Raw genomic sequence first — 144,179 nt, 5'->3', positions numbered from 1 at the left:
ATGCATTTTAAAAGGATCTCGGATAATATAGACATTAGGCTTGCACAACATACCGTTTGATGATTGCCATCACAACGTGCAATAGTCACATCGCAGGACGTGAAATTTTTTTTTTTTTTTTTTACATGTTAACTTTTGTTTTACGTCATAAAAGCAGCAAGTGTGTAGATGGTGGATCCCTTTTATATACAGCAAGCCTGGATTAAACCGCATTATAGAAACTTGGGATGTCCCTGATCTGATCTCGTGATCGGAAATTGGGCCGATCGCGCCATTTTTCAGAGGATCGGAATCGGTGAATAGGATCGGGTTTTTAATTTAAATAAAAATATGTGTCATGTCTTTCTGCTTCACGCTCATATAGCCTCTGACCCTCCCTCCTGCTATGCAGTGCGACCAAACTGTTTTTCTTGGTCACCAGTGCAGCTGGCGTTTGGTACTTAATTTTAACGATGATTGACAGGTTTGTAGCTTTGATCTGGCCAGAGAACCCTCAGTAGCTCTACAATCAAATGCACAAATGTGTTTATCATCGTTAAACACACAGCCCAGTCTTGAAGTGTGCTGTGCCAACTCATTCATTGTGTGAGTGAGATGCTGTTCTCAGCAACGTGAGTGAATTTGAGTGGACTCAATGAAGCATTTAATATAGACAAGCATTTTTCTACGTTATTGTTGTTTTAAAATAATTCACATTATGAAGGCGGCACGGTGGGACAGTGGTTAGCACGGCCAGACTGTTCTCCCTGTATTTTTCAAACACTGTGAGGGTATGGGACCCAGCTCCTTATTGGCCTGTCGAGCCAGAACGAAGTCATCCGTGCCATTAGATTCGTTTATTTGCGTGGCGTGTTCATAACGAGCAACGTCACTCTTGCGCGTCGTCTCCACAACAACACAGATGGCGAACAATAGAGCCGAGAATATGTTCCAGTCCACGGTAAATTCAGTTTTAAATGACCAAAAACACATAGAGTCGCTAACACCAGCAGTCTCTCTCATGCTAGCCATGTTGAATAAACTTCCCCATTCTCCTCGTATTTTTATTTAGATGCGCTAGAGTTTCTTCTCACTTTACCAACGTCACGTCTGCCCGTCGCTGTCCACTCCGCTATCTGTTTGCTGTGGCTTGCTCCGCCCTGGAAATTTTATCCGCGGAACGGTCGTGGCGCTTCAGGCAAGTGGTTAGCACGCCCATCTCACAGTTCTGGGATCGTGAGTGCAATTCTGGCTCCGGCATCCCTGTGTGGAGTCTTTGTGGAGATGTTTTCTCCGGGTTCTTGCCAAATGCCAAAAAAATGTGCATGGTATGCTGATTAAAGACTCGAAATTGTCCGTAGGTGTGAGTGTGTGCGTGAATGGCTGTGTTCAACATATGTGCCCTGCGACTGGCTGGCAACCCTCGTGAGGATAAGCGGTTCAGAAGATGAATAAAGGAAGGAATGATATGAATGTTATGGAGATTGATTAAAAGTATGGTGTTAAAGGTGATGCACTGAAAACTGTTAGTGCGGCTATATTTTGTGCTGGTGCACCTTAAAGGGCAACTGAAGAGCTTTTCGGATTTCGCTCGAGTGTTTCACTCAGTTGAATTGTATTAAATGCATCATTCGCTGTCTCAAAAAGTCACATGCATACTCTTGGAAGGGTAATTACTTGACGGTTTACAGCAACACCTGGAAAATAAGATCGTTTTGTCATTTATTTTGAAAAATAAACAACATATTCATTTAGCCACATTTGGGCTAGCTTTACCATATTTAGATCGGTAGGAGCTGTCCCATTACCTAATATTCAGTTTTAGCTATGTGGATGCATGAAAAAATATACAACCATGTAATCGCATTCTCTCAAATAAAAAAAATCACGATGCTGGACTTCGGCTTACCTCTGTGTCGAGCTGTCAATTGGCGTCATGACGACATCTGCTGTGTCAAGTAAATTGCCATCATCTGACGCCTCAGGTTCAAACATGTAGAGATTAATTGTACTTCATCTTTCCTGGGAGCCTTTGCCATCGGTAGCGTCACGAAAGAGCGATCCTGAATAGTTACCTTTGGTGGAAATATCACTGACATCGTTGTTGCTGCTATGCTAGCTGTGGATAGTCTTCTCTGTTGCGTCGGGGAATGTACGTCACACTTCCGGATTTGCGAAGGGACATTTAGCGGAGTGCAAAAAAACTAAAAAAATGCAAATTATCCTTGCAATTACGTCTTGATAATGTCATGGTTGTTTTGACAAACTCGTCCAAAGTTTATATTCGCAAAAAATCCGGAAAGGTCTTCAGTTGCCCTTTAAGAAAAAAGTATCGAGTACAACCATTGCAAAAAGTAAGTGTGGAGCCCTGGCAATATATATCAAAATGTTTTGTTTTTTTTAAATACCATTCAGGCCTATCCCAAATAAAGCTATTCAAGTTATCTGGTTAAAATTATTTTAAATATCGCAATATAATACCGCAATGTTATCCTAAACCCCCCAATAAACGCAATGATATTTTTTTCCAATATCATTTAGGCCAACTGACATTGGTTTTTCATTATCGGTTTTGGGCCAATATGCTTGTGCATAAGTGATATGACAGTGCCTTTTTAGCACTTTGCACTTGATCCCCCAAAAAAATTATGTTTGCTGTATTTTGATTTCAACAATAAATATAGCACTTTTTCGATAATTTCAGTCGAACTTGTCATATTTTTCACAGAACAGTTACTTGGAAAACCTTGAAGTTGTTATATTTATCATTATTAAAGGATCTAGTGGGGCATCAAAATACAATTAGCCGTAATATATTAAGTCCGCGACCGCATTTCGGTATCTGTTTAAATTGGTGTCAGATTTTTGGAGTTGGACAATATCGGGATATCAGTTCAAAAGTCTGTAGTTAAAACAATATATCGATTCTTGCAGGAGCATCTCAATAACCTTGTGGGATACAACGTATCACAATATATCACCATTTCGATATTTTGTCACACCTGGCAACAAAGAAAAAAACAAGAATAGAGTTGTGATATATTTAATATAAAAGGACACACACATACATTACATTCACTAGTGACAACTTTGTTAGGTAATGATATAAATCGATAATAAATACAAGACTAATAGTTGGTGCCAAAAAATAGAAGAATTTATGGCTCCCAACTAAGCTGTCAAAACAAGCACCAGGTGTCAAAGGATCAATGCATTTGTTTTGGTATGTTTCTTACAGTCATTGGTCTTTGAACTCATCACAGCAGAGGAAAACGAGGCAACTGATGGTGATGGGGGAAAACAAGTGGGACAAAACACTGCAGGTAACTTTTACTTAATTAAGTTTACTCACATTAAATTACGATCAACTCTGCTGATGTAATCTTTAAAACAAATAAGATTTGTATATTTTAAAGATAATTAATCTTATCTCAGTCTGGTGACGTCGAGACCGAAAAGGAATGCAATAAATAAAATAAAAGCTGCTACCTTGTAAGGAATCCATGTGTGATTTGTTATTTCTCTTTTCCATTGGCAAAAAACAGCGCCATAAAATGAAAAAGTGGCTTATTTAATATGTGGTTGGGGGGGTTATTGTTCCATATTTCAATTTAAAGTTGGGATCAGAATTAGAAGATGAATTTAATTTTCTTTATATTAAGTTGGTTTCATTTATGTGATCCATAGGTTTGGTCATTAGCTTCATAGCTCAGTAAAGCTACATTAGCTAGTTAGCTTGGTCAGTCAAGACTACAGTTGCGATCCACTAAATGACTTTTTTGCCATATTATATTTAGGTATTGCAGGCTTTATTGTAATCGGCTTCATGCATCGTTTCTTTAGTGGCGGTATTCTGTTTTTTTGTAGTTCAAGTGGCTGTCTTCATTTCACTGTGTGCCACCCAGAACACCTTGGTAACACTTGATAATAACTATCCGTTTTACTAGTTAATAGATCATTAGTAAACTGTTCATAAATGATTTGTTGTTGATTTGTGAAGTATTTGTTAACAGTTTGTTAAGCATTTACAGGGTTTTCCAATATGGTTGACCCCATTCTAAATGCCCATGCTAGTTGATGGATCTTAATAAAACTATATACACTTTATGTTGAAGGTCATAAGTTTTATTTGTTAAATATACAAGGAAAAGTACAAATATTTGTTGGTTCTATGGCAGATTTTCATAAATGTGCAACATGAGCGCTGCCTGCAAAATGCCTGATCAAAATGCCTTTTCTTTTGAAGTGAACGGCATTTCTCAACCTGAAAAGACAGAAATGCCAAACGTTACACATAAAAACTTTAAACGTTTCTACACAAACTGTGTTTCAGGTTGAGAACACCTTGTAAATGCTTAACAAACTGTTAACAAATACTTCACACATCAACAATGAATCATTTATCAACAGTTTACTAATGATCTATTAACTAGTCAACGGATAGTTATTATAAATAGTTACCAACACCTTTTCTGGCCAGACTTTTCTTCTTCCGACCACTATAAAATGAAATGCAAGGATCTGTGTGTGTATATGTCTCAATTGGGGTTTGTGACCCCAAATAGTCAAAAAACAATCACAGATCTTTTTTTGTTAGCGTTAGGATTCTGCAACAAACAAAACACATCATTTGATAAAGAATTATAAGTCCCTTTTTCATCTGTTTTTTCGCAAATTGATCATGAAAAGAATGAATGACACAGATCATAAGTGACTGTTCAGGAGTTATTTCAACTTGATATCTAACCTCGTCTCTCACCCGACCCGTGTCTATCCATTTTTCTAGCCTCTTTTTCATTCCTCCCACTACCACAGCTTTGCTCTGCTTTACAGTATGTCAACCTGCTCACTACTCAGTGTTCTTAACAGAGTGTTCTCCCAAGGCATCACAATTCATCTCGTGCGCTAAAGTTCTCCAGCTCAGACTGAAGTACATCAGAGTTCTTTGCTTCAATGCTTAGCTCCACCTGTTCCTGAGTTTTCCTGGACTTGGCTCGGTCCCAGTCGGTCTTGGCCGTTTCATTGTTCCAGACTACTGAGGTCTCCGTGTCACTGATGTAGCCTGAGTCTCCTGTGTAGTGGGTGGGATACACCAGAAGCGGCTCTGCCGAGAACGCGCGGAGGTTTCGATCCTCAAAGTGCTCCATGTAGTCTAACCTACAGAGGGAACAACGGAGGGCAAGTTAGGTTTGCAGAGTTGCTAAGGCACAAACCAATAAATCAAGGAGCACAAGGAATAGGTTGTACTCACACGGGGTGTTTGTCGAACATGACAGGAAGGAACTCATCAACAGGAAGCATCTTTTTCAGAGGCTCAGCTTTAAGGAGCTTTTTGGCGCCTTGCAAGGACAGCATGTATCCTAAAGTCCAGTAAGAGTAGTCGGCCTCCACCAGATTGTGAACGTTTGGTACCGATTTCTCCGGATGATCCACCTGCATTCGCTTCCGTCCTATATAACTGCGTGAGCAAAGTGAGGAAGACTACGTTATATTGGAACAGCGCTTCACACACACAAAGAAAACACACATATTTGATTTACTAGTAGTATGGCCCGACGTTGCTCGGGTTTGTGTAATGTGAATGCCATGTATCTTACAGATGCAGCTGTAATGTAGTAATCGTGAAAGGACACCATAAAGGGGTTAATGCACAATCGCTTTTCCATCATTGTGTACAGTATTGTGGCGAGCAATGTGGAGAATAAGAGAGACAGTTTTTATGTTTCACACTTGTGCTCCATACACCGCACAATCCCAAGAGACGGCGCCTTTATTGAACAGAAAACACCTGAACATAACAACGGCAACCACCATTTTCAGTCATGGTTGTGACAACTACCCATGAACCATAGACTTCATTATCAGTTGACGAAACAGCTCCTATAGACTAGAGCTGTCCCGACTAGTCGACGTTGTCGACATCATCGATGACGTAAATGCGTCGACGGGCAAAACATACCGTCGGCAGGTAATGACGGGTTAAAAAAAAAAAAATTACACGCTGAAAAAGTTTAGAATGGCGGGCGCTCGCGATTCAAAAAAGCAGACCAGAATGGCCAGAGACTGGAATTATTTCAAGGAAAATATAGAGGGTGCCACCGTGTGTACTCTTTGCCAAGCTGAGCTCTCATACCACGGTAGCACGTCGGCTATGAACGAACACTAGCGCCGCCACGCAGGTTTAATTTTGGAAAACAACAACAAACAACAAGCTAGCCGATTGTAAGTCCATACAACTTTCTAATGATTTTTTAAATTGAAGTTGCATTTATGTGCGTCGTATCAACGTGCATCACTGGCCTGCTTACTATAATCCATTACTGCACTATTGTTAGTTACTTTATATTATAAAGTATTATTGTGTATATACATAAAGTAGTATACTATAAAATTAATACTATGTATTTAATTTTTCTTATCATGACTATGTGTGCCTTTCATTCAAAATAATTTTGTCAATATTTCAGTGTGCCCTCTGCTTTATCTATTTTCAGGTTAAAAGAAACTAAAGTTGAACAGTTTTTCCCCTCCCCCAAAAAATGCCGAATGCGCACCAGAAAGAGCATTTGAACTCACACAAAGTACTCTGAAAATGATTTTCCGGGACTTGAGGCCCATTGCAATTCATTTTAACATTTAGAACTAGAGATGTCCCGATCCGATATTTGGATCGGATCGGACGCCGATATGGGCAAAAAAATGCGCATCGGTATCGGATCGGAACACGGGAATAATTCCGATCCAGAGTTCCGATCCAGTTTTTTTTTTTTAAGTCCGGTCTGGGTTTTCCAGCGCACCGATTTACATAATCCATTCCAGTTTTTGCTTCAGTTTCCCTAAAATCCAGTCCGCATTCTATGGCACACCTTCAACGCACTACATTTACATTACCGTCTCCCAATTTACCGAGAGACTTTATCGGTAAAAATGTCAGCCGTGTGGGATCATTTCACCTTAAAGGACGACAAAGACGAAGAGGCAGAGAGCAACATATGCCACAATAAAGTCAAGCGTAGTGGTAAAGCTGTAAGAAGTTTCAATACAACCAACCTCATCAAGCATTTAGTGAAATACCACCACAAACAATATGAGGAGTATGTTAAGAAAACCGAAGACAAAAAGAAAGGTCCTACGAAACTAACACTGGCAGAAACTTTTGCTATGCGTGACAAACTGGCACTCGACAGTCCCAAAGCCCAGGAAAAAACAAGAGTCATTGCCGAAGAATTCATTCTGGATGACGAGCCATTATCTCACGTGAGTAAAGACGCACCATCCAACATGCGATTCGGCCGCTGAAGATTAGAGAACGATTCACAAACATCCAAATTCCGATTATTGAAATATGTCAAGTATAGCGGAACTAATACACAGTGCGGTTTCGGGACGCAATGAGAAACTGACCGCATTGCGTCCCGAAAGTAAACATAACTTGTCTTAGACCCGGGTAATGACAATGCTCAACTCACGGCTTTAGCTCAACTCATGCTGCTGGATAAAAAACACAAGAATACCTGACTTCTGCTGACAGCCGCAACAAACTACGTCAACGTCGTTTTACTGGAGATAATAGATATCATATGAATATAGAACCAGATGCTACACGACAGACTCGACTGCGTTAGCAACATTGAAGTATTGAAAATCAGATGCGTTAGTAAACAGCCGCCATCTTAAAGCAGAAGACTTCCCTAGTAGGCTGTTGTGAACCTTTCAAGCGAACCTAATTAACTTTTTATCTTTAAAATACTTTAAAATACTCCTAAATCGGCAAAATCTTGACTCGAATCTATCTTCAAAACAGTTTTAAAACTTTCACATGTCGAAAGTAGACAGAAGGGAAATTATGGAATAACGGGAGCAATTTTAACAACTTTAACAGTTGATTCCAAAATTAAATGAATTGAATGTAGTTTAAAGCTGCTGATACAGAATGGGGACTTGAGTATTTTATTTACTGTTTTAAAATATTAACTTGATACTGAAATAGTAGTTTATTTAAACCTGAGAGGCTTTTTATACAATTTTTGTAACCAATGCACGAAACATTAAAAGCATCTAATAGCTTGCGGGATTTGTGGGATTTGTGGTGTGTTTTGCTTTTTTAAGACCGTTTACAATATTATTTGCACATTTTACTGACTGACTATGCCATTTCTGTTTGTTATTTATAATGTTTTGTGTTTGTCACTGAATAAACAGGTCAGTTTTTTGTTACCAACCGTTGTTTGTTATTCAAACTCACCTAATTCAGCAGGCTAGTTGTTATCAAGGGTACTAAAAGCTTTTTCAACATGAGTCTGACAACTAAGTAAGGAGGCTAAATAACTTTAAAGTTTAACACATGCTCAGATAGGTCGGTATTGGTATCGGCCAGTATCGGTATCAGATCGGAAGGGCAAAACAATATCGGTATCGGATCGGAAGTGCAAAAACCTGGATCGGGACATCCCTATTTAGAACAATATAGACATACCACAAAAAGAGGAAGAATTGTTTTGACCCCTGTTAAAAAGGACGTCACATTGTTTCCGTTTACATTTTTTGCACTGGTTAATGCAGGCAGCATTTGACCTCCTTGTTTGTGATTTATTATTGATATTTATGGTACATTAATAAAGAATTTAGGCATTCCAAAATGTTTTTTGTGAATTAAAAAGCTTCAACAAAAAATTAATTATTAAATTATTTAAAAAATAAATAAAAAATAAAAATATTCGACTAATCGTAAAAATAGTCAGCTCACTAATCGGGAGGAAATTAGTTGTTTGGGACAGCCTTACTATAGACATTGGGCCAAGGGTTTTGGGCCGGGCCAGGCGGAGGGTCGTAGCAGCTTTCACTGCAATAAACTCAAACACACGTTGCATTCTAACGCTGGATTTAGGTGGAAACAGGACGAAAGTTTTAGTTCACACAAGCAGGCAGGAGTCTCTCAAGAATGATTTGGTCAAGGTTTCAAAGTAATTATTATATATGATAGCACCATGCATGCACTTTGAAACGTTATGAAATGAAATGAAAAAATTTGCCTAACTTTAGCTTAAACTTTTTATGTAAAATGAATGACAACTGCCCAGTTCTTTGCTTTTAACCAAGAATCTAGATTGTTTTACTGAGAGTTACGCATTTATTTACAAGAATTTAAAAAGCTCTTTGTTTTGTGATGGTCGCCATGATGGATTTTGTATCCATACATATTAGCATGACTTTACATTCAAATAATCAGGTAATTTTCAGCCAACTAGGCATGTGCCGGTATGAGATTTTGACGGTACGATAACCGTGAGCAAAAATACCGCGGTTTCACGGTATCACCGTATTGCAATTACAGCTCCAAAATTTTGAGATGTATGTTTTTTTTTAATTTTTTAAAAAAAAAGGAAAAAAAAAAAAAAAAATTTCCATTGAACAGGATTTTTTTTTCAAAACATATTTGCAAATTGGAACATGAATATAATGTGAAAATAAATAAATTAACAAAAAATAACAAATATTTTGTATAAAATTAAAATAAATAGAACCTAGACCAGGGGTTCCCAACCTATTCCACTAAGGCACACTGTGGGTGCAGGATTTCATTCTTACCAAACAAGATGACAACACTTTTTCCCCAATCTGGTGTTTTACAAGTGCAATCAGTTGATTGCAGTCAGGTGTGGCTTGTTTTAGCAGAAGCCTCATTGGTTCAACTGTCTCTGCTGGATCGGCTGGAACAAAAACCAGGACCCACAGTGTGCCTTGAGGACTGGGTTGAAAACCCCTGACCTAGACTATACCCACAGCCACAGCTCAAGTTGCTCAATATTAGAGTAAGAACAAAATAATTGCTATAAAAAAGTAAAAACACTTCTAAATAAAATTAAAAATATATACTGTATGACTTTTTTTGAGGGGGGGGAGCTCAAGTGAAGTTTTGCCATTTTCAGCCACTGTGTCAACTCTAGTCTACATGATGCCATGCCTTTGTGTTAGAAAGAACAAAGAATTCATAAGTTAATAAGTTAGTTAAAAATGTATAAGTTAGTTTTATGAATTAGTTAAAATGTAAATATTGTTGAGGAAAGGTTTCATCTAAAAAAAAAAAAAAAAAGTAAGGAGTGAGACCTCCTTTCCCAATTAGCGATCTTTGACGCGATCTTTTTTCTTCCCCCCTTCTTCCACTCAAGCTTGTTTCTCACTCAGCGGCTGTGAGACATAAAATCTCGACGAAGCTGCTATCCCAGCTTAGCCTAGGCTAACATTCGTCTTTGTAAGTTTTAGTTAGTTTGTATATTGAATTTGAAAGGAAAATGTGTGTTTTGTTTTTGGCGAACTTTTTAATGGTGCTACTGCTATCCTGTTGAACCTAATCACACGTGGAAAAATACAATTGTACAACGTTTTAAATGTATTCATTTGTATATTTAAGCACGATTTGAGAGCTCAATAAATTGAAGAAAAGTACGCCTTGTGTTTGGAGGGTGTTTTTGGGGTTTGCTGGCTGTTTAGCAGAATAGCGTCACTGACACTCACGGCAACAAACAGGGGAAGGGTGAGCGCTGCCGCACCAAGCCACTTCGGCTGCATTTTGGCACATGAAAAATAGCGAATACCGTCCTAAGGTATGACGGAAAATTTTAGTGGTTTTGAAACCGCGACGTTTTCACACCACGGTAAACCGTGAAACCGGTAACCGGCACATGTCTACAGCCAACTACCCATTTTTTGGCAAAAAAAATTCGTACTTTAGACATTTCTGCACTCATACAAAAGAAAATTAGGCTTTTATGTGATTTATTTTATGTATCATTTCAATCTAAAAACAACGAGTGCCAGGTAACCGGCAATACGTGCTGAGGCAATCGGAACATCGGACATCGGAATTCAACCTAAATAAACTGTGATTGTATATAGAAAAACGCAAAATTTGCTCGTGTTGAGTAAAATTAAGATGATTCTGCATGTTTCCTCAAGTATTAAGTTTCTGATGTGAAAACTGAGTGATTTATTAGCTGTTGAAAACAAAATTGCTCTAATTAAAAAAAAAAAAAAAAAAAATTGCTGCCATTTCGGGCAAAAACTTGATTTCTTTAATGATGATTTCTTTAATATTGCTACTGTTCCTGAAAATATAGGTTAATATCTCTGCATTTGGTGATGTTTGCATCTAGCGTAAAATGAGAATTTTATAGCCATTTTAAGTTTTGTTACTGTACTTATATAAAAATAATTAATTGGGATTTTATTAGGGAACGACTTTGAATTTTTGATGCCACTGCTCATGGAGACTCATTCACTCATATATGCCTAAAAGAGATGCCCGTTTTGGTTTTAGGTCGTTAGCGGCTTTGGTTTTTAAAATATTTGAATTTTAAGTTTCTGAAAATAGGCCACCTACGGAGTGGCCCCGTGCCTCGTTTCCCATTAACTGAAAGTGAAGTCTATGCATGAACCATTGCGGACGTAACACATAATAAATAACAGTCGCTACAGTATGAATATCCATCCGAAATTAATCCCTTAGTAATATACCGGAAAACTGTACTTTTTTAAAACAAAAATCCAGAATCTTCTTGTGGCGTACTCAAAGCCACAATGTATCATCACAGGACATTTAAATTTGTATATGTGACCGTAAATTTTGAAAGCCAACTGCGACGTTGCAATAACAAGAGACGCGTTTTTTGCCCAAAAGGCGGCGCTGCTGCCTCCACAATCAGGGATTTTCAATGCAAAATTTTCGAGTTTTGAATTAATTTTCCGCACTAAATGGAGACTTGCAGAGATCAAAGCCATCTAAGAATACTCCCAGAAACATAAAGTACAACTGTGTAAAATTTCGTCATAATCTGCCCAGCCGTTTCAGAGGCCAAAGGGAATGAACACACACAAACACACCCCCACAAAGTTCCACTTATATATTAGTACTGTATAGATATTCTATATGTGGTGCTCATTGATGCAAACAGAGTAGGTCACAGTAATTTTACTGTCTGGTCACTAATGTCGAGGAACAGCAAATGACAGATGGAGGGATTTCTTTGTATCAGCGAGAAATAATCCTGTCTATTTTTAACACAGTTTTCACTGCGCTGACTGAAGCAACACTCACATGAGATCCCAGTCAAGCTTGTGTGTCGTCACTTCCTGCAGCAACGCCTGGAGACGACGTTTAAAGAACACCTCGAAGCGCAGGTCGTCCTCAATGACCAAGGAGGTTTGCAGATCGCGATCCACTATCTGCACATGCACATGCATGCATACAAACACGGGCAATGAGATGCTTTGATAAGCGGTGTGTCAAATTCATCTTTGTTGCAAGCCACATCGTAGTTATGGTTAAATTTGGAGAGCTATTATGTAGTATGTTTCGTCGAATGCTTACATCGCTTGCTAAATTGATACAGATAAATTGATAAAGATACATTGTAGAACAATATGACATATTCTTCACACACGCCTTAAAATTTATTAATTTTTAAGAATCAGTAATGTAACGCTCACCTCCTTCCAGATGTTGTAATGAGAGAGGAAACAACCAAGTTCCCCCTTGGTGAGAGGTCGACCATGATACGGATCTTTGTATCCCGGCAGCATATTAATCCCCATAGATTCTATGTCACTTTTGTTCAGAGCTCTGATGAACAGACAAGAGATGAATAAGGAGATTACAGATTGGAATAATTCATCACTTGAATGAGATTGTTTTACAGAGGAATTTGACCACACTGGCAAAAACAGGAACATACTGCATTATCTTTAAGATCTTTTACAAACAATGTATGAAATGTGTAGCATTTTAAATGAAACTAAAGGAATGTGTTTAAAATTATTATTGAAGTGGTGTAGATTCAAAATTCATGTTTCATCTTAACTCATTCACTCCCAGCCATTTTCACCGGAGCAACCCCTTTGGCTCCCGGCCGTTTTACTGGATTTTGACTGATTTTGCAAGGCCCACAGAAAATTCTGATCTATTGCTATATAAACATGGAACCCACCAAAAGAAAGATTAGACTCTCTTTTTTCAGAGGGAAAAAAAGTTAGTTCATATCTTTTTCCATTAGAAAACAGCTTAGTTTGAGCAATTTTCCAATTTCTGATGAAAAAAACAGAGAAATTGAACTTTTTGTAAAAGCACACATTTCAAACAGAACTTTGACTTTAACACAGCTATTTTTTGCTTTTGTGACATCCCAAACGTCTGAATCATGTTTTCCTTCTACAAAATAACATAAACAACAAGACAAATAGAGCTTTTGATAGCAAAGTAACAATTTATTTACATGTAACTAAACTATTGAACTGAGAGATGACGCTGTTGCGCGCGTTTCCGGCTAAGTCACGAGACACTAGAGAGTCACGAGAGATACGAGCGGCCGAAGACAGCAAAGCGAACTCTACTCAACGAGCAACACGGACTCGACAACATCATCCGCTACACTGGTGATCCTGATCGTTCTGCTCGGTCGTCCAACGCCTAGCATCCCGGACGTCCTCCCGATTGTTCTGCTCATTCGTTCGCCGCCTGGCGTCCTGGACGTCCTCCTGGTCGTCACGCTTGGTCGTTCATCGCCTGGCGTCCCGGACGTCCTCCCGGTCGTCCTGCTCGGACTTCCCACACCTGGCATCCTGGATGTCCTCCTGGTCATCGGTTCGGTCGTCTTCCACCAGCACCCCGGCCACGCCGACCCGACCATTCATTCCGTTACATCGGGTTGGGCCTGGCGTCCTGTGTGGGTGGATTCTGGGGGGGACCTGTGTGGTGACTAGAGGTGTGCAAAATTTCCGATTCTTAGATTATTCGCAATTCAGCTGTGGAAGATTTGAGAACGATTCACAAACATCCAAATTCCGATTATTGAAATATGCCAAGTAAAGCGGAAGTACAACACACTCAGCGCGCCGTGCGGTCTTCGGGACGGAACAGAGCGAGAGTAGCTAAACATCATGCTTCTCATTACCCGGCCCCTCGGGTAATGCCAATGCTCAACTCGCGGCTCTAGCTCAACTCATGCCACGAGATAAAAAAAACACAACAACATACCTGACTGCTGCCGAAAAGCTGCTACAAAGTACAGCCACATAATGTTACGATAGATATCATTTATATAGGACTAGATGCATTATAGATCCGGTAGCGTTAGCAGCACATCTACAAAAAGCTAGATGCGGGCATTAGTAAACGGCCGCCATCTTAAAGCAGTACACTTCCCTGCAAGGCTGTTGTAGCGAACCTTCCAAGCAAACCTAATAACTTTTTATCTAAAATACTCCTAAATGGGTAAAATATTGACTTGAATCTATCTTTAAAATAGTTTTAAAACTTTCACATGTCGAAAGTAGACAAAAGCGAAATTATGGAATAACGGGAGCAATTTTAACAACTTTAACGGTTGATTCACAACATTAAATTAATTGAATGTAGTTTAAAGCTGCTGATACAGAATGGGGACTGGAGTTTTTGTATTTAATGTTATTTTTGTATATTTGTTTACTGCTATATGCTAACTTGATATTGAAATAGTAGTTTGGTTTAGCCTGAGAGTATTTTTGAACAATTTTGGAAGTAATGTACAAAACTTAAAAAAAAAAAAAATTTTTTAAAAAGGAGGGGGGTGCATCAATAATCGTTTTATAATCGAATCGGAGCCTCTGAATCGTAATCGTAATCGAATCGTTCGGTGCCCAAAGATTCCCAGCTCTAGTGGTGACCGCTGCCTCATGGCAGAGTTCACCTGGGGAGCTTGTGTAGGGCATGTTGTGTTCCTGGGGGGGAACTGGTCTGGCCTTACGCGTTTGCGGCTAGGTCGTTCTCCATATTTTTCTCACGCTTCTTGTTTCTTCCGACTTCCTTTTCCTGACATATGACTTCTTACCAAATGCGCTATTGCCCTCCAGTGGCCAGTCTAATTGCTTTAAAATGAATTTTGACCATTGTGCTTTGGAGCAAAGTTGCAGCAGAACCTAGAGATGTCTCTTGTGGAAAAAAAACGTAAAAGGCGTATAAATATGTTTTTGGGACACTTAAACAGTTAAAAATAGAACGTATTTATACGTTTTTGGGAGCAAATGAGTTAATTAGAGAGGCAAAATATACTCTAAGGCACAGGTGTTAAACTCAAGACCCGGGGGCCAGATCCGGCTCGCCACATCATTTTGAGTGGCCTGCGAAGGAAATTACCTAATGAGAAATAAACCGCTGTGCTTTGTAAGCCACTTGCTCAGGGTCCGAATTTCCTGCGTCAACGTGTTCTGCTAAGTCTAACATGTCCGTTATTAAATCCCGAGAAAGCTCATGCAGAACCACAGCAATCGCTGCCATGTTGGGAAGGAGCACTATCTTGACTCCAGAGCCATGCAGCTCCACTCGCTCAAATCAAACCCCACCTAGTTCACGCCCGCCCACCGAGTTTGATAAGCCAATGACAGATAAAATTATTTCATGCAGCGACAGGGGGAACAGGGGGAATTGAAATAAATATATAAATGTGGAAATAGATAAATATATGTTGGAATAAAAACACAAATGTTGAAATACATAAATATGGAAATAAATGTTGAAATAATTAAATAAATAATTAAATCAATAAAAAGTGAAAAAATGAATACTGAAATAAATTAAAATTGAAAATAAATACAAAGTGAAAAAAAATTAAATCGAAATAAATATTGAAATAAATGTTAAAACAAATATTGAAATAAATAAATAATCATTGAAATAGAAGCATTCATTTAATTGTGTATTTATTAATTTAATTTTTGCACTCCTGGTCCTCCATAGAGTGGGGGGGGGTTGAGGATGAGCAGTTAAACTGAATGAAAATGACCTAAAAAAACTACAGCTGAACACTTGATGATCTTAAAAAAAAATTTGCCAATAACTGGAAAACCGTGGCAGCACTAACAAAACCTTTGCAGCACAAACTAGCACAAACGAACAACACCCCTTTGGGTCCATTTTGCAGTAAATCGGGGGCTGCGAATGACATCATCACTCAGAATGAATATCTCAATCTACAAAACGATAGCAGCACAAACTAATCATTTTACAGCAAAAACTAGCATAAGCGAACGACACCACTTTAAGTCCATTTGAGGTGGCGTCATCCCTCGAAATGAATAGAGGTAGTCCCCGGGTTACGACGTACCCGACTTACGTGATTTAGACTTTACAACGTCTTGTAATTTCTATTCCACACCACACACGCACAAATTGGGAAGAGCGCAGCAGAGTGAGCGAGCTGACAGCCTGCGCACACATGCATGGATGCTTGTGAAGCATCCAGAGGCGACGGCTGTATATGACCCCTTTCGTACTGTTTATTGTGCGTTTTTAATTGTGGTCGAATACTTGAGCCGCGTTTATGTGATTGTTTTTTATCACGTGCCGACGCTAACTGACACATGCTAATCGTTTGTTATTGTTGTATCAGCAGCTACTTGTAAACGCAAATTTGAATTGCTGTTATTAAAGATGAGACTGATTTCATTCTGCAAGTGTTGATGTCATGAGCAGCTGGATAAAGTCAGCAAACCACACGGACATCTGACATCGTCCTCTCGGAGTTTAGCTCACTGTCTAGCTAGGACTTTGCTCCAATGTCTTAGTGACGACAGTACAATGTCATATAATTAGGGCTGTCAAACGATTCAAATTTTAATCGAGTTAATCACAACTTAAAAATTAATTAAACGTAATTCATCGCAATTCAAACCATCTCTAAAATATGCCATACATTTCTGTAAATTATTGTTGGAATGGAAAGAAGACACAAGACGGACAAAAACATTTAACATACTGTACATAAGTACTGTATTTGTTTATTATAACAATAAATCCACAAGATGGCTTTAACATTATTAAGATTCTTAGATAAATAAATTTGAGTACTAGTTATAGTAATTTTATATTAAAACCCCTGTTAATGTTTTCATTTTAATAGAATTTGTAAAATTTTCAATAAAAAAATAAACGAATAGTTTTGGTTTAGTTTTTTTTTTTAGTTGTGGTGATTGTAATACACCACAAGGTGTAAATGGCGAGTTTTAAATTAATTAGAGATCTAGCCAAGGCAAAGTCTGAGTAAGTTTTATGTGTATTTTGCAGAGCTATTTTGATTGGGAATGCCAGTTCTTTTAGCATTGAGCGCTTATCTTTTTGTGAACATTATTTTTTTTGAGAGATAGGAATATTATTTTTGTTGTGCTTTCACTAAATGATACTGTAGCGACTTAACTGTTCCGCCCAAATGCATGATGGGAAGTTGGGCAACCAGGACTGTCAGTGCTGGCTGCAAATGGTATACAGATTGTCTCCTGTCATTCTTTCCCACGTCGTTTGCCACAATACTTATACTGTATTTGTTGTGAAAGAGTTGCCAAAGCTTAAGCCTTTAAAAGGCGTGGTCCAATGAACGCCTGTGTCCACTCGCATTTCTCTTCCTTTTCGCTCTCAGTGTGCTAAAACGGCATGATTGTAAACTGTTTGAGGCAACGCATGAACAGTTAATTCAATATTTTAACGTGATTAATTACCGCCTGTTAACGCGATTAATTTGACAGCACTACATATAATACATATTATTGGATTGTTTTTTTTTTGTTTTGTTTTTTTTGGGGGAGGGTGTTTAGAGGCATTGGAAGGGTTAATTCCGACTTACGCGGTTACATCGTCAGCACAGGAACGGAAGTCGTAAACCGGGCACTACCTGTACCTCAATATATATAAAACAATAGCAACACTAATGAAAATTTTTAAAAGCGCAAACTAGCACAACGCAGCACAAACGAACAGTACCACTTCGGGTCCATTTTGCAATAAGTGGGGGGGGGCGGCTGTGTGACGTCATCCCTTCAAACTAAAAGCAGAATATCTACAAAAGCATTGCAGCACAAAAAAAAATATTACAGCTCAAACTAGCACAAACGATTGACATAATGTTTATATACATTATCCTATGATAGGGGTCTTACTTCACAAAGGTAAAAAAATGATTTACTAAACTCTTGTATTGTCTGTCATGTACAGGTATTTTCAATATCAAAATACCCAATTCATGTAATGCTAATGCAATTCCCAAATGCTAGTACACTCTTAGCCCCGCCTCCTTGCATGTCACAGCAAATGACGACAGACGCTGGGACTGTGAAGAAGAATAAAGAAGATGAAAAAACATACTTGCCGTCCACAGCGGCAATAACTTTACAGCTGAGCTCCATCTCGTGTAAAGTTCGCAGCATGCGTTCACGCCGGTCAGCTCTCCGCACCAGATTTATCATGAATACCTGCATGTATGCAAACGCAAAACATCACAAATGTGCTCTGACGAGGTGTCTTTTTGTTTTTAAGACTGTGCGGGAAGGACAAAACTGTACCTCATCAAAGCCAATCTTGCTCGGCTGCTTAGGAGGAAGAGTCAGGAAGCTGGAATATTCCAGTGGAGGATTTTTCACTTTCAAAATAGCATACAAAAAGAATGTGTAATGAATTAGAGGCACCCAAAATAAAGCCTAAAGTTCCATAGTCAAAGCAAGCAATGCAAAGGTAAATGTATTATCATTTTTCACTTGTGTTTTTTTCCTCTGTGGTTGTTTACATATCGAGTGGTATATAAAACATAATGACTAGAGAGCGTTTCAGTCTGTACAATTAAAAACCCAATCAAAATTATTCACTGCATGCTCTAATGAACTCCAGAGCAGCTTTCTGTAGTGCATAATGCATAATTTATTATTTTCTGTAATTGTCTTTCGATGTTGAAAACTGGAGAAAACTGGAGGCTTTAAAACTATTTCAGTAATGATAAATAAATTCCCTTTAACTCAATCACTGCCAGCGTGGTAAATGTATAGTACTCGCCAGAAAATGCAATTTCTGAAATTGCGTAGGCCCTTATACTGATAGACAAGTTTTGGCTAAAATTGTGCACTTGTGCAGTGTCAGTTACTGTTGAAATGGTGATAATGATGTGATCAGACAAAGATGTGAATCTTGTATTTGAATATGTCATAGGGAACTGCCATTGCAGATCTTTTTGTGAGGTGTCAATAGGAACTCAATTAATGGTGTTGATTTTGTGGGTCTTAATTTGCTGTCAATTTTTTGTGGGTCCAATAGGGTCGACAGTAGAGTTTACCCAAAAGGTCTAATGCATTAGTGATTTTTTGGTGGAACCCCCCCACCCCAACAAAAAAATAAATAAATAAGGATCTAAGTACAGCAAAAGAATCCTTGGCCAACTTGCATAGCAAAATTCCGCTAGCCGAAATGCTATAAAATGCAAACTTTTTTTTAAACAATGCTCTCAACTAATCGTTCACACACATATTCCCACAAAAAAATGGCGAAATATACCTATAAACTAAATTACGAAGGCATTAAAAAAACATTAGCTCAAACAAAAATTTGCTGGCTTCACCCACGGTAAATGTTTTATGTAATATTCACTGTTGCCAATAGAGGGCAGTGTATCCACCGAAATCAATAAAACTAAATGCAAACACTTTTAAAACTAACCATTACAACGCCACTCTAATTAAACGAATACTCGACGCAGCTTTTTTCTTTTCGAATTACTCGAGTTAATCGATTAATCGTTGCAGCACTACTTGAAACGGATTAGGGCACTTACATGGAAAATGCATCTCTACTTCTGGGATTTTCAGGTTACAAGACAGCTTCCAGAACCAATTAATTTCGTAAGTAGAGGCACCACTGTATTTTTATTTTACAATGACATTGAACTCACCCATGATCTCAAGATGAGTATGCAAAAAGCTTTCTGCTTCATCCTGCAAGGTCGCGTGGGAACGCATGGGCACAGGAAAATATCCAAAGGTTTCTTTGTTGCACACGAACATCTGAACGTCTGACAACAACAGATGATGACAGTCAATGCAGAATCTGACATGTCACTTATTTACCCCCCAGGGTATCGCATCCATCTCACCCGCCATGCGAGCAGAGTAGGCAAAGACGATGACGTCATCGAGGGCCCAGCTATACTCCGGGTGCGGTGGGTAAAAAGCCAGTTGTCGAGAGGCTTCCTTCCGTAAATCCACCAAATACGTCGAGTGGACCATCGGCACGGCAAAGCACCCGAGACGCTCCTGCTTCCTGATTGGTATGTACGCTGGCGTTCGCTTATAGTAGCCCTGCGAAGATGGTTTCACACATTTGGGCAAATTTACCAAGTGTGCCAAAGAAATATTTCTTCTGTCCAAAAGCACACTTAATAGAGTACTCACAGATTAAATATTTAAAGGTTCTCTTGTTGACTGAAATGCCAAGAGGCAGATGTATCTTTATAAAATGGACCAAAGTAAACCATCAGAATTACAACAAGTAACAAGTTTGTATAAGATGACCATAATTTCCTTTGCTGCAGCTGAACATCTGCTTCGGAAATACGGAGGAGATTTCTTTGTCTGGAATTCCGACTCACGCCCAGTGCCTAAGAATTTTTCCTTTTTGACTAAACATATTTATGTGCAGATGGGCGTTAAAGGGCCTACAGCATCAAATGCTAATTTCTTTTAGAAACAAGCTTACTTGATGTATTTTTTTTTGGCTCAGGAATATTTACTAGCTTTCATGTTGAATATTTTCATTTTGCAGCAATCTGTAAATAACTATTTGTCCCTGGAATGTCCCATTTTCTTCACCAAAATCAATACGCATAGGCGGATCTACTATTCAGGCGAAGTAGGTGATCGCCTTAGGCCCCCAAACAGTAGGGGGCCCCCAACCAGCTGTCCTTGCCCCAACAAGCAAGGGGGCCACCGGAGCCAGCAGCACTCCCAACTATTCGTCATGTATAATTATGTCAGCATACCACACAAACAAATAACAAAACAAAAAAGAAAGCCATTTGAATGTTGCATTTATATTATCTCTCCCCCTCTCACGCACTACAATGGACTGTTCCACGACGACGGACTGAGTATCAGTTGCTTAGCTTCATTTAGCGCCGTTTAGCTTCGCTTAGCTCCGTTTAGCATCGCTTAGCTCCACTTAGCTGTTCATTAGCTTCACTTAGCTTTCCCGCATTTTTCACACCACTAAGCTCGCTATTTTTACAGCTCACTGGCTACTTTGCACGTTGACTATCGTTTATTTCAAACACATGAGCGAACGTGCTCTCCATGAGAGCCAAAGTGCAGTGAGGAAGAAGTTGAGAAGAGGCCTCTAATGCCTCTTTTAACTTTATTCTTCTTCTTAACACCGAACATAAAATACACGATAGCACACCCTGTGGCGAAACAATGCAGTACAGTTCCAATCAGTCATACAATAACACTCAACAGCTGGTTAACAGCATTTGCTAACGAAAAAAAAATTAAATCTATTAGTGACACCACAAGCAATGACGAAGAATGTTTTTTTACGGAGTGTAAAGCTTTCGGTTAGCGGTTTAGCGAGCGTACCTCCGGTGAACATTTCAAAATAAAAGCACGTCATGTTCGTCATATAAATAACGATTTTTTGAGTTAATCCCACATACTTCAGAATTAATATAAAATATGTTGAATAAATACTACAGAATACAGATTCTACACTAAGAATAGCTTTCAAATGACACTTTATGACAAATATGATTGGCAATGAATAATTATAACTATTATACATAGTAGTATACTATTATAATAATAATAATGCTAGATTTTTTTTTTTTAAGAAATGTTTTGAATAATGTTGGAAAGGCATAGTCAGTGTTGTGAATCTGTTTACTTTCCATTCTTTTGCACTAATAAATGCTATCAGCATTTAACCTCTTTGTTTATTTGTCATTAATTATTGTTATTTACATGATTATTTGTACTTTAATAAAGAATTTAAGTGTTCCAAAATAGTTTTGTGAATTAATAAGCGTCAACAAAATTTCATTGCTAAATTAATAAAAAATAAAATTATTAGATTAGTCGACCAATCGTAAAACTAGTCGGCTGACTAATCAGGAGAAAATTTGTCGTTTAGGAAATATTTCCTCCACACCCTTCTCACCTTTTTAACCCCTGACCCATGAAGAGGGCCCCTGGATATGTTCGTCTTAGGCCCCAAAATTGCCAAGTCCGCCACTGTCAATACGCCCAACATATTTTTGCACGACATGGGCAGCAGAAGAGGAAATTCACTGTTTAGCCTACATAGAGGAATGTACTGGACTCTAAAACAGCATTTACTGCTCGTTTCCAATTTCACAAAGTTAATCTTTCAAATTTGAAGGACATAGAAAGTCAATGTGATAAATGCGCAATGTGAATTGCTCCAAAATGACCATCAACATTACCTGTGAAGTCATGCCACACCAGAAGTTGGAGTATGCAGCTCTGGACTCCAACATCGGTGCAACAATGGTTTTGTTTTCTATCATCAGTTTCCACAACAAATCCGGGTTGGTGAGCAGGTTGTCACAGTCGGCCACCTGCGAACATAAAAAATTGTGATTCTGCAAGTGAACACACCTCTTTCATAAAAAGAACACTTTTCTGCTTTTGGAACCACTTTAAATTCTTATACAACAACTGAATTGGCTGAAAATGTGTCTGGCTGGGAACCATATCAAATATGCAAGGAGCTCTCACAAAAAAAGGGTGCATTTTGACACAGGTAACCATAGCAACATGATATAAGGTTTCCCGCCCGCTGCCAAAAATCTTGGTTACCACAATTTTTTCCATATAAATGTCCTAGAACAAAATGCGTGACTAAATATATGTCTAAACACTCTGCGGCTCATTTTTCACTAAGAAATATTGTGCCTGACCATTTCGATCGATTTTGCAATTAACAGAAAGCAAGACATTCAGTAACTATGCATTACAATTTAAACTGCCTCTGTGAGACTGAGTATTTTTCACACATTTCATATGACTTAATTTAAATTCAATTTGTACAGATGTCTAGCGATTAATTTATGCATCATGACGAGTGCGTAACAAAATCAGCTCTATCAGGATGTTGAATGATTGACAACATACCAGGAGGTAGTCAGCCCAGATTTCACGGGCCGAGTCCAATGCCCCCTGACGAAGCTTCATTACATGTTCATAACGAAGATTATTCCAATGTTTGGGCCCCACTTCATCCTCAAAGGCACTAAGGCGGGATCAGATAACACTGCTGTTAAGAGCTCGGACACTCGCTGACTCACTCACTTTCACATACTCATGAGGCAAAATTACCTGGATCCATCATCAGGTCTCCACTCCACATAGTGGTAGTCATTTTGCACCTTGATGAGCCACTCTCGAAGGATGGAAGTAGTATTATCTATGTTGTGATCTGTCGCCACCCTGTGGCAAGGTGAGGAAAGAGCCATGTTTTTCAGAGAAAAGCGCATGCAACACCAGACACTTTGTAGGGATGCTCTGATTAAATACGTTGGAAGAGCACAAGTGCTGATGCATAATTAAAATGCCTCCTTATAAAATATAGTCTTCATAAAAACGATTCTACAGTGATATAATTTGGCTGCACCGGTTCAATGACTGAATTTGGAGCACCATATCAATCACAGTAGAGTAATATAATCACCTCATTAGTCTGGAACACAAACGCCCGAAGCGCCCCTATTGTTTTCTGTCCTGCTCCAGCTGTGTGTATTACAATGACTTCAGGATTGGACACCACCAACAGCAAGAAGGGTCTCATGATGTGATAATTACTACATAGAGTAGGTGTGTAAATCGCAATTTCATTACGATACGATAGAATTTCCATACTTTGGACAATATTTGCCAAAATTACAGTCATAGGCGGAGTTTGACTTTTGGGGCAGGGGGGGCACAACATGTTGATGACCTTGAAACGTGGTGTCAGTATTTATAGTAATAAGTTGACAACAGGCCTGTCGCGATAACAAATTTTAGTGTGCGATAATTTATTTCATAAATTATTGCGATATGCGATATTATTGCACCCCCCAAATTGAAAAAAAAAAAAACAATGACAATAACACTGTGAGAATACATATATTAATAGATCACGTACACCCATTTGAACGCAATAAATATTTACTCTTAAACTAAAAAATACTTTTTAAGAAATCACAACTAAAAACAATAGACCATGCCTCTTTTAAGTAAAAAGACAACAATATTAATACTGCACAGAAACGCAGAATAAATAAAATCTGTTTTTTTAAGAAAAAAAATAAAATTCCACTAAATAATTTAAGCATCTAGGCAAATGAAAACTTTTCCCCTCATAGCTTCTGCTATGGCAGATGTAATGTGTGTAATACAGTGGTACCTCTACATACAAAGTTAATTCGTTCCAGGAGCTTGTTTGTAAGTCGAAATGGTCGTATGTCGAGCAGGATTTTCGCATAAGAATACATTATAATTCCATTAATTCGTTCCACAGCCTAAAAACCCACAGTACATCCTTAATAAATACTGCTGTTACTATTGCAAATAGCAATTACAAAGAGCAAAACAAATAAAATATAAATAAAAATCAGAATAACAGTAATATAATTACAGCAATAATAATAATGATACAGGACAGTACCTGTCATAATGTAACGAATCAGATTCTAATGTGGCGGACCTTTTTTGCTGTACCTGAATGCACCGCGGGGCTGACGGTGTGCAGGGGAGCGCTATTTTACTTTCTGTTTCGATCCTGGCTTCAACAGCAGTGGACACTCGGCGAGTTGATGGAATGAATGATTAGAAACCTGGCGAAGCTGGCGATTTCTTTGGCGATGTTACCACAATAAGAACTATCACCTTAACTTATAAAGACTGGCGAACGGAGGACCGCCGGCCGAGATCGACATGCTACAGCCCTATTGTCGACCCAGTTCATGGATGCACACACCATGCTTATATTTTGCTATCATTCACATCTTAATTTCAATGGTAAGCGTCACCATTTCTTTTTTTTTTTCTCCACCTGCACTAAACTAAAAAATAGCCTAAACCATCCGGCGGGCTCTGGCACGCCGGGGATGGTCCACAGTCAATCCGGAGCAGTGAAGCGGCCGTTATACGTTGAACAATAGGATATCATGGGAACAAATTGGCTCCGGCGCTATTTTTTGCCGGAACCAGAACGAAAATGCATTTTGCGTAGTTGGTAACAAGGAAGCCGAACTTTTAACAGCACGTCAGCCGGACGCACGCACACACGTGCACGCGAGGCGATAAATCGCAGTGGAAAAATTACCGCCTTCATTTTTACTTACCGTGCAATAAATGGAATTATTGCATATTGCGACAGGCTTAGTTGACAATGAGCGATTTTTCCATCATTCTTGAGGAGAATTATAAATCAGGCTGCTTAGGCAATACTTTTCGGCAAGATCGTCATCCATTGAATAGGGTATGCCCGCCGGTGTCGTGCCAATGTAGTTACCCCGGTCAAAAATTGTGTCCCCTGGGCGAAGCCATGTGGAGGTAGATTTGTGTCTTTACTATTCAATCAAAAAAAAGTTGCTTCAACAACAACAACAAAAAAAGTTGCTTCAATCGAAATATATATATTTTCAACCAAAAAAATGTCGCTTCGATATATATATATATATTTTTTTTAAGTGTTTGAATGCAGGAATAAAATTGAAACTAAAAAAATGCATGTGAAAGCTATTTTTCTTTGATTTATTTATTTATTTATTTATTTTTTAATTGAAGCAACTTTTTTGATTGAAGTAATGTAGATTCGTTTTGGGCCACATTTTGGCTAGGACATTTTTGTCTTTATTAGTCAATCAAAAAATAAGTTGCTTCAAAATATAGATTTTTTAAAAAATCAATCAAAAAAAGAAAATTTTCAATCATAGAAAGTTTCTGAATGTGAAAAAATATTTGAGATTGAAAAATTTGCATTTGAACACTTAATTTTTCATTGAAAAAGTTTCCTTTGATTGAAGCAATCCTTTTTGTGTTTGGGCTATATTATGATTAGGACATTTGTGTCTAAATCATTCAATCCCCCCAAAAAGTTGCTTCATTCGAAAAAAATATTTTTCGATGAAAGAAAATAATCATTTTTAAAAATATTTTTTTCCTATTTTTTGGGGGGGTGAAAGTTATATGCAAAGCAAATGACCGTCTAAGGCACAGGTGTCAAACCGATTCCAGAAAGGGCCAAGTGGGTGCAGGTTTGCTTTCCAACCAATGAAGAGGACACCTTTTCACCAATTAGATCTTTTACATGTGTAATCAGTTCAACTTTGTCAGGTGCTGTAAAAATATTTTTTTTGTTCATTTCATTCATTTTTGTTGCAGTTTTATTGCTTTTCAACTTTTAAAAACATATAGGAAAGTCAATTACATGCAATGACACTTTTCGGACACCAGGGGGGTCACTCTTCACTCTTCCTGCTGCTGCTTTTCTTGCTCACCATTGCAGCTGGCTTTTGCTTGTTTAAGTTAACGATGAGTGAGCTTTAAAGCTTTGATCTTGCCAGAAAAGCCTGGGAGCGCTATACTTGAAAGAGGCCGTATGCAGTAGTGCAGTAGTGTAAGTGGACGTTCATTGTGTGTGGTTCTCAGCAGCGTGAGCGGATTTGAGTGCTCTCACTCAATAAAGCATTTAATAAAGACAAGTATTTTTTTACGTTATTCTTGTTTAAAAATAATTCGGTGGGACAGTAACAATTTTTTTTTTCGGTATCGGATCGGGAGTCGGTATCGGCAGATTCACAAAATCAGGTGACTCGGATACAAAAATATGTGATCGGGACATACCTAGTTTGAGGCTGAACGCAGGTATTTTAATTTATTTTAAATGCATTTATTGCTCTTGTGAAATGAAAGAGCAATTCTGCATAGTTCGAAGAAACTATCAGGAATTCGTATTCGCATTTAATGCTCTTTTGAACATGTTATCTTAGCAAGCCATAATGAATATTATTGCAAATATAAACACTTGTTGTTTTTTTTGTTTTACATATCCTAAAATTTATTCTACGCATTAAATGTTTGTAATTCGATTACTCGATTATTCGAAGTAATACATAGATTAATCGATTACCTAAATAACTGATAGCTGCAGCCCTAAGTCTTACATAATTCGATTCAAGGCCATTCAATCGATTTAATAAGATAGTTACAAATTAACCAGTTACCTTTCAGCGACAGCAATTAAAAAAGAAATACCAAGTCATTTTGACGTTTTGGACAGTTTGTTGCTGAAACATTTTAGACAATGAAATAAATCCATTCTTTTTAACAAATTCTTTTTAACATCTAAAAGATGATGATCAGGGCTTGAAGTTAAGTGCTTTCCGATTGCCCGGGGCAAAGACAAAATACTCCAAGGCAACTGGCCTTTATACAGTACATGCTTGCTTGGGCAAGCAAATAAATAATACACAGAATAAAAGAAATATACACTAAATAAAGAGCTGTTCAAGAATTAGCGGTGACTTAATTTGTCGTTTGAATGGGAGTGGAGAAGCGAGAAGTTTTGCAGGCCCCTGAGGACCATCCAGATTTACACAGGCCCCTCAAGACTATCCGACAGGCTGGTTGATACTGCAAAATTCTCCCTGAGCCTCTCTACACTTTCGCGGGCCCTTCAGGGGGGTTTTAAGGGGTACGAGAGCAAAATATTGCTGGGGCCTCTCCACACTTAAGGCTGATTTATGCTTCTGCTTTGCAATGACGGCTGACATACGCTGTTAACGCAGACCCGATTTACGACCCTACACCGTAACCATGCGCCTCCAAAAAATCCTGACTACATGTCACGTTAACACTTCGTGACGTGAACATCAAAGGACTGTGATTGGTCCGCTCAGAACGTTGTTTCAGGCTTAGCACAACAACACCGCCGCTTTCAAACATTCGCAAACGTCTTCTGTGTCGCCCACGCTTCAACATTTGCATTAACAACATTTGTTATTCAACTTTGATTAGCTGCTGCTGCAAATACACACCTTCCATCGCCGTTGCCATTGCAGTTTATAACCGGAGGAAAACTAAAGGAATTCAACAAGAGTCCCCCAAAACCGCACAAAGGCAAAGCCACAAACCTTTAGTGGCTTAGCGGTGACAGCAACGCATTCCCTTGACGCAAAACTTCGAATGCTCAATGACGACGTAGGGCCTACGCCATCACCGCAACGCAGAAGAATAATTCAGCCCTTCTACATAGTCTTTTTACACCGTATCCTTGTCCACCTGGACCCCCTTTATGCATGAAGACCCTCCCCCCTTCGAACCTCCCTAAGCTCCGCCCCTGATTGTCTATTTAAGGGAGAGAGTGAGTTGCCCATCTCCACCATAAACGGACACTAGGACAGACAAAGAAGGATAAAAAAACTTGACCATAGACTTCATAATGGTATTGACAGGTCACATCGGGCACATACTGCGCATCACTTTCAAGCAGGGCGCCGCCCACATCAAGAGGAGCTATTCACAAACACAAGCACACAGCGTATGTAATGCAGGATTTAGTTGAAAAAGTAAGAAAGCTACACCGCATAACAACAGGAAGGATTGTCTCAGGAGTGATTTGTTCAATGATTCAAGGTAATTATGTTTTTTGTACCATGCATGCATTTTGAAACGTTGCGAAAAAAATCAATGGGAGAAATTAACTGCTACGGACAAGCATCATCCTTCGACATCGTCAGGGAAGTTCAGTTTGAACTCCAAGACAAATGTTACCTAGATAGCTTGATTAGAGAAATAAATACGACCACAACCATGGATTGATTTTCTTCGAAGGTTTTAGTACAAGAGCTCTCGGGTACAGACGCGGAGTCACGCACAAAGCGCCTCTCCGCATGTGGACAAAAGAGAAATGCAGGGCATGCCTCTATTTATGGGTTGACATCATAGAAACAAAACTCATCAGCTCACAAACCTTGGTATTTTTCCATACAAAAACATCTTTGAGCTGAGACCTTGAACACCGGTGCAGGGTGGAACGAAGATAAGCATTCATTCAGGGCACATTGGAAAACAACGGAGCATAACAGTCCATATTTGGGCATATGGTGATACCGTCTACAATCGTCAAGGCGGTGAGAAGGCACACTCAAAAAGATTACAACAGATTATTATAACAATGATACTCTATGCTATAATGTTCACATGCAAGCATAACAAATGCATACAAAATATGAAATATATAATGGTTGTGTTTTAAGCATGAATAAAATTCTCTCACAGACATATTTACGTAAAATAAATGCTACCTGCACAGGTTTTTTTTTTTGCTTTTAATCAAGAATCGAGACTATTTTACGTCTATATCTATAAAGAATTCAGGGATTTAAGCATTTATTCACAAGAATTTAAACGTAAAAAGCTCTTTGTTTTGGTAAGGCGGCGCCACAGTGTAACATGAAAACGAGCAGCGCATTCGACATCTACTTAAAATAGATTCTACCTGCACGCTTTTTTTTTTTGCTTTTAACCAAGAATCAAGTCTGTTTTACGTCCATACCTAGAAAGAATTCAGGGATTTAAGCATTTATTCACAAGAATTTAAACATAAATAGCTCTTTGTGTTTCCACTAGGTCAGCTTTGACGGAAATAGGCCCCCTATTAATCGGCCCTGCACTCGATGTCCGGTCAATATCATTATGAGGTCTATGACTTGACCAAAGGAGGCAAGCAAAAATGTTAAAACACTTGTATAGACCCTACTCACGTGACGTCACAGCCACGCCCCCGCGCCATGTTGTCCGTATACTCGTCATGTTAATGCATTAGCGCTTCGTAAATTCCTCCTATTATGGCGTGTTTTTCTGCTCGTTAACATTAATAATCAAAATGGTGAAGTCGTGTGTGGCGGTCGGTTGCAAAAACAAAGAAGATAGACGGAGAGACTTGAAGTCTTACTGTATTCCGAGAGACCCGGAGAGGAGAGCGAGATTGACTGCTGCAATTTGACGAGAAAACTGGGCTCCAAACGACTACCACAGATTATATAGTAGTTATTTTATATCTGGTAAGATGCATTTAATATATATTTAGAGGGTTTTGGGCTGACAACCACAATTAAGATCATTGCTAGGCTAATCGCCGACAACATACACTCAGACGTTGTGAATGAACTACGTGAAAATATATAATTATAAGGGGATAATAAGACAGTTGTCATACAATTAATTTACAATTTCACTATTGAGGTCAAAAGCCAAAAAATAAATTCAACTAGGGACAATCTGGAGTAGTGCTATCGCACTTCATATTTATTACATATTATATATGTATGTAGTGAGAGTGCTATCGCTAAACCATATAAACATCAAAAGCCCTAGCTCCATTGACAAATGACATGAAATACATTAGACTTGACAGTGGATGTTTGCAAGAACAAAAGATTTTGAATTGAAAATTTCGTAACTCACCTTCCCGAGCACAAGATTCCTGCCGAATTTTCGTGTACGAGGACCTGTTTCAACCAACCAGCAACGTAGCATTTATAAGCCTCCAAGCTCTTGAGTTTTTCAAACTTTCGTGAGAATAGGCTGATTTTGTGTGGACAAGATAGTTGTAAATATCAGGGTCAGGCAAAGACGGCGAAGACATCGATTTAGGCATCAAATATGGATCTGGCGAATGGATAAACTGAAGCTTTTCCACATAACGCCTTTTATGCAACGCATCCAATGAGTTCACGGCGTCAGATAACACCGGGGCTTCCATGAATTGCTCTATAACTTGCACGACTAATTGAAAACAATGAGAATAGGTCTAAAAAATACGGACAATATGGCGGCCGGATACAGCGACACGTCATTTTGTGACGTAGGTGAGTAGGGTCTATAGCACCTTTCCACCTTTAAGGCCCTGCGCTTCACACTATATCCTCATCTAACAACTGGTGACGCAGCACCAGGAGCAACGTAAGGTTCAGTATCTTACTCAAGGATACTTAGACGAGTTCATCAGGGCAGAGAGGAGAATGGAACCCACAACCTCTGGGTTAGGGACTACTCTACCGCTGAGCCATGCCACATTCGAACCCTGGATGCTTATCGATGTTTTGCATTATGATCAATTTTATAGAAACATTGCTTAACTAATCAATGTATCGATCTGGATCAGGGCTGCAGCTATTGATTATTTTAGTAGTCGATTAATCGATGAACTAGTTCGTTCGAATAATTCAGTAATCGGATAAGGAACATTAAAAAAAGAAAAAAAAAATACATGAGCCTCAAACGGTATAAAAAATTTAAAAAAATCAATAAATTAGGACCTAAGTACCGCTAAAGAACAATTGGCTAACTCACATAGCAAAAGTCTACTAGCTTAAATGCTATAAAATGCTAAAAAAAATTTAATGCTCTTAACAATTGGTTCAAACACATATTCCCACAAAAAAGTTAAATACACCTATGAACTAAATTACGAATGCATTAAAAAAAACATTAGCTCAAACAAAAACCTAGCTTATGTTGTTCTTAACAGGGAGCAGCTGCCATGTGAATGACTTATGTCATATTCACTGTTAATACTAGAGGGCAGTGTATCCACCCAAATCAACAAAACTAAATGCAAACACTTTTAAAACAAACCATTACAACGCCACTTTAATTAAACAAATACTCGAAGCAGCAAAATTTAATTTGAATTATTTTTTTGGAATCGAATTATTTGAGTCAATCGATTAATCGTTGCAGCACTAATCTGGATTGATGTTTCCCTACAACTCTATATGATAGAGTGTTCTATTATACAGATTTTTTTTCAGCCGTAGCTTTTTTGACTGTAGCGTAGGACAAAGGTAAAGACTAAGTACGAAGAGAGGACTTGGCTTGCTTGCTGTCTGTGTTATCAAAACAAATCTTTGAGCATGACAGGCAGGGGCAAAGAGCGACACATGGAATGTGTAGGTGAGAGAAAACGGATTTACTCGCTATCACATCGTGTAGCAGTTGACGGACGGCGTGCCGCAGGCGCTTACTTTGCCATCTGTATGTGGTGTTCTCACATTCAAGTGCTGTCTCAGCGCTTACATGCAACCAATTCACAGATAGGCCATCTTCGAGTTCTCATGTGCTATATAACAGCTACAAGTCTCTCAGAAAAACCTACAATCCCCTGAACAGTAGTGGATAAGATGAAGAATTACTGTATAGACAGTCCAATGAGATACAATATAACGGCATCGTAAGAGAATATGAAAATTTGTCAGCAATTAATTTTTACATTAAAATAAACTCTTAATGAACCAAAATATAACATGATTACATTTGGCAGTGATAAGGTAAGTAAATATGTTTCTACATAGTTGAGATAATTGTTGTTTTGAATGTACCTGTCAAAATGTACCCAATGTATTAACTTTCTTTCCTTGGGTAGAGATTGAGCCACTCTGCTTCTTGTACGCGTCTGCTAATCGATACACACGCTTTCCTCTCTGACATGATACCGCTTATCTACCTGACCGCAATGAATGGATCCCGGTCATGCGGGACACAATGATTGCACTGTATAGCAATAAACTGATTTCCACTAATACCTTTCACTTGATATTTTTTAAGGGGCGAGGCTCAAACGACACAGTAACAAATCAATAACTTGAGTGTCTTGCGACTGAGGTTATTTAAACGAGTTGTAACACGCACTTATCAAGCTGTCATTCACCCCAAAAATGCACATTCCTTTTTAGAAAACTGCTATGAGTGCCTCATTGTTGCATCATGGAAAATACATATATTTTTTGAAGGATTGTTAATTTTTTTTTTTTTTTTTAATTAAAATAAACAATTTGGAGGACACGGATTTTCCCTTTTCAGGAAGTTTAACAACAATTTGATGAAACACTTAAGGGTTTTAAGCAACAGTTGAGTGTCCTACACTTTAAAGAAGCACTAAAGTCATTTTCTAATATTTTAAACTATTTAATTTAGGGCTGCAGCTATCGAATATTTTACTAGTCGATTAATCGACGGACTAGTTAGTCTGAATAATCAAGTAATCGGATAAGGAACATAAAAAATTAAAATTAGCCTGAAACGGTATAAAAAAATGAGGATCTATGTACAACAAAAGAACAATTGGCTAACTTACTCAGAAAAAAGCTTAAATGCCATAAAATGCTTAAGGTTTTTTTTTTTTTTTTACAATGCTCTTAACAAATGGTTCAGACACATATTCCCACAAAAAACGGTTAAATATACCTATAAACTAAATTATGAATGCATTAAAAAACATTAGCTGAAAAAAAAACTTGGCTAATGTTGGTCTTAACAGGGGGGAGCTGGTTTCAGCCATGAGAAATGAGTGATATCATATTCATTGTTGCCACCCTAATTAATAAAACTACATGCAAACACTTTCAAAATAAACCAATACAACGCCACTTTAATTAAACGAATACTCGAAGCAACAAAATTTAATTTGAATATTTTTTTCTAATCGAATACTCGAGTTAATCGATTAATAGTTGCAGCACTAATTTAATTCATGAGTAGTAGGTTGAAATGGGAGTGTACCCTGGTTGAATTGTTATCTAAGTAGTTTATTTATTTAACTACAAACGTGTTTGCAAGTTAAATAGTTCTGCAAACGGTAGGTTTTGAAATTAGTCACAGTGTGACATCACACTATGCCATACACTGTGTATTATACTAGTACCTGGCGCTTCATTCTTTCTCACTGGCCACTAATATCGGAAGCGCTGAGCACTCTCAGCCACTTCCTGGTTCTAAAATGTGCACGTCTTAAAACATAAAGTATATTACATAAAACATTATTTAAATTTACACATGTGCATTTGCTGTGGTTTATTACAATTCTATTGTTGCACAATCAGTTTCTGTCCGTCAGCTTCCCGACCTCCACCCCCACGCCGTTGTTCTCTGTCCAATTGGTCAAGAGGCCGTTTTCTCAGCTCGCGTGCCGGCAAAAGTCAGCCTTCTCATCTGGTCCTCGATCGACTTTTCCCCCCTCTTTCCGGAGGCGACGCTCAGGAGATATTTCCTGTGTGCCGCCTCCAGACGTCTGCAAGACAACAATGACCCCGAGCCTTGACACACCCTGTGCGTGTGTTGCTGTCAAATGAGTGAATGTTTTCTTTAAAAAGAAATATTAAAGGAAGGATAAGCAGGAGAAAATGGATGGATGGAAGCGTTTTGGAACCAGGACGTTCTCGCGAAACCTAAAATACGCCACATGGAACCCCACTGAAGCGGGATTGTGAAGTGAGAGAATACCGTAATTTTCGGACTTTAGGCTGCTACTTTTTTTCCCTCATTTTGAATCCTGCGGCTTATAGTCCAGTACGGCTTATTTGTTGATTTATTTGGGTTGATAGGTAGCACTTTATTTTTAAGCGGCGTCATAAGACTGTTATAAGTCCGTCATAATTATGACATGACATGATGACACTATCATGGGCATTATTGATTGCTTATGACAGATGTCATTAAGTGTCAACTGGCAAATTATGTCACTAACACCATTTATGTCCAGTCTGCATCTATTACATCCATTCAAAAGTGAGATACTACTTTTTTGGAATTGTTTTTAATCCTGCTGTTATAGTCCAGTGCGGCTTATTTGTTGATTCATTTGGGTTAATGGGTAGCAATTTATTTGACAGTAGCGTCAAAAGACTGCCATAAGACAGTCATGATTATGATATGACATTACCATAGGTATTAATAAATGCTTTTGACAGATGTCGTGAAGTGTCATCCGGCAAATTATGTCACTAACTCCACTTATGTCCAGGTCGGATCTTTTACATCCATTCAAAAGTGAGATAATTTGCCAGATGACACAAAATGACATCTATCATAAGCGTTTATTAATGCTCATGGCAGTGTCATGTCATAATTATGATGGTCTTATGACAGTCTGATGGCGCCACTGTCAAATATAGTGTTACCAAATTCCATAAATAGTAATTAATGAAACAACTGGAACAGTAACTGAAGAAATAATTAGCACAGAACATGAATTTTGATTATTATTTACATCTGTAGCGCTGCAATGTATACTAGGAGGCATGTTGGACAACAACAGTATTGACAGCAAGTGGCAGCAGAGGTTGACCATCTCTCCTATGGGAGCAGTTATGGCCAAATGAAGCTTCTTGAAGCAATTACGTTTTGCAGCCAATTGGTTCAAAGCTTCATGGTGGTTCATTTGGGCTTATGACAGACACTTATAATACAGTGAGGACAGCTGCAGCTTATAGTCCGGGGTTGCTTATCTATGAACAAAGGCCGTTTTAGTGTCAAATTTGGTGGGTGGCGGCTTATAGTCAGCTGCGCCTTAAAGTGTGAAAATTACGGTACTTTATTTTTGTATAAAAGTGAAATGGCAACACTTGGTGTCATTGAAGAACATTGTAGTCCGCACCTGAAAGATGTGTCAAAGTCATCCCGTTTGCTGACACTCATGAGTTTCCCACAGACACACCCACTCTACCAATGGCCAATCAAAGCAAAGAGTATTCAAATTAAAATCAGGTCAGCTGCACATCAATGAGCAACTGCACATCTGCAGAAAAGCCCATAAAGGAAAGACTAAAGTAGTTTGAAAAATTACATTCTGGGCACTTTCAATGCAAAGTGTTGGCAAACCTGGTAGATTGGGATCCAAGATAATAATAATGATAAAATAAAATAAAAACATAATAAAACTTAAGTGCCAATCTAACATTTCCAATTGCCGATGAAATGCCAAAAGTTAATCACTTTGTTCTCATTTGATACTATATTGTACTATAATAACTGTATTTTCCCCAAAATGTAATCTGAATTCAGAATTTTTAGTACAGTAAAACCTGGAGGCTCAGTTGAAATAATCATGTCAAGAGAAAATATTGCATTACATGTCGAAACGAGCATTCTCACTAGTATTTGTGGCACTGTTTGAATAGCAACAAAACCAGAACTAAACAACAGGGGGACCTTAGGTATTCTTTATCCTGCAAGTACATTCAGCTCACTCTACCACCATAACAATTAACTTGCATGGGTTTATATAAGGCTGCTTCCGAGGGTGCGTCATCTTCCGTTGTCAGGTTGATAGTTGCAGGTATCGACAGGTGCCCAAGTTCACAGAGTTTAGTTTTGAAACTTTGTTTAGTGGCGGTCACCAAAAAAAAACTGCGCTCAAGTTGCGACGTGGGGATACTAATCCTACTTACAGTATTTGGCCAGAATCCAAGGAAAAGATTAATGTATGCTGGTACGATACTATGGTCAACTTTTAAACGAGATAAACATCTCACTTGGTTGAACAATACACTCACGGGAATGTAAATTTAGTTAAAAGTGCTCAATTACTGTATTGTAACTACACTACCTTTGCTAAATAACTTGAGGCCAGAAATATAATTTAAACTGTCATGTATGAATGCAGATGAAAAGATACACTTAATCTCAAAGAGGAAGTCTGCTGGCATATGATCAAAATGGGGACGTGAGCAGCAGAAATACAGAACATGTATGTAGGTATTAGCTTATTTGTATTTTAAGTGATTACTTGCTACTTTTGTACTTAATTTAATTTCTATGAATACCCCTTTTTTGCCACATAAGAAAAAAAAAACGTTTAACGTCACGTTACAATTTAATGATTTCAGAATTTAACCTGTTAATTGTTAAATGTCACAATACAAAATGAAAACTTCACATTTAGAATGATAAATGTGACTTCAAAACCAGCAAAACACTTTTTTTAAACAGTTATGGTGTATATTAGAGGGACATTTAGTTACGTAACTATCATTTGTTTTGCCGTATGCAAAAATACTTATCACATTTTAATGTGATATATTTTTTGTCCTATTATGGGCTCGATAGACAACATTTCAGAGTCTGTACTTTTACAGGTTAAACAAATGAAATGTAAGACTTTTTCACTCCATTTAAAGACTACTTGGATCAGAATTTAATGCAATTTCCAGGGCAAATTTAACAGTATATATAAATACTGTAAACAAGAGATGCAATGATACAGTTCAGTCACAGTTCGGTACGATTTTCGATACGTGGGGCAGGATTTTCGATTCGATTGAATACATTTAATTGCCAAAATGCTGCCAAACAACGGATCTGTACGATATTGAAGCAGGCAAGCCGGCTCCTTAAGTTTCTGTCTTTCCTCACGAGCAATGATCCTCGTGCTCCACAGCTCCCACCTTTTATGCAGTTTGGGGGAGGATTGGAGGACGGGGGGCTGTTAGCGGCAGCCTTTTCTTTTTTCAAGGCAAAGCTGCGCCGGACATTTTAGCGAGAGAATCGACAAAAATCATTCGGAAAATACATTTTGGGAGCTTTTCATTTGGATTGAATGTTTTTGCGTATTGAATCGAAGAGGGCGTATCGAACGGTTCAATATAAAACCGAGTATTGGTGTATCCTTACTGAACACAATACAGTGCAAATGACAAAATTACAGAATTTAAAGAGATTCACGGATAGAAAGACTTGTAGTTCTTAAAAGATAAACGTTATTTTGAGTTAAAATTATTTGATATTGAACCCCCTTTTGATGTTTTTGTTTTTATACAATTTGTAAAATTTGTTTAACTAGTAGGTTGCCATTGTTGTTGATGTTGCAGGGGGGTGACGTCACATGGTTACGCTTCCAGAGTCAGGCTCTAGCGACATAAACATGTCATCTGTTCAACCCTTTCAATTTGTTCCAGAGAGGTACATTAAGAGTATGACAGCACTGTCGATATTTCACAAAACGAGCAGCAAAAGCAAAATGAACACAGACCAGAGTAGGGAAAAAAAAGTGCTCTGCCAAAATGTGCTACACCGGCGAAACGTCCTACAAGAGGTGAATTTGACACCCAAAGTACCACCGTGCGCTTTCAGCTTGTTTTATTTAGATGCATACAGACAGAACATACTAAAGATGTCCTAAGAAAATACTTAAATGTAGTAATATCCAACAAGGGTGGTTTAAATATGCTACGTGCGTAAAGTGGTCAACAGAGCAACAATCTGCTGTCAAGCTACCACAAGAAAACACAATGCTTAAAAATAAGAGAGGGAAACAAATGCAAGAAGTATTTTGAGGCAATGAAAAGGTAATAAAAGACTTAATAAAAACACAAATAGTAAGTACTCGCATCTTTTAACCGATGAGCGCATGTGTTGTACGTCTCGACGCCTAGAAGGAATCGCAGTAACCCGGTAGTATTCGTCGAGTGACAGTGACAATCACCACGAGCGTACATAAAACATGGTGCCCTCCGTGGGTCAAAACATGTACTAAATATTATAGATTTTTAAATCAATGGCAATACAGTGGTACCTCGACATAAGATCGCTTCGACACACGATGTTTTCGACATCTGACGTAACATTTGACACGCCATTTGTTTCTACATCCGACGACATGCTCAAAATACGACGACATGACAGAACATGACAAAAGAACCCACGGCGGATTTTCTTGTGTGAGAAATCAACACAGGTTTCAAAAAGTTGGTACAGTTGGTGAAACAAAGAAAAAAGCGACGCTTACCTTTGAAATTAAGATGCAAATTATAGAAAAAAATATGAGCGTGGGGAGCGCATCCGTGAACTGGGTCAACAATACAGCTCCACCGTCCTCTTCCTACCACCGCTTGCCAGTCTTTATACGTTAAGGTGACAATTATTATTGTGATAACATCGCCAAGGAAATCGCCAGCTTTGTCACGTTTTTATCATTTATTTACCCTACACAAAACGCCTATTGTCCGCCGCAGTTGACTGTGCTCTCAAGAAAACCAAAGTATTATCTCAACCGCCCTGACCTCTCTCTCTGTGATGTCAGCCCCATGGTGAGTTCATGTACAGCAAAAAAAGTCAGCCACATTAGAATCCGATTCGTTACATTATTTACAGGAATAATTATTAATTATTATTCTTATTATTATTCCAATTTTTATTTCTAACTTATTTGCTTTGCTATGTGTAATTGCTATTTGTCATAGTACCAGCAGTATTTATTGAGGATTTAGTGTAGGTTTTTGGGCTGTGGAACGAATTAATGGAATTATAATGTATTCCTAACAAGGTCCTGGAATGAATTAACTTCGTATGTAGAGGTAACACTGTATTTTAATAACATATTATAGTACTGGACATTGTTGTTAATCTTACTTTAAAAAAGTAATTAATTACAGTTACAAATTACTTCTCCCAAAAAGTAATTGCGTTAGTAGCTCAGTTACCTGAATGTAAGAGTAATTAGTTACTTGACAAAGTAACTGGTGATCATTTTCATGTTCAAAAAAAAAAAAAAAAAGAAGAAGAAAAGAACAGGTCACACAATCTAAAGTTTAATGGGTTTTTGGGACAATTGTCCCAGCCTAATTCTAAACTTAACTAGACGCAGGGGTATTGTGGATATTGCGATAACTAGATAACAACCTATGTGTGGAAGTCATTTAATTTTGTGAATCAACCGTTAAAGTTGTTAAAATTGCTCCCGTTATTGCATTAGTTCCCTTCCGTCTATTTTCGACATGTGTAAGTTTTAAAACTGTTTCATCATTTAAAGATACATTTAAGTTAAATTTTGCCGATTTAGGAGCATTTTAGATAAAAAGTGACTTAGGTTCGCTAGGAAGGTTCTCTACAACAGAGCCTTCATGAGAAGTCTACTGCTCTAAGATGGCGGCTTTATACTAACACATCTAGTTCTTTATTATATATGTTGCTAATGCCGCCGTGTCTGTCATCTACATCTAGTTCTGTATATATGTGATATCTACCGAAGCATCATGTGGGCGTAGTTTGTAGGCTATTGGCTACAGTCAGGTATTATTGGAGCCACCTAGCATACTAGCATCGCGTTTGCAACGGCGTCACACTCCTTTGCCTCCTCCCCACACTTGCTCTGCTCTCTCGTCTCCGGAGTCCGTCTTTCTCAGACTTGTCTCGCGTCAGTCAATCAACATAGTAACGCACGCCTTTCCCGCCTCAGTAACGGTAATGGTGTTGCCAAAATGAGAAAAGTAATTAATTAGATTACTCACTCCTGAAGAAAATAACGCCATTAGTAACGCCGTTATTAGGCTCGAGCGTTTACGTCACAGCAGCACGGGATCATGCGAGATTTGCGACAACGCAACCATTGCGGAAGCATCACGGGACATTTAAACTTAGCGGCAACCAAAGATGGAAAAAAGTAAGGAATACTTGCCAGTTCGATACAGAGACAAACTTGTTACCACGGCGAAGGACAGATATGTGAGCAATTTTAAGGATGTGAACAATGTTGACCCTCACGAGCAAGCCGAACACAAATGGAATAAAGATGTCGACAAGCTTCCACCACTACGCGAAATGGACATCATGCTGTATTTAGTGTTTGGTATATGTTACTACACTCATCAGCAATTCCGAAACTACAAATCGCTACAAAGCTACGAACAGTTTTGCTGCGGATGGGTGCAGGATCTTCACTTTATGACCATAGCAAACGGCAACACATCTTTCTAGCAAAGGTAGGCAATGTGTGTTTACATTAGTCTGTGACCACGGATGTACAAATCTTTTGCTGCATAAAATGTAGCCTGTGTACAAATTCTTTGCCACTCTCTCACGTCAAAATATTACAGCTTTTTCATTTAGCAAAGACATGAATTATGTCTTATGAAGACAATGCACATGTATGCATGCTAGTTGTTTAGCTTTAGCAATAGCTAACAACAGGCCGACTTAGGGCGTAAAGTTACTGAAATTTGCGTAAACAAACGAAATTAACTTACCGGAGTGGAAGTGCATAGAGCAAACTCAGTGTGTAACTGGAGAATCAAACGTTATGCCCTTCCTTCTGATCGAGGCCACCCATGCCATTCTTCGACGTTTGGTAAGTTCAGATATGAGCTTTCCCTCGCCTTTTCTCCATGTAGGGATCCGGAAGAAACTCAATGGTGTTCCGTCGAGCTGTACATTCTCCTTTCTATTCGATCGGTTGTTGCAATTCTTTACCGCACAATAATTTCCAACCATTTTTAAAGAGCGACCTGTGTTGAAATGCCTCATTGCTTATGTTTCTCGCTTCCACAATGGCGATAGCGGCGGAAACCTCGCGAGTGCCACGTCATACGCTCGAGCCTAATATTCTAACGCCGTTATTAACAACACTGGTACTGGAGGGGCCTAGCTCACCTGGTTAGCTCTACGCAATGGGACGGAAAACCAGCCCCAACGCAAGAGCCGTGATGATGATGATGATAATAACATATTTTAGTTAAAGAACAATTGTGGCTTATTAGAGCTTACAAGTCTTTAAGTCAGAGGTTTCCTTTACGATCTAGCAGTCAAAATCCAATGCCTTTTCAAGACACTTTATCAAGATTAATACAATTAAGACTGTTTAAACACTCAGCTGGATATACTCTACTACTTTTCCCAGTCTTCTTTTATTGATTTACTTCTATTTCAACAATACTTTTCTCTGTAGCCTAGTGCTCTTTGAGTAGAGCGTGAGAATTTTTGCCGCCCCTGCCTGGGATACTAAGAAATAAATTTTCTACAGCCTTTTATGCCAAGACTGTGAAGTGTAGAAAAGTGAGGCGGTGTTTCCAGTGGAGTCCACAGATGTGGCAGGAAAAGAGGGGGAGGGACATAGGGGGAAAGTGAGGGGGAATGAGAGAAGATCCTACACCGAATGGAACTTTTCACAGACACGACTACTCCTTTGCACAGCATCACCCCAAGACGATTCTTTGAACTAACATGAGCATAAATCTAAACTATATTAAACTAATATCCAAACTATAACATTTGAACATATATGTTGTCAGGGATGAACATGCATTTAAAATTGAGAATAAAAACATTTACTACTAAAACAGATGGTTTTTCCAAATTAGTGTAGAGACACTCCTTGTCTGATGCACTTTCATAAGACTTTACTGTCAGCATCTGTCAAGATACGTCTGTTATTCAAACGTTATAGTGGTGACTTTGCAGTAGCAGAAGTGACAACTCACCACAGAGCAATGCGGTCCTTCGGGTAGCGCAGGCGCTCCAAAGCTCCAAGGAAGAGCGGCAAAGAGTGCGCTGAGTTGCGGCAGATGAGCGCGACAACCACCCGTGGGGCGAGGAGAGGGGACTCGGGGCTCCAGCGCTCCTCGGGGAAGTAGCCCCGGCTCCAGCCCAAAAAGTGCACTAACAGCAGGGCGGATAGTAGCCAGGAAATGCGGGGCATGGCAGGGGGAGACGCGTTTTGGTGAGGCGGCGGACAGACGAGGACACGGACAGGAGGTGAGAGGTTAGTTCGGTCCTGCTGTTATTTTATGCCGATTCTGACGACATGGCGGAGGAGTTTGCCAATTTAAAGGGGAAGTTCCAACTTGGTTACAGGGGTGCTCCGCCTCCTTGCAAATTTATCGATGTCATTTTGCCAGCACGATAAATCAAAAGCGTGCCTCCACTATCATGTTAATGAGCATATTTTTGCAAAAATAATTTGTTTTTTGCTAAATATGGTCACGTATACTACCCCCTCTTGACGCGCTTATGTGTGTCTTCCCCTTTAAGAAAATATCATCTATTGTCACAGGAAGTAGAAGGGACGAAGTGTATGCGTGTTCTAATGCTCATCAGTAGTTTTTATTTATTGTTGTTATTTACTTTTTTTTTTTTAATTAACATGCTAGACACTGTAAACAATCAATGATACATACCAAAAATAAAATAAAACACAAATATGCCAGGGGGTACAAAAATTCAAAATAATATATATATCAAAAGAAAAAATAACAATGAATAATGCTGTCATTCAATTTTGAGTTTTTACAAAAAGTAAGCTGGAGGACAGCATGTGAATGAAGGCAGATGTGGAACCAAGCCCGTGCCACCACACAGATTGGGTGTGGGGTGGTTTATTCTAGCTGGCCTTTTGTCACTTTCAAACCCAGAAGAAAAGGTTGTGGTGAAAAAGCCACCATAAAATAGACCAAACTACTGACAGGATGTGACTTCTCTTTTTTAAGTGTTTACTTGTCCCTTTAACTCTTCCAGTTTTATCCTCTGTATAAACCAAATGGAACATACTAGTCATTTTTTTTTTTTTTTTTTTTTTTTTTTTGTTTTGTATTTTAACTTCATGCATGGAACCATACTGTGGTCAGACTTACAGTATGTCTCACATATACTGTAAGTGTGTGTAAACTGTATGGAAACAGAGAGGTGCCATTGGATGGTTGTCTGAGGCAACAAATACCTTTAAAAGGTCATTTTCGCTCCCAATTCTGAATAGGCTTGTCCAGTTGGACAAAACAGTTGTTGCTTGTCGGACAGTGGACCGAAAAGTAAAAGTAAAAAAAAATAAAAGTAGAATTCATTAAACTATTTAAATAAAAGTAAAAAAAAAAAAAAAAAGTCCAAACTAAAATCCTTATTAAAAGATATAAATAATAACAAAATTAGCCCAAGGGTGTGAGTAAGCCGTTGGAAGCAGTTAAATCGTCCTTGAAATTGATTTACTGCGACCATTCAGCCTTTTTCATTAAGTTTCTAGTAGTGACTGGAAATCATTTGATAAGCGCCAACAATGGGTAAATTAATTTGAATTGGGAAACTGTAAATTAAAAATTCCATCATCTCTAAAGATATGCACAGCCTTAAGGCATTTAAACCCACACATTCCTTAGGATTATTTCCAACAGTCGAATAATTACTATATCCTAAGGCATATTTAGATCAAAGAAACTATTGGCGGTGAGTTTAATTCATTTAAAAAAAAAAAAAAGCAACCTAATTTGATGGAGTGCAATATAACACTACAAGTGTCAAATGCACATGAACACTGTTTTAATGGAAGAAGTACATAGTGGATTTGTGCCTAATGTATGAAAGGGATGCATGCATCATTGGCCAAATTTACCAAAGTTAACAACTACTAGTAAATACAGGTAGATAAAATTTAAAAAGATTGTAAACAAAAAAAATTAAACTACATTTACAGTAACATTTACAAAACCAAACGTTTCCATTTACTTTTCCTACAGTTACATATGGATAGTTTCCATCCTTTCGACATGATAGTGGTAGTATTAGGAGATGTATTACGTTAGATTAGCCTAAAAAAAGGCTGAAGTACAAAATGCATGGCCTACCACTGTTACATAAAAAGTTCAAATGAACTACGACCACCTGGCTCACTCTCTTAACGTCTCATCAGCCCAACTATGTGATAAACACACCCAAAGAGCGTCGATCCCCTCTACTGGCTAACTCAGAACCTACACACAACCATAAGATTCGTATACGTTCCTAGAATATATCTCCTCAATTTTATTCAGATATGCCCATGAATAATGGAGGAGTAGCAATTTTAATAGCGTACCACACGTAACATGTCACTTTTGCTCATTGATATTCATGACGTTAGCAACTGTTGCTAGGAGGGTCAAACTCGCATTCCTCCCTCATGCTAGATGCATGTAAACAGTGTACGAACGAGATGTTTACTGAGCTAAACCTACCAATTCGATCAAAACAATGATGTCCCTGGTGCTAAATTCACTGGTAAAGATGTGGAAAAACATACAAATGTTTAGTTAAAATGATGGCTTGAGTGGAAGGGCTATAAAAGACGGGGAAAAGTGCCGACCTGATCCAGAGTTAGCTTTTTTATCGATACCTTTTTCTTGTGTGCATTGCCTTACGCCACTGACAATGACATTCTCCTGTTTCAACAAGGTGTCCTTTACCACCATATGCCCTGTCTTTCTTATATTTCATATCCCTGTTGTTGTCTTACGTCTCTCTACGACCGTTCTTAGGGGTAATTTATATTGCTATTTTTGTGTAGCGATCGCAAATGCTACTCGGTGACAGGCAACAAACTCTTTTAATTTTTTCATTAATAAGAAATCTTATTTCTATGAATTTATCTACACTCCCCTCTTGCTGAGGTTGTTTCTTTACAACAGAAAAGGTAAATCTGTTAAATCTAGAGCCTACCTATAGATATGAACAGGCTTACTACAAACGGACCAAGGCCAACCATGGCTAATTTATTTAAATATCCATATTTTAGAAAAAAAATAGGCCTACATGACTGTTGTGATATATAAATTAAATTTAATTTTTTTTCCCATTATTGTCAGACAGAAGCGGCACGGCAAAATGTCACACTAAAAAATAAGTAAAAATCTCAAATGGGTTACCTCTTCGTGGCAGGCAATGGATCAGGATAGTCATCCGTAGGACCATGGCCCTCAACAGAATGTTTACGGCATATGTAGGTGAATGGCTTCTCCTAGCTGGCGTTAAACTGGTCTTTTGGATGTCTGCACAAATTGAGCCATTGTTCACATTTTTTCTCTCTGAGTTTTGGGCTTCAGGAAATGTACGAAAAAGACATCCTTCATATGTGGACGGTCGCAATGTCTAGAGTCGTTTGTAAAAGTTCCATAGCAGCAGTGTTTACTCAGCATGTTCTTTTTTGAAAGATTACTGGCAGAAAGCAAGTCGTACTTGCATGGGTTGTATGCGAGTGTGCTTCTATTTTGACCCTCTTCCGGTGTACGATGGTGACGTCACGCAGCCTTGCAGTCTAAAAATAGCATTCGTGCGGTAAGCTATTAGTGTCCTACAGGCCAGGAAAAAGTTACATGCGGCGGTCTCCATACCTGTCAACCCGAGGCTGTTGGCAATCTTACAAATAGTGACGTATGCCCTTACAAATTGGTGACTAATCTTACAACGTTGTATATAGCGTGCACTATGAAACAAAAATAGAACTAAATTTTAAAAATAATATGAATTAATTGGTAATATTGTAACATGTGACCTGGTGCAATCAAAGAAGAATCAATATCTTCAGCTACATCATGATTACTCAAATTTAACAGTGACCTTTGTTATAATTGTATGTAGCACTTTTGGCAATTTCTATCATGTCTTGATGGCTGCACTTCAGCTCGCAATTCAGTTTGACTTGAAGGTAGTTCGTTAGTGTTTCTAATTATAAATTAAAAAGGTCAATTGATAAAATTAACTTACCGATGGAATCTTTGAGACAGGGAACATTTCTTTTGCTAATTCTGAGATCAGCAATAGTTGCAGGCAAATTGTGTTCGGCAACAAATTGGCAGAATGAAATCTCCGCTTTCGTCACTTTTCATTCTGCAGACTTCATCTTTATGACCAATGTTGTCAATCATACTTTTAAAAAGTAATTAATTCGTGACAAATTACTTATCCCAAAAAATAATTGAGTTAGTAACTCAGTTAATTAGTAACTTAGTTAATTAATTAATTAGTAATTAGTTACTTGGCAAAGTAACTGGTGTTACCTTTTATGTTTTTTTTCCCCATTAAAATAAATAAATAAAACATAGTAACCTTTGCTATGTTTGGAAATCGTTTAATGTTGTGAATCAACTGTTAAAGTTGTTAAAGTGATCCTCTAACTTAAATACATGTAGGCTCTAATAAACCACAATTATTGTCTTGTACTAAAATATGTTGTTAGAAACACATAAAATGTTAAATCAATGGCAATATTTTATAATATTTAGTCCATATTTTGACCGTTAGTTGGCGCCATGGTTTGCGGGCTCGCCGTGATGACGTAATTGGTATCTTTCCAAATTTGTAGCGTGTTAAACAATTGCTTATTGCTGCCTAAACTCGCGAAGTAAAATGCCACGATGTGCTGCTTTTGGATGCAATTTCCAGTCAAATGGAAACAAGGGGAGTGAAGTGAGTGGTCAAGGTGGAATTATTATTTTTAGTGAATAAATGTGCATAAGTGGAAGCTTCTTCCCCTTTTTGGTCCCTGTATGCACGTACCCTACCCACCACGCGTTACAACAGGTGCCCGAACATTTTTCCTGGCTCCTCAGTCAAGTAAGGGATCCGTCTATTTTCTGGATCCGACGGTCCCACCACGTCTGCAATATTGGTTTCGGATCTGTCCATTTTTTTTGATTCGTCGGTCCCACAGCGGCTTTTCGGATCAGTCTATTTTGTGGAATCGACGGCTGCGACATTGCCATGGGATCGGTCTAATTCCTGGATATTCGAGTGAGTAAAAAACGCGGATTTGGATTACTATTGCTATCCTTTATGTTGACTATTCTTCGTGGGAGTTTTCCCCAAATCATACTAAATAATTAAAGCACTATGGCACGCTACAGTGATGACAGTGACTCTGACGTGGACCTTACAACAATGTTGGGAGTTCATCAGGGAACGCGTGTTTGCGTTCTGCTGAGCTCCCGAGTGAAGAGTGGTCAAGGTGGAAATATTATTTTTTGTGAATAAATGTGCATAAATGGAAGCTTCTCCCCTTTTTGGTACTTATATACACGTATCCTAGCTACCACACGTTACAATGTACAAGACATGGATTACACAAGGTGTGCTCTTTGGCCTGTACTGTATGTAAAGCACACGACAGCTCTGGATGCTAACAATCTACATAATTATATTGGGATAAGTTTGAAAACGCAATATGCTTACCTTGAATATCTGCTAATAAAACCGGACAGCATACGCTCTCATTCCCAACCGGAGTTTCCAACTGGACTCTCTCGCATCACCAGTTTTGCCCAACTTTTGTCTTATCAGGTATTTGCTGCACGCATTTTTCCCTGAAGCTCGTCTTGTGAACGACAGTGCTGTCCTGCTCTTCACTTTTCAGATCTGGTTCAAATAGGAAGGGTAGAACTGACGACATGTTGGGAAAGCTAACGAGTGACACGCTGGAATTTGGTCAACGGGACCAGTGACGTCACGCACTGCGACGTAACAAGAATGGCGACCTATCACTTAAAATAATTTTACAAACTTTATTAAAACAAAAACATTAAGAGGGGTTTTAATATCAAATCATTATAACTCATGCTAACATTTATCTTTTAAGAATTACTTGTCTTAAAAATAGAGGATCCCTTTAAAATTATTACCGTTTTCGCATTAGTTCCCTTCTGTCTACTTTCGACATGTGAACGTTTTAAAACTGTTTCATCATTTAAAGATAGATTCAAGTCAAGATTTTGCCGATTGAGGAGTATTTTAAATGAAAAGTTACTTTAGTTCGTTAGGAAGGTTCACTACAACAGAGCCTTTCCGAGAAGTTTACTGCTTCAAAATGGCGGCTGTTTACTAACGCCGCCGTCTGTCATTTGGCATGTAGTTCTATAAGCATTTGCTATCTAGGCGTAGATTGTAGGCTGTCGGCTACTGTCAGGAAATATTGGAGCCACCTAGCTTAGCATCGTGTTTGCTACAGCGCCACAAAACTCTTCTCTCTCAGTGTCTCTGACCTTTTTTCGCGTCATTCAACCAACGTAGTAACGCTCTTTGTCTCGTTGCAGAAACGGTGACAAAATCCGAACGGGAAAAAAAAACGTAATGCACGAAAAACATACACATCTTGAATGTACGGCGTACACATTTAAAAATCAGCGCTCACTTGTACAAATTACGCCGAAACCGTACAACTTGACAGGTATGGGTCCCACTGCCCTCTCAGCCAGGCTCTACTATTTTAATGCATACACTACACTACACTACTCTCCCCACACAACCTCATCACATTGCTGGCTAGTGCCTGCCAGTTGAGGACCTGGCAGCCACAGTAATAGGGCTGTAGGTGGGTCCCATATTTTTATGTATGGCGGGCTCCCGTGAGGGGGCCTCCTTTTGTCTGGGCTGTTGGTTGCGGGGAGGAAGGGGTCGTGGCTCCAGTCCCACACTGCCCCGTGGAGGCCTCTCGCCATTCTCCTTCCTCTCACTTTATAACCCGGCCATCCTCCTTGGGCCTTGGCGTGGATCGTCGGCTGGATAACAACAGGGTGTCACCCCCTCCAGGTGGGGATCCTTACCTGCCCCGGGTCAAGTGGGTCGGGGTAATCCCACGGTGTGCCGTGTTTGTTGGGGGGTTGCGGCAGTGGCTGGGATGGGGCCAGGCGTGGGTGTCAGTGGCATATCCCCTCGTCCTTTCCCTGAGGGCTGGTCAATGCGGCCATGGGCGGTCCGAGGGGTCACTCTGGGTCCCAGGAGGATGACGATGGCCCCTTTGCCGGAGTTACTGATTGGCGGGGGCATTTCTGGTACCCTGGGGCAGTCTCCACGCAGCATTTTCACTTTTCTGTAGGATTACAACACGTCTGAGTGGGTTCACGCTTGACTGGGTGAAATTAGGCACACTTTGGTATGTGATCAGGTAGCATAGAATAGGACGTCAACCTATCCACACTTAAAGGTAATTTACATAATACTTGGTACCCCACTTCACATTGTTGAATTGTCAACACTCCAACCCACCTAACCCCATCTCCTAATGACTTACCTTACCTTGACCTTACCTTCCCTTCTCTTCCATCTCAGTTATCAGGCACCCCACATGGTGTTCATGGGTAAATATAATTAGCTAACTATAGAACCACAATGTTCATGGGGAGCATAGGCATGTATTACTGTATTTCTTGTTGTTGTTTGTTCTTCTCATCTTCTGCCTGCTTCTTTCCTTTTTGTCCCCCAATAATCCCTTCCTTTTTGCTGGTTTCTCCTAATAAATAAAACATAATGAACAAACACAATGGGACTATATTGAACTCCGCTGTGATATATTAAAACTGCTCAGAACATAAGGACACTCAGACCCTATTCTTTGTGTCTAAGCAGCTGAACAGGACAGGTAATAAAATTAAACAAAATACAGTTAGTGTCCTCATCAAGAAGAAAAAGCAAGTGAGATTTTGAGCTTTCCATCCGCGTAGTATAAAAATGACTTTGTGGGCAAGAAAAGTGTCCTTTTCAATTATTCGACAACATCGTTTTCTGAGCTTGATTTGGTACAATTTTTTTTTATTATTAGCTGATCTGAGAAGTGAATTCAATAATGCTTGCCAATGTTGAAAGACAAGTGAAGTCAAGTCATAAAAGCGACAGGCATCACATTAGCCTCAGGACATAACAGTATCGTAAATCAGAGGTCATAAAAGTCAACCCACCACAGTGTAGTTCATTTTACTTATTCTTTGAACCTCAAACTTCACATCTTACCGTCAGCACCCCCCACACATCTCGCAAACTTTCAATTTGCCTCCCATTAAGACAAATACATGTAACAGCAGTCCAACCAAATAGACATTTGACTGTTCTCTATGTTTATTTGGTACATTCCTACTGAGCCAAACCGAAGTGGCTCCATATGCGGATTCCCCCCACCACGAGCACCTGCCCCAAAGCTCTATGTTTAATTTCCTGATTATGAGTCACAGTCCTTGTGTAGCATAGCAGAGCGAGGAGTCCTCACGTCAACAATTTACAGACATGCAGGACAGAATTTAACTGAGTACATCTGAAGCAGACTCAAAAACAAATCTGGAATGTACATGTTCTGTTTTGTCTTCACAGATTCCAATGTTTCAAGGGCAATGTCCCCCGCATATGTTTTTTTTGTTTTGTTTTGTGTTTGTGTTTTTTGTTTTTATACCAGACAATATCAGCAGAAGTTGAATCTAGACAATTGGACTTCATGGTTATTGAGAAGAACCAGCAAAAGTTCTCTCTGGTATGAAAACACACTATATCAACCAGTGGTCACCAACCACCAGGCCACAGACCGATACTGGCCCGCGGTGCATTTGCTACCGGGTCGCAGAGAAATAAATAATTTAGCAACTCCTGCAATTTGGTTTGTGGCTCTTGACACATCAATATCCCTGTCTATAGACTAATCCAAGTAAAGATTTGTATAGGTCGCCATCTAGTGATTGGCCGCAATTACTAGGGTGTTTGCACACCTATAGAAGCCCAGTGCTGGTCAATGTAAACAGTAACTTTAGCTGCTTTTGGCTGTGTGCTGCGACATCTTTGGACAGCTTTTTTACGGGGAAAAGGCCACCTGCTAAGCCAGAAGAGGAGCCAACAACCAATTCTATTCTGCATAATATGTGGCTAAAAGCTAGCAAACAAGGCAACAAAAGCGAATGCACTGAGAGCATCATACCCAGGGGTGAAAGTGGCTAGAATTTCTTGCTGGAACTCCCCAATGTGAAGGTCGCCACGGAGCCAGAAATTTTATTTTATTTTTTTTCTTTCATTTGAGGGGGGGCTGAAACCTCTTAAACTACTGAAATGCAAACAAAACTGTTTTAGCAGTTATTTCTATAACACATACAAAAACTGATTTTCAATCAAAATTGTATTTTTTTCAATGATTTGCAAAATAAAAGTTAACAAAAACAGCAATAACCCAACCTCCATCTCCTAATTTTTATTTTCCCTCATTTCCTCACATACTAAATGCCAAATCTCAATTTTAACTACTTAAGAACATAGGATGTATATTAAAATTGAAGGTAATGTAAACATTTTCTTTTTTTTTTCTTTTTTCTTTTTTTTAAATAATAAAGATATAGGTAACATACATTTGGACAAAATAAGTACATATGACATATATTATGCAGAGTGAAATGGAATATATTTTGAAGATCGGGCAAACGTTGACTTTTTTTTTTTATCATAAGGAAATGAATACAGTGGGGCAAATAAGTATTTAGTCAACCACTAATTGACTTAATTAACTAACACGGACTTTCAACTCTCTCCACAGATTTTCTATGGGGTTGAGATCTGTAGACTGGCGAGGCCACTCCGAGACCTTGAAATGCTTCTTACGAAGTCACTCCGTTGTTGTCCTGGCTGTGTGTTTGGGATCATTGTCATGCTGAAAGACCCAGCCACGTCTCATCTTCAATGCCCTTGCTGATGGAAGGAGATTTTCACTCAAAATCTCTCGATACATGTCCCCATTCATTCTTTCCTTTACACAGATCAGTCGTCCTGGTCCCTTTGCAGAAAAACAGCCCCAAAGCATGATGTTTCCACCCACATGCTTCACAGTGGGTATGGTGCAATTCAGTATTCTTTTTCCTCCAAACAAGAGAACCTGTGTTTCTACCAAAAAGTTCTATTTTGTTTTCATCTAACCATAACACATTCTCCCAGTCCTCTTCTGGATCATCCAAATGCTCTCTAGTGAACCGCAGACCGGCCTGGACGTGTACTTTCTTCAGCAGGGTAGACTTCTGGCAGTGCAGGATTTGAGTCCCTGGCGGCGCATTGTGTTACTGTGGTCCCCACTCTCTGTAGGTCATTCACTAGGTCCCCCTCTGTGGTTTTGGGATTTTTGCTCCCCGTTCTTGTTATCATTTTGATGCCATGGGGTGAGGAGGGAGTTGAAAGTCCGTGTTGCCCAACGACAGCCCCAAAACATCACTGCTCTAGAGGAGATCTGCATGGAGGAATGGGCCAAAATACCAGCAACAGTGTGTGAAAAGCTTGTGAAGAGTTACAGAAAACGTTTGGCCTCCGTTATTGCCAACAAAGGGTACATAACAAAGTATTGAGATGAACTTTTGGTATTGACCAAAATCTTGCTTGTTTGTAGGTGACCAAATACTTTTTTCCACCATGATTTGCAAATAAATTCTTTAAAAATCAAACAATGTGATTTTCAGTTTTTTTCCCCCCACGTTCTGTCTCTCATGGTTGAGGTTTACCCATGTTGACAATTACAGGCCTCTGTAATATTTTAAAGTGGGAGAACTTGCACAATTAGTGGTTGACTAAATACTTATTTGCCCCACTGTATGCCACATTCGTTCAATCAACTATGATGAAAGTATAAACACACGAATAGAAATTCTGTCTCCTGAAATAAACCTGCTTTGGTCCAAAATGCACCCTTATGTGTACCATTGCACACCAGGACAGATCCTGAAATCATATTACGTGTTCTGTTGTCTAAAAATGAGCACATAGGCTATCATGAGAATTAACACAGAGGAAATACAGTTGTACTAGTCATCAAGTGGGTGCACACATCCCAAGTGTGCACACAAAAGGAGCTCTCTTATGACCATTGCAGAGCATTTCATCAGAAATATTTCTAAAGACCACAGCTTGCCCGATTCTCCCCTCTTTACAGTCAGTGCATATTGCAAACAGATGGTTTTGCATAAATCAATAGTTAATTCATAAAGAGGGGCTAAAAAGATTCACTGTGTGAGCGCTCCTTACAAATGTGGACTATAATTGAAATGGATTCCTACAGCTTTTTGAGGCAAGGCAAGGCAAGGCAAATTTATTTATATAGCACAATTCAACACAAGGCAATTCAAAGTGCTTTACATCACATGAATATCATAAAAATCACGTTAAAATCAATAGAACGTAAAAAAAAACAAAGACAATCGAAATAGGAAATAAAATTATACATATACATATTGAGAAGCAATTGGGTGAAGTTATTCTCTATTACTATATGAAAAAATTCCATCCAAGCACAATTTGATGGGTTTGGTGGGAAACTGAACCTTTACCCTTTCCTAATTTAAGAGTTTGAGGTAAACTATGAGTTAACTCAGTAAATACATCCATGAATTGTAACATTTTTCACAGACACGGCATAAAACTGTTTAGAAAACTAGAATGAAAGAACAACTCCCTAGTTTTGTAGTAATTTTCCTCTTGCTCACTAGATGGTGCTAGTGTGGCTAAAACAATGACTCAGATAATGTGTTGTATACGCAGAGCAAATGAATACAGATAATGAATAGCTATAAATAACCACAAAAGTCGGTTGTTTAATGTATGGATCTTTTATTACCAAACTCGCTCTAAAAATTTATAAGCATGGTCACCTCTCATAGACGGAATAGTTTTGCATTACCCTTAAAGCACTTCATTGCTCTTATTAACAATGTCTATCCTTACAGTCTCATAGACGCACACGTCCCTCAATGATAGACTCATATAGCTCATCAGTGACAGCTTCATAACAGCCAACAGGACTGTTAAGAAAATAGATCTTTTCACTTGAATTTTGTGACTTAAACCCTTCCTTCTGCAGGCGCATCTTCTGAATCTTAAATGTGCCTTGTAGAAGAAGGAAAAACAAAGTTGTGAGATTTTTTTTTTCAACCCTCAAGTTAGTGTGTGTGTGTCTGTGTGCTTGTCTCACCTGTCGTGTCTATAGCTGGCAGGAGTCGTAGGAAGAGCGGCCGAGCGTATGGAGCGAGGGCTTTTTGGACTGCAGATAAGAAGGCGTGAAGGTCAAAATGGCCTTCAGAGTGTGCAATTGCTGCCATGCAAGCGCTTCCCTCCACACCTGTAGACATACGTTGTGGTGAGATGTACTGCATATCCCATTGCATCTATATGTATATCTGTACTTACTGTAATTTTCGCACTATAAGGCGCACCTGACTTTAAGTCATATCCCACCAAATTTGACATGAAAACATCGTTTGTTCAAAGATAAGCCGCACTGAAATATAAGCCGCAGCTTTCCTCACTGTATTATGGGATATTTAGATCAAAAGATATCAACCGGTAACACTTTATTTGACGGCAGCATCATAAGACTGTCAGGAGACCAAATGAACCACCATAAAGCTTTGAACCAATCGGCTGCAAAGCTTCATTGCTTTAAGAAGCTTCATTTAGCATCACTGTTCTCTTGGGGGAGACAGTCAACCTCTTCTGCCACCTGCTGTCAACACTGTTGTCGTCCAACATGCCTCCTAGCATGCAACACTACAGATGTAACTAACAAATCGAAATTCATGATCTGTGCTAATTATTTCTTCAGTTACTGGTCGTGTTGTTTCATTAATTGCTAATTTGGTAACACTATATTTGACAGTGACGCCATCAGACTGTCATAAGACCATCATAATTATGACATGACACTGCCATGAGCATTAATAAATGCTTATGATAGATGTCATTTTGTATCATCTGGCAAATTATCTCACTTTTGAATGGATGTAAAAGATCTGACCTGGACATAAATGGAGTTAGTGACATAATTTGCCGGATGACACTTCACGACATCTGTCAAAAGCAGTCATTAAAACCTATGGTAATGTCATATCATAATCATGACTGTCTTATGGTAGTCTTTTGACGCTACTTTCAAATAAAGTGTTACCCATTAACCCAAATGAATCAACAAATAAGCTGCAGTGGACTATAACAGCAGGATTAGAAGAAATTCATAAAAAGGAGCGGCCTATAGTGTGAAAATTACGGTATATATAAATGGAACTTTGTCTGTGTCTGTGTGTGAGTTTGTTCCATATGGACTCCGAAACATCTGGGTGGATTTTGTCGAAATTTTACACAGTTCTTAGACGGGCCACCATTTAGTGTGGAAAATTAATTCGAAAACTCCAAATTTTGCATAGAAAATCCCTGATTGTTGAGTCGACAGCGCTGTCTTTTGGGCAAAAGACATGTCTCTTGCAATTGCAATGACCCAGTTGGCTTTCAAACTTTACAGTTTCATGTACAAATTAGGGCTGTCAAAATTATCGCGTTAACGGCGGTAATTAATTTTTTAAATTAATCACGTTAAAATATTTGACGCATTTAACGCACATGCCCCGCTCAAACAGATTAAAATGACAGCACATTGTCATGTAAACTTGTTACTTGAGTTTTTTGGTGTTTTGTCGCCCTCTGCTGGCGCTTGGGTGCGACTGATTTTATGAGTTTCAGCACCATGAGCATTGTGTAATTATTGACATCAACATTGACGAGCTACTAGTTTATTTTTTTATTGAAAATTTTACAAATTTTATTAGAACGAAAACATTAAGAGGGGTTTTAATACAAAATTTCTATAACTTTTCCTAACATTTATCTTTAAAGAATTAGTCTTTCTATCCATGGATCGCTTTAACAGTATGTTAATAATGTTAATGCCATCTTGTTGATTTATTGTTATAATAAACAATACAGTACATATGTACAGTATGTTGAATGTATATATCCATCTTGTGTCTTATCTTTCCATCCCAACAATAATTTACAGAGAAATATGGCATATTTTATAGATGGTTTAAATCGCGATTAATTACGATTACCGTAAATAATTTTAAAGCTGTGATTAACTCGATTAAAAATTTTAATCGTTTGACAGCCCCAGTACAAATATAAATGTGCTGTGTTGATGTGTGGTGGCGTTGAGTACCCCACAAAAAGACACTGGATTTAAAAGAATATATATATATATATATATATATATATATACAATTTTCCATATTACTAAGGAATTCATTTCGACTGGATATTCAGACTATAGCGACTTCTTTTATTATGTGTTGCGCCCGCAATGGTCCATGGGTGGCAATCATGACTGAGAGTGGTGGTTGCCATTATTATGTTCTGGTGTTTTTTGTTTAATAAAGACGCTGTCCCTTGGGGTCATGCGGTGTATGGGGCACAAGAGAAGCAAGTGTGAAACACAAAAAGTGTCTCTCATTCTCGCTCGCCACAAAACTATACACGGTGATGGAAAAGCTACAGCGCATTAACCCCTTTATGGTGTCCTTTTAATATTACTACATTACAGCTGCATCTCTTAGGAAAGTATTTTTTAATATCTGCCGTTTGGTTGTATTACACCACATTACACAAACGCCGGACCATACTGCTTGTTGTTATTTTTAGTGTTGTTGAATTACGCCACTCTACCTGGAACAGAAACTCCGTAGACGGCAACATCAGTGTGTCCCAGCAGGCCACTGAGGATTCCCTCAACCTCTGTGGTGGAAACATTCTCGCCTCGCCAGCGAAAGGTGTCGCCGCAGCGGTCCCTGAAGTACATGTAGCCATCATCATCCATCACCAATACGTCACCTGAGTGAAGACAAGAGGACATAATTTAGAAAGAAAAGTATAATAGAATAGTAGCAGATTATTTTATCTTTATGACTGCCATCAACGACACAAAATAAAACACACATTTTTTTTATTGGACATATTTTTACATTCTAAGTGCCAAGTGATTAGTTCTTTACAAGTCAAATCAGGCTCAGTCCTTCAGGTGCCGCTACCTTATAAAATACCAACAAGCATTGTGGTTATGTGCACAGTAAAATCTAAATCATTTTGACAACCCTTTTGACTAATTTAATAAGCAATTAGGGGTTGGCTTGACCCGTTTTTGACAAATGCGTACTTCAAACAGTTTGGGAGCGATCCATTTCTGTTCCCGTTACAGAAAGCATCCGTAATAAAAGCATGCATGGGTTTGCTGGGGGGGAGGACTTGAGAACCTTCACCTTTAACATCATCCAAAACCTTTGGGGCGATTAGTAGAAATAATGGGAACTAGCTAACAACAGGGAATTTAGATGAAAGCTGATGTTAGGAAAACATCTCTGCTCCCTTAGTCATCTATCACCGATAGATACAGTACACAGATGCAGTATGATGTGGATGGAAGGTGGAAAAAACTTAGGACATGTTTTTACTGTCGGTTGTCACTAGGGGTGTCATTAATTGTTATCATGCACCGATCAGTTTTTTGGGTGATTAGTCAACTAATCAGCTCGTATATTATATACTGTATATCATAATTTTTGGACTTTTAGGCGTAGCTCACTATAAGCCGCGCCCAGCTAATTTGACAACAAAACTATGTTTGTTCACATACTATAGGGTGACCAAACGTCCTCTTTTGCCCGGACAAGTCCTACTTTCACGTAGTATCCTCGTGGTCCGGGCGGGTTTTATAAATTCATAAAAATGTCCGTTTTTTATGATTTTTCACGGGACCAATTTGAAGAGAATCCCCCCGGCCGCTAGGTGGCAGCAGTTGACATGGCTCCTACTAGAAGGGAGGGAAGGAGTAGTTCTTCTTGTTTTTGTTGGCAGTTTACCCCTATCATGAGGCATTACCGCCATCTACTGGGTTGACGATTTGGCCACAACGCCTGCCCAGTTAAGTTTTTTTATGATAAATACGAATATAATGGCAACTTTTGACTTCTGTCGGAGCTTTGACTGTAAAATTTCGTTTGGAGTCGCATCGTTGCGCTGCCGATGATTGTAAACTTTTATAGCAAAGTTTGATCTTTGCCTCAGCTAGCTATCAGTAAGCTAAACCGCGGTAGGCATCATGGGAAACGTAGTTTTGAACTGCTACGTTTGGAAACATGCTGGTTGAATAGTTTGTCAGTTTATTTCGGTTTTTGTTTGTGTGCAATCCAGAACATTGAATGAGAATATCAATTGAATGGGAATAACAATTTGTCAAGGACAATTGTCGTGATAGTAATTTATAAAAATGTTTAGTTGGCACATAGCCTACTGTGTGTATGTATATTGACTGGACTACATTTCTATGGGTCTGCATTATACAGTATATTATAAGTATATATATATATACACACACACACATATATATATATATATATATATATATATATATATATATATATATACAGTGCCTTGCAAAAGTATTCGGCCCCCTTGAATCTTGCAACCTTTCGCCACATTTCAGGCTTCAAACATAAAGATATGAAATTCAATTTTTTTGTCAAGAATCAACAACAAGTGGGACACAATCGTGAAGTGGAACAACATTTATTGGATAATTTAAACTTTTTTAACAAATAAAAAACTGAAAAGTGGGGCGTGCAATATTATTCGGCCCCTTTACTTTCAGTGCAGCAAACTCTCTCCAGAAGTTCAGTGAGGATCTCTGAATGATCCAATGTTGTCCTAAATGACCGATGATGATAAATAGAATCCACCTGTGTGTAATCAAGTCTCCGTATAAATGCACCTGCTCTGTGATAGTCTCAGGGTTCTGTTTAAAGTACAGAGAGCATTATGAAAACCAAGGAACACACCAGGCAGGTCCGAGATACTGTTGTGGAGAAGTTTAAAGCCGGATTTGGATACAAAAACATTTCCCAAGCTTTAAACATCTCAAGGAGCACTGTGCAAGCCATCATATTGAAATGGAAGGAGCATCAGACCACTGCAAATCTACCAAGACCCGGCCGTCCTTCCAAACTTTCTTCTCAAACAAGGAGAAAACTGATCAGAGATGCAGCCAAGAGGCCCATGATCACTCTGGATGAACTGCAGAGATCTACAGCTGAGGTGGGAGAGTCTGTCCATAGGACAACAATCAGTCATACACTGCAAAAATCTGGCCTGTTTGGAAGAGTGGCAAGAAGAAAGCCATTTCTCAAAGATATCCATAAAAAGTCTCGTTTAAAGTTTGCCGCAAGCCACCTGGGAGACACACCAAACATGTGGAAGAAGGTGCTCTAGTCAGATGAAACCAAAATTGAACTTTTTGGCCACAATGCAAAACGATATGTTTGGCGTAAAAGCAACACAGCTCATCACCCTGAACACACCATCCCCACTGTCAAACATGGTAGTGGCAGCATCATGGTTTGGGCCTGCTTTTCTTCAGCAGGGACAGGGAAGATGGTTAAAATTGACGGGAAGATGGATGCAGCCAAATACAGGAACATTCTGGAAGAAAACCTGTTGGTATCTGCACAAGACCTGAGACTGGGACGGAGATTTATCTTCCAACAGGACAATGATCCAAAACATAAAGCCAAATCTACAATGGAATGGTTCAAAAATAAACGTATCCAGGTGTTAGAATGGCCAAGTCAAAGTCCAGACCTGAATCCAATCGAGAATCTGTGGAAAGAGCTGAAGACTGCTGTTCACAAACACTCTCCATCCAACCTCACTGAGCTCGAGCTGTTTAGCAAGGAAGAATGGGCAAGAATGTCAGTCTCTCGATGTGCAAAAGTGATAGAAACATACCCCATGCGACTTGCAGCTGTAACTGGAGCAAAAGGTGGTGCTACAAAGTATTAACGCAAGGGGGCCAAATAATATTGCACGCCCCACTTTTCAGTTTTTTATTTGTTAAAAAAGTTTAAATTATCCAATAAATTTTGTTCCACTTCACGATTGTGTCCCACTTGTTGTTGATTCTTGACAAAAAATTAAAATTTTATATCTTTATGTTTGAAGCCTGAAATGTGGCGAAAGGTTGCATGGTTCAAGGGGGCCGAATACTTTTGCAAGGCACTGTATATATATATATATATATATGAGTCATTATTATTTTTTTTTTTTTCAAACTGCATTTTTCCATCCAGAGTGAGGGGGCACACTTTAAATATATTAAAGTGATATAGGCATCTTTGAGTGAACTTCGAGTAAAATTCAAGTATCTTGAGGCCGGGCTGAGTGTCCTCTTTTTTGGAAATCAAAATATGGTCACCCTAACATACTATAAACCACACTGGACTATAAGCTGCAGGGTCCCACATTGCATTGTGGGATAATTACACAAAAAGCATGGAGCTCATTCGCATTGAAAAAGCCATATATAAGCCACACGGGACTAAAAGATACATGATTCAAAAACGGGGGGCGGGGATGGTGTGGAGTAGCAGCTTATAGTCTGAAAATTACAGTATATGCATATAATATTTCATATTTTAACTGGAAATATGCATTGGAGCCAACAACTACTGTAGACATTGAAAAAAAGTTGGGACGCTGAATATTGTGTAACTACTGTATTTCCACAGGAAGCGTGAAAGTATCAAAGTTTCATTAATTACAAAGATAATCATCTGCTGTGATCGAGGACTACTGAAATCAGAAAATAGTCACATTGCAATCATTTTCTGGGAGAAATTGAGCATTATCTGACAGAATCGCAGGGGTGCCAATACTTTTGGCCAGCACTGTATAAGACATATTTTTCCACATTTTCCCCCCCACAGTATAATTTAAAACAACAAAACTTTTATGTACATAAATATTTACAGTGCCCCCCATAATTATTGGCACCCCTGAAAAAGATATGTTTTTTAGCCTCTAATAATTTTTTAAAATTCAAATAATATGGGATCTTATGGGGGGAAAAAAAGAGAAAAATCCAACCTTCAATACAAGTGCATTCATTCAGTGGGGAAAAAATCCAACATAAAGAAAAAATTATTTGACATCAAATAATGTGTGTCACAATTATTAGCACCCCTGGTGTTAATACTTTATACAACCCACTTTTGCCAACAAAACAAGGTCTGGGGACTGAGATGGGCATGGGAAGAGCTTGAGTTTGTGTCCGGTGAACAATTTCTGTGTAGATTTGGCCATATGTTTAGGGTCATTGTCTTTCTGAAAGACCCAGTGACGACCCATCTTCAGCTTTCGGGCAGAGGGCAACAGATTTTGATTTAAAATGTCCTGGTATTTCAAAGCATTCATGATGCCATGCACCCTAACAAGGTTCCCAGGGCCTTTGGAAGCGAAACAGCCCCACAGCATCACTGACCCACCCCCATACTTCACAGTGGGTATGAGGTGCTTTTCAGCATGCGCATCTTTCGTGGCACGCCAGACCCACTTAGAGTGTTTGTTGCAAAAAAGCTCAATCTTGGTCTCACACAAAAGTACACACGGTCCCAGGCTTCAACTGGGACAGTGTGCTTTGGTCAGATGAGACCAAGATTGAGCTTTTTGGCAACAAACAAGATTATTAGAAGCTAAAAAACACATCTTTTTCTGGGGTGCCATTGATTATGGAGGGCACTGTAAATAAATGGGTTTAAGCACTTCAAATGTAATTTGAAAAGTTTGAACATTTTAACATGTTATTGTCGCACCGAATTATTTTTTAAAACGAGAATAAAGTAGAAAAATGCTTGTCTTAATTAAATGCTCATTAAGTGAGTCCACTCAAATCCGCTCAAGCTGCTCACTTACACACAATGAGTTGCCACAGCAACTGTTTGACAAGTTAAACGATGATTGACGCAAGCGGCACTTTGAAGCCTTGGCTTCCAGGCATCTGTGGCAAGATCAAACACTAACGCCTGTCAATCATCGTTAACTTTAATAAGCTACTCCACTGCTCTGCCTGACCAACAAAGAGCAGCAGGAGGGAGAGTGAGACTACGTGATCGGTTTGGGACGGCTCATCAGTATTTATTTATTTTGAATTGTAAAAAAAATATGCGATGGGCTGAGGGCGCGAAGTTTGAAGCGCGAAGTAGTGATGGATCACTGTACATCATTTTTGTTTCCTACAAACGAACGGACAGAAAGAAAAAAAAACTCCATCTCAACCAGTGTTTTTTCCTTTTTTTTGGCTCCTATTGAAGGTGCTATATGGAGTTTGTCACTTTTCGTGACTGTCACCTCAGGCCTGAAGTGTAACTGCGGCCTATGTTAGGCGCATGTATGGCGCACGTGCATGTACAAGGACGAACAAAAAGTAACACCAGAAACGTAAAAACAGCAAATTGATTGTTTACTCTTTGTAGCAAGTCCTAAGTGGGTTAGAAATGTGTTTTTGCCAAGGGAAGACTTGGCAGAGGTTTGGCTTGGTGCAACAGCGCTGCTGCCACTGGGACACGAATAGACGTGCACAGGCGCATCATTTTAAATTAACACTTAAAATCACAACATTAAAAAAATGTTTAAAAACAATGCAATTTGAAAATGAAATAAACAAGAGAATATTAACTATGAAGAGGCTGAAAATATGATTTGAACAATTTTTAGTTTAACAATGTCTCTAAACTCAAAATTGTTGCCGATTAGTTGGTTGATCATGACAACACTACTTATCGCACACTGTTATTCATGTCTGCTTGTCTGTACATGTGTCTGATTTATTTGACTGCAAATGAGAAACTAGATCACACCTGAGACGTAGGCCGAGTCCCCCATCTTAAAGACATTGTGTGCTATTTTCTGTTGGGTGGAATCCTTATCAGCATAGCCATCAAATCTTCTGAGCGGGTCCTTTTCGTTGATGTGGCCTACTAGCATCCCTGGTTCACCTGGAGTCAGGAGAAATAAGAGGAAAGTGATACGACCCTTAAAATATACAAATAAAGATTATAACATTAAATTTTTCATCCTTTTCAGCCCAGGTATAGCACGTCGTGTAATAAAAGTAACAAATGTTACCAGGCTGACAAGGTATACAGAGTCCCTGCATGTCTCTGAGCAGTTCTCTACTGTCTTCCTGCACCCTGACCAACCTGATGGGATAAAAGCTTGGCAGGATGCGACTACTGAAGCCACATGCACCCACCTGAACAGGAAAAAGTAAAAAAACACAATGACAAATGAAGAAAGATGAAGTAGCAAGAGTAAAAGCGCAGAAATGCACCTTTCCGTCAATGTTGATGAGGCTGCAGTTGCATTCTGTGGCACCATAAAATTCCCCGACATGTTTTATTTTGAATCGCCGAACAAACTCCTCCCAAACAGATGGACGAAGGCCATTACCAATGGCGACACGGACCCGGTGGCGTCTCTCAGAAGAGTGAACTGGTTGGGCTAACAGGTATCGACAAATCTCTCCGATATATTGAATCACCTGTACAGACGTACAAGCTTTTGAAACTGGTAGTCTACTGTCATAAATGAATTAAGAAATCACGTCGAGTACTTACTGTGCAGTTGTGTTTAACACAATCATCCCAGAATCTGCTGGCTGAGAATTTACTTCTGATCACAACAGTCAAACCAAAGAGCAAACATTGACCTACACCCATGATAGTTCCTGAAAGATAGACCGATATTATGCTCAGTGTCTTGTCGAACAAAAAATTGTAAATGCACTTACCTGCAGAATGATATAGTGGAAGACAGTTATAGACGACATCATCACGCCGTAAAGCAAAAGCATGATAGCCAAATGCAGCAATGCGGTAATACCTATTGTAGGAAGGAAAATTGTTGTTAGAAGTTGATTCAAACATGACCACAAATATTTAATTTTTGTAGCATCAAATAATCACTGATGCAACGACCATTCAACCACAAAAAAATGTAACAAACTTCTTCTTGTCAACGCTCTCGTCAACTCACCGACTGTGCACCACCACAGCTGCTTTTGGCATTCCTGTTGTACCAGAGGTATAAATGTAGAAAAGTCTCTCTTCATGCAGTTAAAGGGAAGAGGGAAGAATTAAATCACTCAATTAATCAAATGAAAGTCGATTTTATAAATCCTACATCATGTTAGCGCAACGTAGGCCATTTATTAACTTGATATTTAACAGTTTTGCATATTTTTAATTTTTTTTTTTCTTATGAAAAACTAAAAACGTTATTCACATTTGCCTTTGTTAGTGGCTTATTGAGTAGTAGTAATTGCCGCTTGTTTATCACCTCATCAGTTTCTATTTTCCATTAATAGTTACAGTGATCCCTCATTTTTCATGGTTAATGGGGACCAGAACCCACTGCAAAAAGCGAAAAACGACGAAGTAGCGCCCCCTACCCCCCCAAAAAAATAAAATTTATAAGACATGTTTTTTCACTCTTTTCCACTATAACATAATTTAAAATAAACTTATGTGTATGTATATTTTAATAAATGTTTTTCAAGCACTTCAAATGTAATAATTATAAGTTTCAAACATGTTACTCTCCCACTGAATTATTTTTAAACAAGAATGAAGTATAAAAAAGCTTGTCTTTATTAAATGCTTCATTGAGTGAGTCCACTCAACTCCGCTTCATCTCCTCACAATGAGTTGCCACAGCAACTGTTTAACAAGTTAAACGGTGATTGACGCATGCAGCGCTTTGATGCTGATCATCATTAACTTGAATAAGCAACTCCAATGCATTGCTTGAACAACAAAGAGCAGAGAGAAGGAGGGAGAGACGGTGAAACTATGCGATTTTTTTTTAATTGAAAAAAAATCTGACTTGAACTGAGGGCCCAAAGTTTGAAACGCGAAATAGCAAGGGATCACTGTACTATATTTTGATAAATGTTTTTTAAGAACTTCAAATGTAATAAATATGGGTATAAGTTTTAAACATGATACTCTCCCACCAAATTAATTTTAAACAAGAAAAAAATTAAACGCCCAATCCATTTTTAATAAAGTAGAAAAAAGCTTGTCTTCATTAAATGCCTCAGTGAGTGAGCCCATTCAAATCCGTTCAAGCTGCTCACTTACACACAATGAGGTGCCACAGCAACTGATAATCAAGTTAAACGATGTTGACACATGCGGCTCTTTGAAGTTTCAGCTTACAAGCGTTTCTTGCAAAATCAAGCCTTAACTGTCTGTCAATCATCGTTCACTTTAATAAGCAACTCCAGTGCACTCCCTGACCAAGAAAAGCAGCAGGTGCGAGAATGAGAGACTACATGATCGGATCGGGACAGCTCTATAAAATACTGCATTTATTTATTTATTTATTTTTAATTGAAAAAAAATCTGCAATGAGCAGAGGGTGCGAAGTTTAAAGCGCAAAGTAGCGAGGGATCACTGTAGTTTTATTTCTGCACCATAAGTTTGTGCTGTGTCATGATTTATTAACTGGTTTGTTGGTACAGGGTGACAAAAAAAACAAAAAACAGCCCCCATTTTTTCCCCCCGGAATAAAAATAAACAGGAGCTAAAAACACTTTTTTAAATTTGATGTATAATATTCTGCAAAAAAAAAAAAAATACAGTAGTTATTATTAAAGTTTTGTTTTAATTAAAAAAATAATAATAAATCAACAAATGATGCCAATCCAAATTTGGCGCCTGTTTTATTTGTGTGTGTGTGTGTGTGTGGGGGGGGGGGGGGGGGGTAACCCTGTATTAGAACATTGAGTGTCTGTTCCGCATCAATAATTTAAGAAGTATTCACACTATAGATGCCGATCGGGTCCGATCACGTCATTTTCAAAGTATCGGAAACGGCAAAAAGCTATCGGAGATGCCTTTTTTTAATATATATATATATTTTAATTAAATCGTTTTCTAATTGTATTTAACGTTACAGACATATGTTACACTCATCCAGAGTCTTTAGTTTAGGCTTAAGGTAGGGTTATCAAATTTATCCCGTTAACGGCGGTAATTAATTAATTTTTTTTTTTAATCTATCACGTTTAAATATTTAACGCAATTAACGCATGCGCTGCACGACCCACTCACAAATTGTCGCGTTCAATCTGTAATGGCGCCATTTTACCTAACCTTACCGTAAAATGAGTACAGTAAATTTTGGCAGCCTTTGGAGCCTTTTTTTTAATTGGCTAAAGCCTTAAAATCCCTCTCTCTACAATTAGAAATATCGTGGGAAGCAATGTGGGGAAGAAAGATAGTAATTGATCTTTTTCTTAACACCCTATGTTATTTCCCAACGCAGAGAAGGTTTATCAATTGGTACCACTATGCACAGTCATGGTTGCACTTCCCATAATGCCTTTGGGCAGAACAGTTAAATGGCTACAGTATCATTTACTGAAAGCTCAACAAATACACTAGATGGCAATATTTAGTCACAATATACAAAGTCACATTTATCCTTTAAGAATTACAAGTCTTTCTATCCGTGGATCCCTCTCACAGAAAGAATGTTAATAATGTAAATGCCATCTTGAGGATTTATTGTCATAATAAACAAATACAGTACTTATGTACTGTATATTGAATGTATATATTCGTTCGAGTTTTATTCATTTTTTTCTTAATGCATTGCCAAAATGTATATGATCGGGAAAAATTATCGGAAATGATTGGAATTGAATCGGGAGCAAAAAAAAAGCAATCGGATCGGCAAATATCGGGATCGGCAGATACTCAAACTAAAACAATCGGATCGGGAGCAAAAAAAACATGATTGGAACAACCCTAATTCACACTGTACGTTTTATTAAATTATTACTCTATCAATAGTCTATTTTTTTCATATATTTATCAAAATTGATGAGAGTGGTGATATAATAATTTTATGACCATAAATAATTTAGGTTTTGTTTACACACAGTGCATTTCAATTTGCACAAATTTCCCAAAATGTTTTCCAACTTCTACCAAAAGAGTCTGCAAGCAGACCTCCCCCACCATTCCTTTAGTGGTTTGTCTCTTGTGTCAATACCTACCCTTACTGTTTCTGACAGGCGATGCAAGCAAAGACTTGACAAGTACTATAATGTTTGGAATGTTGTGTGAGGAAAGGGTCAAAATACAGGACAAGCAGTGATTAGCAATGAGAATGTACAGAAAATATGAGGAGAAAATCTGTAACATAAGTAACTTAATGGAGAAATTTGAGGAAAAAATAACATCAAAATCTCTTGTAAAGTTAAAAAATATGTTTCACACGTGTACGTGAGCTTTGTGTTCTCTACGTGCAAAAACTTGCTTTGCAAAATGAAGGTGTTGCAATTCCAACTCTATGACATGCATGATATGTAATAATATGACAACACAATGGTACCCTTAACTTGACACATACCGACAAACACCGCAGGAGACTCACCGTTAAATGTCTTGGTGAGTTTGTAGCTTGGTTTGTGCTTGTGTGTACCTGCCAGCATATTATCCAAATTCTGAGCTTTGAGACAGCAAAGCTTCTCCTCATCGCCGTTTACACCAGTGAAAAATACATCCACGTCACAGTTTAGAGACCCTCTCACCACAAACACAGCTGAAACAAAAGCCAAAACCATTATAATTTCTGCCTCATATTCTTATAATTTACACCCGTCTGTATTCTACTTTCCTACCTTCTGTTAGCTCACTCCCAAAAACTAGCGCACGGGCCCCAGAAACACTAACACAGTGCTGAAGGGATTTCAGACGTAGGTTATAGTTGATGAGTGCCGCCTCTACTCCCACCATAGCGAGACCCAACCACAGTGCTGTCAAGGAAAGACTACTTTCCATGTACAATGCCACGACGTCACCCTCTGCCCACCCTTGTGCCATGGCCCAGTGAGCCACAGCATGGCTCTGGTCTTGCAGTTCCTTGAAAGTCCAGACCTGTGAAGAAAAAAAATAATCAATCAGTGATAGGAAGTGAAAAATGATCAAATTATACCTGATTTTAGGCTGTGAAGCTGTTTAATGGCAGCCGATGTGTTATAAATGGAACAGTTGTTTTAATATGGGATCGCCAACCTTTTTGAAATTGACAGCCTCTTCTTGGGTTTTGGCTGTTTCAAGGAATTAATAGTTTGAAACAGACTTCTGAAATGAGAAATTTGTTCAAATTACCTTGAATTTACTGTCAAAACAAGAGTTGTCCAATAATGACTTTTAACCGATAAACTATGTCCCGGTATTTTCCAACTCCAGAAATCTGATACCGATATATGCGGTCGTGCACTTTACATGTTATGGCTAATTGTATTGTGATGCCCTACCAGATGCTTTAATGATGATAAATGTAAAAACTTCCAGGTTTTTCAAATAAAATAAAGATTCTGTGAAAAATAAGAGAACAACTCTATAACTGAAGTTAAAGAAAATAAATGTCCCATATAAATAATATAGATTGAAATGAGCCAAAATTTCCATAATTAAATAAAAGGAATTATTCACGATTAAATCACATTTACAGTAGTTACACCAAAAAGGGGGGGGCCAAAGCATTAAAAATACAGGCAGGCAATCATAGGACATGCCAATGCAACGACAATTCCCAAGATGCATTTTGCTGGGCTTTTGCAGATTTTTGTATTCTATTACTTTTTTAGATATTTTAGTGACTATTTATTTTTTAGTACCGCAGCTGTTTTATCTAATGACAGTTTACAATTTATTATTTTTCAATGATCTATTGTTCTTTTAATTCTTGCAACATGAATGCAAATGGTTTGCTCACATAACAAATTCAAAGCATCATTGGTACAGATACCTGATCTGAAATCTGTCAATGAGCAAAACTGCTATTACTCTGCCTTTATGCTTATAAGGCTTCTACATCCACTTTGAAAGTAACAGACACTTAAGACCAAAGCTGATCATGAAATTCCGACATTTGTATTGTCCGATGCAAATTTAAACGTTTTTATCAACTGTAGTTAAAACTAAAGCGTTAATTCTAAAATTTAAAGGTAAAACTTTAACTTTGAAAGCATAAATGTTCCGTTTTCCCCACGGAAAGGGGTTGACCACGGTGTATAGGGAATTACTCAGCACACTTTTCCACTTTTCCTCTTTTCCTCTTTATTTTGCTTTTTGCAGTATAAAATGACAGGCAGGAACAGGATCAGCCATAGTAGCAATAGTGGTAGTCGTGGCAGCAGGTAATAACCTGTTGGCTGTACACCGGGTCAAGGCTCACTACTTCGCGTGCTGAACGATCGCGGCATTTGCCTTTTCAAATGTGACAAGACGATCATGTGACACGCACGGACATTTGATCACGTGACACGCACAGACATTTCATCACGTGTCAACGATGTCACACACCAACATTTAAAGGACCGTTCGCTAAATGCGCCACACCTCCGTTTGACATCAAGAACAGTGCAAATACTGTGAAACACAACAATAAATGTTCATACCATACACACTAATTTTGGGTACACTATATGTATCAGTGCTGTCAAAAAATATCCTGTATTTACTTTATATTAGGTCTGTATGCTGTCAAAGTTACAGCTACTTTATAAACAGTGTTTGAACTAAAACCTTGACAACAGTATATATTATATTATATTATATTATATTATATTATATTATATTATATTATATTATATTATATTATATTATATTATATTATATTATATTATATTATATTATTCATTCATTCATTTATTTTCCATGCCGCTTTTCCTCACGAGGGTCGCGGAGGTGCTGGAGCCTATCCCAGCCAACTACGGGCAGTAGGCAGGGGACACCCTGAACTGGTTGCCAGCCAATTGCAGCGCACAAGGAGACATACAAGCATTCACGCACACACTCATACCTACGGACAATTTAGAATGTTCAATCAGCCTACCATGCATGTTTTTGGGATGTGGGAGGAAACCGGAGTTCCCGGAGGAAACCCACGCAGGCACTGGGAGAACATGCAAACTCCACACAGGAAGGCCGAAGCCCGGGATTGAACCCTTGATCTCAGAACTGTGAGGCAGATGTGCTAACGACTAAGCCACCGTGCCGCCATATTATATTATATTATATTATATTATATTATATTATATTATATTATATTATATTATATTATATTATATTATATTATATTATATTTAGGTCTGTCAAAATTATCGCGTTAACGGAAGGTAATTAATTTTTTAAATTAATCACGTTAAAATATTTGACGCAATTAACGCACATGCCACGCTCAGACAGATTTAAATGACAGTACAGTGAAAACCCCACTTGTTAATTGTGTTTTGCGGAGTTTTGCTGCCCTCTGCTGGCGCTTGGGTGCGACTGATTTTATAGGCTTCAGCACCCATGAGCATTGTGTAAGTAATTATTGACATCAACAATGGCAGGCTACTAGTTTATTTTTTGATTGAAAATTTTACAAATTTTATTAAAACGAAAACATTAAGAGGGGTTTTAATATAAAATTTCTCTAACTTGTACTAACATTTATCTTTTAAGAACTACAAGTCTTTCTATCCATGGATCGCTTTAACAGAATGTTAATAATGTTAATGCCATCTTGTTGATTTATTGTTATAATAAACAAATACAGTCCTTATGTACCGCATGTTGAATATATATATCCATCATGTGTCCTATCTTTCCATTCCAACAATAATTTACAGAAAAATATGGCATATTTTATAGATGGTTTGAATTGCGAATAATGGTGATTAATTGCGATTAACTAATTTGTAAGCTGTAATTAACTCAATTAAAAATTTTAATTGTTTGACAGCCCTAATTATATTATATTATTGATTTATCATAATAACGTTCAACAATTTTCTGTAAGATGGTAGGAATAAAACATTATCAGTATGCAGCAATTTAATTTATATATATGTATGGCGAAAAACACAGACAAGGCTGAAAAAGCCATTTCTGCTCTTGCACCCCTCTTTACAATAAACTGCTGTATTTTAAGCCAAAAGAACTGTTGTTTATTAATAGAACAATATGTCTTATATGCTGCCATAGCAATTTCATGGCGCATTAAGCCCCCAAACTATTTTTAGTTTGTCCATTTTACCCTGGAGATCCCCGTTTACAGACACCCGCAACCGCTTTTGTTTCAACCACGCCATAAAAAGAAGGTTGGTAATATTTATTATTCGAAATGTCATTTTTAGCTTAGAATCATTAATTGATGTCTAATATTTAGTTAAACAAAAAAAAATGACTTTAAAGAATTATTCACTCGCATATTTTAAACTTTTAAACAAATTATGTCACAATGAAAAAAATAGTGTCTGTAAATAAGTCACGGACATCTACCTGGTAACTATCGCTTAATTGTATTTTTTGTTGTTGTTGTTACTGTCGCATTTTCCCTGAAATTTTAGATGAATAATAATCGATCCAAACAAAGAAAAATTGGAAGAAAAAATACAAAAAAAAACTTTTAAAATGGTAAATAAATGAAAAAGAAAATCTGAACCACTCCTTGATGTCTTTGATTTCTGCATCGCGACCCTTGTTATATTACCGTATTTCATCCATAAAATTCCCCAAAAATCCGGCTGTGGCCATTCACAGCTGCGTCTTGACACTCAGTGATATCAGAGCAAACTCTAACTGGAGGTGAGAGCATGAGAAAACATATTTAAAGACGCCATGATTTTAACAAGATATTATCGCGTACTTACCCTTACCCTTTTTCGATCCAAAAACTCCATGTACGCGATAATATCTTGTTAAATCATGGCGTCTTTAAATATGTTTTCTCATGCTCTCACCTCCAGTTAGAGTTTGCTGTTTAAAAAACATATATATATATATATATATATATATATATATATATATATATATATATATATATATATATATATATATATATATATTTTAAATGCCCTTCTGTTCAAAATTTTCTTCCCCCAGAAAATTGAGATTCTAAGCTTTCCAATGATGTATCACACATGCATATAGGACAATTTTGAAATTTGGCAAAATTGGGGGTCTCACAGCGGAATTTCAAGTGCCCTGAGTGTTTTCCGCCATATGTATTTGCAAATATTGTGTTTTGAAAAAACAATACTAGTACCGCACCCTTGGGAAGTCACTATAGCACTTTACTAAGTTGTGAGCTATGAGTATGGTACACAGACGGTGATTTTTGTACAGTAATCATTAGTGTGTTCACCTCTCCAGTGGGCTCATGGATTAGAGCTGGTTTGTCTGGGTGCTCTGCGACCGTCTTTGCAAACAAGTCTGGTATGGTTCTCTTTTTTCTGGTATTTTGGTACATCGCAAACCTGACTCGCAGTATGACAATCAGACATCTAAAATCACAAGAAAAGTGAGAAAGGAAATGAGATATGATAAGATAAGGATGTGAAAGTAAAAATCATTATAATTAAATTCCATTACATGATGTCTCTTTTGATAGTGTTTAGAGCCACGTGCATGAACTTCCAAGGCTTCCTCCAGGCTATGTAGATCCCACTCACAGTCAAAATGGTGCTGAGGCATGTCACGGGCAGCAACAGTACAGCCCCCAACACAACAAGGCAACCAAAAACCGCACTTATATGATGCATGATTGTGTCTGCTGGGGCAGAAGTTGTCACTTACACAGTAGCACACGCATACACAGATTATCATTAAGTTGTGAAAGGATGCCCACCTGTTGGAGTCGTGGAAAGCAAAGTGACGAACCAACTCTGAGAGGTTCTACAGAAAGGTTTTGCCGTCAGATGTTTGCAGTTCACTTGTGTGATTCAAACTGTCTAATGAGAAGGCTAAGGGAAAAGCAGGTTGGAGCAACAACTCCTACGTCACTGCTGCTCTGCCCTTAATGTGATTCATTGCCTTCAGAGCAGAACGATGTCTGCCATTCTTTTTTGTTCGCATAGAAGTGAAGCGAAATATACAGTATTAAGGTCTTGTTTGACATCGAAATTCAGTAAAGAAGAGATTATGGTGATGGTAATGAAATAAGAGTAAATACTCAACCTTGTCTTGGAAGTTGTTCTAAAGAACAGAATATTTTATTATTACTACATTACTACTATGTGACAATTTAATAATTTATTGTATATGGAGGTATACCAGGTACCAAATATCATGATTTTCATTGCTTTGTGTGTATTATGAATAAGTGAATGAAATGAAATTTAATGACATAAGACTGTAGAGTAGCCAAAAAGTTTACTGGTAACACTTCATAATAACTATCCGTTTTACTAGTTAATAGATCATTAGTAAACTGTGAATAAATTATTTATTGTTGATTTGTGAAGTATTTGTTAACAGTTTGTTAAGCATTTATAAGGTGTTCCAATATGGTTGACCCCATTCTAAATGCCCATGCTAGTTGATGGATCTTAATAAAACTATATACACTTTTGTTGAAGGTCATAAGTTTTATTGGTTAAATATACAAAGAAAAGTACAAATATTTGTTGGGTTATGACAGATTTTCATAAATGTGCAACATAAGTGCTGCCTGCAAAATGCCTTATCAAAATGCCTTTTATTTTGAAGTGAACGGCATCTCTTAACCTGAAAAGATAGAAATGCCAAACGTTACACACAAAAACTTGAAACGTTTCTACACAAACTGTGTTTCAGGTTAACAACACCCTGTAAATGCTTAACAAACTGTTAACAAATACTTCACAAATCAACAATAAATCATTTATCAACAGTTTACTAATGATCTATTAACTAGTAAAACGGATAGTTATTATAAAGTGTTACCGTTTACTGTCACGTATTAATGTTTCTGCCATTAATGTATTAATGTTTCAGCCATTAATGTATTAATGTTTCTGCCATTAATGTCTCATCTTCTTGCATGTGTAATATTTCAGCTAGTAATGTTTCATCAGCTAGTAATGTTTCATCATATTGTTTCACACTCATATATCACAAGACCCTTTATTATGTCGCTCCATACTCATGCATCACAAAGTCATTTATTATGTCATAAAGAATAACTGAGAAAACTATAAAAGCCTCGAGCAGACAACATCCAGTGTCAGATCGTCAGCGTTCCAGCATACGCTAGCATGTCAACTATCCATTACAACTTGACCTGATTGTTTTCTTTGCCTGTCAACATCAATAAAGTCCTGTGTCAGCGATACGCAACTGGGTCCTCCGTCTCGTACATGACAGTTTACTCAAGTAAGAGTAGTGTAACTTCTAAACAGTATTACGCAAGTAAAAGTAGTCGTCCGAAAAATTTACTCAAGTACAAGAAAAAAAAAGTATAGAATGAGTAACATTGTGAGTAACCGCTTACAATGTCTGCTTTTTTTTTTTTTTTTTTTCTCAGCACAACTTTATTTATACGAACTGTAATTATTATTATTATACTGTACTATAGCCCAGTGGTCCCCAATCTTTTTTGCAACACGGACCGGTGTGATATGGGCTATTTTTTTCACAGACCGGCAATGTATGGCAGAAAATTACAGTAGATATTAAATAATTTGTAGGGGCTAGGCTTAAACTTCAAGTTAGTGGGAATTTAATTAATCGGTAGAGTTGATTTCAACAAATTCTGTGCAGTGAGTTAGTTATTTATTAGTTGTAAGGGCTCTGGAGTGGCTAAGCTAGCACGATTCAATGATCCCGTCCTACCATGCTAATAAAAACAACATCTGCACGCATGAAATTCACTGATGACCCATGCAATCAATAGTTTTGGCTATGATTTCGGGATAAAGTTATTAAAATTTACCATTGCATGTCAATAACTGTAGTATGAACAGCAACATTTGTAATCCAGCAGCTCTACAGGTAACAGGCTGCAGAGCAGAATGATATTTCTTCCACCGATGTGTTAATGTAGTAGCCAGCAGCAAGTATCCACAGTTGTTTATTATTCCTCGTTCTTCATAGGGAATATGTGGAAACTCTCATTTGCCCATTTCTTCTGTCTGTTTCCACAGCCTCTAAATGAACGTTTCACTACTTCGCTGTTCTTCACTCAAGACTCCAGACTGATGCTGCATTCAAGGAAGGTGGGAGGTCAGAGTTTTCCAACCGTCGACCAAGAAAAATATAATTAGGACGCCACACGAACTGGGGGGCCCTAGTCGCGAAGTCAGGAAAAAAAGTACGAGTTGCTTCAATCAGACGGCGAAAATCAGACCATCAATAGTAAATCTAAAGAAGGCAGTCTACACCGTAGTCCTACTTCCCACCTTCCTTGAATGCAGTATGAGGACGGGTGGCCGAAGCGCTCCTCTCTATTGTGGTCGCAATACGCATTTTCAAAAGTAGTCCCACAGAAATAAATTAATTACAGCAGTTTGGTGTGACATTGTTTTGGCCGCATGGTTATTTTGAATAATGATCTACATTTTGAATTAATTTGACCATGTTTGATCTGTTAATATCACTTTTTTATTGGCATGCTAGGAAGGAACAATTGACTCGCGCTGCTTAGCCACTCCGGAGCCCTGAAATTATTAAATAACTAACAAAATGCACGGTATTTGTTGAAATCAACTCCACCAAGTAATTAAACCCCCGCTAACTCAAAGATCAAGCCTAATGTCAAAAATTCTCAACTTCCGCTTTAAGTGCAGGGAAAATGTAACTCAACGTACGCTGAATCAACCTTTTTCAATTATTTGACAGAAATCAATATAAACTGTTTGATACAATGTTATTAGCAGAAGTAGTAATTTGTTGTTACAATGAATATTAGGGATGCTCATTGCTACTTTTTTCAGTTGATGCCAGTACGAATGTTTACTCCTGAATATCACTAATACAGATAGCACGTATGATAATATTCTGTTCTATACCAATAGTACTTTGAAACATACAATTCAAATTACAACAATGACAGATAACTACAAACTGCAATTTCTGGAGAAATTACTCTGGGTCTTTCCTGTGTCCTATACAGATCTTAGCCCTGCCCAGGCCTATCAATAGAATGGACAAACATGCCCGTCAATGGCATTAAGCAAATTAAATGCCATTAGAAATGAATGGGAAATTTGGACGTCCAAGGCCGTCAATGGATGCACCCTTCATAAGCATCAATGGTAGCAGGGAAGTTTGGGGGACATGCAGGGGTGAAAGTGGGCCAGAACGGTCAGGAACGCAGTTCAGGTATAAGATACAGGGCCAGAACGCAGTTCCGGTAGAAGATTCAAGGCCAGAATCCTGTTCCGATACACGGTGCTTTGATTCCGAAAATATGACGGCAACTGTCAAAACGCTATGTAAACAAAAATGCTAAGCTGCCACACATACATTTCATCTCCAATAAGAAAACAATCTACCAACATCAGATTTATATACACAAGTGTTAACAACAAGCAGAATAAAGTGCTTGTGTTGCGTAATCCGTTTCCACCAATATTTATCATTTATTTTATTCCACGAACGGCATGGAGGTTTCCCCAGCTGCTGCAGTTTTCTGAGTCTGACGATGATGAGTCATGTCAATTTGAGAATACACGCAGCAAAGCAAAACGCCTGGACTCATTTATCCGTTCAATTGGCTGTCATACTGACATGTGATCAGCAGAGATAGTTAGCTCTGATTGGTACAAATGTGCATGTTTTCTGGAGCAGCAAAAAAAAAAAAAAAAAGGTTGGATTGATGCGACAAAAAAGGGCAATGCAACATAAAATGGATCAAATCTTTAAGAGCAACGAAAGACATGAGAAGGCTTAATTATCATATTTAGTTTTATTTGCTCTGATGGGGAGGTTCAGAACATCTGAGCTGTCAATGTGCACTTTGGACTTAAATTTGTTCATTTAGGTTAGGCTATTTATTCATTTCCTTATGATTTAAAAAAAGCCAATGTTTGCGCGATCTTCAAAATATATTCCATTTCACTCTGCATAATATATCATTTTTACTTACTTTTCTGAATGTATGTTGGCCATAGCTTTGTTATTAAAAAACAACAACCAAAAAGTCAATATTTACATTAACTTCAACTTTAACATGCATCCTATGTTCTTAAGTAGTTAAAATTGAGATTTGGCATTTAGTATGTGAGGAAATGAGGGAAAATAAAAATTAGGAGCTGGAGTTTGTTGCTGTTTTTGTTAAAAAAAAAAATACAATTTTGAATGAAAATCAGTTTTTGTATGTGTTATAGAAATAACTGCGCTAAAACAGTTTTCTTTGCATTTCAGTAGTGTAGGAGGTTTGACACCCCTCCCCCCCAAAAAAGGTAGAAAAATATAAATAAATAAAATTTCTGGCTCCGTGGCAACCTTCGCGTCGGGGAGTTCCAGCAAGAAATTCTAAGCCACTTTCACCCCTGGGGACATTGATATCTGGTCATTTCCTGTTGATTTGGGGACATTGTTTTTTTTTCCATTGAAAATTAATGGGAAAACATTTGGACGTCCATGGCCGTCAATGGCATCGACTTACATAGGCGTCAATGGAATCGAAGTAAATTGGCATCAATAGAATGGACAAACAAACCCGTCAATGGTAATTAAATAAGTAAATGCCATTAGAAATGAATGGAAAATTTGGACATCCATGGCCGTCAATGGCAGCACCCTCCATAAGCGTCAATGGAAGCGGGGAAGTTTGGGGGACACGTCCGATTGATATCTGGTCATTTCCTGTTGATTTGGAGACATTGGGGTTTTTTTGCCATTGAAAATGAATAGGAACATTTTTGGACGTCCATGCCTGTCAATGGCATCCAAGTACATTGGCATTAATAGAATGGACAAACATGCCAGTCAATGGCAATAAACAAAGTAAATGCCATTAGAAATGAATGGGAAATTTGGACATCCATGGCCGTCAATGGCAGCACCCTCTATAAGTGTCAATGGAAGCGGGGAAGTTAATTATGAACACAGACCTTTGTTTCTTTTTTTCTGCTTTTGTTTTGCCAGTGTGTCAAACTAATACAATGCAGTGCCAACCATATTATTTGATTTCACAAAACCCTGCATTATATTCTGCAGATACAAGTGGAAGAGTCCAGTTGCGATGGTATATACATTTTAATAAAATATTTTTGTGCATATTATATTTAAGACAACAGTACCAAAACAACAAAGTAAAAAAATAGGTTTACATACACTCAAAGTCATTCATTAAAATCTTACATTCAAACACAAAAGCTGTACGTGAATAAAAAGTGGTCACAAAAATTGCTGCCAAGCATCAACTAACAAACAGTTAAGCTGTCAACACACCCTGTAAGGGGCTCAAATGACAACATTTCAATGTAAACAAAGATGCATGCCATTTACAGGAGAAGCTTGTCTGACTAACAGACTGACGTAATAGGATTCATTTCTATATAAATTACAATAACTTCACATCAAGTCAACCGTTCTTTAAGAAGGAAAGGTTTTCAAGTTATTAAGCATATTGAATGAAAAAAAGTGCAATGAAATTATTGGTGTACTACTTCTTAACTCGACTCCTTACAGTAACTGTGAAGCAAAGAAGAGAGCAGCTATAATGACACGGCAATGTGGAATTTAATCCCACTAACACAATCTCAATAACAGGAAGCTGCACAGTCATCAAATAGGTGGGTCGGAGTTCTGTATTTCTTGAGAAATTCTTCTGGAAAAATGTCCCATGCACCAGTCTCTGAATGCAAATGTTGAGCGTGTTTTTATTTTGTATATTTTTATCTCTAGATTCTTGTTTGATTCTGTAGTATTTTGTCACACGGTGCTTCGTACTCATGTGACTAGAGGCACTTTAAGATTTATGGAAAATATTAGTCACTTGTTTTCTCTTTCATTGTGAAATACAGTGCAAGCTATTCTCTCTAAATGGCCCGTTAAACTTTAAACATTTCATTTGGAAAATTTTCATAAAATATTTTCATTTTTGTTTGTTCTTAGAATAAAATAACACCAAATATTCCAAAGGAAATACAGCTTATATCATTATGAAGATGTGTTCAAGAAGAAATACAGTGATCCACCGCTACTTCGTGCTTCAAACTTCGCGCCCTCAGTCCATTGAGGATTTTTTTTTTTTTTCATTTAAAAAAAAAATACAGATGAGCTATCCCGAGCCTATCGCATAGTCTCCCTCTCCCTCCCTCTCTCCCTCTCCCTGTTCTTTGTTGGTCAGGCATTGAGTGCACTGGAGTTGCTTATTATGGTAAATGATGAATGACAAATGTTTAATGTTTGAAGTTCGGGTCTGTGGCAAGATCAAAGTGCCACATGCGTCAATCATCGTTTAGCTTGTTAAACAGTTGCTGTGGCACCTCGTAGTGTGTAAGTGATCAGCTTGAGCGGATCTGAGTGGACTCACTCAATGAAGCATTTAATAAAGACAAGCAATTAAATGCTTTGTTCTTGTTTAAAAAATAATTCTGTGGCACAGTAACATGTTTCAAACTTATAATGATTACATTCAAAGTGCTTAAAAACCATTTATTAAAATATATACACAGTATACATAATGTGGGGGGGAAATATGTCTTTTATAAATATTTCCAATGCTAAATCTGAATAAATCCATTGAACTCATTAAAAAAAATAATAATTAAAAAAAAAAAAAAAAAATTCAAAATTAGGCTCGGGACAGCTCACCTGTTAAAAAATATTTTTGTGGGGGGGCGCTACTTCACAGTTTTTCACTTATCGCGGAGGGTATTGGTCCCCATTAACCGAGAAAAACGAGGGATCACTGTATATCAAATATCTTGTGGCCTTGGTAAAACGTTGGGAAAAAAATGAATATCTTTCAATAGAAGGAATGATTTTTTTTTTCAGCTTTTTGCATAAAACACTAGCTTTGTCATAAGAACATAAAGGCATCATCTAGATGCCTTGGCTCATTGCTTTCAGCAAAACTCAAATTTGATTCGAAATTCTAAGATTAGCTACGTGCCTTTTCCTGAAAGGACTACAAACAGAGCAATTCATATGTTGGATTCTCCTGTGTTCTGCCCACTCCGGGAACCCTAAATGAACAGAGACAAAGTGATTTTAGAGGTAGATACATGGTAATTATTTCATCTTTGTGTGTTTCAGAAAGAGGTAATGTGAAGATTCTTACATGTGAGTGACTGTTGGACGGATTTGTACTACTAAAGTCAGAATATCTTTTCTTTGGCGCGCAGATGCAGGAGAAAAAGTTGTGGTACTCATCTCTAACCTGCAGAGAACAGTAGAAAACAATCAGGAAACATTGTCACTATGTACTGTACTGTAGGGGTGGGAACCTCTTGGTACCTCATGATACGATTTGTGATACAAAACTCGCAATAACGAGCTCACGATATGGCGATAGAGCGATTATCGATACATTGCTCAGAAAATAATTCTACAAAACAACCAATAAACAGAAAAACAACCTATCTCCATCCTTCTCCATAATTTTGGGCCATTTCGAGTCATGTTGATTGATGATTGCTGTTGATTTTCAGTCACTTCCTGTTGATTTTGGGGTATTTCAGGGTCAGTTCCTGTTGGTTTTGGGGCAATCTCCATTCACTTCCTGTTGATTTTGGGTTACAGAACAGGAGGTGACCCAGTAGTGAATAGGCAGTGACTCAAACTCAAAAGGAAGTGACCTTTAAATGCCCTAAAATTAACAGAAAGTGACCTGTAAATGCCCCGAAAACCGGAAGAGTCGATTAATCGATGAACTAGTTCTTTCGAATAATCGAGTAATCAGATAAGGAACATAAAAAATTAAAATACATGAGCTGAGCCTCAAATGGTATAAAAAATAAATAAAGGAGGATCTAAGTACAGCAAAAAAACAATTGGCTAACTTACAGTACATAGCAAAAGTCCGCGAGCTTAAATGCTATGAAATGCTAACTTTTTTTTTTTTTTTTAACATTGCTCTTAACAAATGGTTCAAACATATATTTCCAAAAAAATGGCTAAATATACCGATTAAGTAAATTATAAATGCATTATAAAAACTTTAGCTCAAACAAAAACCTAGCTTATGTTGGACTTAACACGGACGACCTGCATGGATTCTGCTATGTGAAATGAGTTATGTCATATTCACTGTTGCCACTAGGGAGCAGTGTATCCACCCAAATCAACAAAACTAAATGCAAACACTTTCAAAACAAACCATTACAACGCCACTTTAATAAAAGAATACTCGAAGCAGCAAAATTTAATTCGAATCTTTTTTCTAATCGAATTACTCGAGTTAATCGATTAATCGTTGCAACACTAATCTGGAATGCTCTGGTTCGCCCTTTCCGGTCTTAATGGATTAGGCATCGAGCGCCGTCAATGGTAGCCGTAGAGTTAACTGAGACATTATTGTGGTGGAAAATTTTGGTAGCAACCTGTTGCTTCTTTTTTTTTTTTTTTTTTTTTTTTAAACACTGACACCACGATATCTCGATTCTTGGCATGGGATGCAAAGTATCATTATTTATATCACAATTTCATATTTCATATTTCATAATATTTTGTCACACCCCTACTGTACTGAAGTAACAAACAGGGATATTGTACCCTACCTGTTTGGATAAGAGGCAGTGCATGATGAAGACTAGTGCTCCTTGCAGACTGTTCAAAATGGTGAATATGTATTCCACCACTATGTTGCCCTCGCGAAACAAGAAGGCTCCAAATACCCACATAAGTCCCAGAATACACATTTGGGCAATGGCTGTCACTGTGAAAGCTCTGCAAATAGAAAGTGACAGAAAGGTTGGCATGGTTACAAATGGAGCAGTAGTTAATTAGGTCAGGAAATTATTGGAGATTTACTATGGTTTACTGCTCATCAGGAAAGCTTCAAAAGTATTATAGTTAAAAAGAAAAAAAGGGAGGGAGGGGGGGGGCTTTCATTTGTATACATCAAAATGATAGGAAAGGGCATAAAAGTTAGCTCCTTTAAATAAGGGCTAAAAACGCTACTATTTACCACAGTGTATTCATAACTACATAACATATACTTCAGATGTCAAGTTAATTTTGCATTTCATTCAATTTCGGTGGGTTTTATTTCTATTTTCTTTTCCAATTGTTTTTGTTTTAACTTTATTGATGATTTAATGGGATTTTTATGTGATGTAAAGCATTTTTAAATTACGTTGTGTTGAATTGTGCTATACAAATAAATTTGCCTTGCCTTGCCTTTGCCTAGCCTGAAGCCCAGTCTCTCACAGTCATCAGTCTTGACTTGGACAAAAATTTTAGGATTTTGATAGGATTTAAATAGCAGACGTTTTCAACGTATGCTATGAATACCAACAGTGGAACTATGTCTCCCTCTGGTGGAGCTTAAAAGTGGGTCGCTCGGAGATTCAGAGGTGCATCACTGTAGTTCACTTTTTATTATTATTATTATTATTATTTTGGTTTTTTTCCTTGTATTGTATTGTTGTAACTTGAACCTCGATCCTGTTAATAAAATCTATCATATCCCAGCTAACTATGAGCAGGAGGCAGGATTCACCCAGAAGTGGTTGTCAGCAGGGCACAAATAGACAACCACTCACACCCACAATCATACCTATGGAGAATTTGGAGTGTTCAATCAACCATGTATGTTTTTGGGATGTGGGAGCAAGCCGGAGTAACCGGAGAAAACCCAAACAGGCACGGGGAGAACTTGCAAACTCCACACAGGTAGGTGCCTGGGATTGAACACGTGACCTTAGAGCTGGGAGTCCGATATGCTAACCACTCAGTCACCGTGCCGCCAAGTAGTTCAGTCTTGTTCAATTTAACCGACAAAAGATTCATATTTAATGGTTTGGAACCGTTTCTTCTCAACTACCGTAATTTTCCGACTATAAGGCGCACCTGACTATGAGCCAAATTTGACTTAAAAACGGAATTTGATCATGGATAAGTCGCACCAGACTATAAACCGCAGATGTCCTCTCTGTATTATGAGATATTTACCCCAAAATATATTAACAAGTGACACTTTATTTGACAGTGGCGTTATAAGACAGTCATAAGACTGTCATAATTATGACATTACACTGTCATGAGCATTAATGAATGCTTATGACAGATGTCATCAAGTGTCACCCGGCAAATTATCTCGCTTTTGAATGGGTGCAAAAGATCCGAGCTGGACATAAGTGTCACCCGGCAAATTATCTCGCTTTTGAATGGATGCAAAAGATCCGAGCTGGACATAAGTGTCATCCGGCAAATATTGTCACTAACTCCATTTGATGACATCTGTAATAAGCATTCATTAATGCCCATGACAGTGTCATGTCATAATTATGGTGGTCTTATGACAGTCTTATGACGCCGCTGTCAAATAAAGCGTCTTTGTGTATTTTGAAAAGCGCTCTAGAAATAAAATTTATTATTATTATTATTATTATTATTATAAATAAAGTATTACCTATTAACCAGAGGTGGGTAGTAACGCGTTACATGTACTCCGTTACATTTACTTGAGTCACTATTTGAGAAAAATGTACTTCTAAGAGTAGTTTTACTGAGCTATACTTTTTAGTTTTACTTGAGTAGATTTGTGGGGGGAAAAAACGCTACACTTACTCCACTACTTTGGGATACACATGTCATTAAAATTTTCCTCCTTATTCTACATATTAGATTTATTTATTTTATTTTTTTGCCAACCATGCCAAAAGTAGCTCTACCACTTCACCAATGAGACGTCGCAACAATAATCACGTGACTCCATTATACAAATCAGATGCAAGCTTGCCATTCCATGTTCACGCCAGCCTGTTCAATCATGTGGTGTCTTTAAAGCACTGTAAAAAAAAAAAAAGGAAGTATTTGACATTGAGCGCTGCCCTCAACATGACTCGAAAGCGCAGATTTTAACCTCTCTCCCAGTTTTTATTTGGCACCGATTGACCACCGAAAACCGGAGATATGATCAATTTAATTTCATAATACTGTAGTAATTATGAAGGAACTATTCACTATTCAAACTAAGAACTATTTTTCTCCACCAGAGGGCGCTCATGCTCTTTGGACAAATAATGCTTCATTTATGTTTTTTTTTTCTCTTGTCGGAATTTCTTTTTTTTTTTTTTTTTTTTTTTTTATTTGTATTTCTTTGGCTTGATGTGGTTATGTAATGGGTTATTGTACAGTATCATTATAACAACAGTTCATATAGATAATTTTGCACTAAGAAAAAAAATACAATTGTTGAAAAAAAAAAAAATCAAACAAAAATGTAAGCTGTTACTCACAATGTTACTCGTCACTCCAGTATTCTTTTCACCAAATGCGTTTTTTTACTTGTACTTGAGTACAATTTTTGGATGACTACTTTTACTTCTACTTGAGTAATATTATTTTGAAGTAACGCTACTCTTACTTGAGTAAATTTTTTGGCTACACTACCCACCTCTGCTATTAACCCAAATAAATCAACAAATAAGCTGCATTGGACTATACGCTCCGCAGGATTCAAAATGGGGGTGGGGGGTAGGGTAGCGGCTTTTCGTCTGAAAATTATAGTATTTAGGAATACATTATGCGTCAAATATTTTAACGTATTTTAGAGTTCATTCATTCATTCATTTTCCATGCCGCTTTCCTCACGAGGGTCGCGGAGGTGCTGGAGCCTATCCCAGCCAACTACGGGCAGTAGGCAGGGGACACCCTGAACTGGTTGCCAGCCAATCGCAGGGCACAAGGAGACATACAACCATTCACGCACACACTCATACCTACGGACAATTTAGAGTGTTCAATCAGCCTACCATGCATGTCTTTGGGATGTGGGAGGAAACCGGAGTTGTATTTTAGAGTTGTCCGATATTATATATCGGCCAATAAAAGCATTTTAAAATGATATCGGATAATATCGACATCGATTTTTCATCATCGGTTTTAAGTATGGCTGTCAAACGATTAAAATTTTTAATTGAGTTCATTACAGCTTAAAAATTAATTAATCGTAATTAATCGCAATTCAAACCATCTGTAAAATATGCCATATTTTTCTGTAAATTATTGTTGGAATGGAAAGATAAGACACAAGACGGATATATACATTCAACATATGGTACATAAGTACTCTATTTGTTTATTATAACAATAAATCAACAAGTTGGCATTAACATTATAAACGTTCTCTTAAAGCGATCCATGGATAGAAAGACTTGTAGTTCTTAAAAGATAAATGTTAGTACAAATTATAGAAATTTTATAGTAAAACCCCTCTTAATGTTTTCGTTTTGTTAAAATTTGTAAAATTTTCAATCAAAAAATAAACTAGTAGCTCGCCATTGTTGATGTCAATAATTACACCATGCTCACTCATTGTACTGAAGCCCATAAAATCATTTGGGCCCAAGCGCCAGCAGAGGGCGCCAAACACCAAAAAACAAGTAACAAGCGGACATTACACTGCTGTCATTTTAATATGTTTGAGCGGGGCATGTGTGTTAATTGCGTCAAATATTTTAACTAGGGCTGTCAAAATTATCGCGTTAACGCGCAGTAATTTTTTTAATTAATCACGTTAAAATATTTGACGCAATTAACGCACATGTCCCGCTCAGACAGTATTCTGCCTTTTGGTAAGTTTTACAGCAAGGCTTTTTGTGCTGTCTAACAGCGAACTCTTGTGGTCGCTTTGCGACATGGTTTATCGTTTTCTTGCCAGTTCAATATGGCTGCACGACGTCTCGGGCTGACGCCTACGTTGTAATGTTGTGCTTATATGATCCTTTTGTTTATGTTTAGTGAACCTGTATAGCGTGCTAAGCTAACGTTGTTGCTAATGCAATGCTTGTGTACTTTTTTTTTGTAGTTTTACGATGGTCTAAATAGGACAATGATTTGAGGCCATTTTATTAATAAATCAGATGAAAAAGGAAGAAGTCTGATTATTAAGGCGTCGTTCACTAGCTGTCTAGGTTTGGAAAAAGTAGACATTTCGGAGTGAGGACAGCATAGACAGATTTAAATGACAGTAGAGTGAAATGCCCACTACAGTCCTTATGTACCGTGTGTTGAATGTATATATCCATCTTGTGTCTTATCTTTCCATTCCAACAATTTATTTTACAGAATATATATTTAATTTACAGAAAAATATGGCATATTTTATAGATGGTTTGAATTGCGATTAATTGCGATTAATTACGATTAATTAATTTTTAAGCTGTAATTAACTCGATTAAAAATTTTAATCGTTTGACAGCCCTAATTTTAACGTGATTAATTTAAAAAATGTATTACCGCCCGTTAACGCAATAATTTTGACAGCCCTAGTTTTAAGCCAATATGCGTGTTGGCTTCAAAGTGAATGTAGAAGTCGTCTGCTTTTGTACAAGGGCTGGTCACAGCTTAGCACAGCAGTTATGTTTATTGGCAATTAGATGTCACCATTAGATGTTATGTGAGCATTATCATTATTAAAGCATCCAGCATATTAAAGCATCACAATACAATTAGCCATAATATCTTAAGTACACAACCACATGTATCGGTATCGATTTGATAAGTTTTCGGAGTTGGACAAAATCGGGATATAGGTTATAGGTTAAAAAGTAATTATTGGACAACTCTAATTACAAGGGTAATACTAGTTACTCCATCCTTAAATAATTACCAGCACTAACTCAATCAATGCTATTGACGGTGAAAGACATTTAATCTATTGTAAGTGGAAGGTTCAAATGGATTGAACGTCTATTTACCTAATTGAGGTTAACAGCATAAGGATGAAAAGAGCCACGTGCGGCTCTGGCACCACAACTTTTAGTCATCTATCATTGTCATATCACTAAAAGATAATGTTATGATAAACGTTATTGCGCAAGTAGTGGCTTATAAAAATGGACCCCTGCTGTATTTCCTGAACAATTTGTCCTGCACTTCTGTAAATAAAGGTTGATTTGGAGATTTTTAATCTCAATGACAACTTACTGGTTCAATATTTTCAAATAAAGGTTGAACAAAAGCAGGAAGGGAAGGGAATGCAAGGAGAGAAGAAAGCAAACAAACAAAAAGGACCTAAATTTTGCTCACTGACTTTAATTTGTTGAGCTTGGATAGGTCCGGGTTGAGACTGCTGAACTTCTGGGCCAGTTTCCAGACAGTGACGATGAAGAAGAAGACATTGAGGAAGATGATGACGCACACAGGGCCGTAGAAACTCCAGATGAGGCCATCTTTGAGGGATAGCCAACAGCTGCAGTGGAAATACACATGAGCGTTACTGTCATGTGGTCGCAAGTAAAAGCAGATTCCTGCTGTGCACTTAAGTGCTATCAGTCAAACACAAACGTTTGATCCTTTTTTAAATAAATCCACTCACTGCTCCTTAGTGCCATATCCTTTGGGTCTGATGATGGCCGTTAGAATGACAACAACCAAGGGTGTCCCGTAGCCAAAAAGGAATAAGTAGAGAGGTCGAATGGTGGCATTAAACACAAGGACCACCATACGATACAGCTGCACCCCCTCAAGCAGCATCCATGCAAACACCCCCATGAAGAAAAGGTGGAGCATAGCAGCAATAAACCTGCAGCCGCCCTGTAATGCAATATAAACACATGAGAAGCGGAAGTTACACGACGAGCTGGGGGATGAAATGTCTCCTGCTGTGTTTATACGAGCTGTGCTAACCTTTTAAAGACCAACCTTTGAAGAAGACTTTGGGTTTGGGGTAGTGATGCACGCCTCAGAGTACACAGTTTGTTTGATATCATGTAACCATGGCATTGCCGTTGCTTATCAGAAACTTCTAATTTGAGAACTATTATTTTTAGTTGCTGTATAGTTTTCACATAATATCATGTATGAAGAAAGAAAATTGGAGTATAATGCTGTTCAATACATCAAAGTAGCTATTCTCATAAGAGAACTAAATACAGTGATCCCCACTACTTAGCGCTTCAACCTCAGTCCATTGCTGATTTTTATTTATTTATTTATTTTTCAATTTAAAAAACAAATGAATAATTACCGATCGATCCGATCACGTAGTCTCACTCTCGCTTCTGCTTTTTTTCTTGGTCAAGCAGTGCACTGGAGTTGTTAACATTTCGATTTTTAGATCAGGACTTAACATTTGGATTTAGAGTTAACATTTAGGTGTAACATTTAATATTTTGAAATAACTATTTAGAATTTTTCTATGTTGAGAAATAATGATGCAAATTTATTAGAAACAAAAGTGACTCAAACATTCACTCAGGTTTTTAACTCTTATTATGTGACAAAATTTTGCTATTATTTTCAGTAAAAACAAACTCATTGCAAACAATGCAATGAGTGCAGCTGTGTCACACATCCAGGGCTGACCCTGGTTATAGACGTGCTAAGCAGTTGCCTAGGGCGCCATGTAGTGGAAAGGGCACCAAATTGTGTTTGGGGGGCGGGGGTGGAGAGGACTGATTTTTTTTTTCTCATGCTACACTTCTATATCATTTTCTAACATATCAAGGGGGTGGGGTTGCGCATCATCTCACTGTGTTAGTGGCTAGGTGGAGGAAAAAATCCCTTTAAATGGGATTTCAATACACAGGCCAGAACCTTTATTCACTCGTTTCAGGTGAACCATAATTAGTGGTGGACATACACCCTTAAAGTTGTGAAAATACAATATATACAAAATCTAGGTAGTCCCTGGGTTACGACGTACCTGACTTACGTGACTTACCCCCACCCCACCCTCCACACACACCGTTATCTTGCTATTTCTTGCAGTTTCAATCCGGTTTCCGCCCCCTCCATAGCAGTGAAACAGCCTTACTTAAAATTACAAACGACCTCCTCATAGCATCCGACTCTGGTCTATTATCAATCCTTGTCGTCCTCGACCTCACCGCCGCCTTTGACACCATTTCCCACACAATCCTTCTCGACCGACTCTCCTCCCTTGGTATAACCCACAAACCCCTTTCCTGGTTCACTTCCTACCTGTCCGACCACATACAGTCTGTCAAATTCGGCCCCCATAAATCCAATTCCCTCCCTGTTTCTGCTGGCGTGCCCCAGGGTTCTGTCCTGGGGCCACTCCTCTTTATCATTTACATTCTCCCCCTCAGTTCCATCTTCCGCAAACACAACATTCACTTCCACTGTTACGAGGATGACAGCCAGCTCTACATTTTCTCAAAACCAACAGCCTCCCTTCCACCTTCCTCCCTCACCCTCTGCTTAGATGACATTAACTCTTGGTTCTCCTCTAACGTCCTCCCACTAAACAGCTCAAAATCAGAAGTCCTCCGAGTTGGAACCACCGCAATGCTCTCTCATGTTCATGAGTGCTCTATTACCATCAACAACGTACCGAACTCTCCTACTCAGGTTAGGAGTCTGGGTGTCATCCTCGACAGCACGCTCTCCTTCCGGTCACATATCAACAGCATCACCAGATCAGCCTATTTCCACCTTTGCAATATTTCTCGTCTCCTCCCTTCTCTCACCCGCCATACCACTACCACCCTGGTCTGTAGTCTAATATCCTCCCGGCTCGATTACTGTAACTCACTGCTCTTTGGTTTCCCAAACAAGTCCCTCCAAAAACTGCAGGTCCTGTTTGTACTGTGATTCAATCTTTCTTGTGAAGCGTCTTTGTGTGGCTTGAAAAGCGTTCTAGAAATAAAATGTATTATTATTATTATTATTAACCCGCTAGCTTATTGAGCAGCGTTCATTTTCACCGCTGGACCGGTGTCACTAATAGCTGCCGTATTCCTTGTTGAATTGTTTAAGATTTGGACCTTATTTCCCCCCGGTATTATTGTGCAGCTATTGAGGTATATTTTTGAAAGCAAATATGTCTCTATTCATTTACTTTATAGTGTTATTGTACGCTCTTTGTCATTATTGTTTTTTATTTTCTGATAGTGTGTTCATAGTTTGACGATGACAAATTAATCAATGTCAGTTGTAAGAAGAACTACTTCATTTGATTAATATGACATATAAGACATGTTTTTGGATAGTTATTTTGAGATGGTATTCAGGGGTAGTTCAAGGGTTCATTCTGACTTACGCTGAAATTCGGGTTAGGGCACCTAGTCACCTCAGACTAAGGTAACGTGAGCAAACGCACTTTTTTGCCCTGACAAGTCCTCGCTTCACATCCTCTTCGTAGCGTCCGGCCGGGTTTTATAAATTCATGAAAATGTCCGTTTTTTATGATTTTTCACGGGACCATTTTGAAAAGAATCCCTCCAGCCGCTAGGGGGTTACGCCTGCCTGCGTTGATGTGGCTCCTGCTAGTAGGGTGAGAAGGAGTTGTTCTTCTTACTGTTTTTGTTGGCAGTTTACCACTTGTATCATGGGGCATTACCGCCATCTACTGGGTTGACAGTTTGGCAAGAGATCAGGCAGTTACAGACTACAATAAGGTTTAGTTCTAAGAGACGTGGCTCCATACACCTTTCTGTAAGTTTATCTCCTGTTAATGTCGATCATGTATCATCTGTTGTATATTGGGTTATATGTGTACAGAGAAATGCAGTATATTGTATTAGTCTTGTAATTGTTCTGCGTTCGTGTATTTGGTTGAAATGTTAGTATTATATTCTAAGTAGCTGTGTTTCTTATGCCTCAGGGTTCTGTCATCTATGTTAATAAAAGGAAATTCCAAATTGACACGAAGGGGTATTTCTTCACAATTAGCGTGTGTTGAAATTGACACTTTGCACAGAATACTACGGTACTGCTGCCTATGACGTGTTCCCAGAGCGCCTGCCCAGTGGTTAAGTGTTTTTTACGATAAAAACGTATATAATGGCAACTGTTGACTTCTGTCGGAGCTGTGTACTGGCGTTATCTGTAAAATCCCGTTTGGTGTAGCATCGTTTTATGGCAAACTTCGATTTTGGACATCAAAATATGGTCACCCTAGACCAAGGCTACCATTAGATTATTGCCGTTCATGGAAACAATGTCACTGTCTGCTTGAACAAACATACTGTACTATACCTCTGGTTTTGTTTGGGAAATGCCGGCCAGGAAAATGAGGTCAGCAATGAATAGGCATATGCAGAGGTGCAGGTGAATGGTTGTCCGTGTCCCTTGTATGGAGCGGCAGAACTTGAATGTCAGGATGCAAACACTCAGACACAACAGGGAAAGGATCAGTCCTATCTTTGTTATCAGCTGGATCGCAAAGGATTGCTAGGGAAAACATTCAACAGTGTAAAACCATTTGGAATAAACACAAATGACATGCGTTGTTAAATTGTTTCTTGTTTCTTACATCTACAGCATAGTGAGCCATCAACACAGCAAAACTGCTGAGATGTTCACATCGACACACTGTGTGTGTGGCATTGGATTTCTGTTGATGGCAACCATCTGTGGCCCAGGCACCCCTTTCGTTCCAGTATGCACAGATGAATCTTGCCTCCGATTTGTCCTAAACCACATAAGAAAAACCATAGGAGTGCTCACTTTCCCACATTGCAGAGCTCGTGGTTTCGTTGATTAAAGCAGAGCTTCCCAACCCGGGTGAATGAGAAGTGTGATTTGCCCATTTTCCTTTGCATGCCTTGTTATTTTACTCTTTAGAAATGAAAATATCGCTTCTCACAATAGTGACTGTCCACGTTCTAGAGCAGGGGTGTCAAACTCATTTTGGTTCGCAGGCCACATTCATGGCATTATATCTCATGTAGGCCAGACCAGTTTATTTTTCGCCAAATAAGTTAACTCAATGGCCGCCATTGACAGCACTAGACGTTCAGTCCATTATCCATTGGTTATCTAGCGACATCCATGGCACTGAAATATAAGCATTCACAGCTAGTCCTCTAAGTTTAAAGTCAACTGGACATCTATCATTGTCAGTTGAAACCAAAGGTAAAAATTGGGTCACTTTCTTGTATTTTTTGGATACTTATGTATCTGTGGCTTCCTGTAAATGTTGGGATATCTCAGTGTCACTTCCTGTACATTTTGGATAACTTCATGTTGATTTTAGAGAGTTTCCAGGCCACTTCCTTTTCATTGGTTACTTCCTGTTGATTTGGGGGCATTTCCAGGTCGCTTTCTTTTTGGGTGACTTCTGTGTTTACGTCAATTGAATTTTGACGGGGGGGGCGAATAAATGAATGAATAAATGAATGTGACTGCGGGCACAAAAGTGAGCCAAGTTCAGTAGCGCACAAATCTTTGGTTGATGAGAGTTCATGAAGGCTCTGGATGTCGTGGCTGACACGTCTCTAGAACATCGCATCTGGGACTGCCTCCTGATTGGCAGACCAGGGTGGTGGTCCCCCTTTTTAAGAAGGGGGATCGGAGGGTTTGTTCCAATTATGGAGGGATCATACTCCTCTGCCTCCTCGGTAAAGACTATTCAGAGGTGCTGAAGAGGAGGGCCCGTCGGGAAGTCGAATCTCAGATTCAGTAGGAGCAGTGTGGTTTTCGTCCCAGCCGTGGAACAGTGGCCCAACTCTACACCCTTTAGGGTGCGTGGGAGTTCGCCCAACCATCTACATGTGTTTTGTAGATTTGGAGAAGTCGTTCGACCGTGTGGGGAATCCTGTGTGATTCGCTTTGGGAGTACGGAGTACCGAGCCCCTTAGTAAGGGCTGTTTTGGTTTGGTGGCCTCAGCATTGCATCTCTGCTTTTTGCAGATGATGTGGTGCTGTTGGCTTCATCAAGCCTTGACCTCCAACTCTGACTGGAGCGGTTCGCAGCAGAGTGTGAAGCGGTTGGGATGAAGATCTGCACGTCCAAATCCAAGACCATGGTCCTCAGTCGGAAGGAGTGCCGTGACCTCTTTCGAGCCCGGGAGGACATCCTGCCCCAAGTGGAGGAGTTCAAGTATCTTGGAGTCTGGTTCATGAGTGAGGGTGGGTAGGAGTGAGAGATCGACATGTGGATCGGTGTAGCGTCAGCGTGATGAGGACTCTGCAACTGTCCATAGTGGTGAAGAAGGAGCCGAGCCGAAAGGCAAAGCTCTCGATTTACCAGTCAATCTACGCTCCTACCCTCACGTATGGTCACGAGCTGTGGGTCGTGACAGAAAGAACAACATCCCGGATAGAAGTGGCCGAAATGAGTTTTCTCTGCAGGGTGTACAGGCTCTCCCTTAGAGATAGGGTGAGAAGCTCGGTCATCCCGGAGGGACTCGGTGTGGAGCCGCTACGCCTCCACGTTGAGAGAAGCCAGTTGAGGTGGCTCGATCATCTGGTTAGGATGCCTACTGGACGCCTCCCTGGAGAGGTATTCTGGGCATGTCCCACTGGCGCGAGGCCACGGGGACAACCCAGGACACGCTGGAGAGACTATTTCTCTCGGCTGGCCTGGGAATGCCTTGGGATCCCGCCAGAGGAGCTGGTTGGAGTGGCTGGGGAGATGAAAGTTTGGGCTTCCCTGCTAAAGCTGCTGCCTGTGCGACCCAACCCCCGACTAAGCGATGAATGGATGGATGGATGGATGGATGGATGGATGGATGGATGGATGGATGGATGGATGGATGGATGGATGGATGGATGGATGGATGGATGGATGGATGGATGGATGGATGGATGGATGGATGGATGGATGGATGGATGGATGGATGGATGGATTCTGAATGTACAGTTTGAATGAGCTACAACGTGCCTGTCAGGCAGAACAACTCGCGGGCCGAATTGGACCCCTTAGTGGGCCACTTCTGGCTCGAGGGCACTCGTTTGACACCCCTGTTCTAGAGCACTACTTCACTTCACAAGTAATGGATAGGGAAGACAATTTAGCTACAATGTTGTGAATCAAGTTTTGGTTGGCTTTGCAAATATTCTCCCTACACAAGAGAAAATCCAAATGGGGATTACAAGTAGAAATAAAATGTTACGACCTATTTAGTCTAAATAGAGTGGGACAAACCTCGAGATGTCTGAGCGTGAGGATGACCTGGTGGCTCAGATTCTGAGTGGATGGGTTTGAAACCACAACAGACACAACCCGGGAGAAGATTTTGAAAGCTGGTTCAGCGCCATCTTTTTCAAATCCTTGGAGCTCCTCAAAGGAGCGGTTAACAGATCTCTCCAGGTTATGATAGTTCAACAAGGCAGCCATAGCAAAGCCTGGAAGAGGACAGATTAGAAATGCTTGATCATTTTACCAAGAAAGGTGAAATGATACAGTGTATTGTTTTGATTACTGCTGTAAGGAAGCAAAACAGTGATCAAAACGTGTGTATTGTAACTTTATTGTGATTGCCCACTGAATGCTTTAATAATGATAAATGTAACAACTTCAAGGTTTTCCAAATAAACATTCTGTGAAAAAATAAGACAACTTCAACTGAAGTTAAGGGAAAAGTGCCTATATTCCACCACTATATCAATAAGCATAACTGCTGTGCTAAGGTGTGACCAGCCCTTGTACAAAGGCAGAAGGCTTCTACATTCACTTTAAAGGCAACATGCATATTGGTCTGAAAATGATCATGAAAAAACAATGTCGATATTATCCGATATCATTTTAAAATGCTTTTATCGGCGAAACGATCATATTGCACAACTCTAATTAGAAGGATAGCATTAACAAAATATCCATCCGTCATTTTCCTTTGCATTTCTCCTCATTAATCCAGTGGGAATCAGAAAATTATGCTTGCCTGCTTTGTGGAAAAGGAGGAGCATATTCTAAAACATACTCAACAAATGTGTTTGAATGTTATTTCCATTATGCATTAAATCAGTAAAATTAGTGATAGGCATCACATGATACATTTCCGAAATTTTTAGCTGAAACTGCACCAAAGGGTTTTCCAATTAAAATTTGTAGAAGGCTGGCATCTAATTATGGAGTCACAGGAGTGACAAAATCAAAAATAAATAAATAAATGAATGGATAAATAAATATAAAGCGAAATAAATATATAAATATATAAATGAATAGGTAAATAAATGAACGAATAAATAAATATAAAGAGAAATAAATACATAAATAAATAAAAATATAATGATATACTTTGTCATTGACATTTACTTTTGGTCATTAACAACCACAAACGGAAAAAACAATGACAATTGTATTTTTTGCCTTTGCCTTTTCTGTTTGGCTTTCACATTGTCATTGTCATTTGTTGATCGCCTTTCCTCTTTGGGAATGTAAATGGTAAATGCGCAGAGAAACAGTCTGTCAATCAAATGACGTTGGGAGGGGCTTTCCAACCAGGAATAGTAGTCGATAACTGATTATTTCTAGTTTAACTTTCCGCACATGCGCCGTACGGCCACCCAAGCGCGACCGCGGCTGTTTTGTGTGACTGCACTACGCCACTTCCTCCAATGTCGTCATGATTATAAACACAACGATTCAGACATAGAAAATAATTATTCTTTGAATGGTCTGGCATGTGTGTCGAATAATATATTTTATTCTATATTTTTTTACCGGTCTAGAAAAATGTATTTCTATCATTGAATAGAACGTTACTGTTGGCTGCTGCGTTTCTGTAGGCAGTGGCATTAAATTTGATTGTCTTGGTGGCGGCGGCATTAAATGTGATTGTTTTGGTGACGGGGTAGTTGGCTGAGGCGACCCATCCAGTCTGTCAGCTGCTTCTCTTAACAATTGTGAAATTGATTTTCCTTCCATATCCATAAAAACCGCACGTGCAACTCGATAACCGACGTCACTTTCCTTCAGGTAAACTAGGAATAATCAGTTATCGACTACTATTCCTGGTTCGAAAGCCCCGCCCAACGTCATTTGATTGACAGACCGTTTCTCTGCGCATTTGCCATTTAGATTCCCGAAGAGGAAAGGCGATCGACAAATGACAATGACAATGTAAAAGCCAAACAGAAAAGGCAAAGGCAAAAAATACAATTGTCATTGTTTTTTCCGTTTGTGGTGTTCAATGAAAGAAAGTAAAAGTCAATGAAAAATATTGTCATTGTTTTTTCCGTTTGTGGTTGTTAATGACCAAAAGTAAATGTCAATGACAAAGTATACCGTTATATTTTTATTTATTTATATATTTATTTCTCTTTATATTTATTTATTCCTTCATTTATTTACCTATTAATTTATTTATTTATGTATTTATTTCTCTTTATATTTATTTATTCATTCATTTATTTATTTATTCATTTATTTATTTATTTTGAATTTAGGCACTCCTGTGACTCGATATCTAATCTGGGTGAATGTGAGTGTATATAAAATACTCTTTTGAATAGCTGATTTGTCACTGGAAAGTAAGATGAGCCAAGATTTTTTTATTTCACTAATGCTAACAATTTGGCCTTGGCAGAGATCTGTTGTGGTGATTATTTGATTTTTTACAAACAGTGTAAGAGAAGAAGTTTACCAGGATATGCTCCAGCAGTTCCAGCTGCCGTTGACCAGTCGGTATCAAGTGTTGAATTTTCAGTCCCCAAATGCAGGGGTCCAGTGGGCGGAGACCTTTGCCTCCGTACTGCAATCTTTACAGCTACCACAACAATCAGTTGCATTTATGCACACAACACTACTGTCATATCAAACTCACAAACTGGGCCTTACTTGTCTGATTGGAGCCCATTATGGTGTTATTGCCTCGTAGCTGTGGGCCAATAAGCTTGATGGAATTTTCCATAGTGCTCAGCAGCTCATACACGTCTTCACGTATGTCCTTGTCGGCCCATGATAAGACCGGCTCGGATGCTGTTAAAAACCTCTGGTTGTGTTAAAGCACAAAGGATGAAGAATTGAACGTGTGTTTAGGGATTCCAGCATGCGTCTACATATGCTTTGAGTTTTTTTTCCTGACCTCCAGTAGCGCATCTCCATCCGCTTTGCTTTCATTGCCGTGATCTGGATTAGCCAGAGCCATGCAGCTGTTTCTCATTATAGACAACAGATCTGCCAAGCCACTGTTATACTAAGAGAGGACATAATAATAACACAGTTCAGCTTTCAAAATACGTGCTTGAATTTAGACATAAAAAAATACGTCAGGGGTCCAGTGTGTAAATAAAGCAACCACCATCCTCCTTAGTATTCCATTTAACTGATCTGTGCTGGTAACATGCGAACATAAACAAAGGAGTGTTTCAGCTAATAAAAGTATTCCGTTTAGATTTGTCTGTCGTTCCATAAATATGCAGGTTAGGTTACACGAACATTAAGATGCAACTGAAAAAATTTGAGTCGGTGGCTACACTGGCAAGCTTTTTGTTGATTTCGTAAGAGCTTGTCTATTTTGGATTAGTTGTTACATCTATATCGCAATGCTGTTCACCAGTGGTTCAAATCTGGAACGCTAGCCAAACTAAGGGCTCACTCATGAAGACTGGTCCCTATTGATGACATTCTTGTCTTGTCAATCGCAAAATACCAAAAATGGTACAGTACATAACAAAATTATAACCACAGAGTAATGGAAATTAGTCAGTGTTTTACCTCGGAATTTCCACTTCTTGCATCAAAGGTTTCGCAATTCAGTTCTAGAACCAAGACAACATGTTTCAGTGTAAGAATGAAGACCCACAAAAAAACTGATGCGAACACTTACCAGAACAAAGGGTCTTTTCATTGCCGTAGTTGGTGTATCCTTTTTCACATATGCACGAATAACTTCCATTGGTATTTTTACAACTCCCTTTTGGTCCACAGATGTCTTCTTTTCGAATCTTAGCTTCGTCGCATTCGTTAATGTCTACAAGATACAAAAACAGACATACCCTTACCACCTGTACCAATACGAACACATGCAAGATCAATGGTGGGATGTAATTATAATAATTCATGGCTGTACCCTAAGAGAATTTTCAAGCATCTGAACTCATTTCAAAAATGCTCGTCTCACTCAATCACACATTGATATAAATAAGTGTCCTCCATTGGAACTAAAGATATGCTTGGAATTTTAAATCAGCATGTATACTATAAAATAAACATACAAACATATGCCAATCCATACGCAATAAGTCTTCATAGAACTAATGATGTTCTTTTCACAGCCAGGATTCAAACCAACACCGCAATTTCAGCAGTCAAGTGTGCTGACTGCTGAGCTACTAAAGATCAGGTGGAGTTAGTGCTGTGCGTGTAGAAGTTTAGGAAAAACTTTCTTCCAGATCCTAAAAGAGCTACGCTCAGATATTGGCTCAGGAGTCAGTACGTGCGACTGCCACGGTCAGACCGGCGATACATGCTTTTTACAGTTGTTTGCTGTAAAACAAAAGTTAAAATTCAGTTGTTTTTATGGTAGTTTTTGTTAATTTGACAGTAAACATTTTAACAGTACCATTTTTGAAACCACAGATTCTAGTATTTAGCTATTCATTTTATGTACAGTCATATGAAAAAATTAGGACACCCCATAAAATATTCAGTTCTTTATTACGAAATGTTAACATATCAATGTCTGATCTTGTTTTTCTTTATCTCTGGAAAATAAATCTCTGGAAAATAAAGTGATTTAATAGCAGGTAAACAACAAATATTAACATTGTTTTACTCGTTAAACCAAATTTATCAACAAAAATGCATATTCTAACTGAGGAAAAAGTTAGGACACCCGACCACCTAATAGCTAGTGTTACCCATTTTGGCTGAAACAACTTGGTGAGACGCTTTTTTAGCCATCTGCCAGTCTTTGAAATCGGTCTGAAGAAATTTTGCCCCTCTCCTCAACGCAGAATACTTTTAGCTGTGAGACGTTTGAAGGATTTCTTGCATGTACAGCCTGTTTCAAGCACCCCACAGCATCTCAATGGGATTAAGATCTGAGCTTTGACTCGGCCATTCCAGGACTCTCCATTGCTTTTCAGCCAGTCCTTGGCAGATTTACTGGTTTTGGGTCCCCACACACACGCAATCACAGCCCCGACAGAAATACAACATGTGGACAACATGCCACGTCCTCCGCCCCTTCAAAGAGGAATGATATTAGAAGTTTTTTTCAGCCAGCAGCAGCAGTAGCTAATGTAAGTAATGTAAAAAAGACATCAATGTTGTGTAAGTAGGGAACACACCACTAAATTTTGCTACTGAAAGTCTGACTAGCATCAGAGTTAGCATACCAATAAACTGTGTGAATTTGCTAACCTGCAAAACTCGAGTAGGAAGCTGCTTCGTTAACGTTAAAAAAAAAAAAAACTGTGAGAAATGTAGTGAACCGAAATTTCTCCCCAATTTTCATTTTTATTTTATTTATGTGGTCTTAAAGCAGCCCAAAGGAGCTTTCATTTTTTGTTCAGTTTGGCTATTTTTGTGGACAAAAGCAGTAGTGTTACCTGAAGGAAGGCTCTATTTTTATTTATTTTTGTTATTCCCTGACTAAGAAGTTTTTTTCAGTTATTTTTAATTCTTTATTTAGACAGACAATATTGAGTGGTCTTAAGAATATGTTTTTTGTTTTGTTTTTTTGCGTTCCTGGATAGTTAAGAGATAATTAGCAAGCTTGTATACATTGTGTATGTTAATATAATTTAAGATGTTCAACTATTGCAATTTGAATTTGCTAATAAAATCCAGACATTTATTCTGGAAGTCTTTAAAATGTTTCTGTTAGTAGTTTTTGGGGGAAAAAAAAAAAAAAAAAAAGGGTTGATTCGAACGGTGTATCACCTGAACCTATACATATGAAAGTTAGTATAAGTCAATACAAATTTATTTTGCATTGATCATTTAGCCTCTCAATTTATTAGGTTCATATTCGTGAGAAACGTAGCCCTGACCCCCATTCACTCAATCTGTTTGTCCTTATTACTGTCCCATCCAGGGGTGAAAGTGGTTAGAATTTCTTGCCGGAACTTTCCGACGTGAAGGTCGCAACGGAGCCAGAAATTGTATTTATTTTTTTATAAATAAAAAAATAAATACATTTTAAAAATAATTTTTATAAATAAAAAAAAATAATGGGGGAGGGGTGGTCAAAACTACTGAAAATGCAAAGAAAACTGTTTTGGTCAGTTATTTCTACAACACATACAAAAACTGATTTTCATTCAAAATTGTATTTTTTCAATGATTTGCAAAATAAAAGTGAACAAAAACAGCAATAACTCCAACCTCTATCTCCTAATTTTTATTTTCCCTCATTTCCTCACATACTAAAAGCCAAATTTTAACTACTTAACAACATAAGATGTATATTAAAACTGAAGTTAATGTAAACATTTACTTTTTGTGTGTTTTTTAAGTAATAAAAGTAACATAAATTCATACAAATAAGTACAAATGGCTTATATTATGCAGAGTGAAATGGAATTTATTTTGAAGATCGCGCAAACATTGACTTTTTTAAATCATAAGGAAATGAATAAGTAGCCCAACATAAGTGAACAAAAATAAAAGTCCAAAGTGCACATTGACAGTTAAAATGTTCTGAACCTCCGGAAACGTTGAAACGGTTTACGCTACACAAGCCTTTTATTATGCTTGTTGTTAATACTTGTGTATGTAAATCGGATGTTGGTAGATTGCTTTCTTCTTGGAGATAAAATGCATGTGTGGCAGCTTTGTTCTTTTTTTTTTACATAGCGCTTTGACAGTTGCCGTCATATTTTCGGAATCAAAGCACCGTATACCGGAACAGCGTTCTGGCCCTGAATCTTATACCGGAACTGCGTTCCTGACTGTTCTAGCCCACTTTCACCCCTCGTCCCGTCCCCAGCAAAAAGTGTACACGCAGATTAAGCTGTTATATCGTCCCCACCAATTTTGAGACCAAACCTACGCCCTTGCAAACAGTCACAATATATCAGCATGGCAATCACCTGAGCAACCTCCATTTGTGCTGGTTTTGGTGTACCCAGATTTGCAGTCACATCTGTAGCTCCCTTGCATGTTAATACAAACAGCCCTGTCACCACAGATGTCTTTGTCGATGCCACACTCGTTTTTGTCTAATGGATAAAACGAAATGACTTGTAAGAGAGGTGAGACAAAGAAACACAACTGGTCGGGCCAAGCATGTTCGCTTACCTTTACACTGCCCGTCAACCCCGGTGAAGTTATCTTTTCCATAAATGTTGATGAAGCCATGCTCGCACCGACAGTAGTAGCTGCCATTTGTGTTGAAGCACTCCGTATGATTACCACACGGTCCTGGATTTTCTCCACACTCATTTACATCTAGAAATTGGTGCAGAGTTAATTATGCTTTGTGCTTTACTGCAAACTGCCACCTTATGTTTTCTTTTTTAATGACCTAATTTTGAAAAATTTGGACTAAAACCTTTACTATACAGTTGAAAGCTCAACAAATACACTAGATTGCAATATTTAGTCACAATATACAAAGTTACATTTATCCTTTGAGAATTACAAGTCTTTCTGTCCGTGGATCCCTCTCACAGAAAGAATGTTAATAATGTAAATGCAATCTTGAGGATTTATTGTCATAATAAACAAATACAGTACTTATGTACTGTATGTTGAATGTATATATTCGTCCGAGTTTTATTCATTTTTTTCTTAATGCATTGCCAAAATGTATATGATTGGGAAAAATTATCGGGAATGATTTGAATTGAATCGGGAGCAAAAAAAATGCAATCGGATCGGGAAATATCGGGATCGGCAGATAATCAAACTAAAATGATCAGAATCGGATCGGGAGCAAAAAAACATGATCTGAACAACCCTACTATACAGTATTTAAAATCAGGTGTCAAACCTAATGCTCGGGACTAGATCTACCTTGGCATGTGATTTTTGTTGGACCACAAAAGCAAATCTTGTGCATTGATTTTAGCTATGGTAAGATCTTTTGGTTGTTGTTTTAAATCCTTATTTTACAATGTTCATTGCCAGTGGCGGCGATATAGAGTCCAATCCATTCGAACAGGGAATGTTGCCATCATTTGATCGCAGCCAGGCATCCTGTTAAAATGGATTGGACGTTCAAATACCCTAATTTTCGCACTATAAGGTGCACCTGAATATAAGCCGACACCCACTAAATTTCGTATGAAAACAGCATTTGTTCATAGGTAAGCCGCACTGGACTATAAGCCACAGCTGTCCTCACTGTATTATGGGATATTTACACCAAAATATGTATATTAACCGGTAACACTCTATTTGACAGTGGCATCATGCAACTGTCATAAGACCAAATGAACCACCATGAAGCTTTGCAGCCAACTGGTTCAAAGCTTCAAATCAAGCTTCTTGAGGCAATGAAGCTTTGCAGCCAATTGGCTCAAAGCTTCATTGCCTCAAGAAGCTTCATTTGGCCATCACTACTACCTTAGGGGAGACAGTCAACCTCTGCTGCCACCTTCTGTCAACACTGTTGTTGTCCAACATGCCTCCTAGCATGCATTGCGGCGTTACAGATGTAAATAACGATCAAAATTCATGTTCTGTGCTAATTATTTCTTCAGTTACTGTTCCAATTGTTTCATTAATTGCTAGTTATGGTATTTGTTAACACTTTATCTTACATTGGCACCATAGGAATGTCATTAGACAATCATAATTATGATATGACACTGTCATCTGCGTAAATTAATGCTTATAACAGATGTCATTTAGTGTTATCTGGCAAATTATCACACTTTTCAAAGGATGTAAAAGATCCCAGCTGGACATAAATGAAGTCAGTGACATAATTTGCTGAATGACACTTAATGACATCTGTCAAAAGCATTCAGTAATGCCCATGATAGTGTCATGTCAAAATTATGACGGTCTTATGAGAGTCTTAAGCCTGAGTTAGGGCCCAAATACACCAGATGCATGATCGTTGCGGTTCCGGTCCGGTTCAGTGTTGACTGCGTGCCACGCAGTACGTCAAAAACAGGCAAATCATACCGACTGCGCACGGCTGCGGTCCGCCAACTCCGTTCCCTCGTGAGCGCTCGCATGATCGCGCGCTATAATGTGCCATTTAAAACAACGAAAATCACACGGAGTCTATACTCATCAGAGAAGCAGAGAGAGAGCACATTTTTCTTAATTTGCAAATTTATATTCTAGTCATGTCTGTCTCTTAATTCCAGATTGACTGCATCATGTTGAGATCAGGGCTCCGTGTGTGGGGGGAAGGGGGGCGGGGCCCTATTATGCCCTTGGTTGTGTCGGTGGGTTTATATCTTTGTGCACATTTAAAATTTATGGCACATAACATCTCATAGAGCTGTTACAAACAACTGTTAAATCATCTGTAATATTTATAAAATGGATAGCGAATTATATACTACACGAACTAAAAAACAGCGTACTTGGAATTGGTGTCTCAACACTGCAGATTCCTGTGCCCAGGGCAAACTGTTGGTTTTTCTATGAAAAGTCAAGTATAATGTAGGAAAGAAAGAGAAACGTTTTGAATAGACCACCAGGTCGAAACTTGTGGGTGTCTCTATTCTCTTTCGTACTTTCCCCCTCGACTCTGTATACAAACCGACATTGTGTGTGCGCCGGGCACGAGAATTTCTGCGGTGGAACCACTTCCAGATACGCTGCTTTTTTTGCTCTCTCTCTCTCGCTCAAAGTTGTCAGCACATCGTGTGTTTGATATCATTGCCAGAAAAACACACATAATAGGACACCTTGCAGCTTCCCTTTTAATGCTGTCCTTATAATAACGATCTGCTGCATCGTATATCACTTTGTGACTTTCCACCTCCATGATGAAACGTTCTTCGTCCATGTTCGCTGGTGTTTAAACCGCGACTAAGCAACTGGGCTGTTACATCCAGGCCCAGCTCCGCCCATTTTGTCGGATGCGTGTCCAGCAAAAATAGAAAATAGCCTATACCATCCGGCGGGCTGCGGCACGCCGGAGATAGTTCGCAGTCAATCCGGAGCACTGACGCAGCCGGTATACAGTACGTTGAACAATAGGATATAATGGGAACGGATTGGCTCCGCCGTTATTTTTTACCGGAGTCGGACCGGAACCACAACGATCATGCATCTGGTGTACTTGGGCCCTCATACCCCCGCGTTGCGGTGACGGCGCAGCGACTACGGCGTCATTCGACATTCGATAGTTCTGCGGTGAGGGAACGCGTTGTAGTGACGGGATCTGTCGTTCACTTGAGTAAACGAATCCATTCCGGTTCGTTCAGTAAAAGGATTCGTTCAAACAAATCGTTCAACGAATCGTTCGCCCCCCTCATCTCCCTCCCCGCCCAAACGAATCGTTCGGTTACTGAACGGGAAGTGACGTTGTCGAACAAATCACCAAAGACCGCTTCGCAGTATAACTGAACGGGAAGTGACATTGCTTGGTCCTTCCCTCTCTTGCACACAGGCACCGCTCGTCGTAGTTTCAGAAATGAGTGACAGGCGGTATTATTCAGCTTTCACAGACAGCCTCGTCTCCCTCCCTCCCGCTGCTGCAAAAGCGAGGGAGAACTTCCGCGTCGTCTGTCCTAGTTCTACGGGCTCAAAGTCATGGCTCGTGCTTGCATTTCGATTTAGGACACGGTTAAACATTTTCCTTTTGTGGGGGGAGTGGGGGTTCGGGGTCGGGGGCGCACGGACTTTCTTTAGCATGTTCTTGATCACATATACAATGCTGCCGGTACCAGCCAACGCAGCATGCTTGCTGTCACGAAAATAAAAATAAATCGAAAGTTTAATTTCTAAATATGGAACGACCAACACATCATATTTACCTCTCGTTCTGTTGTATTTTTGTTTTTATGCTCATCACTATTATTTTAGGTCACTATTGTTAAAACTGAAGTGTAAATAGCTAGTTGTCAAATGTGCTGCTCTGAAATAAAAACAATACTACATTTTGATATTCGACAGTTTAATTGCAAATCAGTATTAAGATGATCGTATTGAATTTTTGCACTGGTATTAACAAATAAAATAATCCGGTCAGCTCCCCTGTCGCCCCCTCATCTCAGATCGTCAAATGCTGACGAGAAATAATTGTTTGCTCTTTACCATGTTGCCTTTCTACTCTCATTAGTCTGTTAAGAAAAATGTAGACATATTGCGACATCTCCCGTGTCCGCGTGCGTTGTTTTTGCGTAGCATATGATGGACGGATGGACATAATTTGTCAAATCAACCAACACCCGACACGCTGACACGAAAAAAAAAATAAAACTGTCGGAAAAAATTGACATGTATATACAGTTTCATTGCAAATCAGTATTATGGTGATAATACTAAATATTTTTTCTGTGCGCATATGAGGTAAATATCGCTGCCATGAAGCCTCCATATAGTGACAGTTCTCTGCCCCCTTCACTGCCGTGAGTGCCGTCACGCGACCGCAGCTCACTTTTGCTTGCCTCGTAGCTACCCGTGTTTTTTTTGTTTTTTGTTTTTTTTAGCTACCCATGTTTTAACTACTGTAAATTTGATAGTATGTTGTCAGTCATAGGTAGTCCCGAGTCTGTTGAGAAAAGTAGTACACTAAACCATGCTCGCTAGATTTGTGTGGTGTTTTGTCTGTTTGAGCAGCATTTGATAGGCTCCACATTAACAAATATGTGACAAAGTCATTTCCTTCCATTTTTTGACTCGTTCACCGCATTACTGGAAAGTCAAGTTAGCAGCAAGCTAGGTCAGGAACCGGAGGACCGAGTCACTGAACGGGAAGTGACATAACTCAGTCTTGCCCCCTTGCGTGCACGCTGGCTGCTTATTGGCTACACGTGGAAGTGAGTGACAGACGCCCTGATTCTGTTTCCGCTCCCTCCCCTGTCCGCGATGAGGCTGGCGTCTGATTGGTCGTGTGTGATGTCAGAAGACGCTGCCGCTTGCTCAACGCCCTCCCACGCAGCGAACAAGCCCTAACTTCATAGAACGAATCAGTGCAGATGGTGATTAGTTCGGTCTCGTTCACCCAAACAATTCGTTCAAAAAGACCGAATCGTTCGCGACCGATACAACACTAACGCGTTGCTCTGTAATTCACCGCCAAGGGGGTGTGGCGTTATGTTTGTACGGTTTTGCGGCATGCTTGTTGAGTTCCGCTAGTCTAGTTTTAACGGAGAAAAAATAAACAATGCAAGATGGAACTCTTGAATGTAAATCTTCTGCTCATCAACAGTGAATAAATGTTGAACATACAAATGTTGAGGGGCAGGCGACGCAGAAGACGGTTTCGAGGCGGTCTGGCCGACTTTTGATACCGCACAGAGAGTTTCTAGACTCGGGTGGAGAGAGCTAGCTGTGGCGGCTAGCTTCAAACTGGCGTCGAGCACTGCGTTCAAGGTCTGCAAAGCCCTCCAGCCCGATTTGTTTGCCGTGTCCTACAACCAGCCGGTGGGAAGCCATAGCAGATTTCTGGCGTCTATGGAACTTCCCAAACTGAGTTGGAAGCTTTGATTTTAACGTTTTCTTAAAAAACACCTAGGCACTCTCAATCAGTGATGATGTATCGTGTGTGAACTGTCTGTTATTGAAAATTAAAGATCAAAACAACTTTTGACACCAAATCTGTGCTTTATTCTTCATGTACTTGAAGTGTGACACGTAAATAGGTCACAGACTGACAGCAAACATATGTACACAATAAATGATGAAGTGCACCAACCAAAAATACGACATAAAGTGATAAAAAGTTGCCAGTTTTTGGCCGACTGGGTCATCGCTTCGTGTGGCCACTCGGTTCGTTACACACACGTCTCGGTGGTTGTTCCATTTTTTTTCAATCGCCGACCTTGCCATTAGGCAATCATAATAATGTCTTGACGAGACTTGCTTTTCGATGATACTCCCATCGGCTTGGTCCATTTTTGCGTGTTGAAAAATAATGTTTGATTCTATTCTACAATGGTGGTGATTTCGCGCTGAACCAGAAACGACAGTCTGAGCTGACCAATCACAGTCCGCTCACACAGACCAATCACACACGATGCGAAGGTTAGAAAATTCGAGAGGAGCGCGTCACTCGGCCTGTATGACGCCGCTGTCAAATAAAGTGTTACCTTTTAACCCTAATAAATCAACAAATAAGCCACACTGGACTATAAGCTGCAGGATTCAAAATGAAGGAAAAAAGTAGCGGCTAACAGTCCGAAAATTACGTCAAATGTGATAAATGAGGTAATTGTTGAATAGAACAATTTCACAGGCTTCCTATTTCAAAACTAGGTATCGGGTCTCCAGACTGCTCTTAAATGGGGGCATTCTGACACCAAAATTTGACCGAGTGCAAGTTCATTTACTCGCCTCTGCGCAACCAGATTTTTTGGTGATTCTTGATTTTTATTCATTTATTTAATTTTATTGTTGACAAAACAGCTCTACCCTTAAAGTTATTGGTGATGATGCAACAATTAGCAGCCAAAATACTGTATTTAACACTAATACAGGTAGTCCCCGGTTTATGAATGAGTTCCATTCCTGCGCTGGTGATGTAACCTGGATTTCCACGTAGGTCGGAATGAAATACCTCAAAACACCCTCTAAACACAAAAAAAAGAAAAAATCCTCAAAAACATGTATTATTTGTCATTTTACTTTCCTTGCCAAGACGTTGGAGCTGAGTCCTAGCTAGACAACTAAGCTCCGAAATATCAGACATCTGTGCGGTTTGCTGGCTTTAATTAGCTGCTCATGACATCAACACTTGCAGAATGAAATTAAAATAAAATGAAATTAAACCAGTCCCATCTTCAATAACATCAATTCAAATTTGCGTTTACAAGTAGCTGCTGATACAGCAATCACAAACGATTAGCCTGTATCAGTTAGCGTCCGCACATCATCAAAAACAATCACATAAATTCGCCCCAAGTATTCGACCACAATTAAAAACACACAATAAACAGTATGAAACGGGTTATATACAGCCGTCGCCTCTGGATGCTTCACATACAACAAATGTGCGCGCAGGCTGTCACCTCTGTACTTGGCTGTTCTGTGTGTGCGTGTATGGGGTGGGCGGGTGCATCTGTATATGTGATCACTTTCTGTTCTACGCTTTCTGCGCCAAAATAAAAGCATGCATCCAGGGCCGGCCCAGGCCATTTGGGGGCCCTAAGCAAAATAATGCAAAGGGGCCCATATTTTTGGCCCACCATTTCGTCACAGTGTACTGTGAAACCCATACATGCAATCCAACCCATACGTCCATATTTTGTATATTAATCAGATTTTGTTGCACTGCATACTTCAAACTTCTCACCACAAATGATTGTCAGTACTTACGGGAGATAGCGCCAAACCTTTTTCTAAAAGAGGAAAGAAGTTAAGGAAGAACTTTTATTTTTTTAAGCTTGTAATCAAGTATCAAAACTCACAAAAGTCAAATAAAGTGAATTGTAGTAAACAAAATAGAATATAAATTAAACAATCGCCAGATTGGGGGCCCCCTAGTTGTCAGGGGCCCTATGCAGCTGCATAGTCTGGGTATAGGCTGGGCCGGCCCTGCATGCATCACAAAACAAAAGTCAACATTTAAAAAAACAAAACAAAACAAACAAACAAACAAAAAAACGACGAGACGCAGGCGCTGTAAAGTCGAAATCGCATAAGTCGGGTGTGTTGTAACCCAGGGACTACCTGTATAATGAAAAAGACTGGAAATGTGAATATTTACTTCATGAGTCGATTTAGTGCCCCCCTAAATTTTATACTTCTTCCTTTCCTTTCGGCTTTCCCCTTCAGTTGTCACAGCCAGTGTTGTTAATCTTACTTTTAAAAAGTAATTGATTACAGTTACAAATTACTTCTCCCCAAACGTAATTGAGTTAGTAACTCAGTTACTTGAATGTAAGAGTAATTGTAACTTGGCAAAGTGACTGGTTTTACTTTTCATGTTTTGTTTTTCCATTCCAAAAAAAAAAAAAAAAAACATAGGTCACACTATGTAAAGTTCAAAGGGTTTTTGGGACAATTAGCCAGCTGAATTCTTTAACCAAAACTTAACTAGACACAGGGGTATTGCGGATATTGCGATAACTAGATAGTAACCTTTGCTATGTTTGGAAGTCATTTGATGGTGTTAATCCACTGTTAAAGTTGTTAAAATTGCTCCCATTATTGCATTAGCTCCCTTATGTTTACTTTCGACATGTGAAAGTTTTAAAACTGTTTCATCACCTAAAGATAGACACAAGTCAAGATTTTGCCGATTTAGGAGTATTTTAGATAAAAAAGTTACTTAGGTTCGCTAGGAAGGTTCTGTACAACAGAGCCTTCCTGAGAAGTCTACTGATTTAAGATGGCAGCTGTTTACTAACGCTGGCGAGTCTATCACTTCGCATCTAGTTCTCTATACATGTGCTAACGCCGCCGTGTCTGTCATTTCGCATCAAGTTCTATATACATGTGTTATCTACTGGAGCATCATGTGGGCGTAGTTTGTAGGCTATCGGCTACAGTCAGGTATTATTGGAGCCACCTAGCATTGCGTTTGCAACGGCGTCACAACTCCCTTGCCTCTTTCTCACTCCCGCTTTGCTCTCTCGTCTCTGTGAGTTCGTGTCTCTCAGATTTTCTCGCGTCATTCAACCAATGTGGTAACGCATAGTAACGCACGCCTTTACATCCTCAGTAACGGTAACGACGTTGCAAAGATGAGAAAATAAAGTACCGTATTGGCCCGAATATAAGACGGCCCCCTCTTTTTCAAGACTCAAGTTTGAAAAAAGACTTTCTGAACACCAAATTAATTTTTATACAGAAATAATTACAGTACATCTGAAACAAATTATTATAACAATATATTTGAGAGAAAAAGCATGTTATTTTGCCTCATTCAAATCTTAATATCTGAACATTTAAATATGTAAACTAAAGTGCAATCACATATGTAAATGAATGGCTTCTGGTTTTTTAAATGTAAATAAACCAATCTCTTGTGATAAAACAACAAAATTGCCTTAACTGCATTAACCAACAAAGTGAAGTCTAACTGTAGTTGTGAAACAAATCTGAATAAGGAAAAACATTGCAATAGAATAATGCAAACTGGTTAAACTTGAGAGTAGCTTAGATCTGTCATGACCAGTGTTGTTAATAACGGTGTTACAATATAACGGCGTTACTAACGGCGTTTTTTTTTTTTCAGTAGTGGGTAATCTAATTAATTACTTTTCTCATCTTGGCAACGCCGTTACCGTTACTGAGGACGGAAAGGCATGCGTTACTATGCGTTATTATATTGGTTGAAAAGTCCGAGGGAGACGGACTCACCGAGACGACAGAGCAGAGCAGGAGTGGGGAGGAGGTAAGAAAGTTGTGACGCCAAGCAAACGCGATGCTAGGTAGCTCCAATAATACCTGTTGTAGCCGATAGCCTACAAACTACGCCCGCATGTTATGGTAGATATGGTAGACATGGTAGATATCACATATATCTAGATATAACTAGATGGAAAATGACAGACACGGCAATAGATGCGTTTGTAAACATCCGCCATCTTAAAGCAGTCGACTTCTTAGGACGGCTCTGTTGTAGAGAACCTTCCTAGCGAACCTAAGTAACTTTTTATCTAAAATACTTCTAAATTGGCAAAATCTTGACTTGAATCTATCTTTAAATGATGAAACAGTTTTAAAACTTTCGCATGTCAAAAGTAGGGAGAAGGGAACTAATGCAATAATGGGAGCAATTTTAACAACTTTTAACAGTTTATTCAGGGTAAAGGGTAAATTAGGGTAAAGAATTGGGCTCGGGCCAATTGTGCCAAAAACCTTTTGAAACTTCATATACACATAGTGTGGCCAATGTTGTTGTTTTTTTCTTTGAGGAAAAAAAAAAAAGTAAATATCACCAATTACTTTGCCAAGTAACTAATTACTCTTACATTCAGGTAATTGAGTTACTAACGCAATTACTTTTTGGGAGAAGTAATTTGTAACTATAATTAAATTTTTTTTTTCAGTAAGATTAACAACACTGGTCATGACAGAACATCGCTTCAATGATATCTGGCGCCATCTAGTGTCGTGAATGGGTATAATGTCTACACCACGAATATAAGATGACCCCCACTTTTTCAGTCTAATCTCAATGCAAAAAACACCGTCTTATATTCAGGCCAATACGGTAATTAGATTACTCACTACTGTAAAAAAAAAAAAAAAAAAACGCCGTTATACTCTAACGCCATTATCAACAAGACTAGTCACAGCGAATCAGTTGGTGTATGAAAAAATTAGGGGTCGGACTCAATTTAAAAAATAATAATAATTTAAAAATATATCTGATAAATTTGGCTAGGTGAATACTGTAGGTTTTAATGCACAATTCCAATTTTTTGTCATGTTTTTTTGGCGTGCCCGTTTAGACTGCTTTTGTCCATTGAGACCGTTCAAGTATCAAGCATGCACACTAACTCACAGTCTGATATGCGCTGAGCAAACTGACCCGCATGCGCAGGGGCATCAAAACAAATGACTACACATGAACAAATCCAGGCCCGCTGGCGGACTTCCTTTGCCGCCTTACCGGAGTGTTTTGGCTCCCCGCTCATTTGTCACGGTAAGCGATTTTCATTTCATTGTTTCGTTTTGCTGTAACGGTAACGCGGGTATTCTGGGGTTGACAAATTCAAGTCTAGCGTCATCGTTGACATTTGTTGATACTTGTTTGCTTGCTCTTGTGGGATTGTAATCCATAAATCTCATTTATTCTGCATTTTCTAATCAATGAACATCGTCTGTTTTGCAAAGTGTGCCTGTTACTGATTCACCGCGAACCTGGAAATTTCGGAAAACATCATGTCATAATTAAGACGGTTTTATGGCAGTCTTGTGACACCGCTGTCAAATAGATTTTTACTAGGGCTGTCAAAATTATCGCGTTAACGGGCGGTAATTTTTCTTTTTAATTAATGACGTTAAAATATTTGACACAATTAACGCACATGTCCCGCTCAGACAGTATTCTGCCTTTTGGTAAGTTTTACAGCAAGGCTTTTTGTGCTGTCTAACAGCGAACTCTTGTGGTCGCTTTGCGACATGGTTTATTGTTTTCCTGCCAGTTCAATATGGCTGCACGACGTCTCGGGCTGATAATGTTGTGCTTATATGATCCTTGGACAAGATTTGTCCGTAAGTATGGTTGTTGTAAAGAATGTACATATTATGTTAGTAAGCGAAATGTTCTATTTTTTGTATGAGACGCTTTTTGTTTATGTGTAGTGTATAGCGTGCTAAGCTAACGTTGTTGCTAATGCAATGCTTGCGTACTTTTTTTTTGTAGTTTTACGACGGTCTAAAGAGGACAATGGTTTGAGGCCATTTTATTAATAAATGAAAAAGGAAGAAATCTGATTATTAAGGCGTCGTTCACTAGCTGTCTAGCTTTGGAAAAAGTAGATGCTTCGGAGTGAGGACAGCATAGACAGATTTAAATGACAATAGAGTGAAATGCCCACTACAGTCCTAATGTACCGTATGTTGAATGTATATATCCATCTTGTGTCTTATCTTTCCATTCCAACAATTTATTTTACAGAGTATATATATAATTTACAGAAAAATATGGCGTATTTTATAGATGGTTTGAATTGCGATTAATTACGATTAATTAATTTTTAAGCCGTAATTAACTCGATTCAAAATTTTAATCGTTTGACAGCCCTAATTTTTACCTATTCACCCAAAAAGATTAGCGGATGAAACGCACTGGACTATAAGCCGCAGGATTCAAAATGAGGGAAAAAGTAGCGGCATATAGTCCGAAAATTACGGAACATTAAAAATTTTAAAAAATCGCACGTCATGCGATGGGACTGTTGCGCATCAGCACATTGCGATGGCAATGTTCAAACGATATATTGTGCAGGCCTTGCGTCTATCACCCTCAGTAGTCAAAGTTATTACCAGTGCATATGCCTTCTGTCAAGTTCATTTCCTTGCCACTGTCACATGCAGCCATGCATATCTTCACAGTGCACATCAAACCTGGTGAGAAAGAAAGAGAACTTTTAGTTTCTCAATAGAAAACCCTCACCCATTTTTTCTATCTATCATTGTGGAAGTTAAAGTCAGAGCAAAGCAAATCTATTGATCTTCCTTCCTCATTTCATGTCTGAGTTAGTTACTTCAGCTGTCATTCTGACCTTATAAGATAATGACTGCCCCAAATATGCGATTCTGAATTTTTTTTTTTACATTGAGAGGAAGTTTAGACATTGTCTCATTGTTTATTGCATGTGACTGACAGTCATCACATGTCCTCACCAATAAGTGTCTTTCTTGTGAAATATATTAGTGATTGTGCTGTAATGTCCTGTTCCTCTCAGACTCCAACACAGTTTCACTATGACATAAAATAAGTTTCACAAACAAACTCAATTTTATTCGGGAAAAGAGACCGAATGATGCAATGCCTAAGTTGAGAATTATAATTACGCTCTGTGTTTGCTGTTATTTAGTATTCTTGCAACCATGACAACATCCCCCACCCCTCATACACTAGATTAGCCACACAACAGGCGTGCAACACAGTATTATGTTTGTGTCTCCTGTGTCGCCCTCCACTATCCACAATGAGCCCCCTGTTTGTGGTGGGGCTGAAGCTCCCCGAGTAACCCAGTGAAGATAAAACCAGACAAAATTTAAAAGTAAGTGAGGAAACAACGTGACTGCCTCTAAGACGGTGACTAAAAAACACATGGCCTAAAAACAAACAAAGTGTGACTTTGTGTCTTGTCTGCTGCTGACGTTCATTCAAAATGAGAACTCAGTTGTAGCATTTCATGGATTTCCTTTCTGTTCCTGTCACAGCCACATTAGTGCCAATAGTTCACGACCTTTGGGCTACTATTTAGCACATACAGTCCTAATCCCAAGACTGATTTTCCCTTTGATAAACAGTCATGAGAGATACGTTGTACTTCTTCACATGATGACTGAACCACACCTGTTGTTCCTCCTACATACGTTTTTCATTTTTATTGAATTCCACCCCCTCAGCAAAATTTTGTGAATTATTAACCTTTGTTTCTGATCAGTGAAAAGTATGTGTCGCTTTGTCTAAATAAGACTGTACAGATTAGGCTTTTTTGTTTTTAGCTATTTTGAAATGAAAGAGAAAGACAAGAGTGAAAAGTAATGGTCATTGAATACCCCATACTGTATTAAAGCTCTATTGTTATATCAGATTTTATGATAAAAATTGTTGTTTCATTATAATAAAAAAATTAAAAATGGTAGTTTTATTAGTACACAATTTGTTCATAATGGATGAATATACTGTCACACTTTGCCTGTTTATGATTTAAAATGCTACATTGAACAAATCCAGAATGCCTTTCACATGATGGCGTAGGTTTGCATGGGGACGGTAGGGACATCCAGTGGTATGAAAAAGTATCTGAACCTTTTGGAATTTCTCACATTTCTGCATAAAATCACCATTAAATGTGATCTCATCTTTGTCAAAATCACACAGATGAAAAAAACTGTCTGCTTTAACTAAAACCCCCCAAACCTTTATAAGTTTTCATATTTTAATGAGGATAGTATGCAAACAATGACAGAAGGGTGAAAAATAAGTAAGCGAATCATCACAGGCACACACACACACACTGGCACATTGATCAGGACTAATCTTGGCCCATTCTTCTCAACAAAACCGCTGTAGTTCAGTCAGATTCCTGGGATGTCTGGCATGAATCGCTATCTTTAGTCATGCCACAGCATCTTAATGGGGTTCAAGTCTGGACTTTGACTTGGCCACTTCAGAACGTGTATTTTATTCTTCTGAAACCATTCTGAAGTTGATTTACTTCTGTGTTTTGGATCATTGTCTTGTTGCAGTATCCATACTTTTTTTTTTTAGCTTCAACTGTCTGACAGACTGCCCCAGGTTTTCCAGCAAAACATCCTAATACACTTTTGATTTCAGCCTCCCATTAATGATTGCAAGTTCTCAAGGCCCTGAGTTATCAAAACAGCCCCAGTTTCTGATGCTCCCTCCACCATGATTCCAAACAATACAACTTTGGTTTCATCAGTCCACAAAATATTTTGCTAAAACTTGCCTTTTTGCGAACATTATATGAACAACAATGTTTTATTTTGTTGTTGTTGTTGTTGTTGTTTTTTGACAGCAGTGACTTCCTCCATGGGGTCCTCCCACGAACACCATTCTTGGCCTTAGTTTTACAAATAGTTGATGTGTGCACATAGACTTTCCGTAAGTCTTTAGCAAACACTCTAGGGTTCTTTTTTACCACTCTGAGTATTCTGCGCAGATCTCTTAGCGTCATCTTTGGTGGACGACCACTCCTTGGGAGAGAAGTAACAGTGCCAAACTCTATTTGTAGACAACTTCTCTGACTGTCGATTGATGAACACCCAGACCTTTAGAGATGGTTTTGTATCCTTTCGCAGCCTTATACAAATTAACAATCCTTGATCGCAGGTCTTCAGACAGCTCTTTTGACCGAGCCATGGTGTACATCAGACAATTCTTCTCATCAAGACAATTATTACCAGGTGTGTGTTTTATAGTGGACAGGGCAGCTTTAAACCACTCATCAGTGATTGGGCGCACGCCTGACTTAAATTGTTTGATAAAAATTAGTATCAATTGCTGTTTAGGTCTCTTTAGGCAGAGGGTCTACTTACTTATTTTCCCCCTTCTATCATTGTTTGCATACTGTCCTCATTAAAATATGATGTTTGAATGATTTTAGTTAACGCAGACAGTTTTTTTTCATCTGTGTGATTTTAATAAAGATCAGATCACATTTGATGGTGATTATATGCAGAAATGTGAGAAATTTCAAAGGGTTCAGACACTTTTTCATGTCACTGTAACACTAAAAACTTTTTCAGGATGCCTAAATTGTTTTATTATTATATATTTTAAACTTTTGAGCAACCTTGCATTATATAACAACTTCAGTTATATAGGAAATTTAGATTGTCTTCCCATATATTGTAAGGATACACCCGATACACCCTACCATTATTAAGTCAATTGTTTTAATTATATTCAAACTTACATTAACCTGTTTTCAATTGCTGAATGTCCCAGTCCATTTTTTTCCCCTCAAATGCACGTTTGATTGACTGATGAATGATTACTTGAACCCCCGTCCCCCACGCCCTTTCTGCCACACAGACACACATGCACTCTCACACAGCCCCGACAGATTCATGCCAACAACATGCCGCCTCCTCTGCCCCATTCGAAGAGGAGGGTTAGAAGTTTTATTTTGGCCAGCAGTAGCCAGTTTCACTAATGTAAAAATACGTCAATGTTGTGGAGGTGGGGGAAACACCACTAATTTTGCTACTGAAAGTCTGAGCTGCATCAGAGTTAGCATAACATTAAACTGTGTGCGCTTGCTAACCTGCAAAACTACAGCGATCTGGCCAGCCTCCACAAGGAACAACGAAGTCAAGCTAGCTGTCCCTCATTTGGATCATTGTTTGCTTTGTGTGCATTACGGTAATGCAACACGGTGGCTTCAGAGTGCAAATCCGTTTATTTAGAAAGAAAGAAAACGGAGCTATCCAAGAATGAGTCCATTTCAAGGGGACTTTTATATTAGAATACAGTGCCTTGCAAAAGTATTCGGCCCCCTTGAATCTTGCAACCTTTCGCCACATTTCAGGCTTCAAACATAAAGATATGAAATTTAATTTTTTTGTCAAGAATCAACAACAAGTGGGACACAATCGCGAAGTGGAACAACATTTTTTGGATAATTTAAACTTTTTTAACAAATAAAAAACTGAAAAGTGGGGCGTGCAATATTATTCGGCCCCTTTACTTTCAGTGCAGCAAACTCACTCCAGAAGTTCAGTGAGGATCTCTGAATGATCCAATGTTGTCCTAAATGACCGATGATGATAAATAGAATCCACCGCTGTGTAATCAAGTCTCTGTATAAATGCCCCTGCTCTGTGATAGTCTCAGGGTTCTGTTTAAAGTGCAGAGAGCATTATGAAAACCAAGGAACACACCAGGCAGGTCCGAGGTACTGTTGTGGAGAAGTTTAAAGCCGGATTTGGATACAAAAAGATTTCCCAAGCTTTAAACATCTCAAGGAGCACTGTGCAAGCCATCATATTGAAATGGAAGGAGCATCAGACCACTGCAAATCTACCAAGACCCGGCCGTCCTTCCAAACTTTCTTCTCAAACAAGGAGAAAACTGATCAGAGATGCAGCCAAGAGGCCCATGATCACTCTGGATGAACTGCAGAGATCTACAGCTGAGGTGGGAGAGTCTGTCCATAGGACAACAATCAGTCGTACACTGCACAAATCTGGCCTTTATGGAAGAGTGGCAAGAAGAAAGCCATTTCTCAAAGATATTCATAAAAAGTCTCGTTTAAAGTTTGCCACAAGCCACCTGGGAGACACACCAAACATGTGGAAGAAGGTGCTCTGGTCAGATGAAACCAAAATTGAACTTTTTGGCCACAATGCAAAACGATATGTTTGGCGTAAAAGCAACACAGCTCATCACCCTGAACACACCATCCCCACTGTCAAACATGGTGGTGGCAGCATCATGGTTTGGGCCTGCTTTTCTTCAGCAGGGACAGGAAAGATGGTTAAAATTGACGGGAAGATGGATGCAGCCAAACACAGGAACATTCTGGAAGAAAACCTGTTGGTATCTGCACAAGACCTGAGACTGGGACGGAGATTTATCTTCCAACAGGACAATGATCCAAAACATAAAGCCAAATCTACAATGGAATGGTTCAACAATAAATGTATCCAGGTGTTAGAATGGCCAAGTCAAAGTCCAGACCTGAATCCAATCGAGAATCTGTGGAAAGAGCTGAAGACTGCTGTTCACAAACACTCTCCATCCAATCTCACTGAGCTCGAGCTGTTTTGCAAGGAAGAATGGGCAAGAATGTCAGTCTCTCGATGTGCAAAACTGATAGAAACATACACCAAGCGACTTGCAGCTGTAATTGGAGCAAAAGGTGGCGCTACAAAGTATTAACGCAAGGGGGCCGAATAATATTGCACGCCCCACTTTTCAGTTTTTTATTTGTTAAAAAAGTTTAAATTATCCAATAAATGTTGTTCCACTTCACGATTGTGTCCCACTTGTTGTTGATTCTTGACAAAAAAATTACATTTCATATCTTTATGTTTGAAGCCTGAAATGTGGCGAAAGGTTGCAAGATTCAAGGGGGCCGAATACTTTTGCAAGGCACTGTACTTTACTTTGAGTGTAGGGGTGCTCCAGTGTCCCCCAGAACTGGACTCATTCTTGGACAGCTCCCCAGTTTTTTTTTTAATAAAGTGACTTGCACTTCAAAATATTTCTTTAGTAGTTTTGGGAAAAAAAAGGTTTGAATCGAACGTTGTATCACCCAAACCAATACACTTGAAAGTCAGTATAAGTCAATACAAACTTATTTTGCATTGATCATTTAACCTATCAATTAAGTTCACATTCGTAAGAAATGTGGCTCTGAACCCCATTCAGTAATCTGGTTTTATTAATGTCCCATCCCCAGCAAAAAGTGTACATGCAGGTTACTGTATGCTGTTATATCGTCCCTACCAATGTTAAGACCAAACCTACACCCTTGATTTTACACTAAAATATTCATATCCTCATCATATTTTGAGAGGGATATTATGAAAAAAAAAGTGTTTTTGAAAATATCGAAATTGAAATATAATATTTATGAATGTTTTATTTTCATGCAAAAAATGACCAATAACTAAATATGAATTTTCCAAAACAGCAATTTTGATTGTTTTCCATTTTCATCAAAACCCTCCATATAAAATAATAACAATCATAATTAGAGATGTCCCGATCGATCGGGTCCGATCACGTCATTTTCAAAGTATCGGAATCGGCAAAAAAATATCGGCCATGCCTTTTTTTAATTTTTTTTTTTTTTTTAATTAAATCGTTTTCTAATTGTAGTTAACATTACAGACATAATATGTTACAATCATCCAGAGACTTTAGGCTTAAGGTAGGGTTATCAAATTTATCCCGATAACGGCGGTAATTAATTTTTTTAACATGTATCTCGTTAGATATTTAACGCAATTAATGCATGCGTTGCACGACTCACTCACGCATTGTCGCGCTCAATCTGTAATGGCGCCGTTTAACCCCATTTAGAGAGATAAAAGGCAGCATAAAATGAGTAGAGTGAATTTTGGCAGCCTTTGGAGCCTTTTTTTTTCATAGGCTAAAGCCTTACAATCCCTCTCCCTATGATCAGAAATATCATGGGAAGCAATGTGGGGAAGCAAGGTAGCAATTAATTTTTTTTTTAACACTTTATGTTATTTCCCAACGCAGAGAAGATATGTCAATTGGTAGCACTACGCACAGCCAAGGTTCCACTTCCCATCATGCATTTGGGTTGAATGGCTGCAGTATCATTTACTGAAAGCTCAACAAATACACTAAATGGCAATATTTAGTCACAATATACAAAGTCACAAGTCTTTCTATCCGTGGATCCCTTTCACAGAAAGAATGTTAATAATGTAAATGCCATCTTGACGATTTATTGTCATAATAAACAAATACAGTACTTATGTACTGTATGTTGAATGTATATATTCGTCCGAGTTTTATTCATTTTTTTCTTAATGCATTGCCAAAATGTATATGATCGGGAAACATTATCGGGAATGATTGGAATTGAATCGGGAGCAAAAAAAAGCAATCGGATCGGGAAATATCGGGATCGGCAGATACTCAAACTAAAACGATCGGATCGGATCAGGAGCAAAAAAACATGATCGGAACAACCCTAATCATAATATAACATGCTCTTACTCCGTACAGTCACCTAATGTCCTAAATGTATACTGTAGTAGATTAGTTGCTTTAGTTCTGTATTTATAATAAGAGTTTTGAACAAAACTGTACATCCTCAGAATGTAAAAACTAACAAAAAATATGAATATTTGATATAGGTTTCATGAATGTTGACCTTAACTTATATACACAGATTACACAGACATGCACTGAGTGAGAGACTGAATATAGATGCTATTTTTAATGTTATGAAAATAAAACAGCTGAACCCGCTAACACTGACCACGAGGAAATTATGGCTGTTGTCTTGCTCTGGTGGTGGAAATATATATTCAGCTATGGGCATATAGCACATGAGTGATATTTGTGCTGGACTGGTTTCTTCCACTGCTTTGAGCTTACATAATAAACGAGGTGTCTTCAAATACAAACGTCAATACATCCAAGTACATTATTGACCATGTAGTACATTAACAACATACTGTTATAATGGGTGTATTACTCCTAAAACAGCACTTTATTGTCTGCTGTGGTTAAAGTTTGGAGTGACATAACACTTTGCATCTTACTGAGAGACTACTACAAAAATATTTGGGTTATACCTATCGGTAACAATGCAGTACTTCGGCCAGACAACAATAATACGGCAGTTATTATCTTGTAAATGACTTCTGATTCTAAATCCTACTAAAAGTTTGAACACAGCTCTTGGATTGAATGTGTACTTAATGCCATAGTCAGTAGTTGACACACGTCTCTACCATACAACAGTACTCAATCAAAGTTCACTTTATGTATTGAGGTAATTCCACTGCGGCATCCTCTTGCCTCAGTCTTACAAGGTGTGACCAGTATGACACTTTGTCATAGCTGTGAATGCAACAACACAGTCTAGGTATAAATGAACAACTAAATAGTTTCAACTAGTTGTTCAGAACATAAATGCTCGTATAACATTTCATAAGTAATTTCCTTTACATCACTTTCCACTGCCAAACAATCACACACACAATAAAAATGAATGACATACCAAGAAAAAGCTGAAAATTTTTCGCTCCACCCATGTTCAAACAATAAAAGTGCCAACTTGGTGATGGAAATCTGAAGTCCTCGTATAGTAGCTTCACTGGAATTCAGACTGCTTAAACTCCACAAAGGAGGCAACACAAAGAGAACCTCCGGAGACTAGTGTGTGTGTATGAAAAGTACAAGCTTTTCCCTCTCAATCTGAGCACGCCTCCTCCGGGCCTCCCCAGCCCTCTTATTCTCCCTCCTCCTTTCTCCTTTCACACACATAGTCTTGCCCTCGTCACTCTTTCCCTTTCTCTCCACCTTTTCCACATGGGTGAATTTCTCACACTGGCATCGTATCACATTGCCCGCATAGACCGCCTCTGTGTCTTGCCCCGTCTACACACCAGTCGGTGTGCTCTATTTCAGGACCGACATGCCTCTCCCTCATGGGACACATAGAGGCGAGGCAGCAAGCTGTGTCTGACGAGGATGATGACTCACACACATTCTAAACAGCTGCTTTTTGACTCGTCAGTAAGGGATCTTATATCCCTTCCCGAACTCCCCAGCCTCCTTCACTGCCTACTTGTCCCTAAGCGTTTCACCCAGTTCCGTTGAGGATCACGCATGTTTTCCCAACTCCCCCTCCTCCCTGCACAGGAAGCAGAAAGCCAAAAAGAAGAGAGTATGACCTCGCTCCAAGCCTGTCAACATGGGTAAACCTCAACCATGAGAGACAGAATGTGGAGAAGAAGAAAAAAAAACTGAAAATTACATTGTTTAATTTTTAAAGAATATATTTGCAAATCATGGTGGAAAATAAGTATTTGGTCAATACCAAAAGTTAATCTCAATACTTTGTTATGTACCCTTTGTTGGCAATAACAGAGGCACGACGTTTTCTGTAACTCTTCACAAGCTTTTCACACACAATTGCTGGTATTTTGGCCCATTCCTCCATGCAGATCTTCTCCAGAGCAGTGATGTTTTGGGGCTGTCGTTGGGCAACATGGACTTTCAACTCCCTCCACAGATTTTCTATGGGGTTGAGATCTGGTGACTGGCTAGGCCACTCCAGAACCTTGAAATGCTTCGTACGAAGCCACGTCTTTGTTGCCCCAGCCACGTCTCATCTTCAATGCCCTTGCTGATGGATGGAGATTTTCACTCAAAATCTCTCGATACATGGCCCCATTCATTCTTTCCTTTACACAGATCAGTCATCCTGGTCCCTTTGCAGAAAAACAGCCCCAAACCATGATGTTTCCACCCCCGTGCTTCATAGTGGGTATGGTGTTCTTCAGATGCAATTCAATATTCTTTCTCCTCCAAACACAAGAACTCGCGGTTCTACCAAAAAGTTCTATTTTGGTTTCATCTGATCATAACACATTCTCCCAGTCCTCTTCTGGATCATCCAAATGCTCTCTAGCGAACCACAGACGGGCCTGGACGTGTACTTTGTTCAGCAGGGGAACACGTCTGGCAGTGCAGGATTTGAGTCCCTGGCGGCGCATTGTGTTACTGATAGTAGCCTTTGTTACGGTGGTCCCAGCTTTCTGTAGGTCATTCACTAGGCCCTGGGATTTTTGCTCACCGTTCTTGTTATCATTTTGACGCCACGGGGTGAGATCTTGCATGGAGCCCCAGATCGAGGGAGATTATCAGTGGTGTTGTATGTCTTCCATTTTCTAATAATTGCTCCCACAGTTGATTTCTTTACACCAAGCGTTTTACCTATTGCAGATTCAGTCTTCCCAGCCTGGTGCAGGTCTACAATTTTGTCTCTGGTGTCCTTCGACAGCTGTTTGGTCTTGGCCATAGTGGAGTTTGGAGTGTGACTGACTGAGTTCTGGACAGGTGTCTTTTATACCAATAATTAGTTAATTCAGGTAACGAGTGGAGCCTCGTTAGACCTCCTTAGAAGAAGTTCAACCTCTTTGACAGCCAGAAATCTTGCTTGTTTGTAGGTGACCAAATACTTATTTTTCACTCTAATTTGGAAATAAATTCTTTAAAAATCAAACAATGTGATTTTCTGTTTTTTTCCCACATTCTGTCTCTCATGGTTGAGGTTTACCCATGTTGACAATTACAGGCCTCTCTAATCTTTTCATGTAGAACTTGCACATTTGGTGTTTGACGAAACACTAATTTGCCCCACTGTATATACACACCCTGCATTGCTGCTATGAGGGTACTTTTTTGCCCATTCCACGTTATTAGTGATAGGTATAGCGTGTCTCTGTGGCGCAATGGGTTAGCGCGTTCGGCTGTTAACTGAAAGGTTGGTGGTTCGAGCCCACCCAGGGACGAAAGCTGTCATATCATCTCTTTATTTACTCTCTGTACCCTACTTGGGTTTTTTCAAGGTCCTCAAGTAAGTATCCACCCACATTCCCAAAAAATGGGAGGTAGGCTTATTGAACTTTCAAATCGTCCCTAGGTATGAGTGTGTGTGTAAATGGTTGTTCCCTGCAGCAACCAATTAAGGGTGTACCCGCAATAATGCTCTTAGTTATCTGGGGTAGGCTCAGGGGTGAAAGTGGCTAGAATTTCTTGCCGGGACTCCCCGACGTGAAGGTCGCCACGAAGCCACAAATTTTGTTTGTTTATTTATTTATTTATTGTGTGTGTGTGTGGGGGGGGGGGGGGGATCAAACCTCCTAAAACTACTGAGATGCAAAGAAAACTGCATAGAAAACCTTTGGCACAGTTATTTCTATAACACATACAGAAACTGATTTTCATTCAAAATTGTATTTTTTCAATTATTTGAATTTACTTTTTCAGTGATTTGATTTTACTTTTGCTTTCTTTTTTTTTTTTAAATAACAATAAAGATATAAGTAACATATATTCAGAAAAATAACTACAAATGACTTATATTATGCAGAGTGAAATAGAATACATTTTGAAGATTGCGCAAACATTGAAGTTTTTAAATCATAAGGAAATGAATAAGTAGCCTAACATAAATGAACAAATATAAATCCAAAGTGCACATTGACAGCTAAGATGTTCTGAACCTCCCCATAAATAAATATGATGAATAAGCATCCTCAAATCTATCCCTGCTTTGAAAGATTTGATCCATTTTCTGTTGCACTGCCCTTTTTTGTCGTATCAATTCAACTTTTTTTTTTGTTTTGCTTTTCCAGGAAACATGCACATTCGAACCAATCAGAGCTAACTATCTCGGATGATCACATGTCAGTATGCCAATTGAACGGATAAATGAATCCAGGCGTTTTGCTTTGCTGCGTGCATTCGCACATTGACGTGACTAATCATCGTCAGACTCAGATAACTGCAGAAGCTGGGGAAACCTCCATGCCGTCCGTGGAATAAAATAAATAATAAATATCGGTGAAAACGGATTACGCTACAGAAGCACTTTATGATCTTGTTGTTAACACTTGTGTATGTAAATCTATTGTTGGTAGATTGTTTTCTTCTTGGAGATGAAATGCATGTGTGGCAGCTTAGCATTTTTTTGTTGTTGTGTACATAGCGTTTTCACAGTTGCCGTCATATTTTTGGAATCAGAGCACCGTGTACCGGAGCAGCATTCCGGCCCTGAATCTTATACCGGAACTGCATTCCGGCCTTGAATCTTGCGTTCCTTACCGTTCTGGCCCACTTTCACCCCTGGGTAGGCTCCAGCATCCCCGAGAGGATAGTACCATGGAAGATAAATGAATGATTTAAGAAGTACCTACACGTCAAAGTCAAGTGCAATTCATACTTCTAATATATTATTAAAATTAGACGATCACGACGATGGAAGGAATTTCTAAGAATACATGATTTACTGTCCTTTTGGAGATATACATTGTCATATCACCCAGCACTACTATCTACTCTGTCTGTTTGATTACACAGACACGTATCAGAAATGTGGGGGATACTTATTGCCACCCAACTCGATTCCCCTTCGTTAGGGTTTTAAGCCTTTCTCCGCCTTTGGATGGGGAGACGGGTCCTCACTGTTGTTTGTGCCTAAACAGCAAGCAGTTGAGTATGGCCTCCCCTTTTCAAGTCTTTCTCAATAGGGTCTCCCTCAGCTGTTTTTTTTTTTTCTTTGTTTTGGCGTCTTCCTGGCTTTTGCTAAACTCTATTCTTGCTTGAGGTTGCATAGATTTTTCAAGACTTCTCTTTTTGCCTTTTCCTTGTGTTGCAATTTCCTGTTTCCTTCCTTAAACGCAAAACTCTTGACATACTATTTCTCATACTCATTAGAAATGCTTCCTGCTGGGTAGTTTTTCAGCATTTGTCACTTTCTTTGTAAAAGGGTTTTTGTTTGCTTTTATAATGCTCAGTCTGCTTTAGGGTGTGACTAGTAGTATATCATCACAAAACTGTCAGTTTGAGCTAAAATGGACTTGCTTCAAAAGAGGGAGATTAAGGGTTAGGGACTGTTGACATTGAAAAAAATTGACATTTTTTTTATTTCATGTGTCATACAACTTGCGACAATACTGTATGTAGAAAGTCCCCGGGTTATGACGTACCCGACCTACGGGAGTTCGACTTTACGACGACGGAGTTGTCAGTTTGTTTGGTTTTTTTTATATCGTTGACTTTTGTTTTGTGATGAACAGTGTTGGGAGTAACGCCGTAATAAATAATGCCGTTACGTAACAGTGTTATTTTTTCAATAACGGGGTAATCTAACTAATTACTTTTTCCGCCGTTACAACGCTGTTACCGTTACTGATGGTCAAAAGCGGTGCGTTACTTACTCTGAATAAATTAAAGAAACTACCAGCCGTGTCGAGTCGACTCTCTGCTCTGTTGATTTGTCATCCAAGACTTGGGGTGCGTTCAGGTTCGAGAATAGCGCAAGTACTTCTGACTCCAAGCTGTTTGTCCCTGCTCATTCAATTAGACAATGCTTTCCAAAGTTTGGTAACGTTTCTGTGTTTGCTACACCTGATGCTAGCCTCGTTCCCATCTCCCACTGTCAGCCAGCAATAATTCTGCTTCCATCTTGAGGACGGCAGATGCTTTGAAAGTGACGTGAATTGTCGAGAAACGAGCCTACCTGAATGCAGCCCCTCGAGAGATGCGATAGAAGTGATTGTGGTTAGAGTCATGTGTCGTGGTAAGCCAATCAGAGCCGGTGATTTCACCAGCAAACCGGAACGGCGCGTGCGGCAAACACACACACGCAAAACAGATGCACAGGGTCGGGATGGCAGAGCATTCAGAAGAAAAATTGTCCTTTAAGAGGTGGAGATATAGACACTATTTCAAGTTTGTCGAAATTAAAGGAAAGAACCTGCATGTAATGTGTAATTTATGTCCCGGGGCAAAGCTTTTGTCGACATCTGTGGTAAGCAATTCAAATCTGCTGAAGCACCTAACAAGTTAACTACCTGTCTGTTCTTCTCTATTCCACTGACTCGAATACTGCTCAGAAAATTTCAAATTCTTTGACATACAACAAGTTCTTTTTAAAGTAACGGAAATAGTTACTTTCCCTGGTAACTAGTTACTTTTACTATAGAGTAATTCAGTTACTAACTCAGTTACCTTTTGGAAGAAGTAGTGAGTAATGTAACTAATTACTTCTTTAAAGTAACGTGCCAAACACTGGTGATGAATGTTTTTATTTTGGTGCAGGAAGTGTAGAACAGGTAGTACTTACACACGTGAGCACATGTAGACACGACGAAAGTAAATGCGCGTACGAAGAAAAGCGCACATATACATGAAGAAAAGCAGATTTGCGCACACGAAGAACAGCGCACGCACATTAGAGGTAAGATCGGGCCTAAAAATCCAGCCCGACCTGACCTAAAGTTGGCAGAAAAAAGTTTTCTTAATGTTTAAATATTCCACATATGATTATAAACGCATTTACACGACAAAATAATGCTGGAAAAGTTTGTTAAACATTTCTTGTATGAGCGCGAAGCACCACATTCGTTTACATTTAGCGAAGCCGACACAGATTTCTGTATAGAATCTTCAACAATCAATTTGAAGCCTTTCCATACCCCACTCCTACCGGTGCATGTTTGCCTTTTCAACTCCCCCGTCTTTAGTTTGTTTTTTACTTCTTGCTGCTCCATATGGAAAAGGAAATATCGGGATGCGAACTCGCAGAGGGCGCCAGAACGGGATGGGAAGATTAAAAAGAGGGTGAGGCCACGGCGTTCAAGTGCGAAGGCACGCTCTAGCTCTGCAGCTCCTGTTTGCAATTACCATACAGCGCCTTCTCTGTTTTATCCAAATTATTTATTTTAAACAAGTATTCCTTAGTTTAACATCCAAACATCGTTTTAGTATACATATATAAATATTAGGGCTGTCAAATTTATCGCGTTAATGGGCGGTAATTAATTTTTGAATTAATCACGTTAAAATATTTGCATTTAAATGTACTTTGATGTACAGTGGGACAAATAAGTATTCAGTCAACCACTAATTGTGCAAGTTCCCCCATTTTAAAATATTAGAGAGGCCTGTAATTGTCAACATGGGTAAACCTCAACCATGAGTGACAGAATGTGGGAAAAAAAAAACAGAAAATCACATTGTTTGATTTTTATAGAATTTATTTGCAAATCATGGTGGAAAATAAGTATTTGGTCAATACCAAAAGTTCATCTCAATTCTTTGTTATGTACCCTTTGTTGTCAATAACAGAGGCCAAACATTTTCTGTAACTCTTCACAAGTTTTTCACACACTGTTGCTGGTATTTTGGCCCATTCCTCCATGCAGATCTCCTCTAGAGCAGTGATGTTTTGGGGCCGTCATTGGGCAACACGGACTTTCAACTCCCTCCACAGATTTTCTATGGGGTTGAGATCTGGAGACTGGCTAGGACACTCCAGGACCTTGAAATGCTTCTTACGAAGCCACTACTTTGTTGACCTGGCTGTGTGTTTGGGATCATTGTCATGCTGAAAGACCCAGCCACGTCTCATTTTCAATGCCCTTGCTGATGGAAGGAGATTTTCACTCAAAATCTCTCGATACATGGCCCCATTCATTCTTTCCTTTACACAGATCAGTCGTCCTGGTCCCTTTGCAGAAAAACAGCCCCAAAGCATCATGTTTCCACCCCCATGCTTCACAGTGGGTATGGTGTTCTTCGGATGCAATTCAGTATTCTTTCTCCTTCAAACACGAGAACCTGCGTTTCAACCAAAAACTTCTATTTTGGTATCATCTGAACATAACACATTCTCCCAGTCCTCTTCTGGATCATCCAAATGCTCTCTAGCGTACCGCAAACAGGCCCGGACGTGTACTTTCTTCAGCAGGGGGACACGTCTGGTAGTGCAGGATTTGAGTCCCTCGCGGCGCATTTTGTTACTGTGGTCCCAGCTCTTTGTAGGTCATTCATTAGGTCCCCTCGTGTGGTTCTGGGATTTTGCTCACCGTTCTTGTTATCATTTTGACACCACGGGGTGAGATCTTTCATGGATCCCTAGGTCGAGGGAGATTATCAGTGGTCTTGTATGTCTTCCATTTTCTAATAATTGCTCCCACAGTTGATTTCTTTACACCAAGCGAAGAGTGAAGAGTTACATAAAATGTTTGGCCTCCGTTACTGCCAACAAAGGGTACATAACAAAGTATTGAGATGAACTTTTGGTATTGACCAAATACTTATTTTCCACCATGATTTGCACACAAATTCTTTAAAAGTCAAACAATGTGATTTTTTGTTTTTTTCCCCACATTCTGTCTCTCATGGTTGAGGTTTACCCATGTTGACAATTACAGGCTTCTCTAATATTTTCAAGTAGGAGAACTTGCACAATTGGTGGATGACTAAATACTTATTTGTCCCACTGTAGCTGGAAAAAACACTATAGTTGTACTATTGCTGTCCGGTGACTCTGCTCTCAGATGTTCACAATTCAGACCCTCTGCTACCATCTGAGGCTTGTCTGCTTAATTCTTCGTTAGTGTGCTAATTCCAGCAATTTCTTTAAAGTAAGTCATGTGACTTCACCTAAGCCATGTTCCCTTTGAAAACGTATTTGGTGTGTTACGACACACACTGACATCAACATCTGATGCAAGACAAAGAGCGTGAACAGGAAGATGCAGCACCTGTAAGGAAGAGAAACGAAACTTAAAAAGTTGGGGGAATTTTCATCCAAAGAATGATCACTAACATGTTTAAGCATCTACAACGAACTGCAACTGAAGTGAATCATGTTTAATTTTATTTTTTTCTTGTAACCCACATTTTAACATGATAAGACCTACTAACCATGAATGTAGCAAATTTCATATCAAGGGGTTTGACTTATCTCAGACTTGTTGTCACCATGTGGGAGGAAAACAAGCAACCGCAACCTTGTTTTCATTCCGTCCAACAATGGCTGCGCTCATATTCTTTAGCATCATCTTCATCATTTTTCTGCCCGTTGAAGGCCAGACATGCGGCAACTGTTAGATGGACAAATGAGACAGACAACTCCCCACATGTCTACAGGAAGACGATAAGTGAATGCCAGATGTGCGTAAATGTGTGGGTGGATATCAGCTTTCTTTTTTTTTCATGTTATATTTGCGCTGATATAAACAAATGCACTTTTCTTGCAGACCGAAGTATGAGAAACAAATTCACAAAAAATAGCAGTGAGTCTACAGCTGACAGCATGTGATAAATATTTATTGATTCATTTTCCATACTTCCACAAACAAATCCGCAGGAGAATTACTTAAACTTTCCCATGACCCTTACTCTGGCTCAATGCCTTTTTGCATGATTGAATAAAAAATTCAATATAGACAAATATTAATTTTAGTAGTAGAGATGGAATTCGGCTATCGCGAGCACAAGAATCGGCTTCTAATGCCTAGTACAATGCATTGCTTGATGGGATAATAATTTAGCTTTTACTTCACATGTTGCGCTTGTGTCATTCACCACACAGCGCACTTACAATGAGACCGCACGCATGGTATAATATGGACAAGCACAACTCACGATCGTGGTTGCCTCAGAAGAACCGCTAGTAGTCGCCGTCATTACCCGATCGTCACGGGCGTGTCATAACAACGCGAGAGCTAACAAAACCACTGTAACGCACGCTCCGTTGCGTTTTCTTCACAGTCCAAAACGAAACTAGTAGTGGCAATGAAGCAACATGCTAAAACAATGGGCAGTTTGAGCACCGACGCCAGGGACGTGCAGCGATTGATTTTCAACGCACCCATGAAAACAAAAGTCGGACTTTGAAGTGAGGAAGGCAGCCAGATCTGTTCGCATGGGACAGAGTTAGTGTGAAGTGTGGAGCGGTACAGAGATCGTGAGTTTTTAACCCTGAAAAATAACCCACTACAATGGTGGCAAGGGCAGCACGACCCTCTGGAGATTTTTTTTTCCACGAAACGCAGTCAATTTAAACATGAACATGTGGATTAGTTGATCTTCCTCAAGAAAAAAATCTGCCTTTCAAAAAAAAGATATGGACAGTGATGAGGAGTAAAAAATGTGGAAACACAGGCATAAGTGAAAGACTTTGCTGTGTATAAGGTTAAAGTAATGATTATTGACCTGTCTGTCTAAAATGCCATATTTTTATTCCCCCAATTATACCAGTGGTAAAGCATAATTTATTATTTATTTATGATAACATTGCAGGTTTAATTTTTTTTTGCTAGAGCTGCTGCATATAATTAATATTTTTTGTTTGTAAGATGTTTACGTTGAAAGTTTGCACTTAAATTACTTACCTCTTGTGTTCAAAACACCAGGAAATACAGTAATTGAATTACTGCACTTTATTGTTGTCAGTCACTGGAGTTTTATTATCAATCCCATCCAACAAAATGACGATTATATAGTAAGCCTTTTTTTTTTTTCCCCCATAAACAAAATAAAACATAACATTGGTATGAAATTTTGTTGTTTAATTTTGCTATTAGAAATGTGGTCTTTTTTATATGTTTAAAATACTGTACGAACACACACAACAAATGTTTACTATCGTATCGTTTTCACTCTGTATCGAACCGTATCGTTCTTAAACTGTATCGAATCGTATGGACTCGCTCGGCCATAAAAATGTATCTTTTTTAATTGAATCGTAACTTGTGTATCTAGATACATATCGAATCGGCTTCATGCCAGAGATTCCCAACCCTACTTTTAATCTGCCGGTTAACCATGCCTACCATTATAGGGCTCTAGCGTCCCCCACATGTGGATGATGTCAGCGGAGTCCAGGGGTCGCGTTAACCGAATATTTTCCGTCGTTGTCGGGTTTTTTAAAACAGTGATGGAAAAAACTGAAGTCCATCCGTCATTTTGACAGGTTGCAATTTACACCCCAGACCACAGGATGGCGAGTGAGCATATTAATAAGCTATTGTCTCTCTTGATGCATGACGTCGCTGGCCTTATTCGGAAAAATGTCCGAACTAGCATTCAGGTGTAGCAAACACGGAAACGTTAGGAAGCTTTGGAGAGCATTGTCTAAGGCTACGTTCATTCTACAGGTCTTGATGCACGAATCCAATTTTTTCGTGTTTTTCCGACTCGAGTCAGGCATTAACATCTGAACAGGACAAGTCGCATAGAGTGGACCATTTCAAATCCGATCAGGGTTATTTTTTTATGTGGTTCAAATCCAATCTGGGCCACATTTTTCCAGACTGTGGCGGCGGTCTGTACCGTCCAGTGTCCCAAATCCGATTTCAGTTGTGCGTTATTAGTAGGGATGGGAATCGAAATCCGATTCCAATTCGGAACCGGTTCCGAGTGTTTCGAGGCCTCGACATCACAATGAAAAAGCCTTAACGATCCCTTTAACGATTCCTAAAGACGCGTATTGCGTCGTGACGTGTCTTGTTGTCCAGACGCATCAAACTAGCATGGCGCCAAGAACCACTCGCTCCAAAGTTTGACTACACTTCACCAGGAAAGAGTGTGAAAATGAAAGGTTACGACGGGTAAGCACGAGCATTGCAGCCATAAACATAACAATGACAGCACGTAGGTTCAAACGCTCGAAAGTGTGTCTTCACTTCACGAGGAAAAATTACAACAAAGCGACTTGCGGTCATTGCAAGGTGGAGGTAACTGCATCGGGAGGGAATACGACTGCGCTGTCCTCACAGAGAGGCTAAAGCTCAGTTCTGGCTATACAGCTAGCTAAACTCCCAAATGACGATGACGTTGGTATAATTTGCTGACTTTATTCAACCATCACTTGAAGAGTGAAACTAAGAATAGAAATTAAACAAATCAATTTCGTCCCCAATAACAAACAGGTTTGCATCAACGTAAATCAGTGATGATTAGCTGCTAATAACAGTATGGTTAGCATTCGTTCGCTAGCATTAGCACATCGTTCAAACCACTACACAACTGGATTTAAGTGTCCGATCGCGAGTGGAAACACAACAACAACAACACATAAGATGATACATACAGGCGTTGCCTCTGTAGATATTAACATTAACAAAGAACGTAGGCTCGTAGAAGTGTTTCCCTCTCTCACTTCGCTCACTCACTCGCTTGGATGTGGCATTTCTTCGGGTGCTCAAACTGCGGCCCGCGGCCCAAATACGGCCCGCCTCCACATTTGGTCCGGCCATTTTGAATTTTTTTTTTTTCTCAATCGTGTTATTTATTTCCTGGCCTTTTTCCTTGAAGAATTCAGAGAGGGTTATTTGGTTATTATCTATTTAATTAATAGTGTTTTTATTATTAATTATATTATATTATTATTTTTATTTTATTTACTTTCATTCCGTGAAGAATCCAGAAAGGGTTATTTGATTGTGGCTTTCTGAAAAACAATAATTTTTTACATTTATGCACTTCTGCAATCGTCACACTTTTTCTGTTACAAACTGACCCCGGCCCCTCATCAGAGAAGGGAAAAGTTATGTGGCCCTCACAGGAAAAAGTTTGGGGACCCCTGCTTTAACACATATTGCCAAAGGCGGAACAACAACCTATCTGCCAATATATACCAATATTTTTTATTTCTATTAGATAAATGTTTCAGTAAAATGTTACACATTCTTGTGTATTTGCCACTTATTGCCACAGTTAACATTGAGGCTTTGGGCCTCTTTTGATTTCGTTGTGAGTTTGTAAGGTTGTGAGTTCTGATTAAACAAACTCGATGCCAATCAAAACGTTTGTTCTTTTTCCCCAAATTAGAATCGATAAGAGAATCGATAAAGAATCGAATCGTTGAGCAATATCGATAATGGAATCGGAATCGTAAAAATCCTATCAATTCCCATCCTTAGTTATTAGCGCCTAGCTTGCAGTGAACACGGCTTTTGGGGAAGGGCCAGGCTTGACAACAGTCATAAAAAAATAAAAATGGGTTGAGGATAAGCATGAGAATGATCGGTTTTCTCTCTGCTCTATGTGAGCTATATTTAAACATTTCCTACAAGGCCGAGAGTCGGAAGAGGGGTCTGACTGCAGCCCGTTTTGGAGAGTCAGGGCAAACTGCCCGTATGTGTGTGTGACATGCACGGACAGTGCGTGCATGCTATCGATCCATAGAAACTGTGAATATAAGCCTAAACGGGGATTATTTATGTCTGTTATTTGTGTCCTCCTTTTGAAAAGCAAAATATGATTACCCTGGAATGACGGATGACTTGCCATTTGTTTTGATGCTTCTGCGCACCGGCGTGTGTCGGACTGCGACTTAGAGCGTATGCGTAATACTTGAATGGTCTCAATGGACAAAGGCAGTCTGAACGGGCACGCCAAAAAAACGGATATGACGGATTTGTGCATTAAGACCTGTAGTATGAACGTAGCCTAATTGAATGAGCAGGGACAAACAGCTTGGAGTCAGAAGTACATGCGCTATTCTCAAACCTGAACGCACCCAGAGTCTTGGATGACAAATCAACAGAGCAGAGAGTAGATACAACATGGCTGGTAGTTTCTTCAATTTATTCAGAGTTGAGTAAGTAATGCACCACTTTTGACCAACACTGCTATTGAATATGTCATTATTATCATTTTTAAAATTTATGTGACGGGTAAAAATAGATTATGACCGGATTTTTATGACCCTGTCAGTCAAAATGACAGACAACGAAAAAGTCTAGCGCAACCTCTGGCGGAGTCACAATTTCATCTGATTTAATATGCAGTCCATTAAGGGGGAATTGTTCACAACGAGGAAAACGTGACGAAGAGAGCCGCAAAATGTCATTGTTTCAGTCTCTCTACTCCAATATTTTTACAGGATATTCTTTTTATCCAAGTATTTTCCCCAATAGCTAAATAAATGGCTTGAGAAGGACGAGTCAGCCCGTTGACGGGGAATTATTCACAACGAGGAAAAGGTGACGAAGAGAGCCGCAAAATGTCAGTTTCAATCTCTCTACTCCAATATTTTTACAGGATATTCTTTTTATCCAAGTATTTTTCCCGAATAGCTAAATACATGGTCATGACAAATAACAGTATTGTGCTAAACAGAATATGAAATAATAAAAATGCATTTATTAAAGACGACAAGGCAAAATTACTCCATAATGGTCAAAACTGTTGACTTCACCTTTACTGTCGCACCTCCCGAACGATATTTTATGCCACCTAAATCGGGCTTACGTCATTTCCTTTCCCTGGCTTCGGAGAATGTAAAAGAACGTAAAAGCGTGCCCTTTACAGCCTTGTGGAGGTGAACAATTTTGTCTCTCATGTCTTTGGACAACTCTTTGGTCTTGACCATATTAGAAGTTTGAGTCTTACTGATTGTATGGGGTGAACAGGTGTCTTTATGCTGCTATCGACCACAAACAAGTGCATCTGATTCAGGATAATACATGGAGTGGAGGTGGACTTTTAATAAGCGGAGGTCAGGTCTTTCAGGGTCAGAATTCTAGCTGATAGACAGGTGTTCAAATACTTATTTGCAGCTGTATCACACAAATGAATTGCTAAATTATCATTGTGATTTCCGGATTTTTCTTTTTAGATTATCTCTCACAGTGGGCATGCACCTACGATGAAAATTTCAGACTCCTCCATGATTTCTAAGTGGGAGAACTTGCAAAATAGCAGGGTGTTGAAATACCTATTTTCTCCACTGTATACAGTTTAAAGCAACACTAGGTAACTTTTCAATTTTGGTCGATTTTAGCTATGCCGGAAGACAAAAGCAGTAGTGTTTTGGTGTAAGGAAGACTCCGTCTCCTATGAGGACCAGCACACACCCGCACAGTGTCGTGAACTCATGATCTCCCGGTCACCTGCAGATGGATTAAACGACATTCAGTTTCCAGCAGCTGTGTGAAGTATGAATAGTAATGAATGAATCCAGTTGCCGCAAAGCAGTCAGCATATTTGTGGTTTTTTTGTGTGGCAGGGTTTCTGCCACCCTCCTCAAAGTTAATTAGTGCCGGTGAAAGTGATACAGACCCCCTCAAGATACTGTAATTTTCCGACTATAAGGTGCATCTGACCATAAGCTGCCACCCACTAAATTTGACAGGAAAACGGCATTTGTCCATAGACAAGCCACACTGAACGATAAGCCGCAGCCGTATTATCGGATATTTACACCAAAAGAAATTAACTGATAACACTTTATTTGACAGCGGCATCATATGACTGTCATAACACCAAATGGTTCATTTGGTTCAAGAAGCTTCAAGAAGCTCCCTTAGGGGAGACAGTGAACCTTTGCTGTCAACACTGTTGTTGGCCAACATGCCTCCTAGCAGGCATTGCATCGCTACAGATGTAAATAACAACCAAAACTCATATTCTGTGCTAATAATTTCTTCAGGTACTGTTCCAGTTGTTTCATTAATTGCTAGTTATGGTATTTGGTAACAGTTCATTTGACAGTAGCGCCATAAGACTGTCATTAAACCATTAAAAATTAATAATTATGACATGACCTTGTCATAAGCATTAATAAATGCTTATAATTGAAGTCATTTAGTGTTATCTGGCAAATTATCTCACTTTTGAATGGATGTAAAAAGATCCGAGCATCCGACATAATATAATAAGCAATCAGTAATGCCCATGATAGTGTCATGTCATAATTATGACAGAGTTATGACACAGTTGTCAAATAAAGTGTTACCTATTAACCCAAATAAATCAGTTGTTTGATTTCTCCCATTGATTTTTTTCACGTTTCAAAATGCATGCATAGAACGAAAAATATAATAATTACCTTGAATCCTCAATACAAATCACTCCTGAGACAATCTTTCCTGTTTCCATGTGGTATAGCTTTCCTACTTTTTCAACCTAAATCCGGCGTTGCAATGCTGCATTTGTTGAATAACTGCGACCGACTGAAGCGGAGTGTAGGACGCCCCGTACTTGAAGGCGTGGCGTGGGGAATGTGACCCGTCAATATCATTATGAAGAATATGCAAGGACTTCACATATTATGGGTAATTGAATTGTGGTGCTGCACTGGATGCTTTTTGTTTTTTATCAGTCATCTTAAAGCATCTTGGTTTGGAGACATCTAATGGTCAATAAGCATAACTGCTTTGCTAAACTGTGACCAGCCCTTGTACAAAGGCAGAAGGCTTCTACATTCACTTTGACGCAAACATCCATATTGGCCTAGAACCTATAATAAAATAATTGATGTCATTATTATCTGATATCATTTTAAAATGCTTACAGGACAACTCTAATAAAAACCTAAAAAGCTAAGGAGACATAGGTAAACAACGCATAACATGAAACTAAATGTGTGTTTTCATTTCAGCCCAATACATATACACTGATGATGTGTTTTACATTCTCAATCAGCGCTGTGAAAAAGAAGTAGGCAGTTCTCCATTTTCTTCCTGTAGCTTTCCCTTTTATATGACTGATGGTCACACTGGTTAGACACGCATGTGGGATTGATTTTCACCGGCTCCCGCGTGACCGCAAACGCAACCACATGTACACACTTAGGCACACACACAGGATCTCGCCATATGGAAACACAGTGAATGCCTGATAATCATACAGTTGCAGTTGCTGTTTATATCCTGTCAGCTCCATGGACAGAAAAACATCAGATAGGAGCAGAGAAAGGGAAACCTAAATTTCCACTGTTTGGAACAAAAAAAAACTATGGAATCGTATGTGTTATTTTGCCGTCAGGCAACAAAAACAAAAGACGTGTCCGTTAACTAATTTAATAAGAAAATATTTTTGGGGTGAAAATTCTTCGAAAACTTGTTTAGCTAAGATCTATTTGTGAGAGCCCCTTAGGAGTCATTGAAAGGAAAAGAAAAACATTTCGCAGAATTTGACGGAATGTCGAATAGTTATGGGATTTCATTTATGACCTGTTGCAGGATATATCGTCATCTTTTAACATGTCAATATAATGTTTCAGTGCACTTAAAGTAAATTTACAGGTTGAAGTGAAAGTTCAAAAGAAAAATGTTGCTCACTATATGAGCCTGAGGATTTGTCTTAAACTGACAATCCTGTTCTCAGGATTCAGCAGATTGCCTGGATTTAGCTATTGGCTGCCGTTGCCTACGTCCAATCCATTTGACCTGTTCAAATGGATTGGATGTCTATTGCCGTCAATGGCAGCTTACGACTTATATTACCTCCAGAGTGAATGTTACATTTACAGAATCTTGATCCGAGATACTGCACTATGTTGTCTATGAAATTAATATCCAGCTAATGAGCTATTTATAGTGACGAAAATAAGTATTTGAACACCCTGTGATTTACAAGTTCTCCCACTTGGAAATGATGGGCAGGTTTGATATTTTCATGGTAGGTGCTTGTCCACTGTGAGAGACATTCCCAAAAAAGAAATCACAATGTATCTCCAGAATCTCCAGAAATCACAGTGTATGATTTTGTTAACTATGTATTACTGCTGCAAATAATTATTTGAACACCTGTGAAAATCAATGTCAATATATTTGTTTGCAATTACAGAAGTCAAACGTTTCCTCTAACTTTTCACCAGGTTTGCACACACTGCAGCAGGGACTTTGCACCACTGCTCCCCACTCTTCTCTAGATCAATCAGATTTCTGGACTATAACTGAGAAACACGGCATTTGAGCTTCCTCCAAAGATTTGCTATTGGGTTTAGGCACCTGCAGAACCTTGATATGATTTTACAAAGCCACTCCTTGGTTATTTTGGGTGCCTGCTTTGGGCCATTGTCATGTTGGAAGACCTAGTCACGACCCATTTTCAATGCTCTAACTAAGAGAACGAGGTTATCCCACAAAATCTCACAATACATTGCCCTGATCATCCTCTCCTTCATGCACTGAAGTTGTCCGGTCCCATGTGCAGAAAAACACCCCCCAAAGCATGATATTACCACCCCCATGCATCACAGTAGGGATGGTGTTCTTGGGATGGTACTCATTATTCTTCTTCCAAACACTATGAGTTGAATTTAGACCCAAAAGTTCCATTTTGATCTCATATGACAACATGACATTCTCCCATGACTCCTCTGGATCATCCAAATGGTAATTGGCAAACTTAGGATGGGCCTGGACATGTGCTGGTTTAAGCAAGGGAATCTTCTGTGCCATGCATGATTTTAAATCATAACGTCTTAGTGTATTACCAACAGTAACCTTGGAAATGGTGGTCCCAGCTCCTTTCAGGTCATTGACCAGCTCCTACTGAGTAGTTCTTGGCTGGTTCCTCACAATTATTAGGATCATTGACACCCTACGAGGTAGATCTTGCATGGATCTCCAGTCCGAGCGAGATTGACAATCATGTTTCGCTTCTTCCATTTTCTAATAATTGCTCCTATGGTGGATCTTATATCACCAAGATGCTTGGCAATAGCCCAGTCACTCTTTCCAGCCTTTTAGAGGTCTAAAATTCTGTCTCTGGTGTCTTTGGACAGCTCTTCAAGATATACGGTGTGGACAGGTGTTTATATGCAGCCAACCGCCTCAAACAGGTCAAAAAGTCAGACTCAAAAAGTCCACCTCCACGCCACTTATTTCTAACAGGTCTTTGAGGCTCACAATTGTAGGTAATAGATAGGTGCTCAAATAGATTTTTTTAGATTGTCTCTCACAGTGGACAAGCACCTACCATGAAAACTTCAAACCCGCCCATCATTTTTAAGTTGGAGAACTTGCAAAATCGCAGCGTGTTCAGATACCTATTTTCCTCACTGTAGGTCATGTAAACCCCCCCATCTGATGCAAACTTTTCATTTGGTTTCTGACCTTCTCCCACATTGTTACATAGCAAATACAGTGGTGCAAATAAGTATTTAGTCAACCACTAATTGTGCAAGTTCTCCCACTTGAAAATGTTAGAGAGGCCTGTAATTTTCAACATGCGTAAACCTCAACCATGAGAGACAGAATGTGGAAAAAAAAAACAGAAAATCACATTGTTTGATTTTTAAAGAATTTATTTCCAAATCATGGCAGAAAATAAGTATTTGGTCAATACCAAAAGTTCATCTCAATACTTTGTTGTGTACCCTTTGTTGGCAATAACGGAGGCCAAATGTTTTCTGTAACTCTTCACAACCTTTTCACACACTGTTGCTGGTATTTTGGCCCATTCCTCCATGCAGATCTCTTCTAGAGCACTGATGTTTTGGGGCCGTCATTGGGCAACACGGACTTTCACCTCCCTCCACAGATTTTCTATGGTGTTGAGATCTGGAGACTGGCTAGGCCACTCCAGGACCTTGAAATGCTTCTTACGAAGCCACTCCTTTGTTGCCCTGGCTGTGTGTTTGGGATCATTGTAATGCTGAAAGACCCAGCCACGTCTCATCTTCAATGCCCTTGCTGATGGAAGGAGATTTTCACTCAAAATCTCTCCATACATGGCCCCATTCATTCTTTCCTTTACACAGATCAGTCGTCCTGGTCCCTTTGCAGAATAACAGCCCCAAAGCATGATGTTTCGACCCCCATGCTTCATAGTGGGTATGGTGTTCTTCGGATGCAATTCAGTATTCTTTCTCCTCCAAACACGATAACCTGTGTTTCTACCAAAAAGTTCTATTTTGGTTTCATCTGACCATAACACATTCTCCCAGTCCTCTTCTGGATCATACAAATGCTCTCTACCGAACCGCAGACGGGCCTGGACGTGTACCTTCTTCAGCAGGGGGACACGTCTGGAAGTGCAGGATTTGAGTCCCTGGCGGGGCATTGTGTTACTGATAGTAGCCTTTGTTACTGTGGTCCCAGCTCTCTGTAGGTCATTCACAAGGTCCCCCCGTGTGGTTCTGGGATTTTTGCTCACCGTTCTTGTTATCATTTTGACGCAACGGGGTGAGATCGTGCATGGAGCCCCAGATCGAGGGAGATTATCAGTGGTCTTGTATGTCTTCCATTTTCTAATAATTGCTCCAACTAGTGATGGGACGAAATGGGCCGAGGTTCCGAAGCTTGTGTCGAGTAATGGGAGGGGCGTTTCCACAAAGCTTGTATCGAGGCGCGCATCATTTCGGCAAAACCAGGATATGTTGCCATGTGAAGCCTCGCCGGCCGGCTGTATCACTTGTACACTTCGAGAGTGGCCCGACGTTTGGCGCGCATTGCAAACACGGTACAGAGTACGGTATAAATTTGTTGCAAAACTCCATGGCGATCGCGATTTCGGGCTCCTATACTTGTTACACCTGTGCGCAACAGTGCAACTTGTGCAATCTTTTTTTCGAGCAATGTCCGTTGCTTGCGACGGAACCTGCGCAAAAAAGACGATCCTCCATGTAAGGGAATATTTTTATTTGATTGCGTCCAATAAGGTAAGGGAGAAAAACTTCATTAATCCCCAGACACCCTAGCTGATGCAACCCTGGAGGTCCAAAAGTACCTATCTGAACCAAACATCGACAGAATGAACAATCCATTAGTGTACTTGGAGACACATAAAAATACCTACCCAAATTTATATAAACTGGCACTTGCATTACTCTGCACCCCAGCTTCATCTGTGCCTTGTGAAAGAATATTCTCTAAATCTGGTGAATATTGTCCAAAAAAAGAAACCATTTAAAGCCAGCCTAAACCTATTATTTCTAAATAAAAATGAAGAACAAATTATCCTTAGCACTTGTTGTATTTTGTTCACATACTAAATTACTAACACAAGCAGAATCATATCTTTGTCCTAACCCTATAAGCCTTGAATATGAAGCAATTGTCAGAGAATCACAAAATTTGAAAAATAAGGTCTTAATGAAACTTTTTTTCCAAATTTGTTAAACAAAAACAACATAATGAATTAATCTCAAAATCATGAAATTCTATCAAATGTGATACATTTGGCAAGAAAGGGTTTTAAGCAAATAGCCATTGACTTTTTAACACTGTTGCTCTCTTGGGCTTCTAGACCACTTGATGGCGCCATAGAGTAAATGAAGCACCACGAAGCTTTGCTACATGTGCAAACCAATTGGCTGCAAAGCTTCATTGCTTCATGAGGCTTCATTTGGCCATCCCTAGCTCCAACTGTTGATTTCTTTACACCAAGCGTTTTACCTATTGCAGATTCAGTCTTCCCAGCCTGGTGCAGGTCTACAATTTTGTCTCCGATGTCCTTCGACAGCTCTTTGGTTTTGGCCATAGTGGAGTTTGAAGTGTGACTGACTGAGGGGGTGGACAGGTGTCTTTTATACCGATAATGAGTTTAAACAGGTGCCATTAATACAGGTAACAAGTGGAGCCTCGTTAGACCTCGTTAGAAGAAGTTAGACCTCTTTGACAGCCAGAAATCTTGCTTGTTTGTTGGTGATCAAGTACTTATTTTCCACTCTAATTTGGAAATAAATTCTTTAAAAATCAAACAATGTGATTTTCTGGTGGGGGGGGTCACATTCCGTCTCATGGTTGAGGTTTTCCCATGTTGACAATTACAAGCCTCTCTCATCTTTTCAAGTAGGAAAACTTGCACAATTGGTGGTTGACTAAATACTTTTTTGCCCCACTGTATATCACCAAGCTGCTTGGCAATAGCCCAGTACCTGTTTCCAGCCTTTTAGAGGTCTACAATTCTTTCTCTCATGTCTTTGGACAGCTCTTCGGGGTGTACGGTGTGGACAGATATGCAGCTAACCACCTCAAACAGGTCTAAAAGTCTGACTCAAAAAGTCTACCTCCACTCCACTTATTTAGGAGAATAAGTGAGTGGAGTTGGACTTTTTAAAGGCGACTAACAGGTCTTTGAAGCTCAAAATTATATCGAATAGACAGGTGTTCAAATAGATTTTATTTTAGATTGTCTATCACAGTGGACAAGCACCTACCATGAAAACTTCAAACCCGCCCATCCTTTTTAAGCTGGAGAACTTTCAAAATCGCAGCATGTTCAAATACCTATTTTCCTCACTGTAGGTCATGTAAATCCCCCCATCTGATGCAAACTTTTTGGTCTGACCTTCTCCCACATTGTAACATAGCAAATCATTCATGTCAAACAGCACTAAGGAAAAGGAATACGTACAGTTGTGGTCAAAAGTTTACATACACTTGTGAAGAACATAATGTCATGGCTCTCTATAGTTTCCAGTTATTTCTATAACTCTGATTTTTCTCTGATAGAGTGATTGGAACAGATACTTCTTTGTCAAAAAACCCTCATGAAGTTTGGTTCTTTTATGACTTTATTATGGGTGAACAGAAAAAAAGTGATCAAATCTGCTGGGTCAAAAATATACATACAGCAGCGCTAATATTTGGTAACATGTCCCTTGGCCATTTTCACTTCAATTAGGCGCTTTTGGTAGCCATCCACAAGCTTCTGGTTGAATCTTTGACCACTCCTCTTGACAGAATTGGTGCAGTTCAGTTAAATTTGATGGCTTTCTGACATGGACTTGTTTCTTCAGCATTGTCCACAAGTTCTTAATGGGGTTTGAGTCAGGACTTTGGGAAGGCCATTCGAAAACCTTAATTCTAGCCTGATTTAGCCATTCCATTACCACTTTTGATGTGTGTTTGGGGTCATTGTCCTGTTGGAACACACAACTGCGCCTAAGACCCAATCTTCGGGCTGATGACATTAGGTTATCTTGAAGAATTTGAAGGTAATCCTCCTTCTTCATTATCCCATTTACTCTCTGTAAAGCACCAGTTCCACTGGCAGCAAAACAGCCCCACAGCATAATACTACCACCACCGTGCTTGACGGTAGGCATGGTGTACTTGGGGTTAAAGGCCTCACCTTTTCTCCTCCAAACATATTGCTGGGCATTGTGGCCAAACAGCTCGATTTTTGTTTCGTCTCACCACAGAAGTTTCCTCCAGAAGGTCTTATCTTTGTCCATGTGATCAGCAGCAAACTTCAGTCGAGCCTTAAGGTGCCGCTTTTGGAGCAAGGGCTTCCTTCTTGCACGGTAGCCTCTCAGTCCATGGAGATGCAAAACACGCTTGACTGTGGACACTAACACCTGTGTTCCAGCAACTTCTAATTCTTGGCAGATCTGCTTTTTGGTGATTCTCAGTTGAATCTTCACCCTCCTGACCAATTTTCTCTCAGCAGCAGGTGATAGCTTGCGTTTTCTTCCTGATCGTGGCAGTGACAAAACAGTGCCATGCACTTTATACTTACAAACAATTGTTTGCACTGTTGCTCTTGGGACCTGCAGCTGCTTTGAAATGGCTCCAAGTGACTTTCCTGACTTGTTCAAATCAATGATTGTTCAAGTCAATAATCACTCACAAGAAATTGCTAATTCGTGTTGCTGTATGTATATTTTTGACCCAGCAGATTTGATCACTTTTTCTGTTAACCCATAATAAAGTCATAAAAGAACCAAACTTCATGAATGTTTTTGTGACAAAGAATCTGTTCCAATCACTCTATCGGAGAAAAATCAGAGTTGTAGAAATAACTGGAAACTCAAGAGAGCCATGACATTATGTTCTTCACAAGTGTATGTAAACTTTTGACCACAACTGTATGTGACAGAAACAATTGACACAGTGTTTTGTACACAATACTTAGTAGCCCACCTACACTTCTTACGGCCACAAGTTTGTCGGCCGGAAGAGATAGCAACAGACTTGATGCCCCAGTTTTGCAAACACACACCTATCACTTCCTGTTTGAGGAAGCTTTGACATCATTTGTTCCTTCCTGAATGATGCTTTCCCTATAATATGACAGTGATTGTGGTTCATTTTATTTATCATCGGGACTTCACATTGTTATGCAATACAGCAAAAAGAATCAATGCATTTTCCTCTCTGCTCACTTTTAAAGGTGAATCAAAACAAAGAACTGCCTGGCTTGAATTCAGATGTTTTAAACTTATAATTTATTTGAAGGAATGGAGAAATTCTGAAATTTATTGATTTATTGATATCAAACTCCATTGGAAAGATTATCTACAGTGCCCTCCATAATTATTGGCACCCCTGAAAAAGACGTGTTTTTTAGCTTCTAATATTTTTTTTTTAATTCAAATAATATGGGACCTTAATGGAAAAAAAGAGAAGAATCCAACCTTCAATACAAGTGCATTCATTCAGTGGGGAAAAAATCCCACATAAAGAAAAAATTATTTGACATCAAATAATGTGTGTTACAATTATTAGCACCCCTGGTGTTAATACTTTGTACAACCCCCTTTTGCCAACAAAACAAGGTCTGGGGACTGAAATGGCCATGAGAGGAGCTTGATTTTGTGTCTGGTGAACCATTTCTGTGTAGATTTGGCCATATGTTTAGGGTCATTGTCTTGCTGAAAGACCCAGTGACGACCCATCTTCAGCTCTCACACAAAAATACACACGGTCCCAGTTGAAGCCTGGGACCGTGTGCTTTGGTCAGATGAGACCAAGATTGAGCTTTTTGGCAACAAACACTCTAAAGGCCGAGTTATACTTCCGTGTCAGACCTGTGCCGTCAAGGAAGACCCGAGTTACGACCCTGTGCCGTAGCCTGACGTGCTCCTCTCGAATTTTCGAACCTTCGCATCACGTAGACGCGTATGACGTGGCAGAAACGGACTGTGATTGGTCCGCTCAGACTGTTGTTTCCGGTTTAGCGCGAAATCACCGCCATTGTAGAATAGAATCAAACATTATTTTCTGCATGCAAAAATGGACCAAGCCGACGAGAGTATCATCGAAGAGCAAGTCTCGTCAAGACATTATTGTGATTGCCAAATGGCAAGGTCGGCGATTGAATAAAAAAATTAATGGGAGAA

At 38.9% G+C, this 144,179-nt stretch overlaps 4 protein-coding genes and 1 non-coding gene across 6 annotated transcripts in view; 1 reads left to right on the top strand and 4 right to left on the bottom strand.

The window, feature by feature from the left end:
- LOC130920777 (nucleoredoxin-like protein 1) overlaps window positions 1-1,991 on the bottom strand; it is a 28,115-nt gene extending 26,124 nt beyond the window's left edge. The window contains exon 1 of the mRNA XM_057844231.1: window positions 1,889-1,991. The gene's annotated coding sequence lies outside the window, so the exon portion shown is untranslated. The remainder of the gene's footprint in view (window positions 1-1,888) is intronic.
- A 1,051-nt stretch (window positions 1,992-3,042) lies between these two features.
- Window positions 3,043-42,166, bottom strand: colgalt1b (collagen beta(1-O)galactosyltransferase 1b). Its single transcript, XM_057844228.1, has 12 exons — window positions 41,850-42,166; window positions 23,149-23,259; window positions 22,945-23,062; window positions 22,254-22,388; window positions 19,914-20,118; window positions 19,713-19,832; window positions 18,340-18,416; window positions 18,143-18,249; window positions 12,466-12,598; window positions 12,074-12,201; window positions 5,231-5,437; window positions 3,043-5,136 (listed from the first exon to the last, which is right to left on the bottom strand). Exons 1-12 carry the CDS (start codon window positions 42,065-42,067, stop codon window positions 4,866-4,868), a joined length of 1,830 nt encoding a protein of 609 aa, XP_057700211.1. The 5' UTR covers window positions 42,068-42,166; the 3' UTR covers window positions 3,043-4,865.
- Window positions 42,167-50,806: 8,640 nt separating this feature from the next.
- LOC130920774 (long-chain fatty acid transport protein 1-like) lies at window positions 50,807-72,332 on the bottom strand. Of its 2 annotated transcripts, XM_057844226.1 has the most exons (14): window positions 72,229-72,332; window positions 71,973-72,150; window positions 71,746-71,884; window positions 67,226-67,481; window positions 66,979-67,146; window positions 63,568-63,637; window positions 63,323-63,414; window positions 63,150-63,259; window positions 62,864-63,073; window positions 62,659-62,785; window positions 62,391-62,528; window positions 56,374-56,538; window positions 53,855-54,001; window positions 50,812-53,769 (listed from the first exon to the last, which is right to left on the bottom strand). In XM_057844226.1, exons 2-14 carry the CDS (start codon window positions 72,140-72,142, stop codon window positions 53,612-53,614), a joined length of 1,950 nt encoding a protein of 649 aa, XP_057700209.1. In that variant the 5' UTR covers window positions 72,143-72,150; window positions 72,229-72,332; the 3' UTR covers window positions 50,812-53,611. The 2 variants fall into 2 exon arrangements, with proteins under 2 accessions (XP_057700210.1, XP_057700209.1); XM_057844227.1 differs by lacking the exons at window positions 71,973-72,150; window positions 72,229-72,332 and adding an exon at window positions 67,620-67,688 and having other exon boundaries at window positions 50,807-53,769; window positions 71,746-71,784.
- A 5,188-nt stretch (window positions 72,333-77,520) lies between these two features.
- Window positions 77,521-120,394, bottom strand: LOC130920508 (adhesion G protein-coupled receptor E5). Its single transcript, XM_057843795.1, has 17 exons — window positions 120,069-120,394; window positions 112,138-112,218; window positions 100,363-100,512; window positions 100,155-100,283; window positions 96,944-97,087; window positions 96,832-96,875; window positions 96,200-96,310; window positions 95,953-96,106; window positions 95,759-95,881; window positions 93,319-93,518; window positions 90,703-90,861; window positions 90,426-90,620; window positions 86,800-87,017; window positions 86,515-86,673; window positions 81,032-81,200; window positions 79,594-79,692; window positions 77,521-79,498 (listed from the first exon to the last, which is right to left on the bottom strand). Exons 1-17 carry the CDS (start codon window positions 120,100-120,102, stop codon window positions 79,457-79,459), a joined length of 2,211 nt encoding a protein of 736 aa, XP_057699778.1. The 5' UTR covers window positions 120,103-120,394; the 3' UTR covers window positions 77,521-79,456.
- Window positions 120,395-122,293: 1,899 nt separating this feature from the next.
- On the top strand, window positions 122,294-122,367 carry trnan-guu (transfer RNA asparagine (anticodon GUU)). Its single transcript has one exon. It is a non-coding gene; the product is annotated as a tRNA-Asn (tRNA).
- The last annotated feature ends 21,812 nt before the right edge of the window (window positions 122,368-144,179 follow it).

Source organism: Corythoichthys intestinalis, chromosome 8 (assembly GCF_030265065.1).
Source record: "Corythoichthys intestinalis isolate RoL2023-P3 chromosome 8, ASM3026506v1, whole genome shotgun sequence".
Lineage (NCBI taxonomy): Eukaryota > Metazoa > Chordata > Actinopteri > Syngnathiformes > Syngnathidae > Corythoichthys > Corythoichthys intestinalis.
This window is presented reverse-complemented; position numbering and strand designations above follow the sequence as displayed.

What these genes read in the sequence shown, in the direction of transcription:
- LOC130920774 (XM_057844226.1), bottom strand. Translation starts at nt 72,142, where the DNA reads ATGCATCATATAAGTGCGGTTTTTGGTTGCCTTGTTGTGTTGGGGGCT. An exon ending in TCATCAACATTGACGGAAAG is followed by an intron (nt 62,786 to 62,863) that starts GTGCATTTCTGC and finishes TTTCCTGTTCAG; the next exon opens with GTGGGTGCATGTGGCTTCAG. An exon ending in CTGTATACCTTGTCAGCCTG is followed by an intron (nt 62,529 to 62,658) that starts GTAACATTTGTT and finishes TCCTGACTCCAG; the next exon opens with GTGAACCAGGGATGCTAGTA.
- colgalt1b (XM_057844228.1), bottom strand. Translation starts at nt 42,067, where the DNA reads ATGCCCCGCATTTCCTGGCTACTATCCGCCCTGCTGTTAGTGCACTTT. An exon ending in ATTGCCGCTGTGGACGGCAA is followed by an intron (nt 12,599 to 18,142) that starts GTATGTTTTTTC and finishes TCTGTTCATCAG; the next exon opens with AGCTCTGAACAAAAGTGACA. An exon ending in ATGTTCGACAAACACCCCGT is followed by an intron (nt 5,137 to 5,230) that starts GTGAGTACAACC and finishes TTCCCTCTGTAG; the next exon opens with GTTAGACTACATGGAGCACT.
- LOC130920508 (XM_057843795.1), bottom strand. Translation starts at nt 120,102, where the DNA reads ATGGGTGGAGCGAAAAATTTTCAGCTTTTTCTTG. An exon ending in AAATTTTCAGCTTTTTCTTG is followed by an intron (nt 112,219 to 120,068) that starts GTATGTCATTCA and finishes CTTTCTCACCAG; the next exon opens with GTTTGATGTGCACTGTGAAG. An exon ending in GGTTGACGGGCAGTGTAAAG is followed by an intron (nt 100,284 to 100,362) that starts GTAAGCGAACAT and finishes TTTATCCATTAG; the next exon opens with ACAAAAACGAGTGTGGCATC.